At 37.8% G+C, this 107,962-nt stretch overlaps 2 protein-coding genes across 5 annotated transcripts in view; both read right to left on the minus strand.

The window, feature by feature from the left end:
- Positions 1-3,088: 3,088 nt before the first annotated feature.
- On the minus strand, positions 3,089-67,305 carry TBC1D23 (TBC1 domain family member 23). 4 transcript variants are annotated; one of them, XM_067739103.1, is made up of 21 exons: positions 66,866-66,981; positions 64,064-64,096; positions 44,101-44,213; positions 41,164-41,275; positions 39,510-39,615; positions 38,254-38,458; positions 33,123-33,246; positions 29,505-29,629; positions 29,367-29,413; positions 28,441-28,544; positions 26,963-27,085; positions 25,713-25,805; positions 23,055-23,225; positions 20,171-20,213; positions 17,945-18,054; positions 14,971-15,110; positions 13,395-13,439; positions 10,011-10,099; positions 7,207-7,342; positions 5,554-5,748; positions 3,089-4,745 (listed from the first exon to the last, which is right to left on the minus strand). In XM_067739103.1, the coding sequence occupies exons 3-21, from the start codon at positions 44,208-44,210 to the stop codon at positions 4,664-4,666; spliced, it is 2,160 nt and encodes a 719-aa protein (XP_067595204.1). In that variant the 5' UTR covers positions 44,211-44,213; positions 64,064-64,096; positions 66,866-66,981; the 3' UTR covers positions 3,089-4,663. The 4 variants fall into 4 exon arrangements, with proteins under 4 accessions (XP_067595204.1, XP_067595203.1, XP_067595202.1 ...); XM_067739102.1 differs by lacking the exon at positions 64,064-64,096 and having other exon boundaries at positions 66,866-67,002; XM_067739101.1 differs by lacking the exons at positions 44,101-44,213; positions 64,064-64,096 and having other exon boundaries at positions 66,866-67,305.
- Positions 67,306-106,134: 38,829 nt separating this feature from the next.
- Positions 106,135-107,962, minus strand: part of LOC137225280 (cell cycle control protein 50C-like) — a 30,084-nt gene continuing 28,256 nt past the window's right edge. The window contains exon 8 of the mRNA XM_067739114.1: positions 106,135-107,962. This exon is cut by the window's right edge and continues 1,653 nt beyond it. The gene's annotated coding sequence lies outside the window, so the exon portion shown is untranslated.

Here is a 107,962-nt window from a genome sequence, read left to right on the forward strand (position 1 = left end):
GGAGACTGATTTAGGAGTCATCAGAAGTTTAGACCAAGATGGAGCTCTGAATGCAAATGACAACAACTCAAGTGGACTGTGAGAGGCACAGGCAGAAGAGGGGCCTGTGAAGCCTGGGAAAGAGCCATCCAAGAGGCAGGAGAAGACCATCAAGCCCAAGAACCGGTGGGTGCTGTGTTCCTTACATCCCATGCAGGGAAACTGCCAACCCGGATTCTAGAGAAGAGGAAAGTAATAAAAATGAAAACTGTTTTTGCGCTTTCCCTTAGAACTTTCTGGGCATAATAGAAAAGCTAGATGCTGGGTTCCAGTTCTGGCTCTGCCACTTATTTTATGTTAACACCTAGGGCAAATCACCTCACTCTCAGGACCTTGTCATCATGTGTAATACAAAAGGATTTAGAGGCAGAAGGAGAGAGGCAGGTGAGCTGAGTTTGTGCAGCCCTTCCACCACTCCACTCCCTGCCCCTTCAACCGCAGCAGCTCTGCCTGCGTGTTTCCATATTCCCTTTCATCAGACATTTGAAAAGCAGCCGAAGAGGAAAATCACTACACTAGATGGATCTCTAAAAACCTAGCTAAAATTCTGCTGTTGCCAACCATGTCTCACCGCTTTAATGTCCATGTCCAGGCTGGTACTGATCAGATTTCCATTTTTACTCCAGAGGACCTATTCCACCATCTCCAGCCATCTCTATTTACACGTCTTGATACCAGTTCAAACTCAACTGTCTGAAACTAAATTTATCCCCTCTAAAAGAACTTCTCATCCGCACTTTCCTCTTTCACTCACAGGCACCACCCTTTATACTGTTTTCCAGTTCCCTCTGCTCCCCATCCCCTCCTCCCAAAAATCTAAGTCACTTCTGTGTCTTTCAAATCTTTTACCCCCAACCTCTGGCTAGCGACAGGGCGCTTCTTATTCTCCTGAAGCACCCCTTGATTGCTGCCCCTTTTTCTGTCCCCACGACCACCATCCACAGCAAGGTCTTCCTCATTTTGGGAAGACTACTACAGGCAACTCATAACTGGTCTCCTTTCCACCAGCATCTTACCCTCTAGTCAGTCCTTCGTAGTATTAGGCAAGTTAGTCTGGGGGAACATGAGTTCAATTTTGGGGGTGAGGTAGGTATACAAATGACTAAGAGAGATGAAGGACTGAAAATCAGGAGGAAGAATTGGAATCATCTGCACCAGAAAAAGAGAAGAAACTTTAAGAGTGGATGAGATCCTAGAAGAATGTTTGATACTACAAAAAACAAAAGACTCAAACTTGGGAATTATCGTATTGGGTTTAGAGCTTTGCACAGGGTGAGAGTCGAAGGAGAGGGGTGGTGTGTGTATGTAAATGTATGTATAACTGCTTCTAAATTTCTGATGCAATTGTCTACAAATCAGAAGACCGGAGTTAAAAACTTTGCTTCATCACCGAAAGGCCATGTAACTTTGGGCAAGTTATTAGCAGCATAGGGATAGCAACTTAAAATACCTACATGGACTAGAAAGGTACCTATGGAGTGAAGCTGGTGACCTGAAGAGAGAAAAGTGAGCAGTGACCTGATAGAGGCCCCTAGCTCTGGCCTACTGTTTCCAGACCCCAACAAAGAAGTCAGCCATAGCCTATCAGTCATGAGCATGAACTCTGGAATTGGATGGTCTGGTTTTAAATCCTGGCTCTAACACTTATTTGCTATATATCTTAGAAATAGTTATCCTCTTTGTGCCTTTATTTCTTCACCCATAATATGGGGATAATATCACACATAGCCTAAGGCTGTTGTGAGGATCACACTATGACCAACTGGGATTTACCCCAGGAATAGAAGGTTGGTTTAACATATGAAAACCAATTAATGGAATAAACCTTTAATAAAGGAGAAAAGCCACATGACTATCTCCACAGATGCAAACAACTTTTGACAAAAATCCAACACTGTTCATGATAAAAAATACTGTCACAGGCAATGTTTGTGTACCCCTACAATTCATATGATGAAACCCTAATCACTAGTGTGATTTGGAGACAGGGCCTTGGGGAGGTAATTAGGGTTAGATGAAATCATGAGGATGGGGCCCTCATCATGGGATTAGTGTTCCTGCAGGAAGAAGAAAGAGCAAGAGAGCTCTCTTTGAAAGCATAGAGGAAAAGACATACAAAGACTCAGTGAGAAGGTGCCCATCTCCAAGTCAGGAAGAGAATTCTCTAGAACCTAACCATGCTGGTACCCTGATCTCGGACTTCAGCTTCCAGAACTGTGAGAAAATAAATTTGTTGTTCAGGCCACCCAGTCTATGGTATTTTGTTATGGCAGCCTGAGCCAAACTTTAAATAGAACTGTCAACCTATGGCAGTTAGTTTAGTATGTTAGAATATCATGCTAAGGAGTTTTAATGGTCCTGTATGAAACATACCAGTGGCAAAATGGTTGAGTATGTATCAGTAAAAATTTATCATCTCTACTAGAAAACATGTTTTATTAATGGTGGACAAGTGTCATCAAATATTACATAGGGGATTAATTTTACACCTTAATAAGCAATAATAATTCCCAGGGATTGGGGAGAGATGAGGGGGACTTTTTCTTTTCAATTTCTTTGAGCCTTGTTTTTCTCATCTTGAAAATACAGAAAATACCAACCACATAATGCTGCAACCCCTGCAATCCTTAAAGGTCCACGAGAGGTGGATATCCCAGAGTGAATTCTAGTTCTCTGGTTATCGGGACAGTGAAGGGAGGATAAGCTACATAAGTGCCTAATACAATCAATGAAACATCTTTCCATTTGATATTCATGACTAATAACTGGGCTATTTCAGATGAGAAAACTGAAGTTCAGATGAGTAGTTCAAGGGAGGAATTTACACATGTAGAATGTAATGTAATTAGTTTTAAACTACCTCTTTCCTCCTCCCCATCTAGAAGAACAGAAATAGGAATCTAATACTTTCAAACCTAAAATCTGAACATTTAAATTCCACTGAAAGGATAGCCCTCAATTTCCTAATTTTGTTGTATCCATAGAGATTTACAAATGGGGGGAAAGGAAGAAAGAGAGAGGGAGAGACACACTGTCCTTAAGAACAAAGTTTTGAGCAAACTGTACTGATTTATTTACAACTGTAATTTATAAAGAGTAACACAAATATCTTTACACTAATATTATGAAAGAAGTCCCATGGCTGAAATGGGCAAAAAATGAGACTTCAAGACATTTCTAAAAGGGGCACCAAAAGAAGGGAAAAAATGCAATACAACAGTTGTGGGGAGAGTTATAAATATCAAGTATTGCACCAGGTGCAATTTCATGCAAATGTCTTCAACCACTCAAACTTTATTATTTAGATATTAGAATAAAATATCTTGAATTATGTTGCCTTTTTTTCACTTGATTTCCATTAAGTAAATTAAAATAACTGGCTGTAAACAGAATACATCTAAATATTTCTCCTATCAACCCCTTAGAGACAATCCATTACATTTTAGGACATAGCAGGTTGTGAGGATTTGCTACTTCCCAAACAGATTTTATAAGCAGTCATTCCATGGTCCCAAACGTGTTCCTGGATTTCTTTCACCAAATGTGTCTAATATGAACCTCAATGAATTAAACTGAGAAAGCTGCAAAATAAAGCAGACCACTTTTGAGTTTTGTCATATTAAGAGACTAAAAATCTTTTCAAACCACTGGAACTTTAGTAGGAGAACAAAAACCAAAGAAGAAAAAGAAATTTCAGAAAGTGATGATAAAAACTAGTTTAGACAGCTCTCTGGTTATCTGGCTTTTCTTTAGGTGGATAGTAGTGTGGTCACAGACATAATCTCACTGAGGATAAATCCATGTGTACTCAACACCTGTTTTGAAACATTCTAAATCAAATATTCCTCTGGTAATAAAGACCAATGACATTTTTAAAGATACAAGTCAGTCCCCCAAGTGTTAATTTTAATCTTAACATGCCTACCTACTTATTATAATGCTTTTAACTGCTCCTTAGAGACAATTAGGATGAAGTTTAGTATCTGAAGCACTAAGTGTTCAAACTATTAGCTAATGGTGCAAAGATGACCTTAGAAACTGATGTTTCAACATTTCACTAGTTGGTCTGCATTTGAGTTGGCTGGAATCTTCATCCATTGCATTAAAAAAGATTTCACTCTTTTTAAGAACAGAAACAGCAAGCTAATTGTTAATCTATGTAATACTTTTTAGTTTCTGATACTGCTCAGTGGGTAAACCTAAATGTAGCAATTAAAGGGGTCTCTTCAACGAATTCTACCTCTAATTTTCAGTGAAGACACTGCAAATATATATGTGTATGGTTGTTTTTAAATCTAAACTGATGCATGTTCCCTTAAAACAGCTCTTCAAAACAGAACTGCATTCTGCACCCTTAGTTCATAAGGGCACACGGTCAGTTACTTCAAAGTCATTTAATAACTGACCTTTATAAGAAATCATTTTACAAAACCAAAAATGCAAAAGAAAATTTTAAAAAAATTTAACTTTCCAGAGATTGATTGTAATAATTTACACCTTCTTAGACTTGCTATTCAAGCACCCCCATAAGCAAATGAAAGTCTCCGGTTAGTATTCAGTCAGGAAAATATGTCCATATTTCTCTTGGTTGCCTTAATTTCTTTTGAAATAATTTTCTTTTATATTAACTTTCCAAAGCATCCAAAACTTTCATGATCTGTTGTTTTATGGCTTTGGTAGCATCTCCTGCATTTGGAATCAAATACCTACGGGGGAAAAATATATATATTAATATAGAGCCTTCTGTTCAGGATTCATCTTAGATATCAATTCCAATGTCGAAGTAACCTACAAATCAAGCACAGATGCCCTCCTATGTACTCCCCATCACTTATTTCAACATATACTCAAAAGAGTTATTTTTAAAGAAAGAAAATCTAAATGCAAAAGCAAGGTGATTTTTCATATTGCATAGAGCAAGGTGGAATGAACTGGAGATCAGGAGTCAGGAGGGCTACATTTGGTTCTAACGCAAGTGTGAAGACCTGGAAGTCATTCAACCCCTCTGGGCTTCACATTTTTACCTGTAAGATTAAAGATGGTTTAGCTTCGAGAGCAGTGTGGTCTACGGCCCTTGTGCCAGTCCATGAACTGTTTGTCACTGGTACACAATGAGGTAAGGAAGAACTTGTACCAGAATATAAATTAACTACATCATCCAGCACACTGCTTACTTCGTTGATACGTTTTTAAAACAAGAATTATTTGATGAAGGAAAATAAAAGCTCGTATTTCATTGCAAACCAGCATTTAGTGTAGCACTGGTGTAGATTATTCCTAAAGACCCCTCTGTCAAAAGGTTTGTGAAATTAGCTACTGCACTTAATGAAATCATGTGCTAATGGCTAAACCATATATTACTACAAATTTGTAAGAAAAAAGATAGCGAGAATACTAATAAAAATGGTTCAAGTATCCTGTTCCACCATCCATTCCCCAAAATAGAGAAACAAACCGTGTTTAATAATGAACTAATTCAGTAATTCAGATAACATCAACCTAAGAAAATTTTACCTTTCGATTGCCAGGATTTCTATTCCTGAAGTGCTGCTGTTTCCATACTTGAAGGTAATTAGCTCAGGATGTTTTTTTTTGGATGTTATTTTAACCACAGAATTTAGTGCTTGTCGAGACTGTATATAAGCCAATCCTTTCCGTGAAAGAATCTCCCTCAAACAGTACATATGTGTTGCAGTAACCAACAGATGACTTGAGAGGGACAAAAGCATTAAAAAAACAAAAAGAATTTAAAGAAATGTCATTTAAAACAACTATTACTTCAACAGCCCCAATTATAAAAAATGTTCAACTCCAGATGAAATTACTTTTGAGTTAAAAAGTGAAGGCAAAGGATCGTCTATAAACAAATAAGCTATCTAGTAACAGCTTTTAATTTTCCTTTAGTTGTATGCAAAATTAATGTTTTATTAACAGATAATCCTGTAACTGTTTAAGAGCAAAAATTATATTTAATATAATAAAAACTACAATACAATTAGAAATCATTAAAATAATAAATTTTTAGAATCTACTCTATATGGTATTTGGAATATACTACCTTTCAGACTTTTAACAGTAAACTATCCTCATTCAACATACCATAACATATACTTTATGTCAAAGACCACTAAGCAATACCTGGACTGCCTTACATATTTAATAATATTCTGTAACTGGATCCTACAGGCAAAATAGGGATAGAATTATTAATACACACACCCTGCTTTGTGTCTCAGCTCACTTTTAGTATAGTGATAATACTCACACACTTTTATGAAATACAACAGGACAAACATCAGATATCCAGAATGTGGGACATTCTGCAGAACAGTTGGCCTAGACTCAAAAAGGATTCATTCAACATGAAGAAAAGGGGGAAGTGTGGTGAGGGAAGCAGTATTGTTCTACACTGGGTGAGACTAAAGAGAGATAACAGGCAAATGCAATGTGTGAAACAGGACTGGATCCTGGACCAGGAAGAAAAAAACAAAGAGGATAAAAGATACTTTAGAGACACTGAAAAATTTGAGTGTGTTCTGTATGTTGAATGATGTTTATTAATTTTAAAGTTTTTAAAGATGTGATAGTGCTACTGGAGTTGTGGAGGAGACTGTTCATATTCTTTGGAGATTTATGCTGAAGCATTTAGGGGTAAAGTGTCATATCTATAAGCTTCTTCTGAATGGTATGACAAAAACAAAGTGTATGTGTATGTGTGTATGTATATACAAACATAACGAGAGAGATGGGGTAGTGTGAAAAAAAGTTAAAAGCTGGTGAGTCTGAGAGAGGCTTATAAAGATATTCAATGTACTATGTCTTCAACTTTTCTGTTTAAATTTTTCAAAATAAAAAATTACATTAGAAATATTTTTTAAAACTCAAGACATATAATACAAGTTGACAGAGGGAAATTATATCTCATTGTGTGTTTATTATTTTTTTCTGCACTGCACAGCATGCGGGATCTTAGTCCCCTGACCAGGGATTGAACCCGTGTCCCCTGCAGTGGGAGCTCAGAGTCTTAACCACTGGACCGCCAGGGAAATCCCCAGGAAATTATATCTTATTGTACTTGGATACATAAAATTTCTTCTGCAGCTACCTTTTATATCATTACTTCCTTAAATTCAATTTTACTTCTGAAGAAGGTATTTTAAAAAGTACCTAGGAAATATGTGTCCACTTTCTTTCACTTCTTTACAAGGAAAATGATGCTTGACGTCTGGCTTGTTTATCCAAGTCTGAATGTTTACAACCTCTTTTCTATCATCATCTGACATTGAAGAACTGTCAATTTCATCTATAAAGAATTATAAGATGTTAAAAGTGGGTATCACCAACTTTAAAAATGATACATTTTTTAATAGTCTGAAAAAAATTTCAGTAGTATTTTAAACACACATGTTGGAAAAAAAAAATTCTAACCCAGCAACTATATTTCCTTATGCCACTGGTACTACTATAAAAGATTATGAAACATCATTCTATATGGTGTGAAAATATACTTTTAAAATATTAAACTATGAGGAATTTCAACTTTTTTTTTTTTTTTTTTTTTTTTGCGGTACGCGGGCCTCTCACCGTTGTGGCCTCTCCCGTTGCGGAGTACAGCCTCCGGACGCGCAGGCTCAGCGGCCATGGCTCACAGGCCCAGCCGCTCCGTGGCATGTGGGATCTTCCCGGACCGTGGCACGAACCCGTGTCCCCTGCGTCGGCAGGCGGACTCTCAACCACTGCGCCACCAGGGAAGCCCTCAACTTTTTTGATTTATATAACATAACTCTAATCTATGACTAGTCTGTTGAGTGATGGCAGAATTGTCCAATAATAATATTAGCATCTATCTTGAGGGCAAAGATGGCAGAGTTCTTTTTCTCTTGCTGGTTTCTTTTTTTTTTTAATTGAAGTATAGTAGATTTACAAAATTATACTGGTTTTAGGTGTACAACATAGTGATTCAATATTTTTATAGATTGCACTCCATCTGCAGAGTTGCTGGTTTCTGATTTTAAGGAAAATAACAACAACAAAAAAATCCATGCTGGGATAGATAAGTAAAAATCTATTTAGTGGGATTTTTTTGCGAAAGAAATATAAGACATTCTAGTTATTTTGCTTTTCTAATTTAACAAAGGGGAATTACACTCCCTAGAGTTAATAATTGTAAATATTCTTCTCTTTGCTTTTTAAGAAATCAAAATATAAAAAGACATAATAAAAAAATGAAATCTCACATATCTATTCACCTCTAGCTTAAATAAAAAAGTGAAGCACTCATGGATTTCTGCCCAGGCACATCCCCCTTTCTTCCCCACTAAGAAACAGTGACTATGTGAATTTGGTGTCTCATCTTTACTTTTAACCCAACATGAAAATTCTTAAATGATATACAGTAGCGTTTTGCATTTTAAGTAAAATTTATATAAATAGTACACTGTTCAATTGTATTCTTCTGCAACTGCTATTCTACTCCCAACATTGTAAAATTTATCCATGTTGACACACATAGCTCTAGTTTTCTTATTTTTCATTACTGTGCAATTTTCCAGAGTGTAAATATATATGTGTATATATACATGTATGATATGTGAAATATACCATCATTTATTCATCCATTTCCCTCCTCCCTTTGTTAATGGAATAACACATATTTAGAGAGAGATAGAGACTGACAGGTAACAGGAAAATGGCAAAAGAGGGGGAGGAAAAAGGAGAAAAGGAAACAATTACAAATAGCACACGGAAGTGCATGAAACAGAAGATAAAGAATAGCTAGAGAAGGTGTTGGGGAAAAATCTGTATAGAAATAAAATACAATGTACTGATTATTTTACTATGATATAAAATAAAAGAAGAAGTATATTTTTGGATTTTATATACAGGAATATAAAAATTTTGTGTAGGAGAAAATAAAAATTCTGCGTATTTGCTTCAAAAAAAAAAAGAAATAATATATAGAAAATTACATTTACCTCAATGCAGTTTTCAGGAAGTTGACTCTGTAATATCCATTAAAATGTCAAATGTGAGTCCCTCTAATCTGGCAATCTTACTGTTAAGAATTTACCCTCTGGATATACTTGCAAAAGTTAACCTAGATATATGCATAAAGATAGCCACTGCTATTTGAAACAGAAAGAAAACTGGAAAACTACCAGTGTCAATTGGGAGAAGAATGATTTAATTATGGTATGTTTGTATAATAGAAAGAGAACAGAATGATTTAATTAGGGTACATTTGTATAATAGAAAGAGAATTGTGAAGGTATACAGGCTGAGGTGGAAAATATGAAACATATATTACTAAGTGGAAAAAGCAAGATGAGATTTGGGAGTATTTTTTTCTTATTTTGTACTTTTACATATAACATATACTTTACATACCATACATATTTTAATATATTTTTTCTAACTCAATACACATTAATATTAATTATGATTACTTAAGCAGGGTAATCTGGGCAGTGGGATTATGAACCAAAGTAATAAATTATTTTTTAAAATATAAAGAAAGACAATCACAGAGGATGACAAGCTTCCCTGGCATAATATCCCCATCTTGTGGCCCTTTAGGCTACTGCCTCCAGTTTCAAAAGGCTCTTTTCAGATGTCTCAATTCCCTCAATCTCCTACCTGGGTGGATCAGGGGGATTTAAATCCAATCCCATGGATTTAAATACTATTTATACACTGATAATTCCCAGATTATCACAAGCTTAGACTTCTCTCCTCAGCTAAAGACTCCTATAATCAACCGCCTACTCAGCATTTCTATGGCATAATTTAAGATGTCCAAAACCAAACTCTTAATAGAAAAACCACAGACTCTCCAATCTCCTCTACAGAATTTCACTGTGTCTTTTTTTTTTTTTTTTTTTTAAGCAGTTGTTCAGCTACTCCCAGAATTATCTCTATAATCACTCTTGGTGCTTGAAGAAAGCAGTCTATAAATTAGTGTATTGCCATACCTGTGTCATATTCTTCTTCATCCCCAATGCTGAAAACAGGCTTTACACCACGGTAAGGCTTTCCCACTCTGTCACTGCTGCTCACATGCCTATATTCAAAGAATTTTAGGAGGGAAATCATTACTTAAGTTACCAAAGATTTTCACCAAGTATCATTTGAATATTAAAACAAAATACAAATGTTCTGTGCGCCCACCATGTACCACCCAGTTTCAGGAGAGCTATGTTAAGGAAATTGAAACAAGATAAGGAAATTGTTAGCAAAAGTGGCATAAGGTCTTGGGTATGCGGAATGTTTTCAAATCTGTAAAAATTAAATTTTAAACAATTTTAATGTTCACATAAAACCAATGCATTGTGAAGTTCCTTAACCTCTCTGTGCTTCTGTGCCTTATCTGTAAAATGGTGGTAACAATATCTAACCTTCCTGGTTACTGTGAAAATTAAATCAGTTACGACTTCCCTGGTGGCACAGTGGTTAAGAATCTGCCTGCCAATGCAGGGGACACGGGTTCAGGCCCTGGTCCAGGAAGATCCCACATGCCGCAGAGCAACTAAGCCCGTGCGCCACAACTACTAAGCCTGCGCTCTAGAGCCCGTGAGCCACAACTACTGAAGCCCGTGAGCCTAGAGACCATGCTCCGCAACAAGAGAAGCCCGCGCACCGCAATGAAGAGTAGCCCCCGCTCCACGCAACTAGAGAAAGCCCGCGCGCAGCAACGAAGACCCAACGCAGCCAAAAATAAACAAAAAAATTTAATCAGTTAATATTTGGTAAAGTTCTTACAACAATGCCTGGCATACAGCAAGTGCTACATACACGTTTGTTAGACAAAATAGTTTATGAAACCAAATATTCAAATTCCAGTAGGAGTGCCTAATTCTCATATGGGTACAAATGTCTTAAGGTTTTTCCTCTCATTTTTTTTTTCATTACTGTTACTTTTGTTTCAACAGAAACTAAGATGTTACTTCTTTTACATAAATAAACCATGAAAATGAATTTGCCTTTCACTTTCAAGTGACAGAAACATAAACATGTAAATTCAAACTTAGTAAGTTCTGCAGGAAGTATGACCTCTCTCTTTTTTAATATAAAAATCAATACCTCATTACTTTTCAGGTAACCTCAAATAAACCAATAAGTAAACTTAAAATATTTCGACAAAATACCACATATTTCTGGAGAAAGAGTATTGTATTATTTGTAGAGTAAGGTTCAGCTAAGATATTCTACGATGAAGGAAAACTATGGCTTTTTTTTCCTTGTCATGTATCGAGAGTTCAATGTGGAAAAAAATCAAGTTATGTGTCTTTAGTCTTAGAATTCAATTTTTCCAGAAGACAGAGATCAAATCTGTATTTTAAATGATTTCTTAATACATATCATCAATAAAAATGAAGACCTAATTTTGTTAAAATATGCTTAAATCTTTATTTCTCCCAAAACAACATTCCTCAACAGAAAACCAGTAAGAGTTGAGTATATAACAGAATTAAGTTAATCAATACACTGCTTACAGTTTAAGTTATAAAATCATTTTTTATGTTAAAGCATATCTAATGTAAAATTATCCAATAAATTATCAAACTATGCTCATTAAAGAAAATGAAAGAAATAATTCAAATACCTATGAAACTCAGATTCAGCTTACTTACAAAAGGCAAAGATAATATAGCTTTGTGTAACAATACTTTAGTGCGGTCTAGATTATAAAATTGTATGAGATTAAGTTATTGGTGCTCTCCTGATATTGAAGTATAAACTACTATAACATAGAAAGTAACAAAGATAATGTTTACAGTAAATGCTTGAACCAGAATATAAATGACATCCAAAAAAAAAAGCTGGACTCTTTAAAAAGCAGTATAGGGCTTCCCCGGTGGCGCAGTGGTTGAGAGTCCGCCTGCCAAAGCAGGGGACACGGGTTGGGGACACGGGTTCATGCCCCGGTCCGGGAAGATCTCACATGCCGTGGAGTGGCTGGGCCCGTGAGCCATGGCCACTGAGCCTGCGTGTCTGGAGCCTGTGCTCTGCAACGGGAGAGGCCACAACAGTGAGAGGCCCGCGTACCGCAAAAAAAAAAAAAAAAAAAAAAAAAAAGCAGTATATCTATGCTTTTTTAGCAGAAACAAAATCTACAAGAGTTTGACTAGATTTTAACCTGATTTACTGACCTCAAAAACCAACCCAATTTATTCTAACTTTTCACTAAACTCTATTTTCAAAATGGATATATCTGCCTGTGGACTAGAGAAGATAATTTGAATGTTTAAAGAATTATTTGCGATAAAACTTGGGAGTTAAAATTAGACTAATTCAATGGTCCTGTAACAAGAGAAAACAGAAAGATGATTCACAAATAGATTATAATTTTAAAAGAAGCAACCTCCTTTAAAATTATAATAGAAGGTCTGTAACTGGCATTGGCCAACTCTTATCCGTAAGTTGAAAGTAAACTATTGTTAAAAATGCTACTTCTAATTCACTGAAAATATTGAAATGACCTGCTAAAAAAGTCAACTCCATTATTCTGAAGCTTAACTTACATTCAAAGTATGATTAGAATTTCTTTTTAAATGTTCATAGGGATTGCTATAATTGATATTCAAACTCAAATTGCAGAAAAATCATGAGTATAAAAACTGTAAAGCCATACAGTATAATGTTCTTTTGTTTATCCTAATTGAAGATCCAGTAGATTTCTAAACTTTAAACCTATGGAATCTAATGATGAGTATCCCGTTTTATTGGGGTCAGAGAAGAGATGGATTATATTTTAACATGTCCACCATGGCCTAATTTCTTTCAAGGAAAAGCAAAGGTAGAACCCTAGAACTATAGTTTGTTCACACCAATTTATATAATGTTAACTTAAATACATACATCTTATTAAGAAAAACCTAGCAATATTATAAAACTACATAGTGTACATGAAATAACAAAAAATTTGAACCACAAACTGTGCCTTTTCTCAGATGCTGTAATTTTCCCTACTGTTAGAGCACAAGACAGAAGTAAATGATCTCCAAAGCTAATACCCTCCTGACTCTGAGACTACATATTTTCTTTGTTTCACCTTCCTCTGTCTCAGAATAAAAACTGCAGATTTTATGAAGTTGTTGGGTTTGAATGTACTTTATTTTCATATGAGGAATGGGAGATATAAAGAAGAAGGCAAGGAAAAAAATTAAAATGATCGAGCAAAAAACCAAAAGGAAAACATATCAGCATCACACACTCCTAAAAGCAGAATGAGAAAAGTTTAGCACTTGAAACAGCTGCATGAAATTTTAGCCAAGACAACATGAGGCTTATAGACAGCATGAAGCATGCTAAAGGAAAAGGATGGTCCAGTAAAGCTGCTCTACTCATTGGCTTACCGCTCGGTACATGTTCTGTCTGGCCAAGGAAGATTGAAAGACATTCTATAGCAAATTGAGGCAGAGGACAGAACAATATGATTATTAAAAATGCAAAAGCTTTAAAACAAAAATATAATCAGTTTTTCTAACCCGGGGGTATATTAAAAAAGAATATTTTGATCATCCCAAGTACAAAGAAAAATGAAGAAAAGTCAGTTTCAAGTGATTCTTTAACGAAGAGAAAATAGTCTTTTCAATTTAGAATTATCACTAGTTCATTTTAAAATAAATTTTAAGTGTTCATGCTACAAAATGTACCAATAATAGTACCCTAGGGCTTCCCTGGTGGCGCAGTGGTTGTGAGTCCGCCTGCCGATGCAGGGGACACGGGTTCGTGCCCCGGTCGGGGAAGATTCCACATGCCGTGGAGCGGCTGGGCCCGTGAGCCATAGCCGCTGAGCCTGCGCGTCCGGAGCCTGTGCTCCGCAGCGGGAGAGGCCACAACAGTGAGAGGCCCACGTACCGAAAAAAAAAAAAAAAATAGTACCCTAATTGAGAATGCACTAACTAAAAGTAATTTTAAAATTAAGGCTTTTGAAAGCAGACATAATTTTAATGAGCAAAAAAAAACCTTTCAGCCTTGATAACAACACTTTAACATTAGTCCATTGTAGACAAGGTACAATTTTTTTGGATTAGTGAAAATAATCTATATCTTCTTTGCTATTTACTAAATGGGAAAAAAAATCTCTGTATGCATATGTCCTTTATTTAATAAAGTGAAAATTAGTAAATGCCTTATATTCAGTTCTTAAAATCAAATACTTCAACTCTCCTCGGGTGCTGCAAGTAAGACATGAGAGTGAAATTAAATACTATAACACATTTCCAAGATCAGGCTTGCTTAGAAAAAATTTCACGCTGGGATTATTAGGTTAGCTTTGAACCCTAAGAACAAGAAAGATCAATGAGACCAACATGTGGAGGAAAAAAAACATACTGTGCCCTCACAGTTCCAGTAAGAAACAATATAACAGACATTCTTAAACTTATCATTTGTTAGCTGGATACTTCATTTGTAATTGGGAAAATAGGGGTCACACATGCTGTGAACAAAATTCTATGAAGATCTGAATTCTTAAACTTTACAAAAACGGGTTTCTGCTTGATTTAGTATGACCAAATTTTCTAGGTTTTAAATTCCTGAAGCGGAGAAAGAGATTCCTGCTATGAGATTACTGCACTTAGCAGATGATTCCCAACCATTTGACATGTGGGAAGCAGCTGCTATACGAAGTATCATATACATAATACCATTGGAATAATTTTTTTCTAATGAATGGCGTGAAGGGGCAGAATTATTACTTGCCTCCTATTCTGAGCAGTGGGAGAAGACAGACTAATCTTTACAGTAAAATTTTATAGCAATAAAGAACATCTCTGTGATGACAACGAAAACTGGAATCATCTAATAAAAAAATGTAATATACGATCCTTTTCTAGAGCACATTCTATTCAACTAACATTTACTGTTAAGATACTTTTCTATAGTTTTAATTACTCATCACAAATTCATACTGTATAAGCAACTCACCGGTCCACAGGAGTTGATGTATTCTCAATAAAACTGATAACTTTTTCCCTGACATTAACGGATTTTGTCTTCAAAGCAACAGTCATTTTATTTACTAGTGATTTCATTCCTCTATCATTTGAGCCATTAGAAGATTCACCCTGAAAAAAAGAAAAACAAACAACAACTTACTGATGGATTAACTGCTCTCCAAATGATTAGCAAGATACGCTACTGCTAAAGGTTATCTAGATGCTATGTCCTGAACTGGGTGCACCCCCCGACCATAAATTCGTGTTACAAGTTCTAATCCCCAGGGTACCTCAGAAAGTGACTGAATACGGAGATAGGGCCTTTAGAGAGTAAACTAAGGTTAAATGAGGTGGGCCCTAGCCAATATGACTGATACTCTTACAGGAAGAAGGGGATACATCAGGGATTCACATGCACAGAAAAAAGGCCATGTACCAACATCACAGGAAGGTGGTACTCTGAAAGCCAAAGACAGAGGCCTTAGGAGAAATTAAACCTGCTAGCCCTTTGATCCCAGACCTGTAGCCTCTGGAACTATGAGAAAATACATTAAGCCACCTAGTTGGTTGTATTTTGTTATGGCAGCCCCAGCAGACTGATATACTGGGTGAAACCATTTTAGGAATGGAAGGTAGAAATGAAAAATGAGGATATATATTAGACACATAAATGTGTGGAGGCTGAAATTACCTTATTTATTCAATAAGAAATAAAGTTATTGACCTTTTCTTAACTCAGATTACTCTATAAAGATAAGCAAAATTATAATCAGAATATCATTCATATAGCTAAATTTTTAAACATTTATTCCTTGTAAATTTTTGCTGTTTAAAACATTATTACTTAGGCCTTTAATTTCTCAAGAAAAGTCACTCTTATGTACCTAGTGTAATAGATGTGAGTATAATTCTTGAGTTGTATATAATTGCTCCTTTATACCCTACAGGGGAAGCTGGTAGTAGATGTCAAAAGTTTTAAAATGTGCCTATCTTCTGCTTATTAATTCTTCTTCAGAATTTATGGGGAGGAAATAATCAGAAAATGCCCTAGGATTTAGGAACTATTTGGTGGAAAACTATACTGATACTAAAAAAAAAAAAGCATTTAAAAATACTAGAAAATGCTCATATATATGTTCAATGAGAAAGCAGAAAATAAAACTGTATGTACACTCTGATCACTACTCTGATCACTACTTTTAAAATAAAATACTAAAAAAAATATGCATTATAAAAGATTTAAAGAAAATATTTCAAACTATGAATAGCTGTTATCCATGGTTGGGTTATAAATAATTTTGATTTCTTTACATTTTTCATATTTATATATGATGCTACAATGAACATGTATTATTCTTATTTTTAAGAGAAGTCATTAACTAAATAACACAAAAATCATGTTCCCATTGCCATATCTAAATTCAAAACCAAATTAAACTGACTGTGGAAATTCTTTGGTACTTCTGAATGTAACACATTTTTAAGACAGTTATCTTTAGCCTCAATCATTGTTTTTCAAATCTGAAGATAAAAAGTTCAATACAAGGACCATCCAAAGCTGTGGACAGGAATATAAATTAGAATAATGTTTTTTGGAGGGAAATTTGACAATAATGCAGAATTCTAAGGATTTTGACATGTAATCTTCTGATCATGTTATTTCACTTCTAGGATGAAATAATCATGTCATATGCAAATATATTACTACAAAACTTAATTGTAGTAGTGTATATAATAGTAAAAGACTAGAAACAATGTAAATATTCAACAATAAGGGGACTAACTGAACACATTATAATACATCTATACTATTTAGATATTTAAAATGAAAACAGCAAATACTTATTAAATAAATGGTGAGCTCCTAGATACCTAGATCAAGCTGAAAACCTAATTCTCAGAGAAGACTTATGCGCTGATAATTTGGCAATAATTTGCTTTGACTTACATGGCTGAAGATAAGCCTCAATTAATCATCTAATGAGTTACAATTTTATAATAACTACTATAAGATATATAAGTGACAGGTACTACACTTTACATTCACTTGCACATTTAATCCTCATGTCATTATTGTGAAGAAAGCTGTGTTATTATCATCATCCCTATTTGCACAGATGGAGAAACCAGAGTGGAAAAGATCTTGCTAGAGATCATGAAGAAAGTAAACTGTGAAGACAAAACCTGAATACCCAGGTGAGTCAGACTGGTAAGCCCAAGCTTGTAACCATCACCCTGTACTGGAGTTTTCCCTCTATTTCTTTAAAGAATGACCTTTAGGTAGATGAAGACCATTACTTGTTAAGAAAATGATTTAATGACACCTAGTTCAAATGACATGAAATACTGAAAACACACAAGACTTATTGCCCAAATATTTCCAAAGTAGAACAGAATGGATTTACCCACTATTGCAAAACCCTGCAGTAATGTACACCTCAATACCTAAAACTCAAATAAAATGGCATTGGCAACTGGTTCCTGTCTTCCTCTGCCTGGCCCATTCTCAAATATGGGTGGACTGAAGTTTTAATCATGTAGGTATGTGGTGGGGAGGAGAGCTACAGAGACAGTATGCTGGAGATGCAAACATGAGCCTCAGTATTCTCCAGACCCAAACTAATTGGGAGATTCCTAGAACCAGCTCACTTTAGAGTCCTAGCTAGTCACGGGACTCAGAATTATCTCCACTGACATTTAAGCTGGAGTAGAAAATTGTCACTAGGTGATACCAAGCTGCAGCTGGAGAGGGAGAAATCTGAATTCAGCAGGTAGACCACCAGAACTCCTGGCTAGTTTAGCTGTTTAGGCCTGCTCCCACCATTTCATTAACCTCACAATAATATGATTGCTCACTGCATGTGTTTGAATTATTTTTACTCCATTTCTGTTATGATAGCTGTTTAGTTGTTAATCACCTGGGCATTTATCCAACTCTGGTGACATTCTACATATACACTTACATCAAGAGAAGAACTGACACTGCTCCTTGAGCCTGAGGTACTAGCAATCCAATGGCCATATCCATTTTCTGGTCCATCCACATTAATGTCTGCTAGGTGCTGCTGCAGTGCTTAAAGATAAATAGGAAGAAGAAAAAAAAATCCTGACGTATCAAACCCTTTGGAAAGATTCAATACCAGAGAAGTACAATAAACATGTCATAGCTGAATGAAAAGGATCCAAGGGCATAATCACAGGTATTTCTTTCAGCACCTCTGTAAAGTACTAAAAGACCCCAGGCTACAGAAAGCCTTCCTTTTCCTCTTCCTTCTAAAGCCCTCTCTCTATACACATATAACTTTTCTTAATTGACCCTAAGGGTAACAGTAACTATATATATAGGCTTGATGTTTTCCTCTTTGGAAGGTAATCCTTAAAGTATTAATAAATAATCTTAGCAATGGTTTTATGCCATAAAAGATTAATAGAAAACCTACGGTGGCTTTTGTTTACCATAAGGAGACATCAGTTAATCCTTCCCATAATAAAGAAGCAGTCTTAGGCATTAACTGCTATGGAAAGAGAGATTATTCTTGGAAAAGAAATAATTCATAGTTTAGAAAAAAGTTCCTAAAACCTAGGATATCTGTGCTATAAAAGAATACTTTTCAGACTCTCAAAAGTGTCTTGTGTCACGACGTTTTGTATCATGTTGTCAGAACTTCCAATAAATAACACTGGGCCTTAGGCCAATACTTGCTTAACACTAGTACTTATTTAAATAAGACCTTTTGTTAAATCACTTTGGGTATGAGCTTCAAGGGTAGTTAGTTATCAGGCCATGATATACAGGAGAAATAATTCTTGCTAATATCAACAAAGACCAAGAAGAAATAGACCCTAACCTATCAAAATGTCTAAGTCATAACATAAGAAAATCATATTAAGCCAGAACTTAATCCTTATAAGACTCTTATGATTCAAACTCAGGATTCTATTGCCTCCAACAAATATTAATTTGATTTTATCATTACTTTTCCTAGTAATTATAGTTCAATATTTTTATATCTCTTTCCCTAATGAAAGGCGCCTTATCTTTTAATTGAAATATATTTGACATATAACACTGTGTAAGTTTAAGGTATACAAAATGTTGATTTGATACATTTATATACTGTAATATGACTTCCACTGTAGCAACAGCTGCACCTCTATCATGTCACACAATTACCATTTCTTTTTTGTGGTGGGAATAATTAAGATCTAGTCTCTGCAAGTTTGGTGATTATAATACAATATTGTCTATATTCACTATACTGTGCATTAGTATACTGTGCCTTAGTACTCCAGGACTTATTTATCTACTAGTTGTAAATCTGTACCCTTAAATAACATAATTTGTAAAAAAAAAAAAGAAAAGAAAAAAAGATAGTCTTTTTTTTTTTTTTTTTTGCGGTACGCGGGCCTCTCACTGTTGTGGCCTCTCCCGTTGCGGAGCACAGGCTCCGGACGCGCAGGCTCAGCGGCCATGGCTCACGGGCCCAGCCGCTCTGCGGCATGTGGGATCCTCCCGGACCGGGGGCACGAACCCGCGTCCCCTGCATTGGCAGGCGGACTCTCAACCACTGCACCACCAGGGAAGCCCAAGATAGTCTTTTTTTAACCTTACTACCCTGACCTACTCCTTCATATATTCTCAAATATTTGCTGGTAGAGATTCTGTCATTTTACTATCCTGAATTACCAGATATTATCTGCAGACTTGAAATTATCAACTTATTTGTTTTATTCTATTCAGTCAACATTTTTTCAGCAGCTAATACTCTCGTGTAGTTCAAAACTAAAATGAAAACAGAACAAACAAAAAAGCAAATAGCGCAAAGAGTATACAGTGAAAATTATTCCTCCTACTCTTGTTTCCCAGTCCTATCTATCCTTCCTTCTCCACAGAAACAAATCATGTGGGGCAGTTTTTCACCCCTCTTTACAAAAACATTTTCTACAAATACAAGCTAATTAATACACATCCACTTCAACAGTCTTCCACTATATATTCACTCATTGCAATTGTCTATTGTGTTTGTCTTTATCTGTATGTCCTGCTGGCCTTGCCTTTTGTGAAAATAGTGAATGACTGAAGAGAAAGTGTACCCATTAACTAATTTGGTCATTCTAAATCAGCTCCAGTGATAGTATAATTTCCTCTGAAAAGTAGGGACAAAGGGATTAATAAATTAAAACCTTACCCATAAATCCTCCACTGGCAATGCTCACATATTCTTTGTTTTTCTGAAATGGAAAATAAAATTTAAAATTATTCCCAAATGCAATTTAATTAAAACTTCTGGGGGCTTCCCTGGCGGCTCAGTGGTTAAGAATCCACCTGCCAATGCAGGGGGCATGGGTTCCATGCCCTGGTCCATGCCACAGAGCAACGAAGTCCGTGTGCCACAACTACTGAGTCTGCGCTCTAGAGCCCGTGCTCTGCAACAAGAGAAGCCACCAAAATGAGAAGCCCGCGAACCGCAACGAAGAGTAGCCCCCACTCACTGCAACTAGAGAAAACCTGCGTGCAGCAACCAAGACCCAACGCAGTCAAAAATAAAATAATTAAATAAATTTTAAAAAAATTCTATGAAACTTCTGATAGTTCTATAAGCATTGACAAATGTAATATAAGGTTATATACTAAATTTCTGAATTTCTTCTTTGACATTTTGGACTTTGGCACAGAGAAGTACATACATTTATCGTGTGTACTATAAGGTCTGGTGCTTGAGTGGGAAGAAGTGGACAACTTCATGGCTACTAATGAGACTGTGATTTTACTTGTATTATAGTCCCAATAGTGTGATACAGAGTCAAACCAAAATCAGTTACGCTGTATTTTCGGATGTTACTAGAATGGTTTTTAAAAGCTTGCCAAAATATTTTGGGTCTTTTATAAAAAGGAAATACAAAAGCAAATACTACAGCTAATTATGAAGAAATGACAGAACGTTAACATTTTACAAACTACTAAAAATTAATGAATCTAAGCAATGATAAACAAACAAAGACACAAAAAGGAAAGAGATCTGGGCAGTATTTACCTCCTGAGGAAGTACACAATACCCAAGACTTCCTAACCCTCCCACCCCCAAAAGTAATCTAACAAGTCCCTAGGTCTAATTACCAGTTTACAGGAAATACCAGGGATAGAACCTGATAAACAACACCGTGTGAATGCAATCTGCAAAATCCAGATTGTGGGAAAATATAAGACAAAGTAACCAGTTTTTCCAAACAAATATGTACAAGGAAAAAAATTAGGAAAGGGAACCTATAAATTAAAAGAGACTTAAAAGATACCAACCAGAGTGCAATGTCTTGTTTTAGATCCTGAGAAAACCAAGGGAACTTGAACACTCGTTACTTTTTTTTATAATAAAGTGTAAGAGTGATAATGTGGTTATGTCTTTACAAAGAATTTATAGAGTTCAATTCTCCCTACTTGTGGATTTGTTTGAAATTTTCCACAATAAAAACTGGGGGGGGGGGATTTCTAAAACCACATTAAGAGCTCGAATTATTAATAGAAGTCCACAATATTCCAAATTCTTGCCATCTGACACCCTTCACAATATACAGCCTATACCAGGCCATTTTTAGAATAGGTCAATTAAATTTATAAGTAAAATGAGTTTGAGAACCTATTTTTGTTATTCTGTATAAACTTCTAAAATCTTTCCCCCAGTAAAGTATAACTTTACCTTATAATCCCTCTCCCAAATACCTTGCTCCTTCTCTGATTTTGTCTTTCAAGGATTGTCCTTTAGACCAGCGGTCCCCAGTCTTTCTTGGGACCAGTTTTGTGGAAGACAATTTTTCCACGGATGGGGGGTGGGGTGGGGGATGATTTCAGAATGACTCAAGCACATTATATTCATTGTGCACTTTATTTCTATTATTATTACTTTGTACTATATAATGAAATAATGATACAACTCACCATAATGCAGAATTAGTGGGAGCCCTGAGCTTCTTTTCCTGCAACTAGATGGACCCATCTGGGGATGGTGGGACCGCCTCAGCTCCACCTCAGATCATCAGGCATTAGATTCTCATAAGGAGCACGCAACCTAGATCCCTCGCATGCGCAGTTCACAGTAGGGTTTGTGCTCTTATGAGAATGTAATGCTACTGCTGATCTGACAGGAGGTGGAGCTCAGGCGGTAATGGGAGCGATGGGGAGCGGCTGTAAATACAGATGAAGCTTCACTGGCTCGCCCACTGCTCACCTCCTGCTCTGCGGCGCAGTTCCTAACAGGCCACCGACTGGTACCCGTCCATTGCCCAGGAGTTGGGGAGCCCTGCTTTAGACTAATTTTCTCAAACCAGATTCCCAGTAAAGTGGATGTAAATTGAGTGGCTTGTGTAATAGCATTCCTATTGTCTTCCTGATTCCATAGTTCAGGGCCACACAAAATGAGGACTTTAATGTATAAACTACCAAAGAATACCTAATAAACAACCATTTTTATAAAGAAAGAGCCATCACTGAGTGAGGCTTTGTAGAAAAGGTAGAGGGGACAGGTTGCATAAAATCGCTGATACAAATTAGTCGTGCTGAAGACAACATTTAAACACAAAAAGGAAAGGTGGCTAAGTGTCATGAATACATATACATGTACATTTATTCAATTTCAAAGTGAAGATATTAAAATGAATTATATAGCAACTGTAAAAAGCTGAGGCATGAATAGGCATAGAGAAAAATGCAGAAGAATAATCCAGCAATAGACCCTGATTCATTGAGGAATTCAGTATATTAAAGAGGTAGTATTTCATATTGACAGCACAACTGGTTAGCTATTTGGGGAAAAAATTTTTTTTGATTCCTACCTCACATCTTACACAAAAATAATTCCAGATGGGCCAAGATTTAAACATAAAAGTATAACACATAAGCATGCAAGAAAAATCTGGGGGAGAAGACCTTTGTTGGCAAGACACAAAACCAATAAAGTGTTAAAAAAAAAAAAAAACAGATAAATTTGACAAGGTAGACAACAGCACAAAATTACCTAGGAGAATTTCTTAAAGGTGATAGCAGTAACTAAGGAAAACTGAAATAATCTGTCGGCATACCTGTAAAAAGTGTGCCAGGACCATGTTCATATACATGTCTTCTTCCTCTCTGCCACTGCCCATGAAACAGAGGTGCTCCCCACCAGCGATGGAGCCAGACTCAATGGACTGCTTCTGTGCTTCCAGCAGGGATTTTACTGACTGTGCAAACTCAGACGGATTCTGGAGCATCTAGACAATTAAAAATTTTTTTAATGTGGCAAGCCTGTGTTTCTTATACATTTGCAAAACAAAATATTTTCCCAGGGTGGGAAAAAAAAACAATATTTATATTGCCACCATGAAAATAAAGCCTTTTTTTGTTTGTTTTGGTCATGCCACGCAGTTTGTGGGATCTTAGTTCCCCCGCCAGGGATCAAACCCAGGCCCTCAACAATGAAACTGCAGAGTCTTAACCACTGGACTACCAGGGAATTCCCCAAACAAAGGCTCTTATAAATAAAATCCCTGGGATAAAAGAAATGTGTATAAATGTACCTATAATACATCAGAAAACAAAAGTTGAAAATTCACAGAAAGATTAAATTATGCAAAGAAAATACTTTACTAGACAAAAAAAATTGTTTTTGCTGTTTGTTTTCTAAGCTTCAGTGTCTTTAGGTATCATGACAAGAAAAGTTTAACACTGAGTGGAAGGGTCCCTGACAAAAACAATACATTGAAACAAGCTATATTTTTTAGTTTCCACTTACATGGCAAACCATGAATTTCTTAGAGGACAGTCAGAAATAGTAGAAGCCATTTATTCATCAGCACTACTCTAGATACTAGAGATATGAGGATGAAAAAATTGATTTCCTACCCTCAAGAAAACAAGTATGCCAATAAATACAAAAATTTGTTCAAAAAACTGTTCATAAAAAGCACAGTGGGGCTTCCACAGTGGTGGCGCAGTGGTTGAGAGTCCGCCTGCCGATGCAGGGGACACGGGTTTGTGCCCCGGTCTGGGAAGATCCCACATGCCGCGGAGCAGCTGGGCCCGTGAGCCATGGCTGTTGAGCCTGCGCGTCCGGAGCCTGTGCTCCGCAGTGGGAGAGGCCACAACAGTGAGAGGCCCGTGTACCGCAAAAAAAAAAAAAAAAAAAGCACAGTGAAAATCCAATAGAAAAATGGACAAACCATAGAAAAGCAATTTGCATTGATAAAAAAAATACAAATTAACAGCACACTTGAAAAAAGATGCACAACATCACTAGTAATAACAAGAATGACCATCATTCTTGTAAAATAAAAAATTGGTAATGTCCAATAATGCTGATGGTATGAAACAATCATTCTCACTTACAGTTGTAAAGTATCAGTTGATTCAGCCTTTCTAAAGGGCAATACGGCAGATTCTAGTAATGTTGTATATGCCCACAACTCTCAACCCCAAAATTTTACTTGTAGGGGTCTATTTTACAGAAATATTTGCACAAGTCCACAAAATATATATACGGATGTTAACTATAGCATTGTTTTATTACAAGAAAACTGAAAACATTCTAGATGTACATCAATCAGGCAATAAATTATGGTATATCTGTACCATGGACCACTATACAGCCATTAAAAACAATGTACTAAAATGAAAAGATCTCCAAAAAACTGTTAAGTGAAAATGCAAGTGAACTATTAAGTGAAAAATCAAGTGGAAAAAAAAAAAAGTGAGTAAGAAATATATAAATACATATTAAAGGTCTGGATGATTAAACAAACTGAGAGTAATTGTCAACTCTGGAGACATCCTTTGAGTTTTTTAAGAATAATCAAGTTATTAATGATGAATAAATTTTAAAAATAAGCATAAAAGAAGGACCATTTAGGTCTTCCTAGATGAATCAAGGAAGAGAAAGGCCCAGAGTTCACTTTTAGGATGCAAACAAGCTAGGACTGCCTTCTTCACCTATAGCACCCCAAACTCTCTGGGTTGTTTCACCTCCATTTTCCATGAGTTTCCTCTTGATACCACCTAGACCTTTCAACATGCCCTTTCAGCTTCAGTGTCAACTTTTTCAGACAAGTTGGGAAGAAGGGCAGATAGAATAGTCAGCAAAAGAAGTTATTCCTCTTTCTGTCTTCTCCATCCCTGAGGCTCTAATAACCCCAGAAGGGCTTAAATGATGTCAGTCCCAGTCCTACCAAATGCTCTAAGCATCTCTGACAATATTTAATTATCTACTTCATCTAGTCCTTCAATTCAAGTGACCCTAGGACAGCAATTTGAACAACTGAGCCCCTATACACCAGATACCACCCTTATTAAATATTACTTTATTATATGCATAAGTACTCATGATGGAAAAAAAGGCTTATAGACTAATTACCCAATCATAAGAAGAGCTAATATTCACAGAGTACTTACTAAGTGCAAGACACTATGCTGAGTGCTACATCAGGTAGCTCACAGTAAGAAGTTTAGAATTTACTGACATAACAATGGTAAGCAACAGTAAGCCATAGTTAACAGTGCTTTCATCTACCCTTTATGATGCCAAAAGGGTGTCCTAGGTGAAAAGGAAACCTGAGGCAACACTTTTATAAGGTCAGAGACTCCCTCCTTAAGCAGAAAGAAAAACATCCCCAATCTGGTACATGTGTATTTATTTATGGGCTAAAGAAAAGAAATCCATTTCTTCTCTTACTTTTTAAAAATTTTTAATCAGCATTTATACTAACCAGATCTGAATCTAAGTGGAAAGCAGTTGATAAATGCCCAGCATTATACTGTTCTGCAGGACGGCAATCCACCACAAAGAACCGGACTCCTTCCTAAAAGGGAAACATTTGACAAAATAAAACTTGCCATGAGGGTCACATTTTACACAATATAATATTAACAATTAACCAAAGAAGGGGAAACAGATAGATTAGAAATGGATCTCACATAGGAGGACCCATACAGACTCAAGAAAATAACCTCAAGATCTTAAATAGTTTTATTCATTTTAAGTAGTTAAAATACTCTGTATATACTGTTCTTGACTAGAAAGTCTTAAAATATGTAGCAGAAGAATGTTAGTTTGAGCTATAAAACTAATTATACTGGAATTTAATAATTTAATGTTTATCATGTTAAACACTTTTAAAAACACTATGTAGTTATAAACACAGATGTAGATACAATTCCTGTTTCTGAAAATAAACACAGATGTAGATACAATTCCTGTTTCTGAAAATAAGCCCACACACTTATCAACAATGCAATTCACATAAGGATTAAATAAATGTCTTTTGGGGGTGAGAGGAGGTTCTCCAGTGCCAGTCTGAACTGAAGAAGTTCACATGGGTCTCTTTAAACTAGATTACATGCTCTGATTTGTTTTTAAGTAATAGTTCTAATAAGAAAAATATGTGAAATGCTTGTTTTAAAAAGATCTACTGTAAAAGGCCTGTCTTTCCATGTCCGTTCCTCTTCTCTCCATCTTCGAAATACATCCCATCTTCCAAACACACACGGTTAACTGTTGCACTGTTAGCAAAAAGATTTTCATGAAGACAGCAACAGACAGAAAACCATGGTATATCCTCAATTCTCCTTTGTAACATGCCTTTTGGCATTAAACCATGTAATTCAATTAGCTGTATAAGTATCCAAAATTTAACTGTTAAATGCTAAATCCACCCTTTTAAGTACTTTATATAACATTCAGTTGCTTTGCTAAAATATGAAAAAAGATTTGGCAATTTACAAAAATTGGTGTCAAAATTAATTAGTTGTTGACAAGTAAAATAACATGCAAGCTGGCAGTTTAAAAATGAGCATATGGACAGAAGATTTAACACATTAATCATTCAAAAAAAGCAAAACAACTACATTGTTATAGTAAATTAATTTTGTGAGAATCAACAAACAGGGAGGAAATGTTGATTCCTTGCATTTAAAGGGGATAGTCTTCTGATAAACAGTGGGTTTTTTTTTTACTTACCCCTTGAAGCTGATTTGCTTGAAGGACCTCTGACACGGAGATGGCCAGACAAAGTGCCTGACTCAAATCTGCATCATCATCCTTAATTCCCAACAAAGTACTGCCAAAGAGATGGTGATTATCCTGTGTGAAGAGGAATTTTTGAAACATTATGCAGAAAAAATAAAATCAAACTTTTTTCCTAAAACTATTCTCAACAGACCAAGACAAAAGGTAAAATAATTACATAACATCTTTGAGTCATGTGATTTAACATATCCTCTCATATCTTACAGGCTAAAAGCTACAAAAAGTCTGCATACAAAGTCCCCATTAGATTTCACACAAAATGAAAGACTAAGAAAAAATAACACATTCTACACAGCTATTTTCTATATTATCACCTATATTTAAATAGTAAATTTTTAAATGGTTACTCACAACTTTTTATATTTTAATAAAATGAAAACAAAAACATGGCACAAATTGTGTAATATGCTGCTAAAACCTGCTCTAATTAGCAACTGCTAGTGCAGATTATTTATGTCTGAAGAATAAAAGCTATTCTCTTAAAAGACTGGAAAGAAAAGGATAAGACTTCTTTTTCATCCAATATCATAACCACTACCCCACCACCTAACTTAGTCAACACTGTTGGGAAATGAGGTGTTCTACATAAGGCAATTATTAAAATAGCTGAAACTAGTCCCTAGAAATAAATTTCTTTTGTAATTAATTAGTTTTGAGGGAAATGTTCTTACAAGGTTTCCCTTGTCTGCCTCCTGAACACACTATATTGAACATAATTTAATCTCATCTTAATGTTTCAGTGACACGATAACTTCCAACTAGCAATTATGATGCCAGAATGCCTTAAAAAAAACCAAAAAAAACAATAATGCTCTCATGAGCACCTGAGGTCACAAATTGTTTATAAATGGTACTCCTGTGCCTCCCCGTTACTAGCTTTTGCTTCTTAGAGTTTTACTTTCTAGGAGCTCACAGCACTTGGGCTTCTAATCTGGTGTCCTTTCTCTTGAAAGCACTTGTCTGATCTGAGAAAGGTTCTAGGTCTCTATGGAGCTAAGTGACCCTTTTCTGTTTAAAAGACAGCTCAGCAGCATTAAACTTGTGCAAAGCTAAACTCCAGATAAAGAAGGCATAATTATATATCCTCCATCAGATTTTTGTAATATTTATATTTTTTAACATCAAGGAAGCATTAATTTAAGAAGTACCTTATAGTCAATAGTCTCATGATCAGAAATAATAATCAGAGTAGAGGTGAAATGGTTCCTAGAATATTTGTATAGTATCTTTTTTAATGTCTGTTCCTCCGTTAGGGAGAGTATTTACAGTGAAAAAAATCACACAAAACTGTAACACATAAAAAGAAAAGAAGGACAACCTAGAGTATTTTAACTGAAGTGGATACAACATAAACATAAAACAATGCACAAAATGCGAAATACTGAAGTAGGTGATTTCTTGTCTGATACCTTCCTAAATGAAGCTGGTGTTTTACTGCAATAATACTGAGCCAGAGAGAAAAGGTCTTCTATATCTTCTAGATTCAAACTGGATGGAGTATTTTCCAAGAACTCTGAAATATGATTACAAATATAATATTAAAAAGGTTTTTTGTGAAAAATACAGTAATGAACATTATTTACATATCAAAGTTGGTTTATCTTCAACATCTGAACTATATAAATGGAATCTCAACAGTGATGCACTGAAAACTGCTTGAGAAGTGGATTTTCCCCAAAGGAACTGAAACTGTTAATACAGTTCTGCTCTTAGTGAATGATGGTACCTGGCAATCAAATCAAATTCATTAGCCTCGATTGGAATAGTGTGATTTATTCAATGAACACATAATAAATGTCAGGGTCCCTGGAAATAAAAAATGACCAAGAAATGGTTCCTGACTTAAGGAACTTTGTCTGGTTTGAGAAATGTGACTATAAATCATTATAACATAGTGAGACAAACACCGTAACACACACAGTACAAAGTGCCAGGCACTATAGAGAGCAAGTAACTAAATCTGTGTGGGAGCTAGAGTGGGGGGAGGACCCAAACGAAGAACCAAGACTTCAACAACGGATACACTTGTAAGAGCTGAGTATTCAAAGGCAAATTAAGGAAGAAGGAAGGGGAGAGTGAGAGGAGGGCAGTTTATCTGAACAATGAAACCAAAGAAAGAGTATATGGAAAAGAATTGAAAGAGTGAAAAATACATAGAAGGAATGAATAAGGGTGGCAAATCAGGGGCAACAGTCTTTAAGGTCTGTACGTGGAGAGTGTGTAAGAGTTGAATGGAACCTCAGAGCTCTTCTAGAGTATTCTAAATTTATACATGAGGAAACCGAGTTTCAGAAAACTGACTTGAAATGTTTTCTCCACATTAAATAATACTTACGGATAACTTCTTCTTTGCTGTTAGACTCCTGTGCTAAAATGACTTCTCTGTAAAAAGAGAATCAAATGAATTTGAGTTAAATATCCACAGAGCGCCCTGAGAACAGAGAGGAAAAAATCTAGTCAACTTAATACTTACTTTGCATTAACAAGGATTATTAACATTAAGAAATAAATAAAAAATGGATCTGCTTGTTGTAGATATCCATCCCATATTGCCTGAGTGACTTCAATGGAACAGTAACAGGAAAAAAGACTTCCAAGCTGTAATCAGGAAATGAAATGAGAGAGATAAACCACTGGCAACGACTTGTTCTTTTAAAAGTATTCAGGCAAATGAGTAACACTATATCAAACTGTCTGTACCTGATATGTAACTTGTACCTTAACTTTACTCTATGTAATCCAAAGGCAGAACATGTGGATTCAAGGCACAATGAAGCCACTCACTAGCTGTATAACTTAGGGTATGTCACTTAACCTCTAGAGCTTCCATTTCTACTTCTGTTTTAAAAAAAAAAAAGGAATACTACTACCCATCCTCTAACCTAGAGTATATACAGTAACTAGCACATATATACAGTAACTAGCACATATCTGCCACAGCATAATAACCCCACGAGCTCTGTGAGGGTAACTATTATAAGTACTTAACTTGCAAGGTAATTGTGAGGATCAAGCATGGTAATTTGAGTTAAGAGCACCAAATGAAACTGTAAGGACAATTTAAAGGCAAATTGTTCCCCAATCTTACTTGTACATCATTTGAAACAGATGAGACAACATTCACGTCCCTCAAAATGTTTCAGGAGCTCTATGGTTTTCTACTTCAAACAAAAGAATTGTTAATGTGTAAGTTCCTCTAGAGCCCAACTGTGTTTTAAATTGCATAAATTCAGTGATATTTTTAGATTATTCCATTTTTATTAGATACAGAAACAATTCCATCTAGAAGTTAAATTTCAAACAGTCTTAATGGCTAAAGGGAGCTAATGAGAACAAATACATTTAGTGAATATTTTGTGCCAGGTACTAAATTACTGCCACATATCTTTTATTATATATCTCTTATTCTAAATATTCTCACAACAGTCCTTCAAAATAGACATTTTCCTCCCCACATTATAGGTAAGAAAACAGACGTCTATTAAATAACCTTCCTAACATCACAGAGCTAGTAAATGGTGATGTTTGGGCTAGAAAAAGCCTGACACTCCACAGCTGATGTAACTGCTATTACAGCTGACCTCAAAGCTTTTAAAGTACATAATGCTTCGAATGCTTTCTGTAACTGTTTAAAAATTACTATTACAAATACAGAAGATGCAAATACAAACAGAATAGCAAGATATGGTCTTCATTAAATTCAGTTAGCTAAACTAAAGCTACCATTGCATCATTCACAGTTATGAGTTCTCAAAGTTTAGGAATTCATTTTGTTTCATCTCATGATTTAAAAAAAAAAAAAAAAAAGACTCCATCCCATAGACATGATACTAGTAGCAAGAATGAACTACTTGGGGCATTGACAAAGTGAAACTGGTAGTTTCAGTACTCAGTTACAATCTGCTAGCAGCACTGAGTACTACTTCAGAGTTCTGGTCACAGAAATGGCATTTACCAGGCATGATGTGACAAGAGAGATCCCTATTAACATACCAGAATGCTTAAAAGAAAGTTTCTTACTTCAACACAAATAAGTAGATTTAATAGCAACATATGAATCTCAGAGAAACTACAATTTTATTATTTTTTACTCAAAGTGAGAAGACTGCAGCCGAGAAGGAATGAAAGAATAGGCTGCTGCAGTGTGAGATTTAGTATGCCAGAGCTGAAACCAGTTGCGATTCTCTAGTCACCATTTCCTCATTACTCATCTCATCATGTTCTGAGATAGGTACTATTATTAGTTCCATTTTACAGATGAAGAAATCGAAGCTCAGAGGCTAAGTGTATTAAATCACATGGTTAATAAGTGGCAGAAATGGAATCCTTCCTGAAGAAAAGCTAGGTAAGACATGATCAAGGAATACATTAAAAATTTTGAATATATGTATATTCTTCTAGAACCCAATCACTGTTTTAGAAAGATCTTCAAGTTAACCTAGAAGAGCAGTTCTCAAAGTATGGTCTGAGGAGCCCTGGAAGTCCCCAAGAGTATTTACAGGGTATTTGTGATGTCAAAGCTATTTTCATAATAATACTTAGATTTTGCCTTTTTCATATTCATTCTCTCACAAATGAACAACAGAATTTTCCAAAGGCTACATGAAATATGGTATCATCACAGATTCAATAGAGAAGAAGATATGAGAACGTACCTGCCTGTGCCCTAACCAAATATTGAGATTTGCAAAAATATTAAAAAATGTCACTATTCTGATTTTCTTTTTGGAAAATAGTTAATTTTCATTTAAAAATAGGCTATTTATGTTAACATGCATTGGATTTATCGCTACTTCTAAATGAATTAATAAATGGTTAAAATTTCTTAATTTCTAACCAACATAATCCACATAAATTGTGGCTCCTCAATAAATGTTGAGTGTAAGAGGTCCTGAGACCAAAAGGTTTGAGAACCACTGACCTAGAAATAACAGAACTTCCCATTTAAAAATACAAATATAGGGCTTGCCTGGTGGCACAGTGGTTAAGAATCCACCTGCCAATGCAGGGGACACGGGTTTGAGCTACGGTCCAGGAAGATCCCACATGCTGCAGAACAACTAAGCCCGTGCGCCACAACTACTGAGCCCACGCACCGCAACTACTGAAGCCCGTGCGCCTAGAGCCAGTGCTCTACAATAAGAGAAGCCAGCACAATGAGAAGCCCGCACACCACAACAAAGAGTAGCCCCCGCTCACCGCAACTAGAGAAAGCCCATGCGCAGCAATGAAGACCCAACGCAGCCAAAAATAAATAAAACTTAAAAAAATAAAAATACAAATATAGAATGACAGAGTACTGAGATGTACTTTTATTAAAATTTTTTTAATTTATTTTTTGGCTGCGTTGGGTCTTCATTGCTGCGTGCAGACTTTTCCTAGTTGCAGCAAGTGGGGGCTACTCTTTGTTGCAGTGCGCAACCTTCTGATTGCAGTGGATTCTTTTGTCACGGAGCACAGGCTCTAGGGCACGAGGGCTTCAGTAGTTGTGGTGCGTGGGATCAGTAGTTGTGCCTCACAGGCTGTAGAGCGCAGGCTCAGTAGTTGTGGCACATGGGCTTAGTTGCTCTGCAGCACGTGGGATCTTCCCAGCCCAGGGCTCAAACCCGTGTCCCCTGCATTGGCAGGCGGATTCTTAACCACTGCGCCACAAGGAAAGTCCCTGAGATGTACTTTATATTCTTTTATATTAATCATTTGATAATCTTGTTATTTTCCTTGTCATTGGATATCAATTCTTATACATACTATCAACAATTTAATCACAGTTTTAAAGTGAACTGATACAGATCATATATTTATATATATTACATATATATATTATACATAAGTAAATATATCACATATATTTACATATATTTGTAAAACAACAAAAGGCTAAACTTCATATTAAATAATTTAAACTAATGTAAGTGAAGAGCAAAAAAAAAATCATTTTTGAAGTGCCAATAATTTTACTCCTTTGGTTTAAATAGTAATAGTCTATAATTTAGTGCTTTTCTTTCTCTTCCTTGGGGGGAAAAAAAAACACCTAACTATAGTTTTATAGAAAGCTATTTTTCATTAAGTGTTCCTACTTTCACTTTATTACCCAGTTGAGTGCATAGGAGTCTGGAGTAATTTTCTTTGTATCAAGAAAAGAACAAAGCTCTGGCTCATGGTACTGGATGAGTAATCGGAAAAGATGAAATGGTCTCCCCTTCAGAGAACAATCCCTAAAAAACAAAAGCAGCAAAGTTTCTTGCATTAATAGGTCAGAAATGATCATGTCAGTAACCGATCCTCCTGCAATACCCACCTCCCCTCCCTACCACAGAACATCTGAACACCACAGCACTGACAACAGCAAGCCTGCCTGATACAACCGGGCAGACCTCTCTTGCTAACACCTGATATACCTGACCTGAAAGAAGTCTGTAGAAACATCAGGTCTACAGCCAACTCTAGGCAGAGTCTTTCCAGGTGAACCCAGGCAGCACTCAGGAGAAAGGACTACAAGGACCAATGAAAACAGTGGGACCACTTAGGTTGTTTTGATAAGTTTTGGATCCCAAAAGGATATCTGGAGAGTCCTGAGGAAGTCCAGCTCCCTTCTTCCCTGCCAAATAAGAAGAAACTCCTAGAAAGGCTTCAGGTTAGCTCCACAGTTAATGTACTCAATTAGGAATCCTTCAGCAAAGGTACAAGTCTGAAATGGCCACAGATGAACATTCCAAAATAGTGGACCCAGAGCCTTAGAAGCTGTTGAAGTGGCCTGGGTATCAGGTGCTCAGAGTGAATCCTGGGAGGTGCCAAACACTGACCTTATTGAGTAACTGTACTACTTCTTACCTTGTTCCCCTATGTCTCATAAATCATTAAAAATTTAAAAAAATTTAAACAGCTCAAAGCACAGGCCATCATAATAAAAGTCAGTATTTATTGAGGAAATACCATGTGCCAGACACTATAATAGACACTTTACAAAGTTACCTCATTTTATCTTTACAGGCAACTATGAAAGACACTATTATCATCTTCACTTTACAGATGAGAAAAATGAGGCTTAGCTGCGGTCAAGCAGCCCACCCAAGGTCATGTAGCTAAGAAGTGATGGAACTAAGACTTGTACACAGAAACTGGGCATTAAACCATTATGCATACTACCCTTCCACATATGTAATTTAATATTTCAACAAGTGGTACTTTGGTAGATGTACAGTCTAAAAAAAGCAAACTATAAAAAAGCTGAAGGACTTCCCTGGCAGTCTAGTGGTTGGAACTCCACGCTTCCACTGCAAGGGGCGGGGGTTTGATCCCTGGTTGGGGAACTAGGATCCTGCATGCTGCAGGGCATGGCCAAAGAAAAAAAAACACTGAAACAAGGTAAAAGGCTTCATGCAAAAAAGTTAATGAAATGAATGTCAGTTTTAACATAAAAGCATTGATAAGGAATGTTTCAAAGTGCTATTCCAACGGGAATAATGAAAAATAATTTCTACAAAACTAAGCTCTAAGGTCAATGCCAGGATTTGGTATGACCCTCTATCTACCATTTTCTAATACTGCAGATAACAGGGAAGTTTTGTAGAAAAAGCCCTAAATTGGTAATTCAGATGCCCAAAGACAGAAGTGGATTCATATTGGCAAGATTACTTCCTCCTTAATCTGAATACTTTCCCCACTCTACGTATGCAAGGCAATAGACTGCTAAAACAAAACACATAAACACAGGTTGTAAGCAGAGTAGGGACATACGTTGTAAGGACAATTGCCTAGTTTGCCTCAGAAAAAGTGGAACATCTCAGAGAGTCAGCCATTGCAACAGCATCTATTCATTTAATAGCTGTGTATTACAAAGTTACTCTCCACTGCAAAGCACTGTGCTTGATAGAATTCTACCTATGTTATATCTGAATCTGTAATAAGAAGATACATTATAGTGGAGTTGTTCTAGCAGCATTTTGTGGGGCTGGGCCCTATGCAGGGGTATTAACACTGACCCTGGAGCATTGTGTTACATGTGGAACTCATGGAAACAGTAACTGGAGAACCTGACAAGACGGTATGTTACACAGCTCAATGTAAACCCCAATCCCTCTATTAGTAACTACCACCGCCAACATTCTGTCGAGAGAAAGCTGGAATATCATGTCCCTTGCTATTACTAGCTCTGTTACACTGAGAGGTGGTAGAATATAAGCAGTTGAGAGACTTAGTATAACAGAAGACTCCCAAATATGAATTCCAGTCTCAGCTTTACCATGACCTTAGCCCTGTATTCTGGCATCTCTGGGTCTGTTTTCCTAACATGAAGCACTATCGCTTCCAGGTAGCACAGAGGTTCTCCACTCTGGAGTACACTAGAGTCACATGGGAGTTAAAACAAAAACAAAAAAACCCCTACATGGCTCTACATAGTCTATTTATAGTTGAAACTTCAAGAACCAGTATGTTTTAAAAGTTCTTTGGCTGAACAGACATTTCTCCAAAGAAGATATACAAATTGTCACTTAGCACATGAAAAAAAGCAGAAAATCATTAGCTGTCAGGGAAATGCAAATCAAAACCATAATGAGACACCACTTCACGCTCAGTCTGGCTATAATTTTAAAAAAAAAATGTTAACAAGGATGCAAAGAAACTGGGATCTTCATTCACTGCTGGTGGGAATATAAAATGTTGTTGTAGAAAAATCTGGCAATTCCTCAAAAGGTTAAACACGGATTTACCATATGATTCAACATTTCCACTCCTAGGTACATACCCAAAAGAAATGAAATACATGTCCACATAAAAACTTGTACACAAATGTTCACAAATGCACTATTCATAATAGCTAAAAAGTGAAAACAATCCAAATGTCCAGCAACTGTTGCATGAGTAAATAAAATGTGGTATTTTATATTGTGCATACAATGAGATATTACTTGGCAATAAAAAGAAATAAGTACTGATATATGCCATAATATGGATGAATCCTTAAAACACTATACTAAGTGAAAGAAGGTAGTCATAAAAGACCACATATTATACGATTCCATTTATATAAATTCTCCAGAATAGGCAAATCCATAGAGAAAGATAAGTGGTTGCCTAGGGCTGACAGTATTAGGGGAAAACGGAGAGTTGACTGCTAATGAGTATTGGGGTTTCTTTTGGGGGTGACAGAAACATTCTAAAAGTGATTGTGGCTATGGCTGCACAACTCTGTGAGCATACTAAAAACCACTGAATTGTACCTACTAAAAGGATGAATTTTGTAATATGTGAATGATACTTTAAGCTATAAAAGAAAAAAAAAAAGTTCTTCAGTTGATTCTAATAAGCAACGAGGGTGGAGAACCTTATTAGTTAAAGCACAGGTGTCCAATCAAACTTAGGTTCAAATCCTGACTCAGTCATAAAGCAGAAGTGTAATCCTGAATAAGTCATTTAATGTCCTTCTTTGCCTCAGTTTCTGCAGCTGTAAATCAGAGATACATACCTTACAGTGGTCACTGTTTAAATGAGAAAATACACAAAGGACCTACACCTAATATAGTGTGTTACCGCACAGTAAAGCAGAAAAAAATGGTAGTCACTTAACTATCAAGCTCCAGAACAGCTGCACACTGCAATCAAGCGAGAAGCTCTAAACCTAAACAAACATCAGTGCACCAATGTCCTCCTCAGAGATGGGATTTAATTAGTCAGGTATGTAAATGGGCATCAGAATTTTTAAGAACTCCCCCCAATGATTCCAATGTGCATCAAAGGTTCACTGTGCAGCCAAACCACTGGTCTAGATTATGTCAAAAGTCCCTTTTGGCTCTAAAATCCTGACTACCTGATCCACAGCACTGAAAACTACAAGAATTCTTTCTGGCCTCGTAAGTGCAACACCTGCTACTACCCACCCCCCTTCCCCTGCCCCCCACAATGACCTACACATCTGTCTAGACTCAACTTAAGTGTCACGTTCCCAGAGGTGACCTCCCTGACCTCCAGGGCAAGTTAGGTCACCCCCATTATACATTCCCATAGCACTCTATATTTCACCTTCCTGACACTCAGCGCACTTCTAATTACTTGTTCAACGCCTGTATTTCTAGGACTACATTCCAAGCTGTAACCCCAGCACCTCATTTAAAGTAGCAGCACTCCAGGGCTTCCCTGGTGGCGCAGTGGTTGAGAGTCCGCCTGCCGATGCAGGGGACACGGGTTTGTGCCCCAGTCCGGGAAGATCCCACATGCCGCAGAGCGGCTGGGCCCGTGAGCCATGACCGCTGGGCCTGCACGTCCAGAGCCTGTGCTCCACAACAGGAGAAGCCACAACAGTGAGAGGCCGCGTACCACAAAAAAAAAAAAAAAAAAAAAAAAAGTAGCAGCACTCCAAAAATTTTACTTTTTACTTAGACACTATGTTATTGTTCTATAAGTAAAGAAATCAAAAAACTATGAAGAGTTATACTGCATATATAAACCCTAGAAGCATAAATTACTTTTTTTTAAATTGGAGTATAATTGCTTTACAATGTTGTGTTAGCTTCTGCTGTATGACGAAGTGAATCAGCTATATGTATACATATACCCCCTCCCTCTTGGACCTCCCTCCCACCCCACCCCCATCCCACCCACCTAGGTCATCACAGAGCACCAAGCTGAGCTCCCTGTGCTATACAGCAGGTTCCCATTAGCTATCTATTTTACACGTTAATGTATACACGTCAATCTAAAAGCACTGAGCTGAGCTCCCTGTACTATATAGCAGGTTCCCACTAGCTACCTATTTTACACATGTTAGTGTATATATGTCAATCTAAATCTCCCAATTCATCCCACTCCCCCTTACCCCCCGGTTCTCTACATCTGCGTCTCTATTCTGCCCTGCAAATAGGTTCATCTGTACCATTTTTCTAGATTCCACATATATGCATTAATATACAATATTTGTTTTTCTCTTTCTGACTTACTTCACTCTGTATGACAGACTCTAGGTCCATCCACGTCTCTACAAATGACCCAATTTCTTTCCTTTTCATGGCTGAGTAATATTCCATTGCATAAATTCTTAACTAAAGAATCCTTTAAAAAATGTTTATAACCACAAAAATAAAGTCAAGTAACAATTATGATTCAAACAACCTTAAAAATTATTTGAACCATTTACTTTACCATCAAAATAAATCTAACAACTTTAGTTCAAAACAAACTAGACCTTTATTCATTTTTAAAAGTGTAATAACTAAATAATATTTTACCTGGGAATGTACTTATTCATGATAGCATAAAAGCAGTTGTATAAATCGCTGCGTGGCAGTTGAAGATGCACCAACGGTTTGAGTAGATGTATCCAGCTAAGGGACGTGCTATATTTAATGTTACGTGATTTACAATAAAAGGTAATTACAGATTCAATATCCAAAAGTAATTCTGCTGCCTTCTCTTCGGGCACTGAAAGCTGGTCTAGAAAATAAGTGTCAAAATAAAGTTACCAAGGGCCTGTTAGATGCTCAGTTATTGGACAAAATATTGGGTTACAAACATACAATACTACCTTACTCTATTTAGAGTATGTCAAGGGCAAAATAGAACTACATAAAAGCATATTTTTCCTTATACTTATTCATATTCACTAGGTATTCAGTATTTACTAAGTTAATAATACTTGACCTATATATATATGTTATATAGATATATATGTATCTTATATGTATCTATATAACATATAGATATATACAAGAATGGACAATCTGAAGCAGGAAAGGTAGGCATAACCCACATTCCTGGAAAGCAAAAAAGTGTTTTCCAAATAACAGATTATCATCTGCCCCATAATGGGCAGCTGCCACTATAGCTTTGTCAAGGGGAGGGAAAGTGATTCATTCTCCACCACCAAATTCCCTTTCCTTTGCCCACATCAGCAATAGTGCTTCTGTTGAGGTTAGCACATAAAAGCTTATTTAGCCAATAATTTAACTAAAATGTGACAGAGAAAGAAACAAAAAGACCAATGGACTATAGATGAATTAAAAAAGAAAAATATAAACCAAATTAATTTAATCTTCAAAAGACCTTGTGGGGTGATTGGAAACCTATTCACCCATGATTTACAATACTTTTTCTATAACAGATCATGACTTACGACTTACAGATAAACTTTTGGAACACAGCCCCCTTAAATCTGAGGACTGTATACAATCATACAGATCTTCAATTATCCAAAAAACAATTTAAAACTGCCACAAAACTGTAAAGGTACTTAAAGAATTAAACATAAGTATGTTAATGTTTAATCAAACATAATGCGAAAGAAACACTAAAAATCAGACTCTCTTAAAATATTAGACATTATTTCGTAAGAATTTCAAAAAAGAAGTTCTAAAGCTATTTATTAGCCCTTTACAAATTCAACATATCCCAAATTATAACAAGTTAATTCTACTAAAGAGCAACTCCTCCATCCAAAAATTATTTGAAATTTTTTTCACTGTTTGAAAACAATTATTAAACTTACCAATAAACTCCAGACAATCTTTGTGAATAGTGTTCTGTTCTGGCAGGTCTAAAATACCATCCCAGGATGCCAAACTATCTCCTTTTCCTGCAACATTTAGAGCAATCTGGAAGAAAGATTAAAAAAAGCAAACAGCTTCATATGTTATTTCTCATTCTTGGAAAATATGCTATAATAATGGAGGCCTGAATTTAGGAATAATGCACACTTCAAAGATTACAAAGTAATGTATCTATAGCAAATTTTACTATTTCATGTTAATCCAGTGAATAAAATGAATTACACAAAATATTTACATAATTATATATGTAAATTTATTTCAAGCAAACATCATTAATGCTATAGACTGAATGTTTGTGTCCCCTCACCCAAATTCATTTATGTTGAAACCTAATCCCCAATGTTTTGGTAAATACAGGCAGGGCCTTTGAGAGGTGATTAGGACATGAGGGTGGAACACTCATGAATGGGATTAGCCCCCTTATAAAAGAAACCCCAGTTAGCTCCCTTGTCCCTTCAGCCATGTGAGGACACATTAAGGAATTACCATTCTTTTCAATTTAATAGTGTTATGGTTATTTTAAAAGTCTTTATCTTTTAGACTTTCATACTAAAATATTTTAGTGTGCTACCAAGGATCTGCTTTAAAATAGTCCAGTGGGTGGGGTGGGGAGGAAAGGATAGAATACTAATCAAACAAGACTGGCCAAATGTTGGTAACAGTTAAAGCTAAGTGATGGGTAAATGGGGGTTCACTAACAAGTCTCTCTACTTTTGTATGTGTTTTAAATTTCTATAACAAAACATTCAGAATGCTATATACACTTGTAATTCCATTTCTGTTACATATATATGTGCAGAGTGGAAAAAATAAGATGTGTCACCAAGGCATTATTATGTGTTCTACCTATAAGTGGTAGATAACAGATGTTTTTTTTTTTTTTGCGGTACGCAGGCCTCTCACCATTGTGGCCTCTCCCGTTGCGGAGCACAGGCTCCGGACGCACAGGTTCAACGGCCATGGCTCACGGGCCCAGCCGCTCCACGGCATGTGGGATCTTCCAGGACCGGGGCATGAACCCGTGTCCCCTGCATCAGCAGGCGGACTCTCAACCACTGCGCCACCAGGGAAGCCCAACAGATGGTTTTTTATCTTATCCTTTGCTTACACGTTTTAACAAAGGGAACTACTTCTTTTTTCATCATAAAAAAATCTTAATTTAAAATTTAAAAATGATAATACACATGTACTAGAGAACAGCTGAAGCGGAAAATAAAGCAAAGGACAATCTCCTGTAATTCTAACACCCAGAGACCTGTTTCTTCTCCCTACCTTTTTTTTTTTAAAACATAGCTGAGATCATTCCATATCTGCAATTATATATCCTATTTTACTCATTGGTTGCATTTTCCCACTTCAGTGAACAATCTTCATAAACATCATTTCTAATGGCTACAAAAGAAAGCACTGCCTTTCAAAACCTGAATTATTAAATATACCAAACACTACAGAAACACACATTTTAGCAAGCTGCTCTGTTTGATGAATTTTCTAAGTGTGGCATGTACTTCTGCAACTAAGACAACTGAAAATAAAAATTCTAAAATATTATTCTTAAGTCATTACATTTTATTTGTTTCAGTTTCTAGTTACCTTCCAAACTTTAGCCCTCAGATCAGCAGGCAGTGGTCTCCCTTGAATTATATTTCTCAAAGTTTCAAGATCACAACCTCCTGCTTCCAAAGCTTCTTCAAGATCTTTTTCCCTGAAAGACAAGTCCCATTTATTAAGATAAATTTTATTTGTTTTTCCTTCCTCAGTACTCATTTATAAGTATGACCTATTAAAGGTTATGTCTAAGAAAGAAAGGTTCTTAGACATAATGCCAAGGCATACACTACATTTTGTTTTCTTGAAAGGAAATCTCAGGTTTCATACAGTCAATTTATTCTTATTTTACACTTAGTTCTAGCAAGCTTAGTTATCTGTTTGCTAAGATTAAAGAAATTTAAAAACAGGAAACAGGGCAAACAGCATTGAGAAGTCATAGTAATAGTAATATTCATAGTAGGGATAATGACTAATAACTTTCTATAGCACTAACTTTGTGCCAAGCACAGTTCAAACATTTCACATGCCTTTAAATTCTTGCAATAACCCTATGAAACAGATTATATCACTGGCCCTAGCTTACAGACATAAAAACTGAGGCAAAGGGCGGTTGTATAGCTTATAGTCACACAACTAGTAAGCAGGAGAACTAGGATTCCAATTTTAACAGTCTGGTACCAGAATTTATGCTCTTAACATTATGCCAGATGGTGGCAAGAAGGAGAAACCATAAAATTGGGCCAAGAATTCAAGGTATGGGAATACTACTACAAAACTATACAGATCTCATGCCTAGAACAATACCTGTCTTACAGTGAATATTCAATAACTGTTAGAGGAACGAAAAAAACTCTAACGTCATCACTGTGTTTATTATATATTAAAGCAAAATAATACCACATCATCAAATAAATTATCAAGTAAATCATCAAGCAGTTATGTTTAGTCTACTATGTTTAAGGAGAAAAGTAAGTATGAAATAAATTTTATTTTCATTTGTATATGGTTAAAATAATACTTAAAAAAAAAACTTTCACAAAGGTATGAATTGTTTTTTAGCCAGGAAATAACTACTTAAAATAGCTAATTCCCTCAGAATTCTCAAAGGCTAAGGTTCCAGTCATTGTTTACAATTTTAGCATACAATACATAAGAAATCTGTACAAATAAAAATCCCTAACTTAGCCAATTCCTAAAATTCTTTGGAGCAGGCTAAAAGGCAGAGCATCCCACTAGGATCAGAAAACCAGGATTTTGTCATTTTTGTGGTTTTTGAGGAAAATAAATTACTCCCATTACATTCTCTCAATAAGATAATGTAAATCCCTTCCTCTACTCATAGGATTCCAAGAATATTAGTTTAACTGTATAAATTTCCCAAAGTGTTGCCCCCTTAAGGGAAAGGAATTAAACGAAAATGTAATCACTTGGGTTCAAATTCAACAGAAAAGCCGTGATCAAATTTGAAAGATTTCTTAACCAAGCTACTACAAACTCATATGTTTAAGAATCTAACTAGTAACCACACAAGAAACATTTCGTTCTTTTGCTATATGGTTACCAAAGTGTTGGACCAGGAAGTGAAAGAAACGTCATGTCTACTGTTGAGACAGTTAATTAAGGTCTATAGTTGATAAAGACTGGGGTTTATCTATTCTATTTGGCCAAAATGTACACGACAGCCTGTTAGAATTCGAAGGATTGTTTGTAATCATTACACAAAGAAAATGTAATGGAATCTTTCTTAATAAATACCATACTTTTAAATGATTAAATGTGTAAATGAACTGAAAACCCCATTTAATGAGATAAAATTCTTTTTACCAAATTAATGAAGAACTAGAATTTTTCCATTTTTCTTTTTTTTTAATATTTATTTATTTATTTGGCTGCGTCAGATCTTAGTTGCGGCACGTGGGATCTTCGTTGCAGCATGCGGGATCTTTCACTTGCCACATGCAGAGTCTTCAGTTGCGACAGGCGGGATCTTTAGTTGTGGCATGTGGGTTCTAGTTCCCTGACCAGGGACTGAACCCGGGCCCCTTGCATTGGAAGCACGGAGTCTTAGCCACTGGACCACCATGGAAGTCCCTAGAATTTCTGCATTTTTCAGTGTAAAATCTTTGGTTTCTTTTTGAACTTTGCCAAATCCCTTACTATTCCAGACAACAAAGTCAGTACTTTGGGGCAAAATGTCCAATCCTCAGTGTACTTGATAATAATGATAATAATATACAAGCACATCTTTGTTGATACAGCTGCTATTGGATTATTTGATGCTGCCCCCAGGGAACCACAAATGTGGTTTCCAGGAACACAACCATGAGCAAGAGACCAGAAAATGCTCCACCTTAAGTAGTCAAAGGTACTTCTCACAAACTAAACAATTAGAAGTAATGTTACCTTCTGAACAAGGTGTTCAAAGGTTTAGTTATCAGACCTTGAACATTACAAATGTGCATGTAAAATTAGTAAAAGAGCTGAAACAGTGAAGTTAATTCATAAAAGAGTCAATTTCCTAACAAGAGATAGGAACTCTATGGCATTTAGCTCTCAGACAGAACTTTCCTTCCCGGAAAGCAAATTTCTTTTTACTTTTGAACAAGCAATACCTAATATCCAAAAGAAAAATGTACGTCTGGTGGAGTATGACTGGGTGGGTTGAGATTTTTTAAGTCTTCTCTGATTATGGTGGCTTCTTAATATCCTTACAAGATAAAGTTGATAGAAATGTACTGGATATTCAGACAGGTCTTAAAAATAGAAAAGTACAGGCCTTGTCCATTTATCCTAGTAAATACGAAAAGTAAGTAATTGTCTTCTTTGCTCAAAGATTTAAGGCAAAACAAATCCAAAGTTTTAGGGTTAGAAAGAAGCAGAAAGGCATCTCTTCCTGTACCTGTACCTTGAAACTGTAACATTTGTTTGTATAACAGTATAGCACTTCCCTGGTGGCGCAGTGGTTAAGAATCCACCTACCAATGCAGGGGACACGGGTTCGATCCCTGGCCTGGGAAAATCCCACATGCCGAAGAGCAGCTGGGCAGGCCCGTGCACGGCAGCTGCTGAGCCTGTGCTCTGGAGCTCATGCTCTGCAACAAGAGAAGCCACGACAATGAGAAGCCCGCCCACCACAACGAGGAGTAGCTCCCGACTGCGTCAACTAGAGAAAGCCCATGCACAGCAACGAAGACACAACACAGCCAAAAATAAAAACAAATAAATTAATTAATTTTAAAAAAATAGTATAGGTTTCTGTCAATGATCTATCAATGACATATTTTCAAAACTTAAATAAATCCTAATGGAATTTCTCCATACCTGATGTTCTGAGGCAAAAATCACCTAATCTAAGCACTGTAACCCGATCTGCTAATCACAGCAAGGCAAACAATGGGACTAAATTTATATGATTTTAATGATTATATTTAAGTTAGCAACTGAATTAGATTTTTCTTCCTCAACCAAATGGTGAGTAACTTCTAGCACACTGAAGCATTTGCACAACACAAGTTAAGGGGGTGAGGGGACATGAATTTTCAAACACTACCAAATTAAGCATTCATTTCTAAATGCTTCTAGGATTAATATATTCAATTTGAAGTATTGTAATTATTTTCCAAATAAGCTGTACATTGAATCATATTTAAAGTTTTAATTTTTAAAAGCAACTAGATTATACTATACGTTGTGTTCCTAAAACTTAAAAAGTTACAGAAAATCTGCCACTGGGAAAAACTAACTATATATTACACTTTTTTCTACATTCTGTTTTCTTCCTAATCATGTTCTAAACACTTCTCTTCCCTATAATTTCAAAATGTTTGCGAAGTTTAATTGTACACACTCCAAATAGGGGATGAAAACAAGACAGTCCATTGCCTAAAATTTTTTTACATATCTTTCTGCACTTAAAATCCATATTCATTAACAGCCATTCTGAATTCCCCTATACCCACCTCTCAGAGCCTAGCAACCACTGATTTACTCTCTGTCTCTATACATTTATCTATTCTGGATATTTTATATATAAAACCATACATACATGGTCTTTATGTCTGGTTTCTCTCACTTAGCATAACGTTTTCAATGTTGTAGCATGTATCAGCACATGCTATTTATTGCCAAAAGATATTTCATTGAATGTACTATATTTTAACTATTCATCACTTAATGGACATTTGATTTGTTTCAACTTTGTGGCTATTATGACTGTCTCTTTTTTGTTTTTAATTTTATTTTTTTAAATTTATTTTTGGCTGCGTTGGGTTTCTGTTGCTGTGTGTGGGCTTTCTCTAGTTGTGGTGAGCGGGGGCTACTCTTTGTTGCGGTGCGCAGGCTTCTCATTGCGGTGGCTTCTTTTGTTGCCGAGCATGGGCCCTAGAGCACACGGCCTTCAATACCTGTGGCACACAGGCTTAGTTGCTCCGCGGCATGTGGGATCTTCCAGGACCAGGGATCGAACCTGTGTCCCCTGCATTAGCATTGGCAGGCGGATTCTTAACCAGTGCACCACCAGGGAAATCCATGACTGTCTCATAATTTTGAACATTAATATCAATAATTCAATTGGTTAAGTGTATGATGCATACATAATACTTATTAATTATTCATTCTTCCCAAGAAAGTCTGGAAGAATTTAAAAATCAAGTCTATTAAAACTTCACACCCATTAGGATGGCTACTATTTTAAAAAAGAATGAAAGAACAAAATAAATGTTGGTGAGGATGTGGAGAAACTGCAACTCCATGCACTGTTGGTGGGAATGTAAAATGGTGTAGCCACTTTGGAAAATAGTATGGCTATTCCTCAAAAAAATTTAAAAATAGAACTACCATATGCTCCAGCAATTCCACTTCTGCATATATACCCAAGAGAAGTGAAAGCAGAAACTTAAACAGATATCTGTACACTCATGCTCATAACAGCATTAATCATAATAGCCAAAGGTGGATGCAACTTAAATACCCTTTGATGGATAAACAGATAAACAAAATAGGGTGTGTGTGTATACATATACATGTATGTATGTATGCATGTATACATACACACACACACACACACACACAATGGAATATCATACAGCCTTAGAAAAGGATATTCTGACACGTGCTACAACATGGATGACTCTTGAGGACATTATGCAAAATGAAATAAGCCAGTCACAAAAAGACAAATGATGTACAATTCCACTTATATGAGCACCCAGAATACTCAAATTCATAGAGACAGAAAGCAGAATGGCGGTTGCTGGGGACTGGAGGCAGTGGGGGAATGAGGAGTTTGTGTTTAATGGGTATAGAGTTTCAGTTTTACAAGAGAAGAAGAGTTCTGGAGATTAGCTGCACAACAATGGGAATATAGTTAACACTACTGAACTGTATACTTAAAAGGTTAAAATGATAAGTTTTATGTATCTATTCTACCATAATTTTAAAAATTCAACTATATTTAGTATACCAGAACAGTTCATGGGACTTCCCTGGTGGTCCAGTGGTAAAGAATCCGCCTTGCAACACAGGGGACGCGGGTTCAATCCCTGGTCAGGGAACTAAGATCTCACATGATGCAGGGCAACTAAGCCCACGCACCACAACTACAGAGCCCACGCACCCTGGAGCCTGCGCGCCATGACTAGAGAGAGAAAACCTGCACGCCACAACTACAGAGAAGCCTGTGCACCACAACAAAAAGCCCACGCAGCGCAACTAAGACCTGATGCAGCCAAAAATAAAATAAATAAATCTTTAAAAAAAGTTCATGAATCCAGGCTTTAGATTCAGATCTGAGATCCAATATTGGCCCAACTCAATAGCCATGTAATATTAAGCAAGTAACATATATAGAAGCAGTGCCTATATTAGATCAGTTAACACTTAAACAAATTTCTGAACACAAAGCATTCAGTGGAATACTTGGCACATAATAATTCTTCAATAAATAGAAGCCACGAATACTATTACTGTTGTTATTATTACTGAACAATAGCTGACTTTTTTTTTTGACAAGCAAGTTCTATTTAATTCTCAAGGAACAGAAAATCCTTGTTCATAAAACTTCTTACAGAACAAAGAAAAAGGCCAAGCCATTAAGTTTAATTTTGAAAACAAAAAACAGGTAAAAAATATTGGCCAACTTGACTTATGACACTGAAAAACACAAAGAATTCAAATCTAGCAACGTATTAAAAAATAGTACATTGTGACTAAGTTGAATTAATCATAAAAGTGAAAGGAAGTTTCAGTGTTTAAAAAAAATCTTTCACTGTAATTTACCACATTAATGGCAAAGAATGAGAGATTGGGTGATCAATGATAAAGAAAAAGGATTTAATAAAGTTAAGTTTTTTCTTCTCCAGATGGAATCAACTCTTAGAAAACTTGAAATAGGGAATTTTTTTAGCTTTTTAAAGGCTTTCTCCTAAAAACCTGTTGCAGATGTCATTTTTAATGGAAAAAACAAAACTTGAAATTCATTCCTGTTAAGATTGGGAACAAGACAAGAATGCCTGTGTTGCTTCTACTTACCAACGTTATTACCAGATACCTGACCAATGCAGTAAGACAAACAAATATAAGTAGACTAAATGAAATGAAATATATAATTATTATTTCTAAGTAAAATCATTTATATAGAAAACCAAAGAGAATCCAATAGCTGACTTTTAAATTAAAACTGACTTTTTGGAACTTCCCTGGTGGTGCGGTGGTTAAGAATCTGCCTGCCAATGCAGGGTACACAGGTTCAATCCCTGGTCCAGGAAGATCCTACATGCCGTGGAGAAACTAAGCCCGTGCGCCACAACTGCTGAGCCTGCGCTCTGGAGCCCGTGTGTCACAACTACTGAGCCCGCGTGCTTAGAGCCTGTGCTCCACAACGAGAGAAGCCACTGCAATGAGAAGCCTGCACACTGCAACTAGAGAAAGCCCGTGTGCAGCAACGAAGACCCAATGCAGCCAAAAACTTTAAAAAATAATAAATTTTTTTTAAAAAGGCAGGACCAGCACTAGAAAACAAATAATTCGTTTAAAAAAACTGAAAAATAAAAATTGACTTTTTCTTATCGTAACAAAATCAAAGGGGATTTCCAATGTATTTTGACCTCCAGGAAAAAATGGGACAGGACTGGAACTCGGAGTCCCCAGAAAAGGCAACAGGATATATTCTGATCAGAAGGTGTGCAAAGCCAGAAACAGGCAGAAAAGGAAGTAAAGAACCAAATGGGAAGAGTGAGAAAGGATCTCAAATTAGCACAGACAAGAGGCAGGCACTGTGCAGGTCTTAGATCTGAAAGCAAGAACAACACTATAAAACTTTTAGAAAGAAAAACATAGGAGAAAATCTTTGTAACCTTGGTTACAAAGGAGTTCTTAGATATGTACCAAAAGGATGATCCATAAAAGGAAAAACTGATGAATTAGATTTCATTAAAATTAGAAACGTCTCTTGAAAAGAAAAACAAGGAAAGGACATGCCACAGAATGAGAGAAAAAAATGTAAAATTTCTGATAAAGGACTGTGTCCAAAAAATACACCAAATGCTTACAACTTAATGAAACGGAGCAGGACCTTATGGTCCTTGCCCCCATGTCCTCAGCCAGCCTTTTGTGTGTGGAAAAACTTCAGCCAAAGAATAAGTTTAATCAGAGAAGTGAGAAAATGCAGAAACAAAGGAAAACAGTCCAACAAACTAAATAATAATAGTTTAGTCACTAAGCATAGTCAAGGACCTTTAGTTCCTCTTTAATGGCTACAGATAGTATTCTGAGCCATATCCTGTGAGCTGTCTTATAGATACTAAAACCCCCACCAGGTGGAAGAAGTTAACTACTTGACGACCAGCCATGACATAAGCTGCCACAATTCTGAGAACTGGCCTCAAAGAAACGGGAACAAACCGACCCTGGAACTGAAGATTAATTGTACTTAAAACAAACAAGATGACGCTGATCAGACCACTACATGTCCAATTTCAAGGTGACTGTCAGAGCTGACTATGCGGTTTCTGCATGTAGTCCCCTCTTTTCACCTATAAAAGCTCTTGCCCACTGACTGTCAGTGGGTGGGAGTTGGCCTATGGGCAGGAGTCCACCCCCCACCCCCTTCTGCTGGCCCCCCAAATAAAACAAACCTTCCTTTCCACCATGCCTCTTTATTGGCTTCAGAGCAGGGAGCAGCCACACTCCCACTTTGAGTAACATTAATAGTAAGACAAAAGCCTGATTAACAAAAAATGGGCAAGTAATTTGAACAGACACTTCACAAAAGAAGACATATGAACGGCAAATAAGTACACGAAAAGCAGCTCAACATCATTAGTCATTAGGAAAGTAAAATAAAAATCAAACCCATAATGAGATAGCACTATATTCCCACCAGAAAAACTGAAAGACTAACAGCACCAAATGTTATTTATTGTAGGGCGAAACTGCAACTCTCATACACAGTTGGTGGGCATGAAAAATGGAACTGAACTTGGTATCCAGTTCAGCAGTTTCTTATAAAGTTAAACATCATTTTTTCCATTCAACCCAGCCATTCAACTTCTAGATATTTACCTAAGAAAAACAAAAGCGTATATTCACACAAGGACTTATATATGAATATTCATAGCAACTTTGTTTATAACAGCCTCCAAATGGAAAAATACATATGCCCATCACACTCATCATTGGAAAATCAAATTGCAGTATAAAATGGAATACTACTCTGAATTTCAAAGGCAAAAACTATATGTAACAACATGGATGAATCTCAAAAGCATTATGTTTTTAGTGAAAAAAGCTATAACAAAAGACTAGTATATACTGAATGGTTCCATTTAATTGAAATTTTACAGAAGGCTGAACTATAGGGATAGAAACAGATTTGTGGTTTCCAGGGCCGGGGGTAGGAAAAGGGACTGACTACGAAGCAGTACAGGGAACTTTTTGGGGTGATGGAAGTGCAGTGCTGGATACATGATTGTACACGCTGGGTAAAACTCATCAAACTGCACCCTTAAAATTGGTGCATTTTCTTGTATTTAAATTATATTACAAAAAAAGATAACTAAAAACATGTAAGGGACCTCAAGATTCTTACAAATATATTTCATCATTATAAAGTTAATGGTGTTATTATTAATAAAGAACTTGGGATAGCATGTTCCTATGGAATTTCTTTACATGGAATTTCAAAATAATTTAGGGATCACATAGTCAAATTATTTATTTATTTATTTATTTATTTGCAGTATGCGGGCCTCTCACTGTTGTGGCCTCTCCCGTTGAGGAGCACAGGCTCTGGACGCGCAGGCTCAGCGGCCATGGCTCACGGGCCCAGCCGCTCCCGCGGCATGTGGGATCTTCCCGGACCGGGTCACGAACCTGTGTCCCCTGCATCGGCAGGCAGACTCTCAACCACTGTGCCACCAGGGAAGCCCCAAATAATTTATTTCTAAGTTTAAGTTAAACCAAGTAAATAAATGCATTAAAATACTGCCTCTCTTTAAAATGTGAAAATGCTTCTGAGGATAAATTTTCTGCTTTCTTTACTATCTTGGTGAGATTTTTGTTCAGTCATTTTCATATGGAACTGCGCTCCTTGTGACCAGTATTTATGAGTGAAGGAGTAAGGCTTGGAGGGAAGTATGTGGCTCTAAAATGGCTTTTTCTAATTCTGAACAGCTAACTGGTCTATATGGCACTTATATTTTCTATTATGGCCTTTTTTGGTAAAACAGTCAAACAAAAGTCAACACACTATCTTTATATTACTTTATTTTAATGATATTATCCCATTTTTAAAAGTCATTTTAGAGAATTTGGTCAATGTATAAAAAAATATAAAAACCAACCACAAGTCGGGGCGGGGGATAAATTGGGAGGTTGGGATTAACATATACACACTACTATATATAAAATAGATAACTAAAAAGGACCTACTGTAAAGCACAGGGAACTCCACTCAATACTCTGTAATGGCCTATATGGGAAAATAATCTAAAAATGAGTGGATATATCCATATGCGTAACTGATTCACTTTGCTGTACACCTGAAACTAACAAAACATTGTAAATCAACCGTACTCCAATTAAAAGTAAAAAAAAAAAAAAAAAAAAAGAAACAACCACAATTCTATTACCATAAGATTAACATTCCGTAAATAACTTTTCAGTTCTTCATATATATGTATGTGTGTAAGTGTATCTGTGTGTGTACAGAAACATATATACACATAAAAACTGTTATATTGAATATATGTATATTTTTAATAAGCGTATTTTTTAAAATATTTGTTTATTTATTTATCTATTATGGCTGCGCCAGGTCTTAGTTGTGGCATGCAGGATCTTTAGTTGCGGCATGTGGACTTCTTAGTTGCAGCATGTGTGAGGGATCTAGTTCCCCGACCAGGGATCGAACCCGAGCCCCCTGCATTGGGAGTTTGGAATCTTACCCGCTGGACTACCAGGTAAGTCCTTATATTGAATATATAATTTTATGCTCTGCAGGATTCACTCATTTATATTTTTCAAAAATATCACACACATTTCTCTGAGTCATTCAATACTCTTAAAAAATAAGATTTTTAATGGCTGAGTAATTGATTTGGCTGTCCCCCTACTGTTTGGTATTTATGTACTTTCTAAATTTTCCTTGTGCTAATCTTTTCCCACTTATCCTTAGCACAAATTCCCTCAAGAATTATTCAATAATCAATATTCTTTAATGTTAAAAGTTAGGTAATGCAGGCATCAAATATTATTTAGAATTATGATAGTATCCATTTGAACAAAAAACAAAATCGTGAAAGGTGGGTACTTCAGAGAAATGAAATAGGAATGAAACTTTCACTTCTCACATAGCATCAGTCAGTACAGCTTGAGTATACTTATAATACATATTATATTTGTATGTAGTTTTTGAATAATTTAAATAACATTTATGGATTCCTTTTTAACATATATACCTTTCACCAAGCAATAATTAAGAATGAGTAAAGTGAGTCAGCTACAGGCATGTTCAAAGCAGTGCTTATTTTAACTATGAAAAACTACACACAATGTAAGTTGTCCTAAAATGAGGAATTGATTTAAATCAGCAGATGGAATACTAAGCAACAGTTTAAAATGCTAAAAAACAATTAATAAAATGGAAACTGTTTATGATATTAAGGACATGTATTAAGTTTTTAAGAAAAAATTTTAAAATTAACATCCAGGGAGGAACCAAGATGGTAGAGTAGAAGGTATAATGTTATAAGTCATAATTCTAGTTATTACTTTAAAATGTATATCTCAGAAATAACTAAAAAAATAAAATAAAATTAACATCCAAGCATACATGTTTAAAAGAAAAAGTACATTATCCCCACTCCCCACCCAGTCTTTCCCATACACATGGGGAAGGATATTTAAAAAGTTTATTTCTACTGGTTTACTTACAGGGGAATTTTAATTTATTTTGTTTTGTTTTGTTTTAGGGGGGATTATTATCTGTATCCTCGAAAATGCACAAATACTTGCAAGGAGAAAAAAGATGATAAAAATTCTCACCTCAAACATATATGTCCTTGCTTAAAGTATTAAGTATCTACTACTTAAGACTACTTCACATAATCAGTAAGAAGAAAACAATGTGGCATATGTAACATACATATATTAATTTATTTTAGTTCTCTCATACTGAATACTGAAAGTGTAAAAAAAAATAAACAAGTGCAACCCATACAGACAACAAACTTTTCTAAAAGTTTAAATATATGATAAACTTGGAAGGAAGTTAAAAGATGTAAAAATATTTGTTTCTATTTTTGAGCATGGAAGAAAATTAATTTTGGAGAAGGGATATCCTCCCCATGCTTCCTGTGTAAGGAGTTAAAAGTAGAGGGTGGAAGGGTGGCACAGATTTGCTATAAGAACTTTCATGTGGCTTCACTTTATGTCCTCAGTATTAATTCCATGGCCTAAGACTTCAAGCACATTCTTAACACCCTGAACTTCACTCCTCTGTCTTCCTGCCACATTCAGAAAGCTGCAAACTCCTAACAATGGGATAATCTAACCAGTTCTACTTTCTTTGTTCCTATACTCTGCTCACTGAGGACTTCATGGGAAAAGAAATTAAGACAACTTCATGATGCTATCATATATTCACCACCATCTATTTCTTCTAGGCACCAATGTTACCTAAAAATCTTCTATTTACCACTTTCTTCAGACTCCCTACCCAGCCCACTTTACCTCAAGTGACATTACTTCTGACTCCAAAGAGAAAATATAGGACAGCAGGCTTCTCTTCCCTTTGATCTCAGCCACTCTCCAAAACCAAACATAAGTAACTTATTATCCCAGACATCATTTCCTTCTTCCCTATATGCACAGATGTCTAGGTATCCTTTCTCTAGTCCAAGACTGATAACTTCACCTGGGTCTTATCTCCCTCATCCCTCCCTCCCCCACCCCGCCCCACCCCAACTCCTCTAGAGCCATGTGCCACCATTATCCCTCTCTCTCCTATCTTCCACTTCTCTTTCTCCACTGGCTCTTTCCTCTGAGCCATATACTCAAGTATTGCTATTAGAAACAACATCGATAATGACAACCACAAAAACTCCTCCAAACTTTCCTTTCACGTAGGTAACCAAACTCTTGGTTGTTCCTTTCCCAGCAAAGCTTTCTGAAAGTATTCTTGACAACATATGTCACCACTTCTCCCTCATCTTCCACTCAACTCCTCCTCTTACGCACCCAATCATTCCTCCTCCTTCTCTGACACCCACAACTCCAGAGGTACCACTCTCCCTATGCTCCTTCCTAATAATCAAACATTTACCTTAATTTGACCTTTCCAAAGCATCTGACGACTCTCCTTTCTCCAAAATAAAGATACACAGGGGCTTCCCTGGTGGCGCAGTGTTAAGAATCCGCCTGCCAATGCGGGGGACACGGGTTCAATCCCTGGTCCGGGAAGATCCCACATGCCGCGGAACAACTAAGCCCATGCGCCACAACTACTAAGCCTGCGCTCTGGAGCCCACGAGCCACAACTACTGAGCCTGTGTGCCACAACTACTGAAGCTCTTGTGCCTAGAGCCCGTGTTCCACAACAAGAGAAGCCACTGCAATGAGAAGCCCGGGCACCGTAACGAAGAGTAGCCCCTGCTCGCTGCAACTAGAGAAAGCCCGCGCGCAGCAACAAAAACCCAACACAGCCTAAGTGAATGAATGAATTAATAAATAAATAAATAAAAACTACTCGTGTTTCTTTAAAAAAAAAAGATACACAAATAGCCAATAAGTACATAAAAAGACACACATCATCATTAGCCATTAGGGAAACTCAAATCAAAACCACAATGAGAAAAAGGAAAACCCACAAAGGAGATGCCACTTCACACTCTCAAGGATGGCTAATACCAAAAAGTCATAATAGAAACTGGAACCTTCATACATTGCTGGTAGGAATGTAAAATGGTTCAGCTATTTTTGAAATTGGTTTGACAGATCCTCAAAATGTTAAAGTTGCAATATGACACAGCAATTCTACTCCTAGGTATACATACACACGAGAGAATACAATACATACACCACACAAAAACTTGTACATAAACCACAATGAGATACTATACAACACATCCATTAGGATGGTTAGTATCAAAAAAAAAGGGGGGGGAGGGGGCAAAAATATGGAGAAATTAGAATTCTTGTGCATCGCTAGCTAGTGGGAATGAAAAATGGTACAGCCAACTGTGGAAAAGTTTGGCAGTTCTTTAAAAAGTTGAACGCAGATTCACCATATTACCTCGCAATTCCACTTTCGGGTATATACCCAAAAGAACTGAAAGCAAGGATTCAAACAGGTATTTGTACATCCATGTTCACAGCAGTATTATTCACAACAGCCAAAAAAGTAGAAACAACCCAAATATTCATTGATGTATGAATGGATAAACAAAATGTGGTACATATATATATATATACAATGGAATGTTAGCCTTAAAAAGGAAGGAAATTCTGACACATGCTACAACATGAATGAACTCTAAAGACAAATGATAAGTGGGGGAAAAAAAGTCACAGAAGGGCAAACAGTGTATGATTCCACTTATATGAGTTACCTAAAATAGGTAAATTCATAAAGACAAAAAGTAGAATAGAGGCTGGAGGTAGGGGGCAATGGGGAGCTATTATTTATTAGGTAGAGAGTTTCTGTTTGGGATGATCAAAAATTCTGGAAATAGACAGTGGTGATGGTTGCACAACATTGTAAATGTATTTAATGTCACTTAATTGTACATGTTAAAATGGCAAATTTTATGCTATGTATGTCTTATCACATTAAAAAAGGCAACAACAAAAAACTTCTAAAGAATATTTATAACAGTACTATATTATTCATAATAGCCAAAAAAGTAGAAACAATCCAAATGTCCATCATCTGATGAATAAATAAAATGTGTATTCATACACTGGAATACTAAGCAATAGAAAGGAATGAAGCGTTGATAACATGCAACACGTGTGAACCTTGAAAATTATGCTCAGTGAAAGAAATCAGACACAAAGGCCACATATGTATGATTTTGTTCACATGAAATGTCCAAAACAGGCAAATGTATAGAGATAGAAAGTAGATCATTATGACCTGGGGTGACAGGGGAATAAGACGGATGCTAATGGGTATGGGGTTTCTTTGGGGGTAATGAAAACACTCTAAACTTAGATCATGGTGATGACTGCTTAACTCTGGGAATATACTAAAACCAGTGAACTGTACACTTTAAATGGATGTATTTTTATGATTCATAAATTACATCTCAAAAAAGTAACTTCATTAGAAATAGTTTACAGACTCTTTAATTTAGGGCTTTAAGAGGAAGCTTTTGTGTCAACCCTCATTTACTACTTCAATGAAGGGAGTGTATCACTATGAAGGGTCCAAGCCTCACCTTAGCGTTGTTAAGGGGGTAACAGCTTGCCTTGCCTCTTTAACTTCTCAAATTGATACTACTTGCTAAATACCGGTGTGGGAAAGGAACAGACTCCTAAACAGTTGCCATGGCAGCTCAACAGCAAAAGCATCAAAAATTAAGAATATAAAGGCTTAGAAACAATGTGTTACAGAGAAAATAATATAAAATTTAAAATCAGAAAACATGACATCAGATTCTATACAATTTTAACAGCCGTGTGACCTAAGATACAAACTCAGTTTCTTCACCTGTAAAACAGGGATAGTATCAGATACCATCCAATCAAAAGAGGTGGAGAGTATTTATACAACACATGAATTATCTCCTGTTCTACTAGACTATCACTCCCACTCCTCTTTCATTCCATCTTAATGACTACACCTTGCCTGAATCTGTCCTTTCCAACTTTCTTTTTCAGGAGCGTCTCCATACAAGACTCCACAGGCATTGAAGATTCACTGTTTCCCCAAAAAGAAGTGTGTCAGACAGTGAGTTGCTGTTCACATGAACCACTGCTGGGTACATGTGACACAAATCCTGAGGCACAAATGAGACAACAGTAAAGTGTGGAAAAAACTAAAATTAGAAGACAAGCGAAAACATGCGTGTAGGAATACTAAGTAACTCTTCATTTAGTCAAGATTAAATCTTTAAAGGCAAAGTAAGCACTCAATAAGTTTTTTTTAATAGAAAGCATACATATGAAATAATGAAGTAGCCCTAGAATTAAGCAATTAGTAATCATTCCCAGCAACTTATTAGATGGCCTATATGACTTCCCAAAGCCTATTCAACTTCAAAATAGACTCTTGTCACCCAAAAGCATACTGAGATAAATTGCTAAAACACTTAGGACAGAATGTTTTCTGGGTTGGAAACAAATCGTTTTAATTCATCAAGCTTCTCAGTCTACCAAGTAAGCGAAGTCAACTTCACTAGTTTTCAAAATTCTTTAAAATCCAATCCTTTCCTGTAATTATTTAAAAAATCAAAGATTATAGTAGTTCAAAAAGACCACTTAGGGGCTTCCCTGGTGGCGCAGTGGTTGAGAGTCCGCCTGCCGATGCAGGGAATGCGGGTTCGTGCCCCGGTCCGGGAAGATCCCACATGCCGCGGAGTGGCTGGGCCCGTGAGCCATGGCCGCTGAGCCTGCGCGTCCAGAGCCTGTGCTCCGCAACGGGAGAGGCCACAACACTGAGGGGCCCGCGTACCGAAAAAAAAAAAAAAAAGACCACTTAGGACCTAGAAATATACATAATCACCTAAGCTTAAATGCAGAGTACAGAGAAACTAGAGAAAACCCAAATTACCAATTTTTTAAAAAATTAATTTTGTGTCTTAAAATGGTCAGGATCTAAGATACATTATTATGTGATTACAAGAAAAATACAAAAACCGCATTACAGGGGAAATCAATAAAAGCCCAACACCTGCTGTGTAAACATCTTAAATGTGTTATTTCTACTGCAAAGGATATCGTTCAAACCTCTGACTGCTAGCAGTAGTAGAGTCATCCCTCCGTATCGGTTGGAGATTGATTCCAGGACCCGCTGCAGATACCAAAAACCCAAAGATGCTCAAATCCCTTATATAAAACGCCATAGTACAGTCGGCCTTCTGTATTCCCGGGTTCCAAAACTACAGGTTCTACACTCCTGTATATGGAACTCAAGGATACAGAGGGGTTACTGTATTAAACAGAGCCAAGAGATAAAATGGACTCAGAACTCTTCACTGAAAGTATTCCTAGCATTCAAATATATAAAGAACAATATAGTCTATGATTATTCTCCTTTCCCCCAATATTTCCACATTTGCTTATTCAAAAGGTCCTACATGTGACCTCCCTTTCAAAAAGTCATCTCTCTCTTTCCCTTTACGGTTCAACGCCCTGCAAACTGTAGTCTCCACTCGCCTCCACGTTGTCTCTTCTCATTCACTCAAACCCTCCATTGCTCTAATAAAACTGCTCCAAGGAGTCATTAGTCATCGTTCCTGGTCCTCATCTTCTTCACATACTCTGCAAAGTTAGACTCTCTCATTAAAACACTCTGCCTTCAGTTTGCAGTACTTCTCCTGTAACTCTCTCTAACCCATGCTCTGAATTCTTTCCTCCCTAACAAAAGTATTCTTTTTTCAAATCTTCAATAAATATGTATTGAAGCACCTACTACATGCTAGCCACTGTGTGAGGCACTGAAGATCTAGCAGTAAACAAAGCCGGTGCTCTCATGTAGCTTACAGTCTAGCTGGCTCCTCCAAGGTTTTAGCCCAGGTCCTATTATCTAATCCCATTGAACAGAGACAGGAGCGGCTCTTTTTGAGCTGTAGTTCATTCCAATTTGTTTAGAATGTAAACTGCTGATGAGCACAGAGTAAACAATGACAGGCCAGCTTGCTCATGTATACACATTATACCCAGGCACAAGCTTCTGATCAATTATTTAAAACTCAAAAATAGCCAGCTAACTAGTCCTGAGCACCAGCAAATTGTGTAACAGTGACAAGTTGCACATATTGAGTTGTGGTTTCATGACTTAATTTGTGCCATCAGACTTCTGGTTATTTCTTAATGCCCAGGTCATGAGACATCAGCACCAAAGCTTTGTCTGAACTTATTTTGCTACTATTGTTAGCACACTTGTTACAAATTACTACCAAACCAAAACTCCTTACTTTGTTCCTGAATATTTTGTGTGACATTTGTTCGAAATGGAAATACCAGAACTTTGTTACAGATTTGCTTGTACAGTAGATATGGATGGAGTTGACCATAATATGTATTATGCAACTTATTTTAAAATACCAATCTCAAATTTTCAAAGCATTCTAACAGCAAATAGTATTATGGCACATTTGGAAATGACCATGACACCTTACAGTCCATGAGAGCACAATTTGTTAACTGCAAAATCTTGAAGTTATCTGGATTCTTGTCAGACACACTGTTACAGTATTTTAACAAAATGTATATTTGAATGCCAAGGGGAAAAACACCCCATCCACCAGCTTGAAAAAAAAATAGTGAAACTATGTATCAGGATCAGATCCACAAAAGCAGCTTTGGGAGATTCCCCTATCAAATACTGTAATCCTCTGCAGAATTTGTGTTTAACTAGGATCTTGGCCAAGTAAAGAAGGTGCTAAATCTAGTCCTTTTGGCTTGAGATGACAAACAAACATGATAGCTACAATATTTCAGCACTGTGCAATAGGCAAAGGAGACAGTGATCACAGACTGCTCTGTAAACTACTAAAATTAACTACAGTACAAATGGACCAGATGCTTTAAATTTTCATAAACTTATTTTTTATCCATAATCCACATAGATCAAATTGCACCAATGGTATACCTTCTTCTGCTAAGAAAAAACTCAGGAATTTTTGTGTAAGCATTTAAAAAAACCGCTGCTTATAACTTTACCATATGTGTAATGTTGCAATGCATTTTCTGTAAGACTTGGCTTACAAAATGGAAGAACATCTCTCTACTAATGAGTAGTTAACTTTAGAGAGTGTTCTAAATCCTTTTCCTCTTCCATGCTTCCTCAAAATAAAAAGTCCCCAACACACTGTTCTTTTCTATACATATAAGGTGACTTTCTAGCACGCTTAAGGCAAAAAGAAATGCATCAGCGTCTTTCCCCTCACCCCCCAACCAAAGCACTAGTTTATCTGGAAACTGAAAATAGTGTATACCTTTTGCCTCAAAGAAAGAATGGGATGAAAACAGCACAAGTCAACACAAAACAGCAAATTACCTGTTTCTATTACAAATTTCCACTTTACTCAAAATGTAATGAGAAAAGAAATACCCCCAATAATCCTTTTCTTGAAACCATCATTTTGGAAGATAAAGGAACAATTACTGCAAATGAAGTGACAATATTTGCAACATTTGGGCAATTCTTTCCAAAGGTACTTTACCAATGGAGATCATAGTTTGGCAAAGAAATACATAACGGATTTATTTTTTAAACCTGAATTCCAACATTAGTGAGAACTTATTCAATAAAAAAGGCTCTCATTTATTTTCATGTCAGTGGTTAAATCTAAATGGAATCTACTAAATAAGCTCAAGAATGTTTGGTATTCAACTGCACACCCATATGAGATGAATACATCCTTCTATGCGTCACTTTTATACTTCAAAACAGAGACCAGAAACTCTGTAGAGGGACAATAACCACAAGGAAGCGATTTTAAAAGCAAGTTTCTTATTTCTCCTACATCACTGAATAAAAACAATGAAAAAATTACTGAGGTGAGAGTTATTAAAACTGTGTAATTGTTTACATGTTCTAATTAAATACCACTACTGTGCTCTCACAAACTAAATAAGTAAATCAAAAATTATAATTTTACTTCCATAAATGATACATATAATTGTATTACTTATATATTTACATATATTTAATATATAACTTATTACATAAATACATTGAAATATATAACATATTATATATATAATCTAGATGATATTTTTAACCATAATAGCTTTTTAAAATTTATTTATTTATTTATTTTTGGCTGGGTTGGGTCTTCGTTGCTGCGCGCGGGCTTTCTCTAGTTGCAGCAAGTGGGGGCTACTCTTCGTTGCGGTGCATGGGCTTCTCCTTGTAGTGGCCCCTCTTGTTGCAGAGCACAGGCTCTAGGGCACGCAGGCTCTAGAGCACAGGCTCAGTAGTTGTGGCGCACGGGCTTAGCTGCCCTGCGGCATGTGGGATCATCCCGGACCAGGGCTCGAACCCATGTCCCCTGCATTGGCAGGCGGATTCTTAACCACTGCTCCACCAGGGAAGTCCCTGTAACCATAATATCTTAAGATAAAAAACTAATCTATTTATGTGATTTTTGGCAAGAGATATGAGGACACATTATGAAAACCATAGAGATATAAAGTTATAGTATATAATGCTCTGTATCATATCCCACCATATCACTCATGAATTGTCCCTTCCTGTGGATGCAAGAAAAATAATGTGTTTCACAGCTTATGCATATCCTTAGAGCCTTGTAAAGTGCCACAGAAAATACACACCATATGTTCAACAAAGCACAACTTTGCATATTGTATGTTTCAAAACACATGGTCGACTGGGTATAGGATTAGCATATTTTTAACTGGGTTCTCTCTAGCTGTCTGTTAAAGTATTTGTGAACTATACACTGTACACACAATCAACTTTAGAAAGAGCACAGGGCTTAAAGAGCCATGAGTTTAAGTTCCAGATTTTCCACTCACTGGGTCTATTGTCTAACCTCCCTATGCCTGTTCTCTCATCTCTAACAAGGAAAGGACAATAATTCATAATTTCCCTTCTGCATAAAATTGTTCTAAGAGCCAAAATGAGATAGTATACAAAAGATAAAGCTCTACGTAAACATAGTATTTTCTTATATCTTCTTAGTGAAATTATTAAATACCACCATAGCAACTAGCTTTATGTAACAACTGCTTTAAAGTAATGAAAGCACATGCTACAGGGTTCTCACCCAACTACGAAATGCTATGTCTGCTTAGGGATAAGAAAAACCTCCTTTAACCTTGGAGAAGAAGGAAGATGTGAAACAAATTATTTAATTAGTCATCATTTTCTCGACTCAGGTCAAAAGGTAAGACAGACTCTTAAAAACAAATATACATTAAATTTCAGGAAATAGGTGTTTTTTTTTTAATTGGCTCTTACTGCTCTTGCATTTCCACAAACAACAATTTGCTCTTATGAACCTAACATATGGGACTGATTTGTTTTCCATGTGTAATTCTCAATATCTAAATAAGTCACTTCAAGCATTGTCCCTTTTCAAGCTGTATAATCCTATACTACTCTGCTAAAGCATGTAATTTCCAACAACACAAGTACTTAAGTATCTTCAGAAGATATCTTCATGTATCTATTCCTAGGGCTAAAATGATGAAAAACTGCAGTGCCCAAGAATGTCAGAACAATGCACAGTTCTGGTTTTAAATGTTTCAAATTTTTTCTACAACACTACATAGCAGCTTGAATATAACCAGTATTTAGTTAATGTTTACTGAATGAATTAGGAATGCTTTGCCTCTATTTTGCTTTTTGATACATGGGGCGGGGCAGGGGGGCACTGTCTTTGGTTTATACCAAGTAGAATCCACATTTCACCATAAGCAGCAGAAAAGATTTGCCAAGCATACTTTATCAATTCTGTTCAGAAGACACCTACTCATGAGTTGGCTGTGTATCGCAGTACACTTAACTCGTGCTCCAGAATTACCTGAAGTGCCTCACTATACTCAGATAGGGAATGCACCTGTATTCTCAGCAGTGAGTACAAATAAATAGAAATAAATTAATTGAATACATTTCTTTAGCGTGCAAAAACCAATTACTAACTCTTACCTGTGGATATTAAAACATCCACAGGAACAAAATCCTAAAAGTGTGAATTATTATTTAGGAATTACCTCTAAAAACAGTAAAATCTGAATTACAATAATAACATTAATGTAAATACTATAAACAAAATAAGTCTTAATGTCTAATTTTTGTCTACCCTCTACTTACAGTTTACAAAATCTAACAGTTGTCACTTAAAAACTCCTAATTCCAGCCAGTAAGGTTCATTTTCTCTTCATTTTTTGTAAGGTAATATCTAGTCTTGCTATAACTACAAGCTACCAATATTCTTCTTAAGCAATGGGTTACATTCTCTTTCATATTAAATGTATTTCTTTATTGATTTTATCATGTCTGAAATTGCAATCACCTGCTCCCTAAGTGACCCTTTAAATCTCTATTTCAATGCTTATGAAATGGAAAGCACTGAGAGTACTATTCACAAAGTACACAAAACTTTGAAAAAGACCCCATTATTCTCAAAACAATTCCTATTCGCATTTCAAATTACAACAATAGAAGCTTCTTTATGGAACTGATATTTCTACAATTTTAATAGAAGTTTAGCAACAATTTAAGAAAAGTTGTACAAAAAATTTTAACTAAGCAAACTCAGAATACCAACAGTTGTTGTACAATCAATCTGTACACCAAAGAGAAAAATTTTTTTAATCATGACTTTAGATCTTAAGGAGTTATTTCAGAAAGAAAGCCTCAGAAAATGAAAGCCTCAATTTCAAAGCTGGTTTCTTCAATACCAAGAAGAATAATGACCAATCTTTAGACTGTAATAATTTAACATTTCTTTTATTTTCAAACCTGTAGCTTATACTAACTTTTTAATTAAACTTAAATCATTTCAAACTGTAAACATTTTTACAAGGATTTCTCCATACCCTCTGAGCTTATATGGCTGCAATTTCAGAAAGTTTGAGAGCTGACACAGTTTCTGATAACCCTGGTTTTCCATAAAAAATGAGCATTACACCAGCAGACAATTACACAGCTCACAAAAACAATGGAGTCAGAAAATTTATATGAATTGACAGCTTGGTATATTACTGCACATGATTTCACAAAAGTCTGTATTCATTCATACACACATTCAGACAATAAACATTTACTGAGCCACCTGCCCATGAGAAGTTCGCTAGCTAAAGAGCAATGATAAATCATGTAGTCAGATAAATTATAGTATAATTATGTAATATATATAGTATAATGTATTAGGTGATACACTATAACATACAGAGAGATAACATACATACAGATATTCCTCTGACCAACTCATTCGAAGATACACATTATCTAGAACCTTGATAACCAGAGTATGGTTCATGAACCAGAAATGCCATCACCCAGTAGCTGGTCAGTCAGAAATATGGAATCTCGGGTCCCAAGCAAATCTACTGAATCAGAATCTGCATTTTAACACGCTCTCCAGGTAACCCCAATGCAAATTTAAGTTTTGAGAAACACTGATCTAGAACATAATTGAAAAACTGTAAATAAGTAAAAGTGACATCTTGTACTTTTAAGCTCTTCAGGCCCCATCCTGAGCCTTTTTACAAATGAATAGATAATTTAACAAGTTCAGTTACTTACCTTCACAGATCAGGAACAAACTGGGAGATACCACTGACAACAAAGAAAGAAAACAGGAAAAACTAATAAAAAGCAATCTCAAAAAGGGATGGCTATAGGGGACCATTTAAACAGCAACAATCTACCCTTCCTGCCTAAATAGGCCCGAAAGGTGTCAGTGTGTTACAGAAATATAACAGTTATTGATGTTCTTAAATGTGTCTCCTCTAACTAGTCCACAAATTCCTTGAGGACAGGGACCTAGTTTTATTTATTTATTTATTTATTTATTTATTTATTTATGCGGCACGCGGGCCTCTCGCCACTGTGGCCCCTCCCACCTCGGAGCACAGGCTCCGGACGCTTAGGCCCAGTGGCCATGGCTCACGGGCCCAGCCGCTCCGCGGCATGTGGGATCTTCCCGGACCAGGGCAGGAACCCGTGTCCCCTGCATCGACAGGAGGACTCTCAACCACTGCGCCACCAGGGAAGCCCTAGTTTTATTTTTATACACTTACATTTGTAAACTGAATGACCTTAAATCATTAAGATGAGTTTGGTTAGGCAATGAGATATATAATATATTTCACAAAAATTTCTATCTAAAAAAATTACAATAAAAATGTCACAGCATTTTTTTTAAAAAAAGAATAAAGCCTCTCCATTCTATAACAACCCAATTAACAAGCACTCTGAGAACAGAGGCTTCACTGAACTTGTGGCTCCAAATCCGAATCTTTTCTGACTCTATTCAAACTCACTTCTAGGGGACCAGTGCGTGGAGGGAGTAGAGAAAAAGATTAGAAGAGAATGGAGGGAGAATAAAAATCAGAGAACACTCAGGGTTCCTCCACTCGTGAAAATAAAAAGAGAAAAATGGGAAGCCTCACCAAAGATACAGAAATGCCAGAGAGAATACTACCTCTAGCAACCATTCACTCCATGGTCCTTGCCCCTGTGAATCAGACACCTGCTCACAATCCTCCTAACCTAAGAACTTAAAGACACCTTAGCTCTAGAAACACTTCCCCTTGTGGCCTTCAATCAGCTATTACAGCCAGTTTATAATACAACAAATTCACTCTTCCAAAACAGCAAATTTCATGATGTTCTAGTCCTTACGCTCCAGACAAATCATTAGTTTTCTTGCCTATGTCCTTGCTCATGCTATTACTTCATAGAGAACTTTCTGCTCTGTTAATCTGACCCTACATGTTAGCCACCAGCCATGTGTGGCTATTTAACATTTGAAATGTGGCTAAACCAGACAGAGATGTATGATAAATGTAAAATACACATTGAATTTTAAGACTTGGTACAAAAAGGATGTAACAGTATTGTTTTTTTAAACAATGATTACATGTTGAAATAATATTTTGGATATATTCAATTAAATAAAATAGATAATTAAAATTAATTTCACCTGTTTCTTTTTAATGTGGCTACTAGAAAATTTAAATTACATGTGTGGTACACGTTACACTTCTATTGGACAGTGCTGGTCTAGATCCTACTCATTCTTCAAGGCCTAATTCAAACACTTCCAGCCCTGTAAAGCTTTCCCCAATGACTCCAAGTGGACATGGTTTCTGTCTCCCTGAACTTTCATATCACTTTTCTTCACACTCCCAAAGAACCAGAGGAATTTTACCTTCTTACTGAGTGTTCCTATTACAGCTCCCCAACACCAAGATAAGCAAATCGAGAAAAGAAACTACATCTAGGTCACATAAATTTTCATCCTACACCTTGGAGAGTGCATGTACTAAGGTGATGCGAGATGTCTGCTAATTGAGACTTGAACTTCTCAATTACTATATTATCTATCCCTTTCACCGATTTCCATTTCTTCCTGAGGAATTAAACTCCATGTCTACAAATGTCCTGGATTATAATTAGAGTGCCAGTGAGCTGTACATATATGATGAACAAGCAGATCTAAAACTAATACCGGCAGTCAATACACTTACATCAATTGTAAAAATTCTACAAGCCTCTAAAGGTTCCACTTTTTTTTTTTTTACACTGCTGTCCCTAAAATTGTATTGTGAAGATCAATTAATTCAAAAGTAGGAGACTTTCCCAGAGATTAACAACACTGGGTGACTAAAGTCTACCAAAAATTGTCCGAGATCCTCCCACAACCCTGAGAATAGACCAGGTAAGCATACAAAGGCTTGAGTAAAGCAAGAACAGTGTCTTATATCGCAACCAAATCTCTGAAATCGAGCTGTGAGGAAAGTGGTAGGAAGGGAAAAGACGACTTGTGTGCAAGAAACGAAGGGTGTTAACTATTGGAACGCGAAACGAGAAATAAAACCTAGCACAAAAAATGTCTGAATTATGTGGGAGGGATCCTCCCTGGGTGTATCTCTCAACCTCTGAACCCTCAGGCAAAGGTCGCGGTGGTCATTTCAAGGGTCTTTTCTTCAAATGGTATTCCAGTGCCTGAGATCTGCATCCGCAAATCTTCCTTCCTCACCAGCCTATTCTGACTCCCCGGGCCAGGAATTCCGGCCAAACCCAACCCTGAAGCCACCCTTCTCCAGCACAGTTTGGAAACCGGCGGATGAACCAGGAGGGCCGAACTGAGACCCAGCAGCTGGACGACACCCCTCTCCCATCGAGTCCGGGCTTAGCCCCTTGGGCAGGACTGGGCTGACAGAGAAGAGCCAGTAGGCAGAGGGGGCGGGGCAGGGCGTCGGACTTCGAGGACGGGTCTTCCCGTTCCATGCCGGCGCCTGCCGGTGCCGCGGGGACCCGCAAGGTGGTGACAAGGCAGAATAGAAAAGCAGTGCAAAGCAGCCCGGGGCTTTCACTCACCAGCCGTCGCCCCCCGACGTTGGCAGTGGCAGGACCTCTTCTCCTTCCGCCATTGCTGTTGACGTCCACGTCACTTTGCCGAAAAGTGGACCTGGCGCCGAGGCCGACTCAGACCCAACGTCGTAAAAGGTCCTCGGAAGTCTGGGACTGAGCTTCTGGAGAGGGAAAGGAAGAGGGAAGAGGCGACAACGCCAAGAACGCAACGTCACGACGTCCCGAGGGCGAAAGGTAACTTGGAGGAGGAGACGTGGAGAGCCGCTACCCCATCCAAAGACTACATGTCCCAGGATGCCGCGGGGACCGGGCCGGGCGCAGTGGGCGGGGCTTGGCGAGGGCGTGCGTCCCAGTAGGAGGCCCTTGAGAGGGTCGCTTGTTGGCGTGCAGTTAGCGTCTTCTTTGCGTCTTGGCGTCCTGCTTAAAGTCATGTTTGACTGTCTTAAATAGTGGAGAGGCGAGGGGAGGGGGGAATCCTACAGGGAGGGTGGAGATAGGAGCATAGCCACATTTGGGCCATTTCCTAGTGCAACAGCTGTGTTTGAGAAAAGAGTGGGATGTAAGGAAAAGGCACGCTCACCTCTGTTTGTGGGGCGCGGTCAGAAGTACAAATGGAGGCCACGTACTTTATGTTTGAATACTTTAAAAGTTTTTTTTTTTTTAAAGCTAAACAGTAAAGGAAATATGTTCTAGCCTCCCACCTTTATAAACATATCTTTCTAACAACATAGAAGGGCAAGTCCAAATTTAGAATTCTAGAACTCTGGATTTCCAAGCAGGGAGAGCTGCCAAGTTTCTTCTCTTCCCACCCTACTTCCCCTTCACTCCACGTGGGTGGACTCCTCGGCCTCCACATCCAAGCTCGGTGTCTACCATCACCAGCAAAGCGCCGGCTTTTAGTTTCCCCTTGACCATACCTGGGCCTAGGGCTGAGCACAGGGTTCAGGAAGATGGACCTAGGGAAATGCTTTTGTAAGCCCTGGACCTAATGCTGATGAAGTAAAGCCACATGTAACAATATGGATTAATCTGGAAAATATGATGTTAAATGAACAAAACATTGTGGAAGGGTAGGTAAAGTATGGTGTCATTTATATTTGGCTTTAAAAATAGGCAGCACAATATACATTTTTATAGAATGTATGTGCTTTTAAAAAATGCACAAGAATGATATATAGAAAAATTGGAATGGCAGTTCTCAAAGATAAACAAAACCAGACATTAGTTAAGTAGTGAAAACAGATGTTATTCAGAAACTACGGACAGTAGGGGCGTGGGCTGAGCTCCATTCTGATTTGTGCAGAGGTGATTAGGGGTTTTAAAGGGAGAAAGAGGGAGCAGGGAGAGCGGGACTCAGAGGCAGACAAGTGAAAAATTACAAAGCATTGGTCAGTGTAATTGTGATTAGACCAGCTGTGTCTGCTAGCTGGTAATTTTCGAGGTTAGGATTCTTCCCTCGCACAGAGCCTGAGAGACAGAGACCCTGCCCTTCTTGATGATTACATTTCAAAGGAATGGCTCTCAGGTCCTTGAGAAGGACACGTCTAAGTTGTAATAGATACATATTCACAGATGTAAGCCCTTTGTAGTAAATGCTCCAAGAGACGTCAGTAACCTATCATCAGGTGTTGGCTAGATCAAACAGTAAACTCTGCTGGCAGCCATTGCACTTTCTCAATCAGGCATTTTAATGGGGTTCATTGGAGGCCAGGGTCATCCTAGGGACACAGCCTTAAGTTGCTAAAGACCATGCTAGAGTTTGATCAAGTCTCTTAGTGCAAGAGTTTGGACAGAGTGCCAAAAGTTCTGCAGTTCTCACAGTTACATTTGTGGGAAGGAGAGGAAATGGCTTCAATTATATTTTTAATATTTTGTTTCTAAAGAGCTGAGAAATGGCTACATAGGTGTTCAGTATTCTTTATAGAGTCTATACTTTGGTGTCTAAAATGTTTCATAATTTTAAAAACTATTTGATTAAATATGCACAAAGCATAGTACAGCTCTTTCATTTACAACCAAAAACATGTTCATTCTCTTCCCAAAGGGGAAATAATACAGAGCCACATTATTGCACCTACTTCTAAGCCAAGGATCTCTGCATGATGTTCAGTCCTTCTATGGGGAAACATTTTTTTTAATATGGAGTGAGAGTTTAGATAACAGCTATCAAAAAGAATAAAAGACATGAATCTAGGTCAAATTACTATCCTGATATTCAGGACCTCTGCTGGGTCTCTTCAATTGCTGTCAGTGGATTTTCAGAAGTTTTCTAAAATGTTTTGTAAAACTGTTAATTCAGTGACATGACAAGCAGTTGTTCATTGATTAAGGTGATCATAACCCTCAATTGTAATTCATTCTCAGTGTAATTAAAACAGTGACTGCTTAATACTCCATGTGGTAAAAGTATTATTCCATTTAAAATATATCAAGTGTTTGCTTGTGTTTGATATCCAGGCTCCTGAGTTAGCACAGACTCCGTGGTTGATGAGTTTTCTGATCAGTCCTTCCTCTTCATTTGGATCCAGTTTGTCCACATTTTCCCCAACATGCCTCACTTCCTGAGGTGACAAGGATATCACTATGCCCAAAGAACATTTTATAGATGGCTACAAGTTTTTATGGGTGTAACTTTCTGAGTATTTTTGTGCTTTAAAAAAAAACCTCAAAGTCCTGCCTTTTACCTGGATTGTTATGAGCTTTAAAAAATATAAGTATGGGATTACAAGTAGAATTTGTTAAATTCTAGTAGTAAATCTCTGCTTAAAAAAAAAAATTTCAAGAGCTAGAGAAGATTTTATTATGAAATTATCTCCCTGTATTTTCTTTCTTTACTCTTTTCTCCTAATTATGAGAAGATTCCATCAATGACACTAGAAGCTCTCTCTGCTTTTATATATCTTTCTGGAACAGAGGAAGTTGGAATTTCTTTTTTCATAGACCTGGTGATGCTAATAGTGCTGACCATCTGGATCTGTGCACAATGCAGGCATTCCAAGATATATCTTCATGAAAGGCACATCCTATCACCCACATAGGGTGTGTTATCGGCCTGCACTTCTGCAGCTATTTGTACTCCCGTGCCCAAATAGAAAAGTATGGTATTATTCTATATTATCCTTGGATAAAATCAAACTGCATTTTTATAAAGGGAAAATTAAAGTTTCTTGGTTTTGAATGAAACTGTAAAAAAAAAAAGAATATTTTTCATCTATTATTTGGTGTTGCGTGCCATATAACTATGTAATTATGTAGTTCATATTGTATTATATGTACTTAAGTCATATTATGACACAGTCTATTCTCAATAAATATTTGTTAAATGAACTGAAGATTTTTTTTGAAGTATTTTGGAATAGTTGAAGTCATTCAGCTATATAGAAACAGCTGGTTGGGATTGGGGGCAAGTGTTGAGCAAACAGTGATAACAAAATATTTCTCCCTTATCCTTCTAGTAGTTGTCTTTGCTAATTGAAGTTGACTCTTAATAGGTTATATAGATGGACCCAAAGTAAACATTTGGACAGGGATTGACCCATTCTTGGGTTTGGGATAGTTATGCTTTAACGTGGGAGCCTGTTTCACTCTTTCCTCATTCCAGATTTGCTCCCAAATGTTCCAGACAAAAGGCTCTTATTAGGGTTGAGTCACTGCTGGTTAGAAACAGAGATTGTAAACAATATGTTAGCTGGAACTAGCCTTCATTTTAAAAACTTAACTTCTTGCCTTTTGTGAGTTCACACACTCACAATATGTAAACAGTATCTTTAGACAATGGCTGTGCTATTCTTTACGTATAATCTGTCTCCATTCACCTCATACACTTATACTCACCCTTCCTTTTCGGCATATGTCTTTCCAAATAAAAGAGTTAGCAAGCAACCATCTAAGGTAATTGGATGAAATCGCATGATATATGCTTTTAACGATATGTGTAAGAAATACAGGTATGTATTACAATTTCTATGAATATGTTATTTACAGACTGGTTTCTCTAATACCCATGCTAAATTGTACAGCTTATCCCACTCCTGGGCATATACCTGGACAAAACTATAATTTGAAAAGATACATGCACCCCTATGTTCATAGCAACACTATTCACAATAGCTAAAACATGGAAACAACCTAAATGTCCATCAATAGGTGAATGGATAAAGAAGATGTGGTACATGTATACTATGGAATACTACACAGCCATAAAAAAGAATGAAATAACACCATTTGCAGCAACATGGATGCAACTAGAGATTATCATACTGAAGTACGTCAGAAAGAGAAAGACAAATACATATGATATCACTTGTACGTGGAATCTAAAATATGGCACAAATGAACCTATCTACAAAACAGAGAGACTCACAGACATAGAGATCAGACTTGTGGTTGCCAAGGCGGAGGCAGGGAGGGAGAGAGATGGACTGGGAGTTTGGGGTTGGTAGATGCAAACTATTACATTTAGAATGGATAAACAACAAGGTCCTACTGTACAGCACAGGGAACTACATCCAATCTCCTGGGATAAACCATAATGGAAAAGAATATTTAAAAAAAGAATGTCCATATGTGTATAAATGAGTCACTTTGTTGTACAGCAGAGATTGACACAACATTGTTAAGTCAACTACACTTCAATTAAAAAAAGAAAAAAAAAGAAATTGTACAGCTTATCACTGTCATTACTACATTCCAAATTCACATAAGAAGAATTAAAAGGGCTTCCCTGGTGGCGCAGTGGTTGAGAGTCCGCCTGCCGATGCAGGGGACACGGGTTCGTGCCCCGGTCCGGGAAGATCCCACATGCTGCGGAGCGGCTGGGCCCGTGAGCCATGGCCGCTGAGCCTGCGTGTCCGGAGCCAGTGCTCCGCAACGGGAGAGGCCGCAACAGTGAGAGGCCCACGTACCACAAAAAAAAGAATAAAAAAATTAAGTAAAAAGAATTCTTAGGATATAATGAATATGAAAATGACCACAGAAACAAAAGCATTTAAAACATTTAGATGAAGAATTTCTTCTCTATAATTTTGCTCACACTTTTTTCTAGACAATATCAACTACTTCTGTGTTGTTAATTGCCATCTGTAACTCCTAAATCTGTATTTCCAACCCTGTTCTTTTATAGTTTGCATGTATGAATCTAGCCATCCGCTGGGAGCTTGCACTTGGATGACCCACAAACACTCCAAACTCAATATTTCTAAAACCAAACTCATTATGTCTACCTGCTCCCCAGTCCATTCCATTTCTATAGAGGTAAATGGTTTTATTATGTATCTAGTCATCTAAGCCAGAAACTTGGGAATTATTCTAGCTTTCTTTCCTTTTTATTTCCCATGGGTCATCATGGACCTATGCATATTTTCCTCCCTAGGTATCTTTCAAGTCAGGTCGTTCTCACCACCCCTGCAGTTTTTATCTTGCTTTTGCTCCTCATTTTGTTTTGCATGAAGGGAGTCTTTAATTAGTCTCCAACCTCCTTCCACTCTCTTCCCCAAAGAGTCAACACAGGCTCTACACTAGGGGTTCAAACTGGCAGCCCTCAGGCTAGATTTACTTAGCAACTTATATTCTCTTGTCATTTTTAATCACTTGAATATCTTTATACACTTTTCAGTTTGTCTCCTCCACCACTTCCCACCACTTGAGACCAGCCCCCAATTTACACATTTTTTATTTGCTTGATCCTCAGAGGTATTTGAATTTGTGACTCTTGTTTCATATTTCTAAAATGGAAGTTTACCTAAAATCCTTCGATTGCCCATTATCCCCTATAAAGAATGTCTAAATTCTTTATCATGGATACAATACTCTCAGAATCTTGAGTACTTTCCCATCTTCCCTTTTAACATATGCTTCAGCCATTCTATATTTTTTTAAGTCAGTTGCTTGATTTTTAAAAAATATTTATTTGGCTGCGCCGGGTCTTAGTTGCAGCACACGGGATCCCTAGTTGTGGCATGCGAAATCTTTCTTCTTTTAGTTGCGGCATGCGGTATTAGTTCCCTCACCAGGGATCAAACCCAGGTCCCCTGCATTGGGATTGTGGAGTCTTAACTGCTGGACCACCAGGGAGGTCCCTCAGCCATTCTATATTTACAGGCCCCAGATATGCCCTGCTGCTCCATGACTTTATGTCTTTGTTAAAACTTGCTTCCTCTGCTTTGTTACATTCTAACTTCCTTCAACTGGTTACACTTAGCCATATGGCTTGAGCAACATTTTCTTTGTAACCCTCTCTCTCAAGCAGAATTATTCATTCCTGCCTTTTGCTATCACTTCCCCTTAAATATTCCTCAAAATTATATGCTTATATATTTGTTTTCTCTACTAGACCTGATATCCTTGGGACCAGCTTAATATGTCTTTACATTTCTAGTGCATAGCATAGTACTTGATACATAGCTGTAATCTGCTGTATGAGTAAATGGATGAATGGACTGTGTGCATGCGTGTGTGTGTGTGTGTGTGTGTGTATGTATGTGTGCGTGTGTAACATTATTACTGCAAACACTTATAGACCATTTATCATGTCCTAGGCATTGTTCTAAGCACTTCTGTTAACTCATTTAATCCTCCCAACAGCCCTATAAATTAGTAATGAATAAATATGAAATCAAGTTAGATCAAATAGGCAAGTAGTTTTCTATTATGATTTAAGAAGCATTTCTTTAGAAGTAGAAATGATTGTCATGTTTGTATTAAATTAAAAAAATAAGTTAATGAAGACACACAAAAGAAGAAGAGGGAGGACATTACTTCAGGGTCCTTATGCATCACAAGTAGGTGCAATTGCTCGATTGAGTGTTTCTGCTTCTGCTTAATGAAATCCTTCCTGGGAGAGGCAAAATCTTGTGTCATCCTTTCTAACCTGAAGCAAATTAATTTCTTCCTGCCATAAAAACGTTATTATTTTTTAAATCTTTGATTTGTATAAAGCATTTGGTGATAATCTGTGAGCAGAGACAAAGCCTATATCCACAGATAATGATATCTGCTTCAATTCTGTCTAGTCACAGTCTTTTTTTTTTTTTTTTTGCAGTACGCAGGCCTCTCACCGTTGTGGCCTCTCCTGTTGCAGAGCACAGGCTCCAGAGGCGCAGGCTCAGCGGCCATGGCTCATGGGCCCAGCTGCTCCGCGGCATGTGGGATCTTCCCGGACCAGGGCACAAACCCGTGTCCCCTGCATCAGCAGGCAGACTCTTAACAACTGCACCACCAGGGAAGCCCTAGTCACAGTCTTTACAATGTCCTAAGAGGCTCTACATAATCTGCAACCCCAGTGTTCCCTCCATCTGGAAATCTCTTTGCCCAGATATATTTAGGCTCAGTGGGTACATAGTTTTCAGGTAGGCAGAGATAAGGAAAAGAACTTCAGGGAGGGACTGACAAGATCAAATGCAGAAAAGCACCAGGCATGTTGGTGGTTCAGAGAGTAGGCCAGTGATGGGAGAGACAGTTCAGCCAGGATCTGGCAGGGAATGGAGAGCAACTGAAGGTTCTCAAATATTAGAGGACTCTATGACCCAAGGACAGTTTTACAAAGATTAACAGTTGGATTGAAGGTAGACGAGATCAGAGACAGGGAGGTCAGCCAGGGGCCAGTAAGATCCTAAACTGGGATATTAGCCATAGAGCTAGAAAAAAGTAATAAAAATGAGAAAGATTGTGGGAAGAGAAAGATTATGAGAGACCGAGTTCCTGATCAGATATGAGACAAAAGAAGGGGTATGTGGTCCTGATGATAGTAGCCACAGCAGGAGCAGAGCCCTCAGGAGGGATCTGTTGCAGATAGAGGTTTGATGGAAATGGGATATATTAGGCAGTTGGAAATAGGGCTGTGGCCCAGAAAATGGACTAGGTCTAAGGATACAAATCCTGTAAAATTCTGATTCTGGTTCTTTCTGTAGGATGAGAGGTAACCAATCAGGAGACAGAGACTGGCAATGGGCACTCTCATATGCCACTATGGGAAGTGAATTTGTGCAAATGTTTTTGGATTAGAATTTGGAAATACTCATCAACATCTAAAGTATACGTACCTTTTGAAATATTCTCTGTAGAATTTACCTTACAGAGATATTTGCACAATTGAGGAAGAGCATATACAAGGATGCTCAATGATGTACTGTTTGGCTTGTAATGGCAAAAAAAATTGGAATCAACTTAATTGTCCATCATTGGATGGTACCTCTATATGATGAAATATTATGTTGCTGTTAAATATAATACAATGAGGTAAAGCTATATATAATGACACAGAAAGGTGTCTACCATGTATTAAGCAAAAAAAAGCAAGTTGTAGATGTGTTAATTAACTAGACGGGAAGAATCTTTTCACAATGAATAAGTATATCAAGTCATCACCAAGTACACTTTATTTTTTTCATGTACACTTTAAATATCTTTCCATTTTGTCAATTACACCTCAATAAAGCTGAAAATTTTTCAATTAAAAAAACCTCTTGGGCTTCCCTGGTGGCGCAGTGGTTGAGAGTCCGCCTGCCGATGCAGGGGACACGGGTTCGTGCCCCAGTCCGGGAGGATCCCACATGCCGCGGAGCAGCTGGGCCCGTGAGCCATAGCCGCTGAGCCTGCGCGTCTGGAGCCTGTGCTCCGCAACGGGAGAGGCCACAACAGTGAGAGGCCCACGTACCGCAAAAAAAAATTTAAAAAAATAAATATAATGCAGTCCTTCTCCCAACACTCCCAATATTTAAAAACAAAAAAAAAACCTCTTAAAGTTCCCCTCCCACCCCATGACCACTAACAGAAGAGTTCAGTTGGTGCATGTTCTGGTTCTACCTAGCCTTGAAAAGCTGGGTCCAACAGCAAGTCGCTTCTCCATGCCCCAGGAATTGTGTTAACCATTTTCTTTATTTTTAAATAAAACAGAAGGGTGGGGAGAAAAGCAAGTTGCAAAATGGTGTGTCTAATATAATTCCACTTTTCAAAAAAAGTGAGATATATATTTGGACATGCACACAGAAAGGTCTAAAAGAATATGTGGAATTGTTAACTGTGATAGTTTAGGTTGGGCACGACTTAAGGGGACATTGACCTTCTACAGCTATAAATTGTTAGACGTTTTTTCCACTGAGCATGTATTATTTGTAATAAGAATAAAAGTTTGGAATTTTATTAAAAAAACACTTTCAGACTTTCTTAAGGAGGTCTTTCAGTCACTGGTACTAAAGGTGAGATAAAAGTAGGTCAAAGCAAGGCAGGAAAACGTGCGGTGGACTGAGTATGTGAAAGTGGTACATGGTGTGTATGTATTGATATATGAAAACGAGCGGACGGGCCCTGACTGGTTTGGCACCTCCTGAACATCCTAGTCCCCTTTCATAGCACCTTCCTCTCCCCCTTACACTGGCCTCCTCTCTGTTCCTTGAATAAGCCTTTCAACACATGGCCTCTGCACATGCTGTCTCTGCCTGAAAAAATCCCCACCCCAAACACACAGCCTCCGACATGTACACACCTTGCTCTTACTTCACATCTCAGCTCAGTTGTCACTTCCTCAGAGAAGTGAGAGGGCAGCCTTTCAGAATACAGCAGGCCCCTTTGTTACATGTGTTTCTAAATACGTTACACGTGATTTGAATGGGAAAACAAGAAATTTAAAACGGGAAGGGAGAAGGATGGCAGAGAGTGACTAATGCTTTAATGGTATTCATGTTTTGAAACCTTCCTTCTTGATCTATATTGTCTAGTCTACCTGCTTTTCCTACTTTTAAGTTTACTTGTGGTTCTTCTTAGATATTTCCTATGCAGGGCGGTAAGAGAAGCCTGAAATCATTAATAGACTGTGAATTCCTGCAGTATCATTGTACAATTTCCCTTTGGACAAATTCCTTTCTGCACTCGTTTACTGAGCGCTAAGTTCTGTTCAAGACCCTGGGTGGAATAACCTTATCTACCGCCCACCTTTCCTACTTTTTCCTCTTCTACTCTCTTATTCAGTGCAAGCTCAGTCCATCACTGTGATTTTCAATCTCACGAGCATTGGAATAACCTGAGGAGCTTTTAAAAAAATGTGGGAGTTCACCCTCAGGGATTCTGACTCTGCTGGTCTAGGGTCAGACCCAAGCACAGGGGTGTTCTGAAAGTTCCTTGGGTGATGCTAATGTGCGGGTAGCATTAAGTACCACTGGCTGAGATTAATCCTGAAACAGAAACTTTACTTGGAGAACTGGAGAACACCTGACTTATGGAAATCAAAGCCTGGGTGATTCCAATGGCATCAATCTCTTAGATGGGGTCAGACTTGCTTTGTTCACAAAGGTAGAGGCTCAAGGCCAAAAGCATAAAAGGTGACAGCTGAAGCATCACCCTGAATTAAGGCTGATGACTTTGGACCAGAGCACTTGCTTGTAGGAAATAGTTGGATCACTTGTACAGCTGGATTAGTGGCAGGCGTTCATGGAGGAGAAGAGCAGATTAAATGCCTGTGGGGACCCATATTAGCTTTCAGATTCTGTTCTCTGTTACTCATGTGTCTCAAAGACTTTCAGAACAAGCAAGTATTATTTTAGGAGTTTAATGCATGGGGCACCTGAGGCCCTGGAAGTTTTATGCCTTATTCTTCAGCACAGTTCATCTCCCAGGACTCCTGACTCCCAAACACCAGAGGTTATGACCAGGTGTCCCGTCTGAGGCAGGACATCTGATTCCTAGTCTTGGCTTAGCCACTAATCACCACAGATGTGGCCTGCTTAAGTCACCTCTGCTCTCAGGGCCTCGGTTCCTTCAGATGAGGTAAGTTGAACTATATGGTCTATCCAAACCCCCTTCAGCAGTAGCAAGTGACACTAGGTGGCACTCATGTAACTCCAGTGGGGAACGGTTGGAACATGTTGGCTGCCAGCCTCCTTCTGTCCCTTAAAAGACCCGAGGACATGGTAAGTGCAACTTGGGAAATAATACAGTTTTAGGAAGGCTGCTTGGGCCTCCTTTCACCAAGAAGAGTTTTTGAACCTGTGGATGTCTATTATGTTTTACCAGCTACTTTTACAATGTACTTTTGATTTCATATTCCTCTCCTTTTTATCATCTCAAATTTTAAAATATTGCAGAGAAAGCTATTTCCTATGGCTTAGCTACATTTGTAATCTTGTCCAGACACACAGGCTTGTGTGACATAAGAGCATGTGGTATCACCTTAGCAAGTACCAAGTTCTCCCAGTCACATGCCACTACACGAGTAACTTCTAGGAGAGAAACCCACTGTCCCAGCACTGAACTTCAAGCAAATGGGATTCTTCCCTGCGATGAGTCGCCCCCGAACAGGGTGACCCAGACATGGCTTTTGTTCAAAGTCTTGCTCCCCACAGCTGGTTGGTCCTGATGTTTCCAAGAGGTTCCTTTTGGTCTCGGTTCATTTCAAGAATGCAGTCTGGATCAACCTGGCTTCAGAACTTGACCTTCATGATCAGGATATTATCTCAAAGGTGATACTTTCTTCATTGGCAAAAATCACCCAAGACACCTTTCAGGTGCTTCTCCCTCAATCAAGGACCACAGTAGTAGTACCCAAGGATTTAGCAACAAAAATAAAAGATAGAGGAACTAAGTTTGGCATCTAAATCTGTGAGATCTAAGAAGAGATTTAAGAAGTTTCATACTGTTAATTCATGTTGGGAGTAATAGGTGGATCGCAGTGACTGCATCACCTGTCAATATAAGGGACCCTGGACTTGGGTGAACTTCCTGGGTGGAAGTAGAGTCATGACTTCCAGACCTAGGGGTGGTGTTAGAGTCAGGGTAAGGGATTGAAGGTACATATATGTATGCACTGGTAGACTACAAAGACCTGAAGCCAAAATACTAACAGCAGTGGCGTTATGGGTGACATTTATTGTCATCTGTATACTTTTCTGTATTTCTCAAATTTTATTTAATGATCATGAATTTGTTTTTGTGTTTTATTATTTCAAAATTCAAAAGAAAAAAGAAGGAAAGAGAAAAGAATGATCAGCAGGTTTCAACAAAGAAACAGTTGTTTGTAAATTACCTTGTTTATGACTTGAAAAAAAGCGAGTATGATTTCAGAAGGCGATTGTACTATTTCCCTTGGATGTGGAAATTACTTGACTCTGGTCTGATCCACTGATGGTGAAGTAACACCTGAAAGACTCACATTAACATTACAATTGTCCTCAACATACACAAAAGGAACCTTGAAAATGAATACAAATAATTTTTTATAATTTATAATTCTCCTCTTGTTGAATCAAAATGTACTACTTTAAGTGTGAGATTGCTTTTTCGACTATGATGTTTTTTACTTTTCAACGTCATGTGAATTCTACAAAGCTTGGCAGATACCCAGTTGTGACTTCCTTTAGGACTTTTTGTTGCCACTCATTATTCTTCTTAACATTGCCCAAGGTAAAGAGCATGAAGCTTGGAAAAGGTTTGGAGAAAGTTTCTAATCCAGCTTTGGTACAACCTAGCAGTGTAAACATGGTCAGGTTACTTAAGTGTCCTGGGTTTCCGTTTTTCCATTTGTAAAGCAAAGCATGGCTGTTCGTACTATCTCTTCCACCTCAGTTATTATAATGATAAAATAAGATAATGTTGAGGATAAAATAAGATAATGTATGTGACAGGACTCAAAATTCTATAAGTGAGCTCTTTTGGAAACTGATGGTGAGATAAAGTATGGAGTAAAAAAGGTTTTCTGAGGGATTGACACCTGTAAAAGAAAAGGGGAGTAAACAGGATTGAGCAGGGCAGTGGTCAGAGCGCACTGCTTTCTCTGCCAGCCCAACAGGGAGCACAGAGCTACGATGGCCAGTTCAAGAAGTCCGTGTTGGATGGGAATGGCCAGTTCCTTATACCACTGCCTTGCTTAGTCATTGGCTGGGGGGCCACTCCATAAACAGTGACCTCAGCTCCAACACAGAGCAGGTCTTGAAGGAGCTAATAGCTGGAGGCTGTCAGCTAACCACACTTCTTGAAGCTGAATAGCGAGTCCTTTCTGGAAAGGAGGACATGAGTGGTATATCTCATGTCTGCCACACTGGCCCCTAATATGACTCTACTTGGGGCCACCAGTTGAGATGGGTGTATATTATATCTCAAGATTATGAGTTCCCTTTCTCTGACCACAAACTTCTGTCCTTTGATATTGTCCACTCCCTCTCTGAGCACTGAGCATGCTCTCCCCACCCTCCGTGACCCCTATCCTTCTCTCCCTATCTTGACAGTCACCTCCTTCTGATTTCCCTGGCCTCTCTAGCAAGGTTCACTAGCTTGGAGTTAAGGGTCTGGGATTTTATGTTACCTTCTCTTGTTCCTCTAGACCCTTTGATTTTTTCTCATGCTTGTCAGACTGATTTCTGAGTCACCCCATGGTCTTCTTTCCTCTGAAACTTGAGTGATGAACCTTACTGGAAAATTTCATGTGGGGACTTCCCTGGCGGTCCAGTGGTTAGGACTTTGCGCTTCCACTCCTGGGGCCCCAGGTTCCATCCCTGGTTGGGGAACTAAGATCCTGCAAGCTGCACAGTGTGGCCAAAAAAAAAAAAATCATTCAGTACCATCTACTGAATGGTAAACTACACTTCAATGACAGCCAATTTCATCAACACATTTACTGCAGCAATCCTTTTACCCAGTTCATATTGTCTCCCTGTTCCACTTACATTGTGTCTAACTTGTAAGAGATGATTGACATTTATCCAATTCTGCCTTATGCAGAAGGTATCTATGTACTTGATATATTCCCTTCCACTCTTCTCCCTCCAGCTTTATCTTTTAAAATAAATTTATTTATGTATTTTTGTCTGTGTTGGGTCTTCGTTTGTGCATGCGTGCTTTCTCTCGTTGCAGTGTGCGGGCTTCTCATTACGGTGGCTTCTCTCGTTGCAAAGCACAGGCTCTAGGTGTGCAGGCTTCAGTAGTTGTGGCACTCAGGCTCAGTAGTTGTGGCTCACAGGCTCTAGAGAGCAGGCTCAGTAGTTGTGATGCACAGGCTTAGTTGCTCCATGGCATGCGGGGTCTTCCCGGACCAGGGTTCGAACCTGTGTCCCCTGCATTGGCAGGCGGATTCTCAACCACTGCACCACCAGGGAAGCCCCTCCCTCCAACTTTTATATGGTAACTCTCTAGGTTACCATAGGAGCTAGGACTTGCACTATCCTGACTCTTGTTCAATACCCAGAACAGTGCCATAAGCTTACCTGGCACTGAAAAAAATTGTTGAGTGAATAAATAGTTGAATGAAGAAGAACAACAAAATTTGTTTTGTTATATGCCTATTACAGGCTAGAGACAATTTCAAGTATATTATATGTCATCTCACTCCTCATAGGACTCCCATTTTGTAGGTTTTAATCTTCCTATTTTATACATTTATTTGTTGCCTGTCTCTTGCCACTAAATATAAGTTCCTTGAGGGCAAATATCATGTCTGATTCGTTTCTGTAGCTTTGTAGCTCCACTTCCCAGGTGATGCCTGACACATAGATGATACTCAATGAAAGTTAGATGAAGGATCAGATAAGTGAGGGAACCACAAATGGAGGGTCAAGTTAAGACTGTGTCCAACACCAAAGCCTGTGCACTTTGTACCATGTCATGTGGCTCTGTCTGTATTGTGCTGTTAACTGCCCAAGGCTTCACAACAATTTAATGACCAAATTTGAATTAGAAGAAAATGATCCTCCATGCCATACTTCAGTCAAAATGGTGACAGAAATTATAGTTGTCACTTGCTTTATTTACTTCTAAAGAATGTACCTAATATCATACGCAGGATAATTGGCCAGTTCATGAATTTTCTGTTTCGAACATCTGACTGTAATTGTTTCTTTACCTTGTTCTGATGTTATCCATGACTCAGTATATGTTTGGGTATTATTTGGGACCCATCTGAATTCATAAGCCTTCTATTTCTTACCATGAGAATAAGATTAGCCAATATTTGCATATGCTAACACTAGTGACAAAATTATAAAGAATGAGTTAAACAAAATGTCACTTAGCAGAAAGTGATAATTAAGCTCTTAATTAATCTTTCTTTCTGCCAGAATTTGGCTTTTAGTCAACTGATACCATTTGATAATAGTGTACATAATGTGGCAAGCATCAGAAAGAAGCTTCTAGACAGCTCATGGATACTAAAAGTATGCAAATCTTTGAACCTATAGTTGGAAATTGAACAGCAATAGAGGTGAGATTCTAGAATTTCCATTCCCACCACTACTTATAATGGAACCAAACAACTGTGAATGCATTGCAGAGATTACTGAGGCCCTCATTTATAAAGCATTTTATGAACCTTTTAGTGTAAATGCCAGCTATTTTTAAATCTTATGATTCCCTGATGAAAATATTTTCCTAAACAATTTGGACCACTCCATATAGTTCTAATGGTTTCCCTATTAAGTACCTTTCAAATATAGCCACAACGTATCTTTTTGAAATAGATGGGTATTAACCAAATGGAAGTGTGCATTGAAAGTTTCTGCTAAAGCAATGAAACCAAAATAGTCTATAAAATGAGGGATTTGAACTAATATCTCTAAGTTTGCTTTCAGTCATGGGAAAAAAAAAATCTATGGCTGTAACCCTAAAAAAGTTTAGTCAATGCTAAAACCTGAACACAATTCACATGCCCTGTTATTCATGCCTTACATGATAAATTCTTGCCCATTAATTTAATTCAAATCTGAAGGGAAATTAGCAATTCTATGTGAATTCATCCATTTGTTTTTATTAACTCATCACTCTATCTACATGTTTAATAAAATGTTCACAACGTAACAAGAGCTTCTAATTAAAGGAAGAGGCATTTCAGAAATTTTTTTTTCCTTATTTTTCTGCAAAGGTGATGACAGAGTTTCAACCCCCAGCTTTATGTTCCACCATTATAATTTTGTGCCATTTGTACATATAAAAAAGAGCTGCTATTGCAGCACCTCTCCCGATCATAATATCTTACATTCATACCACACTTTACAGTTTAACAAATTGATTTTTTAGTTTTTTATTTATTTATTTTTTGGCCACGCTGCACAGCTGGCAGAATCTCAGTTCCTTGACCAGGGATTGAACCCGGGCCTCTGTAATGAAAGCCCAGAATCCTAACCACTAGACCACCAGGGAACTCCCCAAATTTATTTTTTCAGTTTTTAAATTTCCTATCACATTCACCTCATTGGCTCCATCACGCATCATTGGTGACATCACACCTTAAGCACCTAGTCTCCTTGACCCCTCATTCTCCACCTTTGATCCCCTTAGTGGCCCTGAGGAGAGAGCTTGGCAGATATTCAGTCAGAAATAAGCAAACCTGGGGCTTCCCTGGTGGCGCAGTGGTTGAGAGTCTGCCTGCTAATGCAGGGGACACAGGTTCGAGCCCTAGTCTGGGAAGTTCCCACATGCCATGGAGCAACTAGGCCCGTGAGCCACAACTACTGAGCCTGCGCGTCTGGAGCCTGTGCTCCACAACAAGAGAGGCCGCGAGATAGTGAGAGGCCCGCGCAGCGCGATGAAGAGTAGCCCCCGCTTGCCACAACTAGAGAAAGCCCTCGCACAGAAATGAAGACCCAACACAGCCATAAATAAATAAATTATTAAACTCCTACCCCCAACATCTTCTTTAAAAAAAAAAAAAAGAAATGAGCAAACCAAAGCTCAGGGAAATGAAGAAGCTAGCTGGTGGGTGATGATGCCTCAGATTACAATTTATATTGCATCCGTAAAGTTAATTTGAATAAAATTTTGAATGAAAAGGAATCAATCATTTGGGTAATTCAAAATGGCTGAAACCATTTTAGGAAAGTTGATAATTGATAGATCCATTTCAAGACAATTTGCCCACCCACAAGGATCCACAGTGACTTCTAAACAGAACTTAATGTCTCCCCATGTGTATTCTTCCTGCTACAATGTAGACAGATCACTCAGATGGGTTTGAATTTAGACACTGCTGACTCTGTGACACGTTGGATGGATTTATTGCCTGGCATATAACTGAACAAATATTTGTTGAGTTAATAAATGGCTTAAAACTTTTAATAGGCGCTCATTTTTTATTAGCTGTTTCTTTGACACAATTCTTTTGGAAAACAATAAAGCAACATATAGCAAGAACCATAGGAATGTCTGTGTGATACTCTTTGATTCAGAAGTTCTACTCCAAAGAATTTTTCATAAAGAAAAAATCTGGTAGGAGTAACAACCTTGAAGGTATTCTCAAGGTTATCAATCATAGGCAAAATACGAAAACAGTCTCAAAGCCCAGGATACAGTGTCTATGACGGGTATGATTTCTGGCTGCTAAGCATGTTTCTTCCCTATCACTTCCTTAAACATAAGGGTAGGCACATGACCTGAAGTGACCAATTAAATTGTCCCATCTCCACAGCCCACAGTGATTGGTTTAGGGATGAGCCAATAAAAGTCCGTTCCTAGGAATTTTCCTTTAGAATTAGTTAGGAAGACATCCTCTTGCATCTATGGTCAAGGACTGGAAAAATACAGCTCTATGTTGCCAGCCACATGAAGAAAGCCTGGCTGCAGCAAAATCAAGTAAGGCCAATACACAAACAGACACAAGAGGTGAAGAGAGACAGAGACTCAGCTGGCACATTCCTGAAAACATAATTTGAGCCCTGTTTCCTAACATCTCTTCCACTCTTGTCTATTCCAGTTACACAGGCCGTTAAGTCTCTATTTTCATTAAGCTAGTTTAAGTTGGGTTTCTGTCACTTACAATTAAGAGCCCTGATTACTACATCCACACAAAGGAATGCTATGTAGCCTTTAAAACAGCAATTTTGCAGAAACATGGGAAAATGTTTACAACAAAATGTTAAGTGGTAGCAACAAAAGACAAAATAGTAGGTGTGTATGTATGAGTATACAAGGAAAAAGGTGTTAACAGTGCTTACTCCTGAGTGAGAGCGAAAAGGAATAGAACGTTTCCCTTTCCTTTATCTACTACTTGAAAATATTTCAGTGAGCATGTATAATATTGCTCTTGTCATTTAGAAAGAAAAAAAGTACATACCTTAAGATTACCATGATGTAAATATACTTAATCACCTGCAAGATAATATAAAAATAGTTATTGTGCTAAAAAGTGAGATTTTAGCTGTTTAAATTTTTTCAAAAACATCTTGAGATGACTTTACTTATTTATTGGCTTTTCAGTAAGAAAAGAAACATTTTAAAGAATAAAATGCATAAACTCTGTCATGTGATAACTTTAACGATTAAAACTAACAAAGGAGAAGAGTAATCTCATCTATTGGGAGCTTGCTTATAAATTATAATTCCATTTTCAAATTAACGTTTTACTTTAACATTATAGTGCTTGTGAGGACATTCAGGGCTAGATTGTTGGTTTTCCTGCCATTGCCTTACCACTCTCTCCCCTAGCTCCTTTTAACGACTGTATGATTGTAAAATTTGTCCAAGTTAATTTATACCAAGATTAGTTGTGAAGGAAATCGTTTCTTTTGCTTTATATTAGTATTAGCCTTGGTAGTTAATTCCATGTAAGATATTTCTGCTCTCTCCTACTCAGTTTTCCTCATATGGAAAACGAGAACTTTAGGTATACCATTTTGTATATAAAATATAGATTTTACCTGAAGATGTGATTGGTTGTTTGGTTTGGTTTACTTGGTTTGGTTTAGAATAAAAATTTACTAGTGAATGATTTTAGATGGTCACTTCTTTTGGTAAATTTAGAATAGTAAACTTCTGTATACTCTATTTTTACTTTTACTAAGAGGAGTGAAATATACCTTTACTCCATTCTTTCTACCTGCATATTGGGATGTATAAATTGTTGGTATATAATTAGTAACATGTGATTCTAAAGCACTACTTCCTACAAAGAGGAAAAAAAAAACACAATTAAGACAAGGCACAACATTTCTTCACCTTCAATACAATAAAGCACTGTTTTAGCCCTGATCCACAATGTGAAAAGTAACTTAAGTACTTTAAAAAGGTCATTTATCTTCTCTTTACCTCATTTTTTTTCAGTTATAAAAGAGACCTAATAATAGTTTCCTTGACAACCTCCTAGGATTTGTGTATCTATTGAGATTAAAAACAAAGATTATTAGAGGATACCAAAGAGAAAAGTGCACATTTTAGAATTGCATAGCTTGATAAAATTTTACCAACTGAGCATGCTCATGTAATAATAAACATGCCAAGACAAGAAACAGAATGTCACCATACCCCAGAAATATCACTCACACCCCTTCAAAAGAGTGTTCACTACCTTGATCTCTAATACTATAGATTTTGCTTGTGCTTGAACTTTATATAAAAGGACCCACATGGTATGTATTCTTTTACGCCTGACTTGTTTCACTCAGCATTATGTTGACGAGGTTCACCCATACCATGTGCAGTTTACGGATAATTCCTTTCCCCTGCTGTATAGTACTGTTTTATAAAAGTACCATGATTTATTTATACATTTCCCTGTTGATGGGTATTTGAATAGTGTTTGCTTCTGGCTTTATGAATGGGAGAACAAATATGTTCATTTCTGTTGGGTATATACCTAGAATTGGGATTTCTTGGTCATAGCTTGTATGTATTGGGCTTTAGTAGATACTGCCAAACAATTGTTCAAAATAGTTGATGCAGTTAACACTCCCACAGGTAATGTATGAGGCATCTGCTTGCTACACATCTTTGCCAACAGTTAGGATTTTTCTCTGTTGAGATTTTAATATACATAAAATAATTTCATAAACCATAAATCTCCTTCAAATGTAAGACGTTTCCTAATTTTATTTTACTAGCTTGTCTTGTTCCAGAGTAATTTAAGGTGAGTTGAACGTAAGAATGTGTATGCCATTTCACTACTCACAGCTTCTCTTCAGACGGTTACTGCCCTCTGGGGCAGCCTTAATTAAGCTATGCCTTTGTTAATCCAAATAAAAGCAAGCCCATAAAAAACTAAAAATAGAACTACCATACGACCCAGCAATTCCACTACTGGGCATATACCCTGAGAAAAACATAATTCAAAAAGAGTCATGTACCAAAATGTTCATTGCAGCTCTATTTACAATAACCAGGACATGGAAGCAACCTAAGTGTCCATCAACAGATGAATGGATAAAGAAGATGTGGCACATATATACAATGGAATATTAGTCAGCCATAAAAAGAAACGAAACTGAGTTATTTGTAGTGAGGTGGCTGGACCTAGAGTCTGTCATACAGAGTGAAGTAAGTCAGAAAGAGGAAAACAAATATCATATGCTAACACATATATATGGAATCTAAAAAAAAAAAACAATGGTCATGAAGAACCTAGGGGCAAGATGGGAATAAAGACACAGACCTACTAGAGAATGGACTTGAGGACACGGGGAGGGGGATGGGTAAGCTGTGACAAAGTGAGAGAGTGGCATGGACATATATACACTAACAAATGTAAAATAGATAACTAGTGGGAAGCAGCCACATAGCAGAGGGAGATCAGCTCTGTGCTTTGTGACCACCTAGAGGGGTGGGATAGGGAGGGTGGGAGGGAGGGAGACGCAAGAAGGAAGAGATATGGAGACATATGTATCTATATAACGGATTCACTTTGTTATAAAGCAGAAACTAACACACCACTGTAAAGCAATTATACTCCAATAAAGATGTTAAAAAAAAAAGCAAGCCCAATAACCAAACTGAATTAAATTTTCCTAATTTTTCTAGAGTGTCTCTCAGAAATGCTAATTATGTCCTTCAGTTCTACAGGCAAGAGACTAATTCCTTCCAATCTGTGAAAACAAGGAGGAGCTCAACTCTATACCACAGGCTAGGAAAATTTAGTACACAGCAAATATACTCATTTAAAATGTAAATCTAATTTCCTATGCAAAGTTAGTAACCCAAACACTAGGACACAATTCATCTCATTTCTTTAACGTCCACTACCTGACTTCACTACATATGACTTTATGGGCTCTTTTAAGTAGTTCTACCAGAGTTTCTTTTTGAGAATAAGAGCGATGTTGGATAGAGGAGAGGAAGGGAAAAGCCTGTACTTAACAATGGCTATGGTTACTAGCAGACCAAGCTCAATTGTGGGTCTATTCTGTGATCTGACAAAAATGCTCAAGCTCTGGGAAATCTAATGACCAACTGTCATCTTCCTCCTCACGCTTTTCAGTTGTTGACCCTAACCTTCCTTACTGCCGGTCTTCCCCTCCATTTGCTTTAAATAGATGAGGTTTTGCTCAGTTACCCTCGTTTATACAACATAACTTCCAGTGGAGAGTGTGACTCTATCCTGAGCTGCTGTTTTAATTAGTTAATTAACAAAATATATACTTACGGACTACATTCCATGTGCTTGACACTAAGACCCCAGAGGCAAATAAGAGCCTTTAAACAGTTCACAGCCTAGTGAAGGAGACAGATTGGTACACATCTGGCTACAAGTACTAAAATAGCAATAATAAAGCAAATGTAAACATGAAAGGACCTTATTTTGTTACACAAGTGGATTTGGGACAAATGAGAAAGATATTTTATGATCCCTCCTACTGCACTTTCATTTATGTTGTTACCTCAGTCTCAGGTTACAATTACAGTAATTTATTCAAATAGAAAGAAAACCACAATCTGGCAAATATATGAATGTAACATCAATGATGGAAAATGCTCATCTTTCATATTCTTGTTTCTTTGTCTTGGTTTGGGGTTTTGTGTGTGTTTCCTTTTTTTTTTTATAACAATCTTTTTAAAAAATAAATTTATTTATTTATTTATTTGTCTGTGTTGGGTCTTTGTTGCTGTGCACGGGCTTTCTCTAGCTGTGTCAAGCGGGGGCTACTCTTTGTTGCGGTGCATGGGCTTCTCATTCCGGTGGCTTCTCTTGCTGTGGAGCATGGGCTCTAGTCACGTGGGCTTCAGTAGTTGTGGCATGTGGGCTCTGTAGTTGGGGCTCATGGGCTCTAGAGCGCAGGCTCAGTAGTTGTGGTGCACAGGCTCAGTAGTTGTGGCTCGTGGACTCTAGAGCACAGGCTCAGTAGTCGTGGCGCACAGGATTCATTGCTCCGTGATATGTGGGATCATCCCAGACCAGGGCTCGAACCCATGTCCCCTGAATTGGCGGGCAGATTCTTAACCACTGTACCACCAGGGAAGTCCCTGTTTGTGTTTCTTTTTTGGTGTGCTTTCACAGTTCTTCCTGCAAACCACTTATTACTCCTGGACTTGAAGCTCATGAGCTATATTTCGCTGGTCATTTCTGATTGATGCCGGCTCAGAAGCTTCTCCAAACAACTCGTTCATTGGCCTCAACTTTTATGTGTCCATCCCACGCTTTCTATCTCCATCCCCCGTGTTCACAGGCTTATTACATATATAAGAACTTAGTGGACAAAAATAAAATAAAATAGAAGACCAAGAGATTGGTATAGTGTAGACTGGTACAGTGTACACTAACAGGTCACAAATCTTAAAGTGCATAGGAATCACTGGACTGTTCTAAATGCAGATTTCCAGATCCCACTCCAAGAAATTTTTTTTTAATTAATTAATTTTTGGCTGCATTGGGTCTTCGTTGCTTCATGCGGGCTTTCTCTAGTTGCGGCAAGCAGGGGCTACTCTTCGTTGTGGTGTGTGGGCTTCTCATTGTGGTGGCTTCTCTTGTTGCAGAGCATGGGCTCTAGGTGCACAGGCTTCAGTAGTTGTGGCACACGCAAGAAACTTTGATTCAATAGTTTTGGTCCAGGAGTCTGCATTTAATAATCAACCCAGTTGATTCTTATGAAGGGGTTCTTAAACCTCATTTTGAGAAACCCCACTTTGGTTTCCGTTTAACAAACACACAAATACTCCACATGATTGAGAAGATGCAGATCTCTGCCTAGCCCTTTTTTTATGCATATAGGCATTACCAGTCCTCTAGTCAGCAGGGTTTTTGAATTAATACAATTTATTTTTTTAGAGACGTTTCAGATTTACAGAAAAATTAAATAAAAAGTACATAGAATTCCCATAGATCCCCTAAAAATCTTGTGTGGTCCACCTATTCATCCTTCCTTCCCTTCTCCAGACCCTTGGCAACCACTGATCTTTTCACTGTGAGCATTTGGTTTTGTCGATGCCTGGATTTTAGCCATTCTAAGAGGTACACAGTGCCATCTCATTGTTGTTTTAATTTGCAGTTCCCTAATGACATATGATGTTGAGCATCCTTTCATATGCATATTTGTCATCTGTATATGTAACTTCTAATACCATCTGACTCCCAGTCTGTTTAAATATCTCCACTGGGCTGATGTCTTTTAATTCTTTCTAATCCCAGGGTGTTGTCAGCTTCAGGTTGTCCATCCCCAATAGACATCTTGTTCCTTACATCCTCTTTATTCCTACACTTCATTGAAACTGAGGGCCCTGGATTTTTCAAACAATATACCAGTTCCTCTAGAGGCTTTGACTTGGGTTGCTGACAGAGAAATCTTTATTAAGTCTTTTTTTTTCACTTTTAAAAGTTGAGATTTATTTCATTTAATACAAAGGGTAAGAAGCTACAATAAGGATTCAATATTGGTAAGCAAATCATATAGGTCAGGGAGAAGCTTATGGATCACATATTCTCATATGTCAGGCAACCATCTTCCAGATTACAGGAAAAAAATAGAGATCATAATAAGATGCATTGGGGATAACTGTCATATGTTTGCACACTCTTGCAATGCATTTTTCCTATACTAAATTTTTCACAGAAATAAATATAAAGCTGCCACTCACATTTGTTCAACAATAATTAGTCATCAGTCATTTTGAATAGATGATAACACTGATTATTCAATAGGCAGTGAGGAGAGATGCCTGCAAGAAATATGTCTAGTTCAGGCTGTGAAATCTCGGTTGCTTCATAAGAGAAGATGGATGCAACTGGGAATTAAGATTTTATTTATCTTATTTCTTGAGGTAGGCTTGTATTGCTATAAACTTCCCTCTTAGAACTGCTTTTGCTGCATCCCATAGGTTTTGGATGGTCATGTTTTCATTGTAATTTGTCTGTAGGTATTTTTTGATTTCCTCAGTGATCTCTTGGTTATTTAGTAACATATTGTTTAGCCTCCATGTGTTTGTGTTTTTTATGTTTTTTTTTCCCTGTAATTGATTTCTAACCTCATAGTGTTATGGTCAGAAAAGATGCTTGATATGATTTCAATTTTCTTAAATTTACTGAAGCTTGATTTGTGATCCAAGATGTGATCTATCCTGGAGACTGTTCCGTGTGCACTTGAGAAGAAAGTGTAATCTGCTGTTTTTGGATGGAATGTCCTATAAATATCAATTAAATCTATCTGGTCTATTGTGTCATTTAAAACTTGTGTTTCCTTATTAATTTTCAGTTTGGATGATCTGTCCATTGGTGTGAGGTGTTAAAGTCCCCCACTATTATTGTGTTACTGTCGATTTCCTCTTTTATAGCTGTTAGCAGTTGCCTTATGTATTGAGGTGCTCCTATGTTGGGTGCATATATATTTATAATTGTTATATCTTCTTCTTGGATTGATCCCTTGATCATTATGTAGTGTCCTTCTTTGTCTCTTGTAACATTCTTTAAAGTCTATTTTATCTGATATAAGTATTGCTACTCCAGCCTTCTTTTGATTTCCATTTGCATGGAATATCTTTTTCCGTCCCCTCACTTTCAGTCTGTATGTGTCCCTAGGTCTGAAGTGGGTCTCTTGTAGACAGCATATATAGGGTCTTGTTTTTGTATCCATTCAGCAAGTCTGTGTCTTTTGCTTGGAGCATAATCCATTCACGTTTAAGGTAATTATCGATATGTATGTTCCTATTACCATTTTCTTAATTGTTATGGGTTTGTTTTTGTAAGTCCTTTTCTTCTCTTGTGTTTCCCACTTAGAGAAGTTCCTTTAGCATTTGTTGTAGAGCTGGTTTGGTGGTGCTGAATTCTCTTAGCTTTTGCTTGTCTGTAAAGCTTTTGATTTCTCTGTTGAATCTGAATGAGATCTTTGCCAGGTAGAGTAATCTTGGTTGTAAGTTCTTCCCTTTCATCACTTTAAATATATCATGCCACTCCCTTCTGGCTTGTAGAATTTCTGCAGAGAAATCAGCTATTTACCTTATGGGAGTTCCCTTGTATGTTATTTGTCGTTTTTCCCTTGTTACTTTCAATAATTTTTCTTTGTCTTTAATTTTTTTCAATAATTTTTCTTTGTCTTTAATTTTGTCAATTTATCTTATGGGAGTTCCCTTGTATGTTATTTGTCATTTTTCCCTTGTTGCTTTCAATAATTTTTCTTTGTCTTCAATTTTTGTCTTTAACTATGTGTCTCAGTGTGTTTCTCCTTGGGTTTATCCTGCCTGGGACTCTCTGTGATTCCTGGACTTGGGTGGCTATTTCCTTTCCCATGTTAGGGAAGTTTTCAACTATAATCTCTTCAAATATTTTCTCGGGTCCTTTCTCTCTCTCTTCTCCTTCTGGGACCCCTATAATGCGAATGTTATTGTGTTTAATGTTGTCCCAGAGGTCTCTTAGGCTGTCTTCATTTCTTTTCATTCTCTTTTCTTTATTCTGTTCCACAGCAGTGAATTCCACCATTCTGTCTTCCAGGTCACTTATCTGTTCTTCTGCCTCAGTTATTCTGCTATTGATTCATCCTAGTGTATTTTTCATTTCAGTTATTGTATTGTTCATCTCTGTTTGTTTGTTCTTTAATTCTTCTAGGTGTTTGCTCTTTAATTCTTTTAAGTCTTTGTTAAACATTTCTTGCATCTTCTCAATCTTTGCCTCCATTCTTTTTCCTATGTCCTGTATCATATTTACTATCATTCTTCTGAATTCTTTTTCTGGAAGGTTGCCTATCTCCACTTCATTTAGTTGTTTTTCTGGGGTTTTATTTTGTTCCTTCATCTGCTACATAGCCCTCTGCCTTTTCATCTTGTCTATCTTTCTGTGAATGTGGTTTTTTTTCCACAGGCTGCAGGATTGTAGTTCTTCTTGCTTCTGCTCTTTATTAAGTCTTTAAAAATGATATTATTCAAGTGACACAGAAGGGAAATGAGTGATGAGAAGAGGAGGTACTATTACAAAAGTGGTCCCAGGACATTAGATTTATCACAAAATCCTTTCCATGAGTCAGTTCATCTTTTCCATTTTAGTTTCAGGGAGGATATTTGACCCCTTGGAATTAGGAGTCTTCTCCTACTTTCACCAAATTACTAAAACCAATGAATATTCAAGTGAAACCTTATCCAAATTTGGGGCTTGCCTGACTGCAGAGGACCCTCTGCCTGAGTTATTGCTCCTGAAACTCACACAGCTATCTCTGGAGAGCACAGAATGGAGGCTAGGTTTCTTGGATGAGATGCAGTAAGTTTTCCAAGGATGTGGTTGATCCAAGAATATACACAGCTAATTTATAAAAAAGCAGCTACCTTGAGGATAACACATGAAGGATTCCAGAGGTCAAGAATTGACCTCAGTCCATATGGGGAAATCTCACTGGTGTGAACTGAAAAAGCTTACATGAAGCTATAGGCTATCTAAAACCTCTGACAATGGTATTTTATGTTTCAGACAGAAAGAGGTCAAAGATGAAGATCCTGAAATACAGACTCTGTCTCTGCATTAGCAGGGAGACTGATGGTATCTGGGCTGGCTGGAAGGAGGCTGGGGAGTCGGAAATGCCTTCCTTCTGCTGGTGTTAGTCCTGATCCTAGGATTTAAATGTTATTTTCAGTTTAAAAGAGTCCGATAGGTCTATATATTTTAATATATTTTTATAGAAGAGGAGAATTTTTCCACAGTCTTAGAGTCTCTCTAGAAGCCAATAAACCATGTTAAAAGAGGCCCAGATTATCTGTCTTCCTTCATCTTAATGCCTCTGCAACATTATGCATTACCTCATAGGATTGGTATGTGACAGATTCTATTTTGAGTCTTCCGATGACTCCTTCATTTAGTCTTTCTTGAGAAGCAGAGTTCAGAAAAATCTGTGCAACTGGAAGTCGTCTCCCAGTCCCCTGGATCTTGCAGTCCTAGTTTCAAAGAGGTCAGTGTCTTCTTAAGGGTCATGTGGAGGCTCCAGTGTGTTCCCAGGAAAATGCATTCCTTGTGCTAAGAAGTTATCTACAGAGCATCTTAGACGGAGTTCTGTTCGGTGCTGTAGTGACATAAGATGTCTGTGCCTGAAGAACCTTTTGAGTTGTTAAATAATGGGACTGTTTTAGTGAACCCAATAAGCCCTAGTTAATAAAACTCTCCATTGATGTGGACAGTATTCATTTCCAATAAAACTAGCAAGACAGGAACCTCACACGACAAGCCACGCTGTTCTAACTTGTTGGAAGATACTGCAGCTGAAACCTACAGCCATTTTCACTCCATCTTCCTTACTGACATTTGGCTTGATCAAATGCTTAACACCTGTGCAAAAGCCACTCAAAAAGACTTTTTGGTATCTGTCATTCTAAATTCCAAGCATGGCACACTGACCCAGAGATTTTTTGTTTGTTTCGGTGGTAAAATACACATAACATAAAATTGACCCTTTTAACCATTTTTCAGTGTATAGTTCAGAGCCCTTAAGTACATTCATATTGTTGTGCAACCATCACCACCATCCATGTCCAGAACTACTCCATCTTCCCAAAATGAAACTCTGTACTAATTAAACAATAACTTCCCACTCCCCCCTATCCCCAGCCCCTAGCAACCACCATTCTACTTTCTGCCTCTATGAATTTGACACAGGTATATCATATAAGTGGAATCATACAATATGTGTCTTTTTGTGTCTGGCTTATTTCACTTAGCATAATGTCCTCTAGGTTCATCCATGTTGTAGCATGTGTTAGAATTTTATTGCTTTTAAAGGCTCAAATATATACTGCTGTGTATAATACATATAAATATATATATACACACACACATACATATACACACACAGTGGACCCTTGAACAACATGGGTTTGAACTGTGCGGGTCCACCCATATTCAGATTTTTTTCACTAAATATGTACTGCAATATTACATAATCCATGGTTGATTGTTCCTTGGATCCTGAACTGTGGATATGAGGACAGGTGAAAACTTATATGCAGGTTTTTTTTTTTTTTTTTTTTTTTTTCTGTACGCGGGCCTCTCACTGTTGTGGCCTCTCCCGCTGCGGAGCACAGGCTCCGGACACACAGGCTCAGCGGCTATGGCTCACGGGCCCAGCCGCTCCGCGGCATGTAGGATCTTCCCGGACCGGGGCACGAACCCGTGTCCCCTGCATCGGCAGGTGGACTCTCAACCACTGCACCACCAGGGAAGCCCTATATGCAGGTTTTTGACTGTGCAGAGGGTCAGCGCCCATAACCCCTGAGACATACAAGGATCAACTGTATGTATATATCTGTCTGTATATATGTGTATATATATATATATATATATATATATACACACACACACCAATACCACATTTTGTTTATTCATTCATCTGTCAATGGACGCTTGAGTTGCTGCCACCTTTTGGCTATTGTGAATAATGCTACTATGAACATGGGCATACAAATATCTGTTAAGAGTTCCTGCTTCTCTGGGTATATACCCAGAAGTGGAACTGCTGGATTGTACTGTAATTCTATTTTTTTTTTTTTTTTGGAAAAATCACCATACCATTTCTCACAGTGGCTGCACCATTTTACATTCCTACCAGCAATGGGTTCCACTTTCTTCACATCCTTGTCCACGCTTGTAACTTTCTGCGTTTGTTTTTTGTTTGGTTTTTTTGATAATAGCTATCTTAATGGGTATGAAGTGATATCTCATTGTGGTTTTGAAATGAATTTCCCTAATGATTAGATACTGAGTGTCTTTTCACGTGCTTAGTAGCCACTTGTATATCTTTGGAGATGTGAAGTCTTTTGCCCATTTAAAATTGGATTTGTTGTTGTTGTTGTTGAGTTGTAGTTTAAAAATATATATTCTGGATATCAATCCCTTATAAGACATACAATTTGTGAATATTTTCCCCTATTCTGGGGGTTTCCTTTTCACTCTGTTGATAGTGCCTTTTGATGCACAAAAGTTCTTAATTTTGACGAAGTCCTATTTAACTATTTTTCTTTTCTTGACTGTGCTTTTGGTGTCAGAAAATCATTGCCAAATCCAACGGCCTAAAGCTTTCTCTTTTTTTTTTTAAAGCTTTTTTACTATGTTTTCTTAGAAGTTTTAGCTCTAACATTTACATCTTTGATCTTTTTTTTTTTTTTTTTGCGGTACGCGGGCCTCTCACTGTTGTGGCCTCTCCCGTTGCGGAGCAACAGGCTCCAGACGCGCAGGCTCAGTGGCCATGGCTCACGGGCACAGCTGCTCCGCTGCAGTGGGATCTTCCCAGACCGGGGCCGAACCCGTGTCCCCTGCATCGGCAGGCGGACTCTCAACCACTGCGCCACCAGGGAAGCCCTTTGATCATTTTTTAATATTTTTTTTAAAATATTTATTTATTTAATTAATTAATTTATTTGACTGAGCTGGCTCTCAGTTTCAGCATGCAGGCTCTTAGTTGTAGCATGCAGGCTCTTAGTTGTGGCATGAGGGATCTAGTTCCCTGCCCAGGGATCGAACCTGGGCCCTCTGCATTGGGAGCATGGAGTCTTATCCACTGGACCACGAGGAAAGTCCCACATCTTTGGTCGTTTTGAGTTAATTTTTGTACATAGCGTAAGGTAAGGGTCTAACTTAATTTTTTTTGCATTTGCATTTTTTTGCATTTGGAGATCCAGTTTTCCCAAACCATTTCTTAAAAAGACTGCCTTTTTCCCATTGAACAATTTTGGCACTCTTACTGAAAATCATTTGACCATATATGTGAGGGTTCACTTCTGGGTTCTCTATTATATTGCATTGGTGTATATATCTGTCTTTATGGCTGTACCACGCTGTTTTTTTTTTTGTTTGTTTTTTTTGTTTTTTTTTGCGGTGCGCGGGCCTCTCACTGTTGTGGCCTCTCCCGTTGCGGAGCACGGGCTCCGGACGCGCAGGCTCAGCGGCCACGGCTCACGGGCCCAGCCTCTCCGCGGCATGTGGGATCTTCCCGGACCGGGGCATGAACCCGTGTCCCCTGCATTGGCAGGCGGACTCCCAACCACTGCGCCGCCATGGAAGCCCATACCACGCTGCTTTGATTGTCAAAGAATTATAGTAAGTTTTGAGATCAGGAATGTTAGACCTCCAACATTGTTCTTTATTTTCAAAATTGTTTTGACTATTTGGGGTTACTTGATAAAATTCCATTATAATTTTAGGATGAATTTTCTATTTCTGAAAAAGAAGTGTTGAGATTTTGATGAAGATTGCATTGAATCTGTAGATCATGTTGGGTAGTATTGACATCTTAACAATATTAAACCTTCTAATCCGTGAACATGGGACGTGTTTCCATTTATTGATGTGTTTAATTTCTTTCAGGAATGTTTTGTAGTTTTCAAGTGTAATTAACCTCCTTGGTTAAGTTTATTGCCAAGTATTTCATTCTTCTTGATGCTACTGTAAATTGAATTGTTTTCTTAATCTCCTTTGGACTGTTCATTGTTAGGGTACAGAAGCACAACGGATTTAAAAACACACACACACACACACAACAGATTTTTGTGTGTTGATTTTGTATCCTGCAACGTTGCTGAATTTTCTTATTGGTTCTAACAGGGTGTGTGTGTGTGTGTGTGTGTGTGTGTGTGTGTGTGTGTGTGTGTGTGTGTGTGTGTGTGTGATCTTTAGGATTTCCTACATATAGGATCTTGTTACTTGCAAGCAGAGATAATTTTACTTCTTCCTTTCCAATTTGGATGCCTTTTATTTCTTTTATCTTGCCCAATTGCTCTGAATAGAGCTTCTAGTACCACGTTGAATAGAAGTGGTGAAAGTGAGCATTCTTACCTTATTCCTGGTCTTAGAGGAAAAGCTTTCAGTCATTCACCATTGTATATGTTGGCTGTGGGTTTTTCATATATGGCCTTTATTATGTTGAAGAAATTTTTTCCAATCCTAGCTTGTTGAGTTTTTTTATTATGAAACGTGTTGAATTTTGTCAAATGTTTTTTTCTATATCAGTTGAGATCATGAACCCTGAGATTTTGTAATGAGAGAAATGGCTTTTATTCTTAGCCCCTAACCCCTGCACACAAATTGGGGGAGGCCTCAGCAGTTAAGAACTTGCAGTTTTATTTCATGAAACTCTGTTCTCTTCCGTGCCTCTTAGTGAAGCCAACCACTGTTGTCAATTACAGCAATCAGATCCAGGTATTTACTTTTCTTGACCTAGCTACTGGTTTTTTTTTAAACGCAACTATAGCTAACTATAGCATCCCCTCTTTCTTGCTAATAATTAGACGAAACAGTAAATCAATTTGGACTTACTGATGAATGACTGGCTAGAAACAATATTTAATGGGATGAATTTAATTTTTAAATGGCCACATAGTAAAATGAACTTTTTTGGGCATGTATAGTTCTAGGAGTAAGTGCATGTACAGATTCATGTAACTACCACCACAATCACGATACAGCTCAGTACCATTGCCCTAAAAAGACTCCTGCATTCTATCCTTTTATTATCCTCCCCCTACCTTGAATTCCTGAAAACTAATAATCACTATTTTGTCTTTTTGAGAATGTCATATAGTGTATAACATATATCTGTGAGGGGAAGCTTAAGTGTGACTGATGGCTTTGCTAGCAGTCATTCTGAATAACAGAACTATTCTAAACCATGAACCTGGTATAATCATCATCATGGTAGGAGAGAATAATCATAGATTCACATGTTGTATCAGCCTCAGAAACTTCTATCAGTCTGCTAGGAAGAGTGTTAGCCCAATTATAAGACTAATGGTTGAAGACTGGTGCCAATCTTTGAGCAACTGGATCATAAGAAATAAGAAATAACAGAATGTGGGCTTCCCTGGTGGCGCAGTGGTTAAGAGTCCACCTGCCGATGCAGGGGACGTGGGTTCGTGCATCGGCGTCCACCATGGCCGCTGAGCCTGCATGTCCAGAGCCTGTGCTCCGCAACGGGAGAGGCCACAACAGTGAGAGGCCTGCGTACTGTAAGGTTAACCTATTCTATAGGTTATCTGTGGTACATGGCCATTTCATGGACTATTACATGTTATCATCCACACATGAAGGACAGTGAGGAGGAAATGTATTAAGCTGAAAACTACAGAACTGCACAAGAGATGATTTCCAACAGCTTATAAAGGAATTATGCTTTGGGACTTTCCCGGTGGCACAGTGGTTAAGAATCTGCCTGCCAATGCAGGGGACATGGGTTCGAGCCCTGGTCCACATGCTGCGGAGCAACTAAGCCCGTGTGCCACAAGTACTGGGCCTGTGCTCTAGAACCAGTGAGCCACAACTACTAAAGCCCATGCGCCTAGAGCCTGTCCTCCGCAACAAGAGAAGACACTGCAATGAGAAGCCCATGCACCGCAACGAAGAGTAACCCCTGCTCGCCGCAACTAGAGAAAGCCCAAGCGCAGCAATGAAGACACAACACAGGCAAAATTAACAAATTAATTAATTTTTTAAAAAGGTGAATTATTTTGTTTAAAAAAAATCAACTATGCTTTGTTTCCAATGCAGTGATCAGCGATATAATTTTCTGGTCAGGTGAAACACATCTAGTGCAGTAAAATGGAAATAGTCATATTTCATCTATTAGGATGATTTGGGCTGCAAGTAACAGAATATCCAGCTGAAAGTGGATATCTCACATAAAAAATATCTCATATAGGGCTTCCCTGGTGGCGCAGTGGTTGAGAGTCTGCCTGCCGATGCAGGGGACGTGGGTTCGTGCCCCGGTCCGGGAAGATCCCACATGCCACAGAGCAGCTGGGCCTGTGAGCCATGGCCACTGAGCCTGCGCATCCAGAGCCTGTGCTCCACAATGGGAGAGGCCACAACAGTGAGAGGCCCGCATACCACCACCACAACAACAAGAACAAAAAATCTCATATAAAAAAGTCTCTAGAAGTAGGTAGTTCCAGAACTGATTGAGTGGTCTCAACAATATCATGAAGAATCCAGCTCTTTCCAAAAACCACATGATCATCTCAATAGATTCAAAAAAGCATTTGACAAAATTCAGCACCCATTCATGATAAAATCTCTCACCAAAGTGGGTATAAAGGAACAAATCTCAACATAATAAAAGCCATTTATGCCTAACCCACAGACAACATAATACTCAATGGTGAAAAACTGAAAGCCTTCCCACTAAATTCAGGAATGAGACAGGGATGCCCATTCCACCACTTCCATTCAACATAGTATTAGAAGTTCTAGCCACAGCAATTATACATGAAAAAGAAATAAAAGGTATCCAAATTGGAAGTGAAGAGGTAAAACTGTCAGTATTTGCAGGTGACATGATACTCTAAATAGAGAATCCTAAAGCCTCCACAAAAAAACTATTAGAATTAATAAATGAAGGTAGCAGGATACAAGATTAATATACAGTAATCTCTTACAGTGAAATATCAAAAAGAGAAAGTAAAGAAAACACTTCCATTTAAAACTGTCAGGGAGTTCCCTGGTTGCCTAGTGGTTAGGATTCTGGGCTTTCACTGCCATGGTCCCTTTTTTAATCCCTGGTTGGGGAACTGAGATCCTGCAAGTCACACGGTGCAGCCAAATCCAAACCAAACCAAAACAAAAAAACCAAAGAAACAAAAAACACTGTGTCAAAAAAAATACCTTGGGGGGCTTCCCTGGTGGCACCGTGGTTGAGAGTCTGCCTGCTAATGCAGGGGACACGGGTTCAAGTCCTGGTCTGGGAGGATCCCACATGCCGCAGAGCAACTAGGCCCGTGAGCCACAACTACTGAGCCTGTGCATCTGGAGCCTGTGCTCCACAACAAGAGAGGCCGCGACGGTGAGAGGCCCGTGCACCGCGATGAAGAGTGGCCCCCACTTGCGACAACTAGAGAAAGCCCTCACACAGAAATGAAGACCCGACACAGCAAAAATAAATAAATAAACTAATAAACTCCTACCCCCAACATCTTAAAAAAATAAAGTTACACCTCATTGTAAAAAAAAAAAAAAAAAAACCTTGGAATAAACTTAACCAAGGAGGTGAAAGACCTATACACTGAAAACTATAAAACGTTGATAAAGAAAACTGATTCAAGAAATGGAAAGCTATCCCATGCTCTTGGATTGGAAGAATTAATATTGTTTAAATGTCCATACTACCCAAATAAATCTACAGATTTAATGCAATCCCTATCAAAATACCTATGACATTTTTCAAAGAACTAGAACAGATAATCCTAAAATTTATATGGAACCACAAAAGCCAAAGCAATCCTGAGGAAAAAGAACAAAGCTGATAAACCTTCCAGACTTCAGACAATACTACAAAGCTATAGTAATCAAAACAGCGTGGTATTGGCACAAAAACAGACATATGGATCAATGGAACAGAATAGAGAGCCCAGAAATAAACCCACACAACTATGGTCATTAATCTACAACAAAGGAGGTAAGAATACACAGTGGAGAAAAGACAGTTTCTTCAACAAGTGGTGTTGGGAAATCTGGACAGTTACATTTAAATCAATGAAATTAGAACACTCCCTCAAACCATGTACAAAAATAAACTCAAAATGGTTTAAAGACCTAAATATAAGGCATGACACCATAAAACTCCTAGAAGAGAACATAGGCAAAACATTCTTTTTTTTTTTTTTTTTGGCAAAACATTCTTGGACATAAAATCATAGCAATATTTTCTTAGATCAGTCTCCCAAGCCAAAAGAAATAAAAGCAAAAATAAACAAATGTAAATCTAATCAAACTTAAAAGCTTTTGCACAGCAAAGGAAAACACCAAGAAAAAACAAAAAGACAACCTACAGAATGGGAGAAAATATTTGCAAATCATGCAACTAATGAGGAGTTAATATCCAAAATGTACAAACAACTCATACAGCTCAAAAAAACCCAAAAAACAAAACAAAACAAACAATCCAATCAAAAAATGGGCAGAAGACCTAAACAGATATTTCTTCAAAGAAAACATACAGATGGCCAACGGGCACATGAAAAGATTCTCAACACTGCTAATTATTAGAGAAATGCAAATCAAAACTATAATGAGTTATCACCTCACAACAGTCAGAATGGCTATTATCAACAAGTCTACAAATAATAAATGCTGGAGAGGGTATGGAGAAAAGGGAACCCTCCTACACTTTTGGTGGGAATGTAAACTGGTGTAGCCACTATGGAAAACAGTATGGAGGTTCCTTAAAAAACTAAAAACAGAGCTACCATATGATCCAGCAATCCCACTCCTGGACATATATTCAGAAAAGACAAAAACCCTAATTAGAAAAGATACATGCACCCCAATGTTCATCCAGCACTATTTACAATAGCCAAGACTTGGAAACAACCCAAGTGCCCATCAACAGATGACTGACTTAAGAAGATGTGGTATACATACAATGGAATATTAGTCAGCCATTAAAAAGAATGAAATATTGCCATTTGCAGCAACATGAATAGACTTAGAGAATTCTATACTAAGCAAAGTAAGTCAAAGACAAATATTATATGATATCACTTATATGTGGAATCTAAAAAATAATACAAATGAATCTATAAACAAAACAGAAACAGACTTACAGACTTAGAAGATTTACAGACATAGAAGATAACATATGGTTATCAAAGGGGGGGATTAATTAGGCTGTGAGATTAACACATACAGACTACTATACATAAAACAGATAAGCAACAAGGATTTACTGTAAAGCACAGGGAACTATATTCAATGTCTTGTAATAACCTATAATGGAAAATAAGCAAAAAACAACCACCACCACTATATATATAACAATCACTTTTCTGTACACCTGAAATTAGGACAATATTGTAAATCAACTATACTTCAATTAAAAATAATTAAACGAAAAGAATCCATCTCTTTCCATCCTCCATTCCACCATCCTCAGTATGAAAACTTTTAACCGTCAGATTTTTTGCCTCTTGGTTGCAAGATGGCTGCTACAGTTCCAGACACCATGTCTTCATACAATTGCATTCATATGTAGGAAGCAGGGGGCAGGTAGAAGACAAGAGAGCTCTTCTTTTCCCAATTCTGCCAACAAACTTTCTATTATTAACCATAGTCAGAACCGGGTCCTTTGGCCATTCCTACCCACAGGCAAAGTGTATATCTAGCATTTTATCATTTATCATGTGAAGTGGGCTTTGAATAAGGCAAGTGACTCCTGGGAGGGTAACAGACCTGTCTCAACCCATTGTTGTGAAAGATTAAACACAGTAATGTGGGTAGGGCATGTCTAACTGGGCCAGGCACATCCTCATTTCTTTGTTCCATTTCTCTCTTTCTCTCCTTCAGGTTTCCTTCCTTATTTTTCAGCCTTAGAAGAAAGATGGAAATCCAAAAGATTTGCTCACCTTCCCTATACAAAGGCACTGCTTGTCTCTTCCACCCCAACTTACTTTTTGGATTTCTGCAGCTCTAGTTTCCACAAACCATTTTGGAATCTCCCTGACCTCTCAAGAAAGTTCTTGACCTCAAACTGAGGAATATAGTTTTATGGCCAATTCATGGATGTTGATTATAAGAAACAGAGAAATCTTTATAAACAAAAAAGAAAAAAATCAACAGAGTCTAAGTTATTTCTGCCATGTTAGCCTGCACTAAAAATCATCTGTTTCAGTGGAGTGCAGCTCTTTCCATACAGAAAAGGGGCGAAAGGCACCCCGACGCCTGTCTGCAGCGACTGCTGGCTCTGTGGGTGCCACAAGATGTTTCTTGCCATCAGAGCAATGACTTCAGTTTTTCCATTCCAACTGTGGTGAAAATGAATAAGAAAACTGGATCCTGCCTCTGGAAGCAGGATACAGGCTCCACACTAATCAAAAAAGGAAGATTCAGTATAAGACAATATTTCACTCCCCAGACTTTGTCAGAAGTGGCTCTGAGTCATCTCACTGACCGCCACAGGATTAGAATGGGGATATTGTACAAGCCCGACCCTTCGCAGGAAAGTTTTTTTTTCCTCCGCCTAAATGAGCTTCTCTTGCAACTGAGTCATTGCAATCCAAATCTCATAATTTTACATCCTCTCTTCTAATTGTTTACCAGATAGCTAGCTATTTTAAGGGGGCTGGCAGGGGGAGTGGAGACAAAAAGTGGCTCAGCCTTGAATTCATTTATTTAAGAAGTGTCAAAGAATACTGACACTGTAAACAGGTAAAAGGAGAAGGAAGGTTTTTGAAACCTGGTCAGTAGTGACAAAGACTTCAAAGGCCTGCGCTTATTTGCCAAACCAAGGCTGATTTAGCAACGGACTCCTGAACCAGTCCTGAGGGGAGGGACCCTGGGCTGAGCGCCTGAGTGACTCCTGGCATCGAGAAAGGGGAATGGGCTTCCCTGTGTTGCACCCAGTGGAGAAGCCAGGAGAAATCTGCTCTGCAGTTCTATCACTTAGGAACATCCAGAACAAATACATGTTGACAACTGCAGGCTGTGGCGCTGTGGGATCCTGCTGGACGTCCTGTGAAGGAAAACCACCAGCAGCTGTCTGAAGCTGGTTTTCGTATATTAACATTTGGTTAATAAAGCCTCTACTGTGAGACAAACCAGATGAAAAACCAGGCTTCATGAGGAAGGCCTTAGGGCAGGCTGGGAAGGATTACGGTTTTATCAACTTCAGGACACCTCTGTGCGCTCAGCATGGACTTGGGTGCTCTGAGGTCATACTCGGAGGTGGGGAGCTGGTGCTGTCCTGAGGGAGCATACTCTCTCTTCCATCCTGGAGGCCAGACTGACATTTAAAGAAGCTATGTGAAACCCATGTAAGGCGAGTGTGGGATCCATGCTAAGCTGTGCAAGTGGGATTGGAAGGACACAAAGACCTATGTGAGATGAGTCCCTTGGGAGCAGGACCTCAGCTGGCTCATTTTGGTATCCTTGGCATTGTGAATTTGTCACGTAAGGTAGGGGTTTAATTAGTTAAATTTCAAATAAAGGTTAACTCTATACTTTTATTTACCCATAATTTCATCCTACCCAACTTTTTACCTGCTGCCTCTGTGCATGTACTTAGAATATACACCTGAATAAAAGCACCTAAAAACCCCAATAGTGGAACTTCCCTGGTGGTCCAGCGGTTAAGAATCCACCTTCCAATGCAGGGGACGTGGGTTCGATCCCTGGTCGGGGAACAAAGATCCCACATGTTGCAGGGCAACTAAAGCCGTGTGCCACAACTACTGAGCCTGTGCACCGCAACTAGAGAGAAGCCCCCGCGCCGCAAAGAAAGATCCTGTGTGCTGCAACTAAGACCCGACGCAGCCAAAAATAAATATTTTTAAAAACCCTGATAGTTTCCAAACAGTCACACTCACAGTCACACACACTCACACAAATGCCTGAACACACTCACACACACTCACAAGCTCTTATTTATTCACATTTTTGTTCTTTGTCTCTCTTGATCTCATGCTCACTTTTTCTTGCTCCAGAATTGTTGCCAGGAGTTGCAGAAAGAAAAGCTAGTTTCACCAACCTATTCACAAAAGCACAAGGATGAAGAGCTAGAAAAGTGGAGGAAGAAGACAAGAGCAAGATGATGGGAGAAGGAAGACAAAGAATAAGAGAGAAAGAAAGCCAGAAAAGTTCCCCATTGTGGGTGGGGAGTTAATTGTGAATGATGGGGCTCTTCCCCTAACAAGGATTAGAAGGACGGCTCCCATCTTTTATAGCAGGGTAAGAAGGAGTCTTACAAAGATAAACTGCTTTGGGCTTGATGACTTGTGGAGAAGCAGAAAAAAGGAACGACACTTCCATTCTGTCATAAATTCCAGTCACTTAACTTTTCTTAAGTAGTTTATTTTCTGGTGTGGATAGACTTGCTTTGTATAGGAGCTTTCCACGGAACCAACTCTAGTGCAAAGTGAAATGAGGAGTACTTTTTTGGAAAAGTCTTGACTACTTGGTGAATGCAGATGCCTTCTGTGATGGTTAATTTTATGGGTGAACTTGACTGGGCCATGGTGCCCAGATATTTGGTCAAACATTATTCTGGATGTTTCTGTAAGGCTGTTTTTGGATCAGATTTAAATCAGTAGACTGCATAAAACAGACTGCCCTCCATAATGTGAGTCGGTCTCATGCAATCAATGGAAAGCCTGAATAGTACAAAATGCTAACTTCCCCTGAACAAGAGGGAATTCTCCAGCTGACAGCCTTCGTGCTCCATCTGCAACATCAATTCTTTCAGGTGTTCCAGCAGACTGTCTTTTGGCCAAATTTAAAAAAAAATTTTTTTTTTATTGGAGTGATAGGTGATTTACAATGTTGTATTAGCTTCAGGTGTACAGCGAAGTAAATCGGTTATACATATACATATATCCACTCTTTTTTTTAAGATTCTTTTTCCATATAGGTCATTACAGAGTATTGAGTAGTGTTCCCTGTGCTATATAGTAGGTCCTTATTAGTTATCTATTTTATATATAGCACTGTGTATATGTTAATCACAATCTCCCAATTTATCCTTCCCATCCCTTCCCGCCTGGTAACCATAAGTTAGTTTTCTATATCTGTGGCTCTGTTTCTGTTTTGTAAATAAGTTCATTTGTACCATTTTTTTTGGATTCCACATATAAGCCATATCATAGGATATTTGCAACACAGTATTATTATTATATATTTTTAAAATAAATTTATTTATTTGCGTTGTGGTGCATGGGTTTCTCATTGCAGTGGCTTCTCTTGTTGCGGAGCATGGGTTCTAGGAGCGCGGACTTCAGTAGTTGTGGCACGCAGGCCCAGTAGTTGTGGCTCACGGGCTCTAGAGCGCAGGCTCAGTAGTTGTGGCACATGGGCTTTGTTGCTCCGCGGCATGTGGGATCTTCCCAGATCAGGGCTCGAACCCATGTCTCTTGCATTGGCAGGCGGACAGGAGGATTTTTTTTTTTTTTTTTAATGAAAGCTTCTTTCTTTCCTTCTTCCTTCCTTCCTTCCTTTCTTTCTTTGTTTTTATGGCTGTGTTGGGTCTTCGTTTCTGTGCGAGGGCTTTCTCTAGTTGCGGCAAGCAGGGGCTGCTCTTCACTGCGGTGCGCGGGCCTCTCACTGTCGCGGCCTCTCGTGTTGCGGAGCACAAGCTCCAGACGCACAGGCTCAGTAGTTGTGGCTCACGGGCCTAGTTGCTCCACGGCATTTGGGATCTTCCCAGACCAGGGCTCGAACCCGTGTCCCCTGCATTGGCAGGCAGATTCTCAACCACTGCGCCACCAGGAAAGCCTCTGCCTTTTGGCTTAAACTGCAACTCCTTCCTGAGATTCCAGTCTGCTAGCCTCCCCTGTCAGATTTTGCACTTGCCAAGCCTCCACAATCATGTGAGCCAATTACTGAAAATAAATCTCTTTACACACACACACACACACCCCTCCTATTCGTTCTGTTTCTCCGAGAGCCTTGACTAATGCAACATTTTATAAGCTGACAAAGAGGATTGAAATGTAACAAATGTATTCTTGCCTTTTTCCAATCAACACCATAACTCAGGAGTGTGGACTGAAGGGGCAAGAGCCCAGGATATGAAGTCACAGGGTTTGGTTCCTGTGTGAGCTCTGTTCCTTCCTAGCTCTCTGCCCTGGATAGGTCACCTAAGCTCAAGAAACCACAATTGTTCAGATGACTAGAGCATTGCCAAGTATATTAGTTTTTTATTGCTACTGTAACAAATTACCCTACTCAGTGCTAAAAACAACATAAATTAATTTTCTTACAGTTCTAGAGGTCAGAATTCTCAAAACAAGGTGTCAGCAGGACTTCTAGAGGCTTCAGGGGAGGATGTGTCTCTTGCTTCTTTCAGCCTATAGAGGAGGCTGCCTGCATTCTTTGGATCATGGCCCCTTCTTTGTATCATTCCAACCTCTTGCTTCCATTGCCACATCTCCCCCTATTCTTCTGATCTCCTGCCTCTCTTTTGTAAGGACCCTTAGGATTACATTGGGCCCACACAGATAATCCATATCAGTAGCCTTAATTTAATCACAGCTGCAAAGCCTCTTTTGGCATACAAG

Source organism: Pseudorca crassidens, chromosome 5 (genome assembly GCF_039906515.1).
Source record: "Pseudorca crassidens isolate mPseCra1 chromosome 5, mPseCra1.hap1, whole genome shotgun sequence".
Taxonomy (NCBI): domain Eukaryota; kingdom Metazoa; phylum Chordata; class Mammalia; order Artiodactyla; family Delphinidae; genus Pseudorca; species Pseudorca crassidens.

Bases quoted from the DNA above. Each gene is read 5' to 3' on its own strand.
- TBC1D23 (XM_067739101.1), bottom strand. From the start codon at position 67,290: ATGACTTTAAGCAGGACGCCAAGACGCAAAGAAGACGCTAACTGCACG. The intron at 38,459-39,509 runs GTAAGTTTAATA...CTTATTTTCTAG, and splicing joins AGATTGTCTGGAGTTTATTG to ACCAGCTTTCAGTGCCCGAA. The intron at 29,630-33,122 runs GTAATAAAGTGA...TCCTGATTACAG, and splicing joins ACTCCTATGCACTCAACTGG to CTTGGAAGTCTTTTTTCCTG.